We start from the raw sequence: 144,179 nt of genomic DNA on the forward strand, positions 1-144,179 counted from the left end.
AATAGATATTTTTTGCAAGCTTCAGAACCAATAGACATTTTTTTGCAAGCTTTAGAACCAACAGACATTTTTTTGCAAGCTTTAGAACCAATAGACATTTTTTTGCAAGCTTTAGAACCAATAGACATTTTTTTGCAAGCTTTAGAACCAATAGACATTTTTTTGCAAGCTTTAGAACCAATACACTTTTTGCTAGCTTTAGAACCAATAGAGACACGTTTTGCTAGCTTTAGAATTAATAGACATTTTTTGCAAGCTTTAGAACCAATAGAGACACTTTTTGCAAGCTTTAGAACCAATAGAGACACTCTAGTGTGTTTTACACCATTCCCTTTCATGAATTACGCAAACTCTTGTGAACAGAATTAAGGTCCGTTATCAGACACAATTTCCTCTGGAAATCCATAGGACGCAAACAATCCTCGCAAAATGTCTATCGTTTTGCTGGATATCGTTTTGTTCATTGGAAACACCTCTATCCACTTGGAGTGACTATCAATCACAATGAACAATTGTTGTCCCTCTAACTCTGCACTAGATAGCTTCTAGCTAGACTCTTTGAGACACATTCCCAAATGCTGATCAGGAGGATCTCCTAGCAAATTTTACTCCGTATCTTTCAGGGTTTACAACTCTCGGTCCCCACATGACACACGCTTTGTCTACTGAGAGTTTATTCCTACGTACAAAAAATGGTTTCAGTTCTGCCTCTGAATCCGGCAATTTGTTTGGCCATTCATTTGTAACATGTAACGTGTGTGAATGTGTGTGAATGTGTGTGAGTGATTGGTGGTGGTCGGAGGGGCCGTAGGCGCAGATTGGCAGCTACGCTTCCATCAGTCTGCCCCAGGGCAGCTGTAGCTACAGAAGTAGCTTACCACCACCGAGTGTGACTGAGGAGTGAATGAATAATGCGATGTAAAGCGCCTTGAGTATTAGAAAGGCGCTATATAAATCCCATCCATTATTATTATTATTATTAACATATTCCTGCACTCTTGACAAAAGTTTGTCAGTGCGAGTAGCTTTCCGAATGTCCCCTGAAATGATAGGTAACTCATCTACATGAGAGAAATAAAACTTGTTCTCTCTGTTTGGGGTAACCTCCGATTCCAAAGGTAATCTAGATATGGCGTCAGCATTGCTGATACTGGTATGCAGTCAATATCAATGCCCATCTTTGCATTCTGTCTGCTGCCAGAGTTGGTATGTGTGCTTTTGGATTTAGGATCACTGTCAACGGCTGGTGATCTGTCTCGATTACAAACCTTCTACCATACAAGTATTTGTGAAACCTTCCTAATGCTAAAAATTAATGCAAGATCATCTCGCTCTATTTGTAACTGAGTGTACTAGACGCAAAGGCTATAGGCCTCTCCTCTCCATTTACTAGCACATGAGACAGCACCAACACCGTATGGTGAAGCATCACATGCTAACTTCATTGGATTATTTACATCGTAATGAACAAGTATTGTACTCTCTACCAACTGAGCTTTACATGACTTGAAAGCTTGGTCACATTCACGTGTCCACTTCCATGGTACATCTTTTCTCAAGATCTCGCTCAAGGGATGTAGACAGGTGGACAGACATGGCACGAACTTCCCAAATTAATGCACTTATCCTAAAAAGGATCGTATCTCAGATATGTTTCTGGGAAGTGGGCGTGTTCTTGATCGCATCAACTTTACCCTTGGTGGGGTGTAGACTCTATCCTTGTCTATCTTATGACCCAAGTATTCCACCGATTTCTGAAAAAACTCACACTTTTGTGCCTTCACTCTTACACTGTGTGTCTCAAGGCGTTGAGTACCACTTCCAACCTTTCATCATGTGTCTGCCTACCAGGGGCTGAGATGAGGATGTCATCCAAGTAACGCACCACACCTTCAATTCTGTCTAGAATTTGTGTCATAAACACTTGAAAAATCCCTGGGGCCGATGATATGCCAAATGGGAGCCTATCGAACTGAAACAATCCCAAATGCATGTTGATAGTCAGCTTGGATTTAGATTCTCCCTAAACTAAACTAATTTAAAACAAACCAAATGAAAGCCGTTCAGCCGTTCAAAACTGAATGAGCTCCTCCTTTAACCAGACGGATTCCCCTTTGTCAAGGAGTTGAATAATTTGTGGCTCTACGACACCACCCTACGAAAATTGACTGCCGTGTTTGCTACCATCATCGACACTTCAAACGTTGTTTGCTGGCCAAAGCATCAAGGAATAATCCCATTTGATCGTATGGCACAATAGAAATGCAACTGATATCCCAGTCCAAGTAGAACCAAACCTTAGCTCATTCTTGCTGGAGGACGGATCTTGCTCTGTGCGCTCCTGCTGTGTTGCTTGCTAAAGGGTTTCCAGTTCTTCCTTTTCCTGCAAAATGAAAATAGTGCTCAATCTTTATACACACATGAATGCAAAACAAGATTACAACATATCTTTGCTGTGTCCATCTTGGAATCTTTTAAATTAAAAAATAAATAAAAACACAAATATTTAGTCATCATATGCATCCTGAGGAACAAGTCCCATTAATGAGCAATGTCATGGCTTCATCTTTAGTACCTTGAGATTTAGTATCCTGCTCAATTTATTCATTGATGCAAGGGCTTGTTTCCGTGCGTCATTAGTAAATGAAAGTGCTCTTTTAAATAGTACCTTCTAAGATTTGTGCTTAAAAAACATTGATTTCTACCTTGAGCCATGATTGGATGGTGGGGTAGACTTGATGGGCTGAATGACCTAATTCAACTATTCCTTATGACCGTATAATATCTATATTACTAAAAGTCTGTTCTTGACCGGTTTTGGCCATCTGTGCTGCGATTTCCGAGAGAACGCCGCCACCTACGGCCGTCATTTTTGGCCACCTTGCTCAGAGCCCCCCTCTGCCGCATGTGTGCCGAGGATTTTTCCCGTCGATTAAAAATGACAGAGATATTAATGATTTTACAAAATTCCCCATTCTCTCTGCTGCAAATGGAGCAGCAGAACGCACAGTGCAATTTTTGAACTGTACATTAGTCAAACAACTGCTGGATCCAAATCGTTAGTTACTTTGGACTTTAGAGATGCAGCGTGGAAACAGGCCCTTCATCTTACTGAGTCTGCGCCGACCAGCAATCATCCTGTACACTAGCGCAATCCTACACAAATTATAATTTTAACCAATCCAAATAGCCTCATGTCTTTGGGATGTGGGAGGAAATCAGAATACCCGGAGGAAACCTACGCAGTAACAGGGAGAAGTTGCAAACTTCACAGAAACAGCACCTACAGTCAGGATTGAACCTGGGTCTCAGGCGCTGTAAGGCAGCAATTCTGCCCCCACTGTTACTTGATAGAATCTGAAGAGCCATGTGTACACAATGTGGGTGGAATTACAGAATTCTGCTTGTAGTGGCACTGAACGATTTATCCACTTAATGCTCCACCCTTTCCTCTTTGACATGCGCCCTTGAATTGTTTTTTAAAATATTTATTATTATTGAGTATTTTTTTACCACTTTTTAGGGAATATAATAATAATAATAATAAATTTTATTTATGGGCGCCTTTCAAGAGTCTCAAGGACACCTTACAAAAATTGAGCATGTAGAGGAAAAACATGTAAGGGGAATGAAATAAATAGTAGAGACATGACTAGTACACAAAGTAAAGACAGAATTCAATACAAAACACAGTATGAGGCAATTAATGCACAGATGAAAAGGGACGGGGACGTGGACGTGGGGCTAAGGATAGGCAGAGGTGAAGAGATGGGTCTTGAGGCGGGACTGGAAGATGGTGAGGGACACGGAATTGCGGATCAGTTGGGGGAGGGAGTTCCAGAGCCTGGGAGCTGCCCTGGAGAAGGCTCTGTCCCCAAAACTGCGGAGGTTGGACTTGTGGATGGAGAGGAGACCGGCTGATGTGGATCTGAGGGACCGTGAGGGTTGGTAGGGGGAGAGGAGGTCAGTGAGATATGGGGGGGCCAGATGGTGGAGGGCTTTGTAGGTGAGGACCAGGATTTTGTAGGTGATCCGGTGGGAGATGGGAAGCCAGTGAAGTTTTTTGAGGACTGGAGTGATGTGATGCCAGGATTTGGTGTGGGTGATGAGTCGGGCGGCTGCGTTCTGGACCAGTTGGAGTCGGTTGATGTAGGTGGAGCTGATGCCAAGGAGAAGTGAGTTGCAATAGTCCAGTCGGGAGGAGATGAAGGCATGGATGAGTCTTTCAGCAGCAGGCGGTGTGAGAGAGGGTCTGAGTTTGGCGATGTTGCGGAGATGAAAGAAGGAGGATTTAATGACATGGCGGATGTGAGGCTCAAGGGAGAGGGTGGAATCAAAGATCACGCCAAGGTTGCGGGTCTGGGGAGATGGGGAGACAGTGGTGCCGTCGATGGTGAGAGTGGGGTTATTGATTTTGCTGAGTGTGGCTTTGGAGCCTATGAGGAGGAATTCTGTCTTATCGCTGTTGAGTTTGAGGAAATTATGTTGCATCCAAGTTTTTATAGCTGACAAACAGGAGTTGATATGGGAGAGGGGGGGGGTTGTGGGGGGATTTGGTGCCAAGGTAAATCTGGGTGTCATCAGCGTAACAGTGGAAGTCCAGATTGAAGTGGCGGAGTATCTGACCAAGGGGGAGGATGTAGATGATGAAGAGGAGGGGGCCGAGTACGGAGCCTTGGGGAACGCCTTGAGTGACTGCGGCTGTAGCAGAGGTGTGGTTGTGGAGAGAGATGAAGTGGGATCTGTTGGAAAGGTAGGAACGGAGCCAGCTGAGTGCAGAGCCTTCAATGCCGAGGTCTTTGAGTCTGGTGAGCAGGATGTTATGGTCACTGTATCGAAGGCTGCGCTCAGGTCGAGGAGGATGAGGATGTTGAGGGAACCAGCGTCAGCAGAGGTGAGGAGGTCGTTGAGGACTTTGAGGAGAGCAGTTTCTGTGCTATGGAGGGGGCGAAAGTCAGATTGGAGGGGTTCAAGTAGGTTATACGCAAGGAGGTGGGAATGAAGTTGCGACGCAACGATACGCTCCAGGGTTTTTGAAAGAAAGGGGAGGTTTGAGATTGGGCGGTAGTTAATGAGAGAGGAGGGATCAAGACCAGGTTTCTTTAAGATTGGTGTAACGGCAGCAGTTTTGAAAGTGGAGGGGACAATTCCTTGGGACAATGAGGAGTTGAAGAGAATAGTGAGGTAGGGGCAGAGAACGGGGAGGCAGGACTTCAACAGGGGAGTGGGGAGAGGGTCGAGGGAGCAGGTAGTGGGTTTGGAAGAGTTGATGAGTTTGGAGATTTCAATAGGGGTGACCAGGTCAAACTGGGAGAGGAAGCAGTGTGGAGAGGAACTGGGAGAGGAACCTAGGTCATAGTTTGCTGAGTGAAAAATAATTTCTCCTCCTCTTCCCCTGGCATTTTTGCTAGTTTCTATAACCTTGCTTCCTCCAATTCAAGAAATGGTCTTTCCAGTTCGGCTCTGTCAAACCGCTTGTAGAGAAATCCACACTGCAGAAAGCAGCTGCTTCAAAGTCCTTGGAGAAGATTCCTTGAAAGCCGTGTGTTCTTCCCAGCCCTTGGTATCTATAACATTTTATTGAGAAGGTGGGGTTACTGTGTTACCGTTTACACTGCTGTTTTCTTTCCAGACATGGACCTCTTCGTGTCAGACCAGCGCCCAGGAAGTACACCATTAGTTTGGAATCAATCGAGGAATGTGAGGAGGCTTTGGAGATAGACCCCTGTGAACAGCTGGTGGTGGCACGGAAGGTGTGTATTGCCAATCAATTCTTCGTTTTCTAGTTGTAATCTAATTTCCTGACATTTTACACTCTATCTTGCCCCCCACCCCCACCCCAGTGAACTGGGCAACTCTGGAAAACCTGCTTCCATGTTCTTACTAACTAATAAATAGGATACATAGTACATCGGTTTGGAGTGGGAGATTCAGGCAGACAACACAGAAAACCTGGCCTGGTTTCATTGTCCAGCCTCGAGGTCTGCACGTGGTGCCCCTCCCCTCACCCAGCAACTCCTCCTCTCCTGGGAGACATGAGGTGTTTGAATTACTCTCATGTCGCACTCACATGAATCGGTTTTCAAATGCATATCTCTAATCTCTCTGTTTCTGTATGAAAGAGCGCAGTGAATACAAGCCAAGGTGTAAGCCAAATCTCGAAATAAATGCAATAAATTTGGTTATCTCATCTTAACCAAAAGAAGATCTTAAATGTAGAGACGCCTTTCCAGGAATACAGAGAGCAAGAGAAATCAGCTGATGAAGATTCATCTTTCCCCACTTTCATCATGCTGTATAGTGTTAGAATGGATATGTCACCCACCACCAAGGAATCCAAGACTAACCATGGAAGCACTGTCACTTTCTGATTGACTGCGACAGAGGATTGTTTAAAATCATGACCTCCAATAGTTCACCAAGGAATCTACATTGCTTGTTTGCTCATAGAATAGTGCATTCATTTGGACCATTGAATTGAAGCCGCTACCACCCATTTGTACATTATAATGCGGAGCTTTATAACATGATAAGTAAATACAAATCTTCACATCCGTACCTTGGTATTTTACTAATTTGTTTAATTCTGAAAGAACTAATTAGTTGAGGTTCATAAGTGATAGAATAAGAATTAGGCCGTTTGGCCCATCAGGTTAACTCCTTGATTGAATCATGGCTCATCTATCTCTCCTTTGTAACCACATTCTCCTGCCTTCTCCCCATAACTTCTGACACCTGTATTAGGTTGATGTTAGTTAGCTATTGACCTCTTGGTCTTGGCGTACTTTGCGACACCACATTTGCTTGTTTACATGTGCCTGGCGAGACTTTTTGCACGCACTACAGATGGGAATGACACCAATATATTTATCAAAGCTGTTAATGAGTTGAACACTGACCACACGTGTATAAATGAATACTGTATTGTTAATGTATGAAATGTATGAACGCAGCCCCCAGCGATGCATGTTGGTGTAGAACCGGCCGACCCCTGCACGGAGCCGATTCAGGGCCACCCACTCTTTGCAGGGCATGTCCGAGCCAGGTGCGGCTGTGGTGTTCGGTGCAACAGTGAATTGAGGAGGTCGGGAAGTCTGTTCCCAGCTGGTTCTCCAAGCTCCTAGTGTGTTGAAACCGGAGCCACAGAGGATGGCTGCGTGACGGGAGAAGGGGCGACAAAGTGACAGGCGTTGAGGTCCCAGTTGCTGTGAGTCCTGGGAGAGGTGGTGCAAAGGATGTTTGGCGTCCAATGGGGCCTTGCACACCAGCCTGTAGGTGAAATACTCTCTGCGAAGCTTGGCGGGTGCGATAACTGCGAGCACCGGCAGGAGATCCGGAGTAGGACGTAGGCAGCCGGTGATGATCCGCATGGTGTCGTTGAGGATGGCGTCTAACTTGCTAGTATGAGCGCTGCTGCATCATGCTGGGGCGGTGTACTCAGCAGTGCTGTACACGAGTGCAAGAGCACTGGTTCAGAGAGTAGATGTCCAGTCGCCCCATGATGATCCAGCCAAGCAACGCAGGAGGTTGTTCCGCGCCGAGATTTTAGCACGGAGAGCTTCAAGGATTTGCTTGTAAGTCAGCTGCAGATCTAGTTTCAACCCAAGGTATGTAGGAAATGGGTTATAGGGTAGGGGTGACCATTGAGGGTGACGGTCAGCTGGCGTTGAGCTTCCTTGTTGTTCAGGTGAAAGGCCGTTGTGGTGGTTTTTGCCACGCTCAGTTTTAGTCTCCAGGTCTTAAGGCAGCCAGCTAAAAGTTCCATATCCACTGAAAGGACATCCTCCATGTTTGACCAACTCCTGTCCAAATGCAGTAGGGCCAGGTCATCTCCGTATCCATACTGGCGCGAGGTCGTGCGTGGCAGATCGCTGATAAAGACATTGAAGAGCATGGGAGCAGTAACCGAGCCTTGTGGGACTCCGTTTCTTAGGCGTTGCAATCGGCTAGATTGTCCGTCGCTGGACTTGAGTACAATACTGCAGTTGGCCAGGATGTTGGCAAGGAACCGCACTAAATGGCAGTCAGGAATGGTGCAGAGGAGCTTCAAGATCAGGCCCTGGTGCTACACTGTATCGTAGGCGGCAGTGAGGTCCACCAGTGTGATGCCTGCCTTGCAAACCTTTTCCAAACTGTCTTCGATGTTGTTGGTCAGCTTGACTATTTGGTGGGTAGTGCAGAGTCCCGTACAAAAGCTTGGAGTGACACAGAGGAGTGAGATGGCTCGATGGTTCCTTGGGTCGTACACACGCTTGTTTGGTTTTGGTAGCGCAATGACGGTGGCTTTCTGCCAGATCTTCGGAATGGACTGACCAATGAGGCAAGAGGAGTAGAACTCACGGAGCCAGACCTGGCATTTAGTACCGCAGTGTTTCAGGAATTCTGGGGGATGTTATCAGGTCTCTTCCCACCACTCTCTGCGCTTCTTGTTGAGGCGGATTGGCATTTCCGTAGCCTTGGAGGCAGCCTCTTCGCCAGGTTCAGCGTACAGGAATGCGTCGTAGCATGCGTCACACTCTTCGTCCCATGTGGGGATGTACCGGCAATGATAGCCGCGAGGAATGGAACTCTTCGCTGCCCTGATGAGGAGTTTGCAGAAGGCTGAGTAGGCTTTGTCCAGATAGGTGGGGGTAGGAAGGCTGTCGATCCAGGAGTCCACCAGACTTGTGAACTGGTCCCACCTGGCCTTGCGGAAATTCCACCTCTTCGCAGGGTTGGTTGGGAGAAGCTCGATGGGGTTGTCCGAGATAATCAGAGATGGACGATGTTGTGATTTCGGGAAGTGATCCAGGATGATACGGTGTGTGGATGGTCCATACAGGTTTGCAAAAGGCAAGTCGGGGTTGGTAGTGGTGTTCCACCTTCCAGAGTGGAAGCTGTCCAGTTGTTTTGGGTCGTACAGGAGTTGAACAGCAGTAGCTGAGGCCCAGTCTTCTCATGCAGCGCCATCTGAGTTAGTTGAACGGTAGCCCCAGGTGGTGCTGTGGCAGTTAAAGTCTCCGGTGTAGATGCAGGGTGAACCAAAGGTGGAGCTGGAGTCTTTGTGGAGCTTGGTAGAAGTTGGCTTGTATACATTGATGACCGTGACACCTTCGACTTGCGTTGCTGCCCATTCCACGTCGGATCAGGAGGGGACACTGCAATCGCTTTCCATTTTGCTGTGTTCCTTACAAAAGTGGCAATCCCATGGGTGTCGCTCTTGGTGTAGGCCGCACGGGTATAACCAGGGATCTTCAGATGGGAGCTATCACTTTTGTGAGTCTCTTGGAGCAGGATTGCAATGACTTTGTGAGTCTGTAGCAGATGTTCAATGATGGTGGTCTTGGCCTTGGTGAGGTTTTCCGAATTCAGCTACAGCAGGGTGATGCCATCGGTTCGACACCTGTAGGTGCCCGCCCTAAAAAGAGCGCACGCTCCTGGTTGGCGACGAGCTGTGGCGACTGAGCTCAGTTGACAGTGTTCACCACGGGGAGGTCGACAACATGAGCCTTATGTGTTATATAAAACAGTTATATAAAAGTTCTAAATGCAAAATTAGGTATATTTTTGAGGTGTTAAGCAATGTTATTTAACTCTGTTCCTTGGGAGTTAGGATGTCAGAGAGAGATTATATTGAAAGATTATATTTCTGCTTGGAAATGCATTTGTACATTTAAAGTGGTGCTGCAGATTTGAGGAAAGCACTGAGTACATTAGAATATAATTTATCTATTACTTTCATGTTAGTTATGTTGCCGTTATGGTACAATTTAGAACTGCACTTTTGGAAATTATTTTGTTTGACAAAGTTTTTTATTAAAAGTTACAATTCATTTTTACTGTTTTATTACCTGTATTTACATTTGAGTGAAAATCACGTCCAAAAGATGTCCTGAAATTGTGTTACTTGTTTACTGCCATAATGTCACTGCCATAATGTCTCTAGCATAGTGGCTACCAATGGTATTTAGCTGTACCTTGACCCACTACACTTCTATGGTAGCACAAGTATGCTGGCCACCAGCATTAAGGATGTCACACCCCAGCCACTTCGCCCCTCTCCCATCAGGCAAGAGGTATAGAAGTTTGTAAACACACACCTCCAGATTGAGAGACAGTTTCTTTCCAGCTGATATCAGGCAACTGAACCATCCTACCAACAATTAGAGAGCAGTCCTGAGATACTATCTACCTCATTGGAGATTCTTGGACTATCTTTAATCGGACCTTATCTTGCACTAAAGATGATTCACATTATTCCCTTTAACATGCATCTGTACACTGTGGATGGCTCGATTGTAATCATGTATTGTCTTTCCGCTGATTAGTTTGCACACAACAAAAGCTTTACACATGACAATAAACTAAACTAACTAACTGGTATTCATGTGGAACTTGACTCTCCACAATGGATGTAATCTTGGTACAGATAAGTTTCAAACAAGTTGTGGGCGTTGCAATTCATTTCAGTCTTTTAATTATTGCCCTACTAAGTTATATGGTTTTGCTGGCAAGGCATTGATTACATAGAACAAAGAACACTACAGCACAGGACCTGGCTCTTCAGCCCACCATCTGTGCAGAACATGATGCCAAGACATATCCTTATCTACCTGCACATAATTCATATCCCTCCAATCACTGTATAACCAAATGCTCATCTACAAGTCTCTTACTTGCACAATTGTACCGGCCTGCACCCAGAGCAAGCTCCAGGTGCTCCCACACATCTCCTTTCTACTTTACCCCTATCACCTTAAAGATGTGAGAGATAGATCAGCCATGATTGAATGGCGGAGTAGACTTGATGGGCTAAATGGCCTAATTCTACTCTGATCGCTTATGACCTTAATGCTAAAAATTATCTTATTTAATATTTTCACCCAGGGAAGTAGGTTTGGACTGTCTACCTCATCTGTGTCTCTCACATAATTTTATTTACTTCTAACCAGTCACCCCGCTTCATCTGACTTTCAAGAGAAAACAATCTAAGTGTCCAACCTTTCCCTGTAGCTAATACCCTCTGATCCAGGCATTAGTCTGGTAAACCGCCTCTCCACCCTTCCCAAAGCCTCCAAATCTTTCTTGGAATGGGACAACCAGAACTGCAGGCAACAGTCTAAATGAGAAATTAGTCTGAAGAATGATCTCAACACAAAATGTTGTGTATTGCTTTTCCCCAGAGATGCTGCCTGACCCGCTGAGTTACTCCAGTTTTTTGAGTTTGACTCCAAATGCAGCATAACCAAAGTCCTATAAAGCTGCATCATGACTTCCGGACTCTGGCGTGCACAAACAGATGATCCAACATAACAAGTTGTCTAACAACTTTGGGCTGTGCACGCCAAACGAACGAGGAAGATACTCAATGCCCTGACCTATGAAAACAAGCATACCATATGCCTTCATTTACTACACAAACCCCTGGTGATGCCACTTGCATGTTATAGACTTGGACCACAAGATCCCTCTGTAAATCAATGCTGTCAAGGCAGTCATGCCATTGATTGTAGAAACAAAGAACTGTGGATACTGGTTAATACACAAAAGGACAAAGTGCTGGAGTAATGCCCCTGTCCCACTTAGGGAACCTGAACGGAAACCTCTGGAGACTTTGCGCCCCACCCAAGGTTTCCGTGCAGTTCCCGGAGGTTGCAGGTGGTTGCCGGAGGTCGCAGGTAGTGGAAGTAGGTAGGGAGACTGACAAAAACCTCCGGGAACCGCACGGAAACCTTGGTAGGGGCGCAAAGTCTCCAGAGGTTTCAGTTCAGGTTTCCTAAGTGGGACAGGGGCATTACTCAGCAGGTCAGGCAGCATCATTTTGGAACATGCACGGGTGATGTCTCAGTTTGAAATCCCATTATTGGTGTACCAATCCTTGTGAATGTTTCCTGCTTGTGTAGCAAGCTATATTCACAGAAGGCACCAAAATCCTTGGCATGCTGAAGAATCAAGAGGCCAGTGAAAATGAGGAAGTAAGAGGAGGGTGTTAATAATTAAAGATATTGTATAGGTTAATGAGTCTGAAACTTGATACATCTTAAACATCTGATGATCTGTATCCCAGTTTGAAAAATATGCAAGGGATCACTGCAGTGTGGTAGCTTTTTCCAGGTCTAAGTTCACAAAGAACCTTCACAATTGACCAAAGGCTGTGCTAGTACATTGAAGACGATGGTAAATTTCATCAGAGATGTCTGATTTTCTGCGAGATCGCTCCTGAGTTACAAGAAGTGATCAACATTTTCCAAGGTCTAACTGTGAAGCTCAGTTATCAATGAACATGCTCCTTGGCCCAACTCTGGCCAAGATGTCCCATCTAAACTTGACCTATTTTGACCATAGCCCTCCAAACCTTTCCTACATCCTCTGAACATAGAAGACTATTGGGCAGCGAAACTGCTTCACTGATCGATTCAGTGAATATTACCCTAGTTACTGAGTAGAATTACTGCTTTGTTTGATAAGGGGGTAAAACAAAATCTTTCACATCTCCCTGAACAGGCAATCGGGATATAATTGTGAACGCCATAATGCAGCACTCTCAGTACTGCACGACAATACTGGGAGCATCAACCAACCCTTCCTAATCAAAGGCAAGAAGACTGCAACTGAATCGAGTGGACACTTGATAAAGGTCACTTGTCTTTCAGTATGTTTGTACTGAAAACACAGAAAGGTTTGCCTGGACTATTGAAAGAACGAGGTAACACTTAAAAATGTCAAGATTTTTTGGATTACAAAATAAAAGCTTCACGATTAAAGAAAAAAGTTGCATCATCAGATGGGTGTGGCCATTTTAACTTTTATTGGAAAATTTGAATAACTCTTTAATTGGAATCAGGTTTCAAGGGTTTAATCAAAGGTTAATTAGTTTCATTAGCAGCTACCAGCAGAGTTGCGGGCGGTAAACTCATTGTTACATTTTGCGAGAAGGTTCAGCTTTCAATAGCTAATGAGAAGGCTACTTTTTGTAGGATTTTTGTTGGAATTTAAAAATGTGTATGATTGGGGACATTCTCCCTGATGTCCTGCCTAATTCTGGGAGACATTACCTGTTTTTTCTCTCATCTTTGAACATTCCAACACAAAAAGTTAATATTTCAGAAGTATTTCATTAGCTATAACTATTTCTGTAAAAGGGAAGGTGCCTTTTAACTGGAGTCATCGAGTCTTGCAGCGGAGAAATGGCCTCTTCGGCCCAACCTGCCCACACCGGCCAACAGGCCGCATCTGCACTGGTCCCATCTGCCTTCTAAACTTGTCCTATACATGAACCTGTCTAAATGTTTCTTATTTGTTGTGATAGCACCCGCCTCAACTTACCTCCTCCGGAAACTCGTTCTATTCACCTACCTCCCTTTGTGTTAAAAAGTTACACTACAAACTATAATTTTTTTTTAAATTTTAGAAACTTAAACATTATAATATTGTAAAATCATGAACAGCACTGTAGTGCAGCTGGTAGAGAGCTGCTGCCTCACTGACCCAGCAAAGTGGCTTCAGTCCTGACCTCTGATACAGTCTCTGTGGAGTTTGTAACTTCATGGGTTTCCTCCCAGTGCTCCATCTTACCCCTGTCTGGTAAAGATGTGGAGCTTGATAGGTTAGTTGGTTCTGCAGGAGGAACTGTAGATGCTGGTTTAAGCCAAAGATAGACACAAAAAGCTGGAGTAACTCAGTGGGTCAGACAGCATCTCTGGAGAGAAGGAATAGTGACGCTTCTGGTCTGTAGGAGGGTCTCGACCTGAAAGGTCATCTATTCCTTTTCTCCAGACACACTGTCTGACCCGATGAGTTACTCCAGTTTTTTTTGTGTGTGTCTTAGGTTAGTTGGTTGATGGGTGAATGGGTGGAACTGGGGAAGTTAATAGGAATGTGGGGAGAATAAAAGTTGGGGTTCATGTGTAAATGATTGGCTGATGATCAGTGGTACAGTGGTTCCGGAAGTGGCGGCGCTGTGAAACGGCTGCGGCTCGCCTGCTGTCTGTCTGTTTTTACTTTTTTTGTGCTGTTTTTTTTTGTCTTGTTCAGTTAAACTTTTGGTTATTAGGTTGTGTTATGTGTGTGGGCTGAAACAGGGCTTTCTGTCTCTCCCTTCGGGGGGATGCGACTTTCTTGTCGTATCCCCCTTCTCTTCCCCGTCTGAGCTGAGGCCTAATGGCGGAGCTGGCGGCCTCCAACCTGTGACCGACCTCGAGGCTCCGGAGGTAGAGCCAGCCAGGACTTGCCAACGCGAGGCTGGCCGTCTTCGAGCTGCGGCGGCGTTCGGGCAGCGGCACGACTTGGCGCTCCGGTGAGGACGGACGGCGCGGGGCTGAGACACTCCTGTGTGGGCGACCCGGCTCCCGGCTGGAAGGCGCTCCCGTGTGGGCGGCCCGGTGCGGGGCTGGAAGGCGCTCCCGTGTGGGCGGCCCGGTGCGGGGTTGGAAGGCGCTCCCGTGTGGGCGGCCCGGCTCCCGGCTGGAAGGCGCTCCCGTGTGGGTGGCCCGGTGTGGGGCTGGAAGGTGCTCCCGTGTGGGTGGCCCGGCTCCCGGCTGGAAGGCGCTTCCGTGTGGGCGGCCCGGCTCCCGGCTGGAAGGCGCTCCCGTGGGGGCGGCCCGGTGCGGGGCTGAGACGCTCCCGTGTGGGAGGCCCGGTGCGGGGCGGAGACGGTGCTCCGGCGGCTGAGGAGGCGTTCTGGCGGCGGCTACCTGAATCCGGGGCTCGGCCGCGGGCCAGTGGATGACATCGTCGGGAGCTCGCAGGTCACAGGCTGGTGCCTGTTTTCCGGAGCTCCCGTGGCAACAACTGCGTCCGCTGGACTGGAGGGCGGCAGCTTCGACCACCCCCGGGCCGTGGAGCTTGAACCGCGGGACTGACTTGCCATCGCCCGGTGGGGTATCGCCTCAGCGCAGAGGGGGGAAGAGACAGTAACCCTAAGACTTTTGCCTCCATCACAGTGAGGAGGTGCTTGGTGAACTCACTGTGGTGGATGTTAATTTGTGTTTATTGTGTGTTGTTTATTATTACATGTATGGCTGCAGGCAACGACATTTCGTTCAGACCGAAAGGTCTGAATGACAAATAAAGGATTCAATACTATTCCTCAGTGCCCTACTTCCTTATTGTGTATCCCTTTAACTCTATCATTAGTTCCCATTGGGAGCAACTTTCATTGAAAAGACTGCTTTCCTTTTAGTGGTACCATGCACTCTGTAAGCCTCAGATATCTGACAACACTTGATCTTGTGATTCAACTTCAAGAACAACCCAAGGTAAATATTTAATTAAGTCGGGTGGTTCAGGTAGCACTTATCAAACTGGATCAAAAGGGGAAGTGACTACAGGAAAAATTACAAAAGATTCTCGAATTAATGGGAAGGAAAATTTGAGAAGGGATAAAAGAGTAAGGTCAGGGCTAATTGTGAGCGGTGCGAGGGGGGACGTGAATACGTAAAAATACCCTAGTGGGACATCTACAGGCCCCCAAACAGTAGCCTGAACATAGGGTGCAAGTTGAATCAGGAGTAAAAATTGGCATGTAGCAAAGGTAATGCTGTGGTCGTTATGGGACATTTCAACATGCAGGTAGACTGGGAAAATCAGGTTGGTACTGGACCCCAAGAAAGGGACTTTGTAGAGTGCCTTCATGATGGACTCTTAGAACAGCTTGTACTGGAGCCTACCAGGGAGAAGGCAATTCAGGATTTAGTGTTATGTAATGAACCGGATTTGATCAAGGAACTTGAGGTTAAGGAGCCATTAGGAGGCAGTGACCATCATATGGTCAGGTTTAATCTACAATTGGAGAGGGATAAGGGTAGATCGGAAGGTGTCAGTGCTACAGTTGAATAAAGGGAACTATGGGGCCATGAGGGAGGAGCTGGCCAAAGTTGACTGGAAAGATACCCTAGCAGAGATGACAGTGGAACAAAAATGGCAGGTATTTCGAGGAATAATACAGAAGGTGCAGGATCAGTTCATTCCTAGGAGGAAGAAAGATTCCAAGGGGGAGTAAGGGGCGACCGTGGCAGACAAGGGGCGTCAGGGCCAGTATAAAAATAAATGAGAAGAAGTACAACGTAGCAAAGATGAGCGGGAAGCAAGAGGATTGGGTAATGTTTATAAAGCAACAGAAGATAACTAAAAAGGCAATACGGGGAGAAAAGATGAGGTACAAAGGTAAGCTAGCCAAGAATATAAAGGAGGATAGTAAAAGCTTCTTTAGGTATGTGAAGAGGAAAAAATTAGTTAAGTAAGTAAGTAAATGTTATCTATATAGCACATTTAAATCAACTCGTGTTGAAACCAAAGTGCTTTACAGAGAAGAAATTAGGTTTCCATACATCCGTATAAAATAAAAAAGAGAAAAGACACAACACACTATAGAATTCAACATGAACGTCCCCCCACAGCAGACTCAGCATTTTCCACTGTGAGGGAAGACAACATGGAAACAAGCCCTGTGTCTACCAAGTCCATGCTGACCATCGTTCACCGGTTCACACTAAGTCTGTTATCCCACTTATTCATAGACTCCCCACCAGAGGCCAATGAACCAACAAACCCATGTGTGTCTGAGATGTGGCAGGAAACTGGAGCACCAGGAGGAAACACATGCAGTCATAGGAAGAATGTGAAAACTCCACACAAACAGCAACCAAGAGCAGAATCAAACCCAGGTGTCTGGTACAGTGAGCCTTACCAGCTGTGGTAATGTGCAGCCCATTTTAGACAGAAAATTCCACCTCCTGCACTCACTCATTGCCCTGAACAGAAACTAGGAATATATAATGAACTGAATTGTGGGATCAGGAGACGACAACACAGATTCAAGCAGTAAAGTCATATTAGGACTGATATCAGGAAGTTCTCCTTCATAAAAGAACAAACAGATGGTGAGATGGTGAGGGTTTGGACACGCTAGAGGCAGGAAACATGTTCTCAACGTTGGGGAGTCCAGAATGAGGGGGCATACTTTAAGAATAAATGGTAAGCCATTTAGAACGGAGATGAGGAAAAACTTTTTCACACAGAGAGTTGTGAGTGTGTGGAATTCTCTGCCTCAGAGGGCGGTGGAGGCTGGTTCTCTGGATGATTTCAAGAGAGAGTTAGATGGAGCTCTTAGGAATAGCGGAGTCAGGGGATATGGGGAGAAGGCAGGAATGGGGTACTGATTGTGGATGATCAGCCATGATCACATTGAATGGCGGTGCTGGCTTGAAGGGCCGAATGGCCTACTCCTGCACCTATTTTACTATTGAGATAGATTGATCAATGATGACAACTATTGAATTATTTAACAAACAACTGGATAATGAATAAACTCCAGTATTTAGGATTACAACTCGAGATGGCCGTTGTCATCTGTAATCGGCATGCGATCTTGTTCCTGTCCACAGCCAAATATCTTGCAAATACCAGGAATCCAACTCACAGGCAGGACTCAACCACTTGGATGAAAAGCAGTGGTTTTTGACAATGACAATGGACCAATCCCCTTGCAAAAATCCTTGAGCTTAAGCAGCCCGCAGGATCCCTCTCCAAAGCCTCCACATTCTTTCTGTAATGGGGTGGCTAGAAATGCATGCAATATTCCAACTACGGTCTAACCAAACTTCTATAAAGTTGCATCATAACTTCCTAACTCTTATACTCGATGCCCCGACCAATGAAGGCAAGCATATTATATCTACATATCATATCATAACCACTTCTGTAGCTGTTCTATATTCTACTGTACACTTTGACAGCCTTTCCCACAGCCCGCAACCCCAGCAATCTTGTTGTCGTCTGCAAACTTACAAACGAATCCATCTACATTTATATCCACGTCATATATATATTTTAACAAACAACAGAGGTCTCAGTAAAGATCCCTGCAGAGCTCCAGTAGTCACAGACCTCCAGTCTGAATAATGCCCTTCCAACACAACCATCTGTCTTCTGGCTCGAAGGGGAAATGGCCTACTCCTGCACCTATTTTTCTAAGTTTCTATGTTTTCTATTAGTAAGCCAGTTCTGAACCCATACGACCAAGCCACTGTGATTCCTGCACGTCTTAATCTTTTGGTCAGACGACCTTGATGGACTTTATCAAATGCCTTAGTAACATGCATTTAGACAACATCTGCAGCCCTCCCCTCATCGATCACCTTAGTTACCAAAAATAACTCAAGAGATGATCTGCCCCATATAAACCCATGCTGACTGTTCCTTATTATCCCATTCTCTTGCGAATGGGAGCAAATCCGATCCTGAAGAATCCTCTCCAATATCTTCCCAGTATGAAGTTTACCAGCATTATTCCTTGGATCGTTCTACTTCCCTTCTTAAACGAAGGAACAACATTGGCTACTCTTCAGTCCTCCAGGATCTTGCCTATGGCTAGATAAAAGGAAGGGTTTTCACCAAGGCTCTTGCCTCTCGATAGATTTCATCAGGCTCTTGGGATGTATCCACCTTTATGGTCTTCAAGAATCCCAACACCGCATCTTTCTTGATTTCAAACTGTTCTTGCATGTAAGCATTCCTCACATTGATCTCACTGTCCTCCATGTCCTTCTCCTTGGTGACTGCAGATGCAAAGACCTCATTGACTGTGCACTATCTCAGGTTTTCCAGTCAGTAGGGGCATATGCTTCTGCAGTAACTGGACTCATTAAACTACCCATTAAATGCAGGAGTTGGTCGCTGCCTCTCACACCTTTTTACAGTGTATTTCAGGGGCAAAACAATTAGGTGACTGCAGGAAACACCAAGAAGCCTCAGGGTGGTTGAGGCTTGCCCCTGCCTCCCTATCCCCGTGGAAATACAGTTTCCACAGCCACTGGGCAAAAGCATATCAACTCTACAAGCACGTAAGTAACTTTAAATCAAAAGTTGAAAATCATAATGGTGTCGTCATGCCACCTGCTGGTAACTGACAGAATTGGCCATGTAATCAGGACAATATCTTGCAAACACAACATCTTGCAAACGCAACTATTATTGAATAAATTATAATCATAGGAAGTAAAAGTTCTTGATCTTAGAGAATGGTGTGATTGTGTGGAATTGGGTCTTTCAAACAAAGCCAAGGGGTAAAATACAGAGCAGGGTGAGGCGAGTGAGAATAGGCAAGGAGCAGAGCGTGGAATGCAGAATTGTGTGTAGCCAGTACACAGAGCCAGGAGCAAATACACCCAACTGCAGCAGATAGCTGAGTGCCTTATTTTACAGAAAGAATGTCCATGATAATGTGGCTGCAAAGGGCTCTTGCAACAAAAGAGCTAATTCTCACCATCCATCCTTTAGTTTAGAGATACAGCACGGAAACATGCCCTTCGGCCCACCGGATCCGCGCCAACCAGCGATCCCCGCACATTAACACTATCCTACACCCACTAGATACAATGTTTACATTTACCAAGCCAATTAACCTACAAACCTGTACGTCTTTGGAGTGTGGGAGGAAACCGAAGATCTCAGAGAAAACCCACGCAGGTCACGGGTGGAACATACAAACTCCGTACAGACAGCACCCGTAGTTGGGATCGAACCAGGGTCTCCGGCACTGCATTCGCTGTGAGGCAGCTGTTTGACCGCTCCTCTCCTTTATCTTGTTTCTAATGACTGGATCAGCCTCCAGATCTGGCATCCTCGCTTCCTTGGGGACTTTGCTGCATAGACTATTCTGTAAGGCATGTTTGTGAATTACCGGTACCTCTGCAATATGAGAAACCTTTTCCCTTGTATATTGGAGAGACTGTGCAGTGTTCTGGGCAACCTCTCAGCATTTCCACTTAGTGACTACTGGTGATAATATGGGCACATATGATAACTTTGCTTATCAACTGAGTAAATTCAAGCGTGTCAAAGTTTACGGTGAGAAGGCTAGAGAAAGGGGCTGAGAGGGAAAAATAGATCAGTCGTGATCGGATGGCTGAAGATCTCAGAGAAAACCCATATAGGTCACGGGGAGAACGTACAAACTCCGCACAGACAAGCACAGTCAAGGTTGAACCCGGGTCCTTGGCACCATAAACGGCCAGTGTATTATAGAGTCATTGAACTGTAGAACAATGTAGACCCTCAACATGTCTTGTCCATACCGACCAAATTGGCATATTAGGCTAGTTCCACCTGCCTGCATTTGGCCCACACCTCTCCAAGCCCTCAAAAATGGTGTTGTACTGTGCCGACATTTTACAAGAAGCAGGGCAGGTCATGATCAAATGCAACAGTTTTGAATTTCTCCATTTAAAAGAACAGCACAAATCAACAGACAGGCTGCTAATTTATTTAAATGAATTAGCGCTATTGCGTTCTACCAATGGCAATGAAGTTCCCGACCGCAAGGGGCATCCCTATGGCAAGGGAATCCCCAACCTCACGAGGACCATACTGCCTGTGAGTACAGTACCTGGTACCACCAGGGAGCCTTCATTGTGCCTGGAAAAGTGATCGTTGGAGCATTGTCTACCATACGACCAATTTTGGTGTCATGTCTACCATACGACCAATTTTGGTGACATACTAAAACCAAAAAAAAGTGGAAAGGACGAGCAGCTGCTGGCGAGGCTGCCAGCTCGCGGCACCACCCGTCAAATCCCCCTCAAAACAACCCTCCATAATTACCCTTTGACAACTTTCAAACCAATTTTGAACTAAAAAAATGTCCAGTACACCTTGGATCTCATGTGATCTTCGTTCTAGCCAAGCCTACCATGCAGAACCTTGTCAAAGGCCTTGCTTAAGTCCATATAGATAAATGCTGCCATGCCCTCATCAATCCTCTTGGAGATATCTTCAAAAAACATCTATCTGATTTGAAAGACAAAGTCATGCTGACTATCCCTAATCTGATGATTTAGTCATGTATCTATTTCATATTTATTAAATTAAAATGTTTAGTTTGCATTTCTTGGCTCTAAAATATGGATGAATCAGAAGATTTGCATTTTATAACTCACTGTGCCTGGCATATCAATAGATACACTTTACAAAATTTACATTTGATTAACATTGAAGATAGACGCAAAATGTTCATGGGAAGGGTCTCGACCTGAAAAGTCACCCATTCCTTCTCTGTCCCACTGAGTTACTCCTGCATTTTGTGTCTATCTTCAGTGTAAACCAGCATCTGCAGTTCCTTCCTACACTTTTGACTAACATGGCATCAGTTTTGCTTTCCAAAACATTCCATAGGTTTAGGAGGTTCAACTCCTCAGTGCCCAGCAGGAAAAGGAACCAGAACAGTGGCCTTTCCCCACAGGCGTTTTATGCAGCTGTTAGTGCTGCTGCTTCAAAGCTCCAGGGACTCGGGTTCAACCCTGACTTCAGATGCTGTCTGTATAACGTTTCCATATTTTTTCTGTAACAAATAGGTTTCTGCTAGGTGCTCTGGTTTCCTCCCACATACCAAGCGTGTGCAGTAAGTTAATGGACTAATATAATTACTGTGTAATATGGGCAAGTAGCTAAAGAACCAAATTAGTTCTTATTATTTTAATAAGTATTTGACAAAGAATAAGCAATAGATAAGAGGAATGGAAGGGACTTCTCCCCTAGGAGCTGGCATGGATCTGATGGACTGAATGGCGTCTTTCTGTGCTTTAATCAGTAAATAACCATTTGTTGGTAGCCATACAGTATCAAGCATCAGAATGTCCCATTGCAAGTAGTCCTGGCACACAGAATCTACAGCGTTTGGTTGTGGACACCTCCTTGAGCTGGAAGACCAGTAGATTTTGTGCAGACGAGAGGGCACCTTTGAACAAGTGAATATTGCTCCAGTAGAAGTTGATGCTTGTCTCCCTATGTGTCCCTGGATGTATCCTGTCGAGCACAGAGTCCTGTGTGGTGTAATTGCTCAGGATAAACTTCAGCAAAAATCATTGTGCCCCTTTATCCAGTCGAGGCAAACACGCACGCAAAGGAAATGGAAGATGGCCTGACTTGTGGTCGAATTTATTTCTTTGAACAAATGTCTATGAAGGACAAGTGGTGATGCAAGATCCGAATTAATAGAATATTCTGCAGGCAGTCAGACCCATCTTTTGTCAATGGGAAACAGAATACAGTGGCACATTGTTTATATGCTCAGGCTCTGGAGTTTGATGCAGACACACACAAAAGTTGCCATCGGGGCAGGGGACCCAACGATAATTCTCTCGCCATCCCCCTCCTCTACATCAGATTATAATCATAGATTATGGCTATAACATAATAATAATAATAATAATATATCTTTTATTGTCATTGCACGTCAGTACAACGAGATTTAGTGTGCAGCTCCACTGATGTACAAGAAAGGTAAATAAATACAATACATAAATAAACAAGCTGAATTGATTGACGTGACCATCTGAGGGAGACTGTCCAAAGGGGGTGGGTGGGGGGGCACTCATTAGGGCCGGTTCAGAGCCGCTATAGCTCTTGGGATTAAACTGTTCCTGAGTCTGGAGGTTCGGGCGTAGAAGGCCTTGTAACGTCTGCCGGAGGGAAGTAGTTGAAACAGACCGTGGCAGGGGTGTGATGAGTCCTTATGGATGCTGAGGGCCTTCCTGAGGCACCGCGTGTGGTAGATGCCCTCCAAGGCTGGTAGCTCTGTCCCGATGATCCTCTGCGCTCTGTTGACGACGCGCTGAAGAGCTCTCCTCTCCGCCTCCGTGCAGCTGAGATACCACACAGAGATGCCATACGTTAGTATGCTCTCTGTGGTGCAGCGGTAGAACGTTGTCAGCAGCTGTTGGGGCAGACCAGTCTTTTTTAATGTCCTCAGGAAGAACAGTCGTTGCTGTGCCTTCTTGACCAGCGCGGCGGTGTTTGTGGACCATGTGAGGTCTTCTGAAATGTGAGTGCCCAGAAACTTAAAGCTGGACACCCTCTCCACACTTTCCCCATAAATGGAGATTGGGGCATATTCTCCAGAATGGGACCTCCTGAAGTCAATAATCAGCTCCTTGGTCTTGATTTTGGATTTTGGACTATTTGTGGATATTTGGACATTATGTTATAGCCATAATCTATGATCTCCAGATGAGGAGAGGAGAGGGGTGTGGAGAGGAGAGGGATGTCGGTTCGCGGGAACTAGATTTTGAATAATGACGCAAAAACATGTGTAATATATGCAAAACGATTTTCACTGTGCTGTTGTATATGTGAAAAAAATGAAGCATCATTGAACCATCGTTGAAATGGAGGACACTTTGAGCGAATGCTGGCATGGGCCATATCTGCATTACAAACAACAATTCTCAGAGCCCTCTGCACATGATGACCACATTCTTTCTCATAATCAAGAGGGAGAAATGCTCCCATCTTCCCAGCTTCTCTTTCACCTTGACTGTGTGGTAAGTGCAGCCGTATTGGTGGATGCTCTGTTTCCTCCAAACTTTATTTCCAGCGCAGACTCGGCCATCGTTTCATGAACCCAAGCGCAGGCTTGGCGATCGTTTCGCTGAACACCTCCGCTCTGTCCGTCTTAACCTACCTGATCTCCCGGTGGCTCAGCACTTCAACTCCCCCTCCCATTCCCAATCTGACCTTTCTGCCCTGGGACTCCTCCATTGTCAGAGTGAGGCCCAGCGCAAGTTGGAGGAACAACACCTCATATTTTGCTTGGGTGGTTTACACCCCAGCGGTATGAACATTGACTTCTCTAATTTTAGATAGCCCTTGTTTTCTCTCTCCATCCCTTCCCCCTTCCCAGTTCTCCCACCAGTCTTACTGTCTCTGCCTACATTCTATCTTTGTCCCGCCCCCTCCCCTGACATCAGTCTGAAGAAGGGTCTCGACCCGAAAAGTCGCCCATTCCTTTTCTCCAGACATGCTGCCTGACCCGCTGTTACTCCAGCATTTTGTGTCTACCTTCGATTTTAACCAGCACCTGCAGTTCTTTCTTACACTTATTTCCAGCTCCTTTGTGTAAATGGGTTTGATGGCAAAAAGGGCAAAGTCTCGACTTCAATTTTGTTGTGTGGGAAGGAACTGCAGATGCTGGTGTAAACCGAAGATAGACACAAAATGCTGGTGTAACTCAGCGGGACAGGCAGCATCTCTGGAGAGAAGGATTGAGTGACCACACCACTCATACTGTCCACCACAGCACCCATATATATCCCCCTCTCCACTGTCCACCGCTGCACTACACAATGCCAATCACCCGCTATGTCCCCCACCGCACTTTCCCCACAAAATCCCATCACCCGCACTGTCCTCCAGCCCCACAACTCATATCATATCCCGCCACACCACTCATACTGATCACCCACATCACCCAGACTCCCCTCACTGCACCACCTACACTGTCTTGCCAACCCTATTATATTACTCACAGTTTTCCCCCACTGCTCCACTTACAGTTTCCCTGATGCTCTGACACCCGAGTTTAATTTGTGCTGCTTATTCAGACTAAGGTGTTGTGAATCCCACCTCTAATTCCGCTGAAGTCACATTGGCTGCATCTGTTAGAAGACTTCCAGGGAGACAAAGAAAAATGTTCAATTGGTCATGGAATAGGACTTTCCATTATCTTGACTCCAACAGCTACTATATATGTTTCATCTGCTTTTAATTCTTGCAATTTCTGGCTCATTGCTGGAGGGAACTGAGAAGCAGCCATTTCTAATGATTATGTTAAATATGCTTTTCTTCCAACTCTGAAAGTTCTGCCTGCATAAGTTGCCTTGCTAATATGGCTACTAAGGCATTAAATATGTTCTTTACAAATGACCCATACCTGGTCACTTCTGTTTCCTGCATTGTCCATTTTCAGTGTCATAATTTCAGTATGAGCCATAAGCAGAGGTTGAGTAGGCTGGGACTCTATTCCGTGGAGCGCAGGAAGATGAGGGGTAATCTTATAGAGGTGTATAAAAATCATGAGAGGAATAGATCGGGATAGTCCCTTGCCCAGAGTAGGTGAATCAAGGACCAGAGGACATAGCTTTAAAAGGTGAAGGGGAAAAGATTTAATAGGAATATGAGGGGTAACTTTTTTCCACAAAGGGTGGTGGGCGTATGGAACAAGCTGCGAGAGGAGGTAGATGAGGCTGGAACTATCGCGATGTTTACGAAATAGTTAGACAGGTTGATGGATAGGACAGGTTTGGAGGGATATGGACCAAACACGGGCAGGAAGGACTAGTGTAGCTGGGACATTGTGGCCAGTGTGGGAAAGTTGCGCTGAAGGGGCTGTTTCCACGCTGTATCACTCTTTGACTCTATGACTAACTCCAAAACCTATACACATGAAAACAAAACTTTAAAATGGATTACACAAATGTGACCTTTCCAAAAACAACACAGGAAATGAATATGCCATGAACAATAAAGAACTACATTTCCAACACTTAGAATAAATAAGGCATGGCTCAAAATGCTGACTTACAATGGTAAACACATTTTCATCACCCTGAACAGAATTAGCTCGGGTTTCCTGCTTCTGTTAAGCCTAGGGGGTGAAAGCAGAATTGGGCGCCAGAAATGGAAGTGTCAAATGTATAACGATTGTTATATAATCAATCCACTGTGAAACTGTCGAAGTTGATATAAGCAGATATTGGGCACATACATGCAAACATATTAGGAAACCAAATAATCTCAAGTTGAACTGATTAGGAAATGGTGACAAGTGCCAGGGATGGTCTGTCATCAGCCTTGAATGGGTGTTTATATCTGTCCCAGATATTCTTAGCAGGGCTACAATGACAATCTTTTCAACCACATAGTATGTTATTTTAAATAAAACTTAGGCAGCAGAAGACCTTTTCAAGTGTTGATCCTTTTATAGTTTTGTAACTTTCCAGATAATATAAGTCAACATGTTTGCATTCAATTATAAAACACATGGGGTCAGAATTTGCTGCCATTGGTGAGCTACCCTTTCTCGCTCCAGGCTGCGTGGTAACTTACTTTTAGTCATCACTATGCAGAGCTGCGGCTTACTCAGGGTGTAGTTCTATTGTACAAAACCACTGCTGGTGCGGATGCGTGGTTGCACAGCGCGTGGCTCTCTGCAGGAAGGAGGGCGTCAGGGATTGTGAGCACAGCAAGAGAAAGGATATAGTTGGGGAAGGCTGAATGTCTGCATTCATTTTGAGTGTGTGTGTGTGTGCAGGGCCGACATTAGGAGGTGCGGGGCCCAATTGGGAACAATTTTGGTGAGCCCCAGGTTCCCAGCCAAGGTCTGTAGAATCATAGAAATACAAATAAAGTCTATTATAGACTTTATATCTCTACTAGACCAAGTGCAGACCCGTTGGGTCTGTTTCCCCAACGGCGTTTTGCAGGGGGGGGGGGGGGGGGGGGGGCTGCGGCATCAAACTCATATTAACCAACCCCCAAACACACAGGTGGGGGGAGGGAGGGGGGATGTGAAGAGGGGAGGGAGGGGAGAGGAGGTGGAGGAAATGGGACAGATTTGGGAGGGAAAGGAGAGCGGGGTAGGGGGTGAGAGAGGGGGATGGGGAGATAGATGTGGTGGAGGGGGAGGGTGGGGAGGTAGGGAAGGAGGGAGGGAGGGGGAGAGGGGTGGGGGAGAGAGGGGAAAGAGTGGAGAGGGAGGTGGAGAGGGGTAGGGGGAGTGATGGAAGAGGGACAGAGGGGTAGGAGGAAGGGGGTGGCGTAGAGAGGGAAGGGGGGTGGGGGAGAGAGGGATGGGTGGGAGAGGGGTTTCGGAGAGGGAAACATAGAACCATTGAAATTAAGTGCAGGAGTAGGCCATTCGGCCCTTCGAGCCTGCACCACCATTCAATATGATCGTGGCTGATCATCCAACTCAGTATCCTGTACCTGCCTTCTCTCCATACCCCCTGATCCCTTTAGCCACAAGGACCACATCTAACTCCCTCTTAAATACAGCCAATGAACAGGCCTCAACTACCTTCTGTGCCAGTGAATTCCAGAGATTCACCACTCTCTGTGTTAAAAATGTTTTTCTCATCTCGGTCCTAAAAGATTTACCCCTTATCCTTAAACTGTGACCCCTTGTTCTGGACTTCCCCAACATCTGGAACAATCTTCCTGCATCTAGCCTGTCCAACCCCTTAAGAATTTTGTAAGTTTCTATAAGATACCCCCTCAATCTTTTAAATTCTAGCATGTACAAGCCGAGTCTATCCAGTCTTTCTTCATATGAAAGTTCTGACATAACAGGAATCAGCCTGGTGAACCTTCTCTGTACTCCCTCTCTATGGCAACGATGTCTTTGAACATTGGGCATTGTGACATCACACGATGGAACGCTCAGCAGGGGCTGGTGCTGGTGAAGGTTCTGTGGGTGTGAAGCCAGTTTAGTTTTGAAATATTGGGGGGGGGTGGGGGTTAGGATTTGATTAAAAACGTACACTTAAACACGTCGAAATGTAATGAGGAACGGATACTTAGAAAGAAAAGAGAAATCTCTACCAAAATGGAAAAGATGTCGGCGATTCAGCGTTCCCCCTTATCCTTAAACTTTGACCCCTTGTTCTGGTCTTCCCCAACATCCGGAACAATCTTCCTGCATCTAGCCTGTCCAACCCCTTAAGAATTTTAAACGTCTCTATAAGATACCCCCTCAATCTTCTAAAATCTAGCGATTACAAGGCGAGTCTATCCAGTCTTTCTTCATATGAAAGTTCTGACATAACAGGAATCAGCCTGGTGAACCTTCTCTGTACTCCCTCTCTATGGCAACGATGTCTTTGAGCATTGGGCATTGTGACATCACACGATGGAACGTTCACCATTGGCTTGGGCTCCTGCATAGGCATATGTAAATGGATCCATTCCGATTGGACATATGTGAAGATTGGGCATTGTGACATCACACGATGGAACGTTCAGCAGGGGCTGGGGCTGGTGAAGGTTCTGTGGGTGTGAAGCCAGTTTAGTTTTGAAATATTGGGGGGGGGGGGGGAAGGATTTTATTAAAAACGTGTACTTAAACACGACGGAATGTAATGAGGAGCGGATACTTAGAAAGAAAAGTGAAATCTCTACCGAAATGGAAAAGATGTCGGCGATTCTGCGTCCAGTTTCGGAGTTGCAGGGAATCAATGGAAGAAATGTGACAGCCGGACGGAGTTCCGTTTCGGAATTTTGGGCGAGAGTTTTATATATTAATAGATGGTAGAATGGAAAGTAATCAAAATGTGCGCTTAAAAAGTGCCTGCGAGTTAATGGACCAAACAGATCTAAGCTATATTTTAATATAAAATTTCATACATTTAAGCCTACAAGTAACAAAGAAAATTGTAGATCACCTCTGAAAAGTACATAGTTACAATACTTGTTTTAGTGACTGTGAAATGAAAAAAAAAGTAATTTAATTAACTAGATTCTGGAAAACCAATAGCCATTGGTGAAAAACCAGTCCAGGCATTAAATTGTGGGCTTCTGCCCCATCCTACCCTTTGGGCTTCTACCCCACCCTAACTTAGTTTTGTGTGTGTGTTAGTTGTCTGTGCGTGATGTGTGTGTGTTAGGTACACAAAAATGCTGGAGAAACTCAGCGGGTGCAGCAGCATCTATGGATGAAACGGCCTTTTGGCTAAGATCAAGTGTAGTATCTGTTCTTATCAGTCAGTAAAAGAGCTAAATAAAGAGCGTCTGTTCTTGTTAGAACAGGGAAAGAGATCTGTTCTTATTAGAACAGTCCTGGCGGTCCTTTAAGGACAGGAGCTGCAGATTACGATTTAAAAAATCGTAGCAATGGCAGCTGCAATGGGAACTAGAGGACAGGGTATCCGCAATACCCTCAGGATTAGTGTCAAGGATCTCAGTGAGGGGATGCCCTTCAGTCGAGACACCTTTGTAAAGAAGGTATTGCTGGAGACCTGCAAGTTCGAGCCCAGGGATATCTACTGCCTCCAGGACTTCCCGGGTAACGGTTATTTTGACGTTACATTTGTGTTTCCGACAGGATGGCAAAAACTGTTAAAGGATTTCCAGGAGAAGGGGAATGAAGCTCCGCTGTCGTTGCTGAAGGTGCAGCCACTCTTCACCCTCCCAAATCAAAAAGAAAGGACGATCACGGTCCATATGTTTAACCCACATGTGCCCGTAGTGGATGTCCTCACCTTCCTTGCTCGCTACGTCGACGGAGCAGGGAACAGCGTGGACGTGAAGGATCTGCATGGGATTTGGACGAGCAAGCGGCAGGTCAAGGTGAAGTTGAGGATGGACAAGGAAGGAACTCTCCTCCACCCTCCATCGGTGTTCGCAATTGGAGGAAACCGAGGATATTTAATTTACGTGGGGCAGCCCAGAGTTTGCAGAAAATGTAATAAGCCTGGACATGTGATGGCCCAATGCAATGCAGTGGTCTGCAAAAACTGCAAAACGGAGGGCCACGAGACAAAGGACTGTCAAGCCAGCAAGAACTGTAACCTGTGTGGGGAGGGAGGCCACCTTTACAGGGCCTGCCCAAAAAGAGCATGCACATATGCACAGGCAACAAGAGGGGCGGCTTCCAGCACCCCCAGGGTAGGTGAGACACCCACTACCACTGCCAAGTCCCCAGCAGAAAGGGGAAACAGGGATGAGGACAGCCCAACCACCTCAGCCACCTCAACCACCTCGAGCCCCCAAGTGCCAGGAGAACTCCAGCACCAAGCCCAGGAGGGAGAGTCGATGGAGGAGGGGGGAGAGCAAATTTGGACTACTGTAAAATACAAAAAACACCAGAAGGGTCAGCACACGGAGCAGAGGCCAGAAGGGGATGGCAAGCCCAAAAAAACCACCAAAAAACGGTCTCTCTCCCTGACAGAAGGGAGAAACCTCTCCTCGTCGGAGGATGAGGCGAACGGGAAACCCCACAAGAAGAAAACCGGGGCGGAAAGGAGAAAGTGCAGGACGATTGTACACCTGCACCAGGAGACCGAGAGCAGTGCAGCGGTCGAGGGGCTCCAGCCCCAGGACATCGGGAGCAGTGCAGCGATCGAGGGGCTCCGGCCCCAGGACAACGGGAGCAGTGCAACGATCGAGGAGCTCCAGCCCCAGGACAACGGGAGCAGTGCAGCGGTCGAGGGGCTCCGGCCCCAGGACAACGGGAGCAGTGCAACGATCGAGGAGCTCCAGCCCCAGGGCATCGGGAGCAGTGCAGCGGTCGAGGGGCTCCAGCCCCAGGGCATCGGGAGCAGTGCAGCGGTCGAGGGGCTCCAGCCCCAGGGCATCGGGAGCAGTGCAGTGGCCGTTGGGCCCCAGCTCCGGGCAACCGGGAGCATTGTAGCGGCCGATGGGCCCCAGCTCCGGGCACCCGGGAGTATCGTAGAGGCCGATGGGCCCCAGCTCCGGGCAACCGGGAGCAGTGCAGCGGCCATTGGGCCTCAGCTCCGAGTTTCCGGGAGCAGTAAGCCTGTCACTGAGCCCCAGCCACGAGAGACGGGGGAAGCGGCGCACCCAGAAGGGGGTAAAACGAGCAGCCCCCCCCAACGACACCTCGGGTTACCACAGGGGAAACCCAACCCGTTGAGGAGGCCGGGTATCTGAGCCCAGGAAAGGTGAGGCAATTCACCGAAGCGGTGGGCATGAGGGAGCAGGAAAACGGACTCTAAAGGACAATGGAGCTCAAACTGGCATCCTTAAACGTGCGCAGTGTGAAGAGCACTGCGCGATGTGTTAATGCCTTGCAGTACCTGGCCAAGGTCAAGGCAGATGTGACTTTTCTACAGGAGTGCGGGTTGCCACACCTCCGCTGTTATCGAAGGTGGTCGCGATGGTGGCCCCACGGACTGTCTGTGTGGTCGGGGGGCAATGATTGTCGTGCTTCTGGCCTGGGGATCTTGCTGCGGGGAGGGAACTTCGCCATCACTGAGGTCAGGGAGGTGGTTGCGGGGCGTCTCCTCGTGGTGGATGTAATGTACCGTGGTTCTCCGCTCCGGCTGATTAATGTGTATGCCCCACCCGTGCGGAGCGAGCGGCAGGCCGTTCTCCAGCAGCTCCCAGTGCTGTTGGCCACGTCCCGGCAGCTCGTTCTGGCCGGTGACTTCAACTGCATCATTGATGCGGCTGGACGATCCGGCAGTGCCGACAACAGACTGGACAGCACGTCCAAGTTCCTGATGGAAACGGTAAAAGACGCAAAGCTGCACGACGCCTTCAGCGACCCTGCAGGCGGGTCCCAGCCGCGGTTCACCTGGTCGAGATCGGACGGTTTGGCCCGATCCCGGATAGACTTCGTCTTCACCACGAAGGCCGTCACGGTGAGACACACCGACCTCACGCCGGTGTTCTTCTCTGACCACTGCCTCCTTCAGGCTTCCTGTCACCTACAGGAGGACCGGAAGGCAGGCAGAGGGACGTGGAAGTTAAATGTGAAGCTGTTGACCCCAGAGAACGTTGAGGAGCTAAAGAGGGACTACGCACGTTGGAGAACGGTGAGGCCCCTCTTTGACTCCCCGACACTCTGGTGGGAAGCAACCAAGGAGAACATTAAGAGGTTCTTCATAGCCAAAGGGGTTCAGAGAGCAAGACAGAGTCAGAGGGAATTGTGCCAACTCCAGACAGAATTGCAACAACTGCTCCTTCTGCAGTCGAGGGGGGTGGATGTGAGGGAGGAACTTAGAGAGGTGAAGGACCGGCAAGCTCGGCTCTTTACCTCTGAATCCTCCAAGATCATCTTCCGATCCAGGGTCCGCCATGTGGAGCAGGATGAGACGTGCTCACGTTTCTTCTTCCATAAGGTTCACAGGGGGAGCTCTGTGATCAACAGCCTTAGGGAGGAGGACGGCTCGGTAGCATCCTCGCAGACAGACATGATGAGGGTCTGCAAATCCTTATACTCGGAATTGTATGACCAAAAGGCCACAGACAGCACCGCCTCCCAGAACTTCCTGTCCTCTTGGAGGACAGCAAGCAGGAGAGTCTGGACCAACCACTGACCCTAGAGGAGCTGACTGGCTCCATCCGCTCCTTTGACTCGAGTAAAACTCCCAGAAGCGATGGCTTACCGGCCGAGTTGTATTCGGCTCTGTGGGACTGGGTGGGCCCGGACCTGCTGGAAGTGTACAACGACATGCTTCTAGCCGGCAGCATGTCAGACTCCATGAGGAAGGGCAGCATCACCCTAATCTACAAGCAGAAGGGGGAGATGAAAGATATAAAGAATTGGAGACCCATAACATTGTTGAATGTAGACTACAAGATCCTGTCTAAGGCCATCGCCAACCGGGTCAAGTCTGCTCTGGGACGGGTGATCCACCCGGACCAAACCTGTGCTGTACCTGGCAGGAAAATCTCAGACAGCCTAGCGCTGCTGAGAGATACCATCGCCTACGTGCAGGACAGACGGGTGGATGCCTGCCTAGTCAGCTTGGACCAGGAGAAGGCCTTCGACAGGATATCGCACACGTACATGAGGGACGTGCTCTCCAAAATGGGTTTTGGGGAGGGAATCCGAAATTGGATCAAACTGCTCTACACCAACATCCGTAGTGCAGTCCAAATCAATGGGTGGGAATCAGACAGTTTCCCTGTAAGGTCTGGAGTCAGGCAGGGTTGCCCTCTTTCTCCTGTCTTGTTTGTCTGCTGTATTGAACCTTTTGCCGAGTCCATCAGGAAGGATGCGAGCATAAGAGGAGTGACATTGCCAGGCAGTGGGGGCATTCAGGTCAAGACCTCCCTGTACATGGACGATGTCGCCGTCTTCTGCTCGGATCCAAGGTCGGTCCGCAGATTGATCAGCATCTGTGACCAGTTTGAGTCGGCCACGGGAGCCAGGGTGAACCGCAGGAAGAGCGAGGCCATGCTCTTTGGCAACTGGCCCGACCGATCTTCCATCCCCTTCACCATCAAGCCTGACTTCTTGAAGGTGCTGGGGATCTGGTTCGGGGGGGCTGAGTCGAGTAACAAAAATTGGCTGGAGCGGATAGCCAAGGTGGGGAGGAAGCTGGAGCTGTGGAAGCAACGCTCCCTCTCCATAACCGGGAAAAATTTGGTCATCAGGTGTGAGGTGCTCTCGGGTCTGCTGTACTTGGCACAAGTGTGGCCTGTCCCTCCCTCCTACGCCACGGGGATCACCCGGGCCGTCTTCCAGTTCATCTGGGGGTCGAGGATGGACCGGGTACGACGGGTCACCATGTACAAGTCGGCAGACAACGGGGGTAAAAGCGTGCCCAACGTCGCCCTCATCCTGATGGCCACCTTTGTGTGTGGCTGCATCAGGCGGAGTGTAGAGCCAAGGCACGTGGGCACTAAGTGCCACTACCTGCTGAGGTTCTACCTGTCCCCGGTGTTGCGAAGGATGGGCCTGGCGCAGATGCCACGCAATGTACCAGTCAGCTGGACATTGCCGCCCCATCTGACGTTTGTTGACAGGTTCTTCCGGACCAACACCTTTGACCACAAGTCCATCGGGCAGTGGTCAGCACGGAATGTCCTGCAGGCACTGCAGGGAAAGGACTCGATGGATCCGGTGGCGTGGTTCCCAGAGCAGACTGCCCAGCTTGTCTGGCAAAATGCCTCATCGCCAGAACTGACCAACAAGCACCAAGACCTGGCTTGGCTGGCGGTGAGGGGAGCCCTCTCAGTTAGATCCTTCCTGCACCGTCGGAACCTCACTACCAGCGCACGCTGCCCCCGGGACGGTTGCTATGGAGAGGAGACGGTTGCCCACCTCTTTGCAGAGTGTGGATTTGCAAAACGAGTCTGGAGAGGTATGAAAGGGTCCCTGGAACGATTTATCCCGAACAGCTCCGTCACAGAGGACTCTGTGATTTACGGACTGTTCCCAGGGACACATTCAGAGACTGACATCGAGTGCTGCTGGAGGGTCATCAACTCGGTGAAAGACGCTCTTTGGTCTGCCCGAGCGTTGCTCACCACCCAGCAGAGCGAGATGTCCGTCAGGGAATGTTGCCGACTGGCCCACTGCAGACTGCAGGAGTACGTGCTAAGGGACTCGCTGAAGCTTGGTGCAGCCAACGCCAAGGCTCGGTGGGGGAGGGCCACAGTCTAGGGTCCTTCCGCTGCTGGACATGGGGGGCACAGTATGGTGGAGACGCCCCTCAAATTAAATTAAGGGAAGGTATCCCACACCAGAGGGCCACATGAGTGGCACGGGTGGGGGACATTTTTTGTGGAACTTGAAATGTCAGATGGAAATTTTCGCACTGTGTACACATTGTATATATTTATTACTTGAACAGGGGCCACAGAGTGGCACTGGTGGGGGACTGTTTGGTGAAATTTGACAAATGTAAAAAAATTGTACTGGAAAAAGTTTGTATAGTCTCCGAAAATGTCGGATGAATTTTGTTTGAATGGTTCAGAAATTGTATATATTTACCAATTGAATAAAGTATATTTTGAAATAAAAAAAAATAAAAAAATAAAAATCTATGGATGAAACGTTGCCTATTTCATTCGCTCCATAGATGCTGCTGCACCCGCTGAGTTTCTCCAGCATTTTTGTGTACCTTCGATTTTCCAGCATCTGCAGGTCCTTCTTAAACACATGTGTGTGTGTGTTAGTTGTCTGTGCGTGATGTTTGTGGGAGGGAAGGAGAGAAGGGAGGGAGGGAGGGAAGTAGAGAAAGAAGGGAGGGAGGGAATGAGAGATAGAAAGGAGAGAGGGAAGGAAGGAGAGAAGGAAAAAGGGATAGGATGGAGGGAGGGAAGGAGAGAATGGAGGGAGGGAAGAAGGGAAGGGAGGGATGGAAGGGAAGGAGAGAAGGAAGGGCCGGCGGCGGGAGCGGATGCCGGGGTCCGGGCAAACGGGTGTGAACTGAGGCCGAGGTTTGTAAACGTTGCTCCAACCCCCGGCCCGACGCTCCCTGTATTGCTCACCGTGTCTCCCTGGGGAAAGAGAGGGGGGAGCCTGGGCTGTGTGTGTGAAGCACGGTGACTGGAGGGGCGGGAACGTTGCCCCGGGACCGTGAGGGAACGACCCACCTCCCCCTCTCCCCCTTCTCCAAACCCCCTCACAACCCCCTCCCCGTCTACCCCTTTCTTCCCCCTCCACCCATCTACTCTCGTTCCCCCCTCCACCTGGGGTAGATCTACCCGAGCCGAGAGTACATTACTGTAGCGCGGGGTCCCCTTAGGCTCGGGGCTCAATTGGGAGCAATTGGTCCAATTGGCTTAAGGCCGGCCCTGTGTGTGTGTGATCAAAGTGCTGCTGTCACTCCCTCTTCTTCCGAGTTTCTGCATTCATTTTGAGTGTGTGTGTGCGTGCGTGTGTGCGTACGTGATCAAGAGTACTGCTGCCATTCCCTCTTCTCCACACTCCCAGCAGGCAATAAGCACAGGTTTGAAAATGCATACCTTCAGATTCAGGGACAATTTCTTCCCAGATGTAATTAGGCAACTGAACAGTCCTCTCATCAGCTAGAATGCGGTCCTCACCTCCATCCACCTCATTGGAGACCTTTGAAGTTCTTTTAATCAGACTTTATTGAACTTTTTCTTGCACTAAAAGTTGTACCCTTTAGCCCGTGCACAGGGGACGTCTTCAGTGTACCTCATTACACATGACAATAATAAACTAAACTAAACTAATCTAATATCACCTGCTCTTCCATCACCCTGGAATCTGGATCAACCCTGATTTAACGAAGATATGCCAGGAGCAAATTGAGGAATCATCCTGCCGTTACATGACAGGGCTACTTGTAATGGAGTGCCTAATCGCATATTTAAAGGGTAAGTCTAGCTGGAGCTCTGGGCCAATCTACCAAATAAATATGGATGTTGTGCGAGTTCAGGCATAGACTCTGAAACCTCCATGAAAAGTTGACACAAAGGCAACCAATTAACACAAGCCCAAGAGATGCTGCTCTCAGAAGAAGAGGGCAAGGAGAAAATAATGCTCAACTCTGGCATTTACATATGTTTTAACATATGAAGATATCCCAAGGAATTTCAGGGAATTTAACTTTGACAAAACAGATAGCAAGTTAATGAATGTAGATAAAAATGCTGGAAAAACTCAGTGGGTGAGGCTGCATCTATGGAGCGAAGGAATTGGTGATGTTTCGGGTCGAGCCCCAAGCGTCTCGACCCGAAACGTCACCTATTCCTTCGCTCCATAGATGCTGCCTCACCCTCTGAGTTTCTCCAGCATTTTTATCTACCTTTGATTTTTCCAGCATCTGCAGTTCCTTCTTAAGCAAGTTAATGAATGGTATGACCAAGAGTATCTTAAAGTTGCATAGAATGTAATTGCTACTCTGTGATCTGGGATTGGTACCTTGATGCCAAACATCATAAACAGCAAAGGGTCTCGACCCGAATCGTCACCCATTTTGCATCCAGCATTTTGTGTCTATCTTTTGCAATTCGATTCAGTCCATGTGATGTCACAAAAGAACTAAAAGTACTGTATACAGTAACAGTGAAGGGGCCTGACAACGTTCCAACAGTAGTACTGAAGACTCGTGCTCCAGAATATGCTGTGTCCTTGGCCAAGCTGTTCCAGTACAGCTGCGTTACTGGCATCCACCCAACTACATGGAATATTGCCCAGGTCTGTACTGTCCACAAGAACCAGGACAAATCCACACTGGACAATTATCACCCTGTAGGGCTACTCTCGATCATCAGCAACATGATGGAAGGGGTAACTGATTGTGCTATCAAGCAGCACTCGCTTTGCAACAATTTGTTCACAAAAGCTCAATTTGGGCTCTGCCAGTCACTCAGCTCATGACCCCCCCCCTTCCCACACCCCCATTGAGCTTTGGTCCAAACATGGACAAAGAACTGAACTCTAGAGGTGAATTAACAGTAACTGCCCTTGACTTACAGGCAGCATAGGATCGAGTATGGCATCAAGGAACCCTGGCCAAACTGAAGTCAATTGGAAAGGACACAAAGTACTGGAGTAACTCAGCATGTCAGGCAGCATCACTAGAGAGCATGGGTAAGTTACATTTCGGGTTGTGACCCTTTTTCAGCCTCGACCTGCAACGTCACATATCCATGTTGTCCAGAGATGTTGCCCAGAGATGTTGCCTGATGTGCTGAGTTACTCCAGCACATTGTGTCCTTTTGTGTATTAACCAGCTTTCAACACAAAGTCAATGGGAATCAGGGAAAACCCTCCGCCGGCTGGATTGACACCTAGCACAAAGTTAGATGGTTATGGTAGTTGATGGTCAATTATTCCAGCCACAGGACATCTGTGCAGGAGTTCCTCAGGGTACTGTCCTAGCTCCAAACATCTTCAGCTCCTTCATCAATTACCTTCCATCAATCATAAAGTCCGAAGTAGAGATGTTCACTGATAATTGCTTAGTGTTCAGCACCATTCATGACCCCTCAGTGCATGAGGTAGTCGACAACCAAATACAACAAGACCTGGACAATATCCAGGCTGGGCTGTTGGGTGGCAAGTAACATCCACGCCACATCAGTTCCAGGCATAAACGATATTCAACAAGAGAAAATCCAGCCGTCACCCCCTGACAGTCAACGGCAATACCATCACTGAATCTTCCGCTATCAATATTCTGGGAGTTACCATTAACCAGAAACTGGAGTAGCCATAGACACAATGTGGCTCTAAGAGCAAGTCAGAGGCTAGCAATCCTTTGGCGAGTAACTCACCTCTGATCTCCTCAAAGCCTGTCTGCCATCTACAGGGCTCATGTCTGGAGTGTGATGGAATACTCTCTACTTGTCTGGATGAGTGCAGCTCAACAACACTCAAGAAGCTCGAAATCATGCAGGACATAACAGCCCATTTGATAGGCACCCCATCCACAACCATTCACTTCTCCCACTGCCAATACATAGTAGCAGAAGGTTGTACTATCTACAGCAGTGGTTCTCAAATGGGGGTACGTGTACCCCTGGGGGTACGTGAAGGCACTCCAGGGGGTACGTGAGATTATAAAATATTTTTGCGCTGGTTAGGGGGTACTTGGCTGAAAAAATATTTCACAGGGGGTACATCACTGAAAAAAGGTTGAGAACCACTGATCTACAGGATGCACTGCAGAAGTCATAACAGCGCCATCTGGAAGTTGCCCTTGAAGCCACACATGATACTGACTTGGAGATAATAGACAATAGGTGCAGGAGTGGGCCATTTGGCTCTTCGAGCCAGCACCGCCATTCAATGTGATCATGGCTGATCATGCACAATCAGTACCCCGTTCCTGCCTTCTCCCCATATCCCCTGACTCCACTAAGAGCTCTATCTAACTCTCTCTTGAAAGCATCTGGAGAACCTGCCCCCACCTGGGGCAGCGGATTCCACAGACTCACAACTCTCTGTGTGAAAAAGTTTTTCCTCATCTCTGTTCTAAATGGCTTATCCCATATTCTTAAAACTGTGGTCCCTTGGTTCTGGACTCCCCCAACATCGGGAACATGTTTCCTGCCGCTAGGAAATAATAATCTTATATGTTTCAATAAGATCCCCTCTAATCTTTCTAAATTCCAGAGTATACAAGCCCAGCCGCTCCATTCTCTCAGCATATGACAGTCCCGCCATCCCGGGAATTAACCTTGTAAACCTACGCTGCACTCCCTCAATAGCAAGAATTTCCTTCCTCAAATCTGGAGACCAAAACTGCACACAATACTCCAGGTGCGGTCTCACTAGGGCCCTGTACAACTGCAGAAGGACCTCTGTGTTCCGATACCCAACTCCTTTTGTTATGTAGGCCAACATGTCATTCGCTTTCTTCACTGCCTGCTGTACCCGCATGCTTATTTTCAATGACTGATGAACAAGGACCCCCAGATGCCATTGTACTTCCCCCTTTCCCAACTTTTCACCGTTTAGATAATAATCTGCCTTCCAGTTTTTGCCTCACATTTATCCACATTAAACTGCATCTGCCATGCATCTGCCCACTCACCCAACCTGTCCAAGTCACCCCGCATCCTCATAGCATCCTCTTCACAGTTCACACTGCCACCCAGCTTTGTGCCATCTGCAAATTTGATAATGTTACTTTTAATCCCTTCATCTAGATCATTCATGTATATTGTATATAGCTGCGGTCCCAGCACCGAGCCTTGCGGTACCCCACTAGTCACTGCCTGCCATTCTGAAAGGAACCCGTTAATCCCTACTATTTGTTTCCTGTCTGCCTACCAATTTTCTAACCATGTCAGCACCCTACCCCCAATACCATGTGCTCTAATTTTGCCCACTAATCTCCTATGTAGGACCTGCCGTTCCATCACCGTCACTGGGTCAAAATCCTGGAGCTCTTTCCTTACATTGTGTGTATACCCACACCTCAAGGACAGCAAAGGTTCCAGAAACCAGCTCACTAGCACCTTCTCAAAGGCTATAAATTCTAGCTCATATGGACCAAACGCGGGCAAGTAGGACTAGTGCAGCTGGCCATGCTAGCCGATGAGGGCAAGTTGGGCCAAAGGGCCCGTTTCCACGCTGTATCACTATGACTCTGCCTACGTGCACTGAAGGAAATAGAAAAACCCAATCTTCCGCATCCTCAGTCTGCTGCCCAGAATACTTTGATGTGCTGGCCTCCCATTATTTAACTCTCCTCGATTGAAAATTGGCTCCAACTTTAAAGAGCAGGCTTGCCAATTCCTTAACATGCAATTAAACGTCCTTCATTAATCATAAGGGGGCGTTCAGAGGCAGCCCAGCAGAAGAATTCCTCCTTGTATGTATTTTTGCTCCAGTAACATGAAAGTAGTCTTATCATCATTGTTCATTCAAATGCTGCAGTAGAATATGGGATTTGACAAAAAATATCTGGCCAGCGACAAACTATAAAAATGCTTTTAAAATAATGCTTGCTTGTCAGTTTCTTCATTGGGAGTGATTGTTCCCTATTGTATTTGCAGATTCTATCACAAGACTTGCAAATCAGGTTGAAACGAAACAAGCATTTCCACCGGCTGTAATAATGCCTTGATCGGGTTGTACAAAACAGGTGTTTTTACAACGGTTTAAAGTTAACAGAGTTTCTGAGGTCAACCGAAACCATGTTCAAACTGAATTCATGCAGCAGGTTAACCTCAGCAAATGTGCTCCATGCACCGGGTTTCTTTTTTAAGTTGCATTACCTTCAAAAACAGAAGCAGAAAGGTTTATCATAAACAGAAAATACACAGCATATATCTCTTTTACTACTGCTGCGGCGGCACTCCACCCCACTAGAACGGTTGTCCCTTTTTGGTATTTATCTGATGTTTAATCCTTAGTTTTAATATTTAACTGAGCTGTGCTAGTAGCTCTTCAACCTACCAAACATCTGACAAACTGTGTGAAAGTATACGTTTGTTCTCAGGATATACATACACAGCACTGTCGAAGCCTGCACTTATTTCCTGTCCCGAAATACTCTTGAGAACACAATGTTTCAAGAATTTTAACCAAATACCATGATTTTTTGCAAGTCAGGATAGTATGTGGAGGGAGACTTACTTGCCAGTTTTTGGACATCTGCTTTTCCTTGTCTTGAAGGTATGCCTTTGGACGGGGCATTCCTGTGAACTTCTCCTCCTGTTAGTTGTTTAACTGTCATCAGCATTCACGTATGGATTGGTAGCTCAGCAAAACTTTGTTCTGGTCCATTGGTTGAGATTGCTTAGCTGGCAACACCATACCCATGTCAACGCATATTCATCCATGAGTTCCAGCTTCTCAAGTCAAGTCAAGTCAAGTCAAGTCAAGTTTATTCGTCACATACACATACGAGATGTGCAGTGAAATGAAAAATGGCAATGCTCGCGGACTTTTTGCAAAAGACAAACAAACAAACAACCAAACAAACTACAAACAGAATCACATATTCTTTTACATGTTAAATATTGTGGGCAGAAGGAAAAAGGTTCAGTAAAGTTAGTCCCTGATGAGATAGGAGTTTACAGTCCGAATGGCCTCTGGGAAGAAACTCCTTCTCAACCTCTCCATTCTCACAGCATGGCAACGAAGGCATTTGCCTGACCGTAGCATCTGGAATAGTCCATTGCAGGGGTGGAAGGGGTCTCCCATGATTTTATTGGCTCTGGAGTTGCACCTCCGGATGTATAGTTCCTGCAGGGGGGTGAGTGAAGTTCCCATAGTGCGTTTGGCCGAACGCACTACTCTCTGCAGAGCCTTCTTGTCCTGGGCAGAGCAATTCCCAAACCAGATGGTAATATTTCCGGACAAGATGCTTTCCACAGCCAGAGTAGAAGCACTGGAGGATCCTCGGAGTCACTCTGAATTTCCTCAATTGCCTGAGGTGGTAAAGGCGCTGCCTTGCCTTACTCACGAGTGCTGCGGCGTGTGATGTCCATGTCATATCCTGACATGAGATGTGGACTCCCAGATATTTAAAACAGCACACCCTATCCACAGTATCCCCATTTATCCTCAATGGAGTGTACGTCCTCGGATGATGTGCCATCCTAAAATCCACGATCAGCTCCTTCGTTTTTTTGATGTTCAAGAGGCTGTTGTCCTGACACCAGAGTGCTAGACCAGCCACCTCCTCCCGGTAGGCCTTCTCATCGTTGTCTGAGATCAGACCCACCACCACAGTGTCATCAGCAAACTTGATTATTGAGTTGGAGCTGAACCTAGCCACACAGTCATGTGTGTACAGGGAGTATAATAGGGGGCTGAGGACGCAACCCTGGGGCGATCCTGTGCTCAGGGTGAGGGACTTCGATGTATTCCCTCCCATCTTGACTACCTGGGGCCTGGCGGTGCAGGATTCTGCATATTTCTTCTTACACCTGGTACTATTTCCAGCATGCCCTCATTGTCACAGAGCCATAGAATGGAATACTTTATTGTCACAGGTGACAAGGCAGTGAGTCTTTGCTTGCCTACCCAAGGTATGCAAATAGACGCAACATAAACAGTTACAAAGTACCACCGCCGGCTCCTCGTTTGTTCTCCCCTTCCCCTCCCCCCGGTGGTCCCCCCACACTGGGTCCCCATGGTTCTTTTCCCTCCCCACACCATATAACAAGAAAATAGATTCTCAGGCCATTGGAATCTGTGCCAACCATCCATTATACACCAATCCTACTTTAATCCGTTTTATTCTCCCCACATTTTCATCAACTCTTTCTAGATTCTGCTACTTATTGACAATTTAGGAGCAATTTAGTGTGGCCCAATTAACCTACCGATCAATTTATTTTTTGAAAGTACGAGGAAACTGGTGGTCACAGAGTAGCAATGTTACAAAATTTTGAGATTTAAAAAATCAAATCTTTAATTTATCCCATCAGATAAAGCATAAAAAGAGTTTAATTTGACACCTAATTCACTTTCATATCTTCAGTATTAAAAAAGTTATGGCCATTTTCATACTCGGAAATTGGCATCTTGTTCCCTATTGCTTTTTCATTGACTTAGCACAAAAGCTGTGATCGAGAACATTTAAAAGCCGATAACTTTCTTAAAATTTAAGGGAACTGAAAGAAATGTTCAGTTATTATAGCTTGAAGCATTCTGAAACAAATATGAAACAATCTTACTTAGATGACTTGAAATTAAAGCATATAATTAGTTAGTTACCTAATTGTAGCTAATTACAAAATTCAATTACTAGATCAAAACATCTATCCATTTCTTAAGAATAGATTAATATTTTTAAATAGCCTAAGTGTCCAAATAACATTCACACAAGAATTCAGAATATAACATAATTTTAAAATCTCATTGTCATGGGTTTATACCTGTAAATTAATGGTCATTTAAATCAGCTTGCTAGTGGGATTTTCTGGAACGGGACCATTTGGAACGTTCAGGATGCAGTGAATTTAGTCCCCCATATCTGCAGCAAATACACTGCCGGTTCGTTCAGGGACTAAATCACCGTTTCGCAACTTAAAGTGTGAGTTAAATACATCTTAAGAAACACTTTTATACATAAAAATAAACTACTTTCTTTTACCTGGTCCTCCATAAAATCCGTCCCCGTTGTCGGCATTGGCGGCTTCAGAAGCTGATTTTAAATTCATTCCAGCGATTAACTTGTCGGGTGAATTAAAAACAAAAATACACAGAACGGCCAAAGGAACGATTCTTTAGCAACATCTTGCACTCCAACAAATATAATCCAGGACCAGGTTGGAAAAAAAAAACCGTTTTAACCCCGCCCCCCCCCCCCCCCCTCAAACGCGCCAAAATCGCGCACACGGCCAGTGGCAGAATTGCAGCGCCGCTGAAGGTAAGTTTTGTAACATACCTACACAGAGAGAACATGCAAACCCCACATAGACAGATTAAAGAGACCATGGTCACTGGAGTGGTGGGGCTGCTGCCATTAGCTCTGCCACACTGCCGACCCATAACCAGGGTTGACCTCTGGCATGATGCTAATGGCAGAGTGAACAATATGGTGTATAATGACCCTATGGTGTATAATGATATTTCATCAGAGTGAAATACAATTCTAAATCTGCAAAATGTTCTCAGCATCTCATGGAAGACCAGTTTTGCACACTGTTAAATGTGTTCTGTATCTATCCTATGTTGTGTGATAGTTGTGTCTTGCAACAAAATGGTAGGTATTACAAATGTGAATATTTTGTTTTTATTATAATTATTCTAGTCATTCCTTCTCATGCGGCTTTTTCACGGGGCGACTTGACGCAAGATGTAACCAGAGTGAAGTGGTCGTGGTCTAGCACGATATCACACGATATAACGGGGGGGTAGATAAAGAGTTCACACGGTACTCTGCATTTCTGTTATTTGTGCGAGTGACTTGTCCGTCTCCCGAGCTTTCCCGTTAAATCTTGAATGAACATCGTGAAGTGTTGTCAAATCATCACGTGGCACAAATTATGTCACTTTTTTTTCACACACTATAAATATCCTCCCTTGGTTGAATTGGCTCATTTGGAGACATGTTTTACTGTGTATGTGGGAGACACAAATGGACTGAGCACAGTACCTCGGTCTTACTGTGTGTGGGAGAGGGGGAGAAAGAGACGTACACTCACAGAGGCAGAGTTTCTCAGCCTGTGTAAGAGGGAGGGAGGGAGAGAGAGAGAGAGGCACACACAAGGTGGATGTGAAATCTCACCTGCCTGTTTTAGTGACAGACACCCGCCGCCAGTAAACGAAGACACCCCCATCTGTCTCCCCCTCCTCTCCCTCGACTCCCCCACCTTTCCCTCCCAACTCCAGTCCTGTCCCGACCCTCTGGGAAACTGAATAGAGCAACAATCAACTGCTGCCTGTGCGCTGATATGACAATAAAGGCTACTTTACTTTACTTTACTTTACTGAGTTAAAGAGTTCCCACGGTAGACTGTAAAACTGGGACCCTGGTTCTGGACTCCCCCAACATCGGGAACATTCTTCCTGCATCTAGCCTGTCCAATCCCGTAGATACTGATTAGACCGGTATCTATTTATTTACTTTATTAATGATTTCAATTAAATATTGGGAACATCAGGCCGCAAACGTTATTTCTTGAGTGTTAGTGCTGGACTTTGACTCAACCTTCCTAGTTAGCCGGCGCCTGAGACTGAGCCAAGCAATGTCCAGACCTGACTTCAACACAAAGTGATGGAGGAACTCAAAGGGTCAGGCTCGTCCAACGCTCTGTGTTTTGCTCGTGATTCCTGCATCTGCAGTTCCTCGTGTCTACAGACCAGAGTTGCCACTTGACTCCGAGATGACCATCACAGAGCATACGGAAGATAGACACGAAATGCTGGAGTAACACAGCGGGACGGGCAGCATCTCTGGAGAGAAGGAACGTGTGACGTTTCGGTTCGAGACCCTTCTTCAGTCTCGTCCCGAAACGTCACCCATTCCTTTTATCCAGATGCTGCCCGTCCAGTATTTTATGTCTGTCTCCAGTATTACTGTGTCTATCATCGGCGCAAACCAACATCTACAGTTCTTTCCGACACATTAGAGAATACCGTCTCGCCATCACTCGGATTACCCGCTTCATTTCCATAACGTTGCCACCTCTCTTTACTTTGCTTACTGAAGCCTGATCCTTGTCACACCCAATGCTCTATCGCCCAGCCTCTCATCTTTCAATCGGGTTCGGCCAGGAAGGAACTGCAGATGCTGGATTAAAACGAAGATAGACACAACATGTAGCTCAGCGGGACAGGCAGCATATCAGAAGGGTCTCGACCCGAAATGTCACCCATTCCTTCTCCCCAGAGATGCTACCTGTTGCGCTGAGTTCCTCTATTTTGTGGCTACCTTGGGTTTATCCAGGATCTCCCCGTTGATGTCCTAACTCGCTTTGGTTTGTTATTATTGTCTCATATCGAGAACCAGCAGATACAGGTTTAGGTTCGGGGGGAATGATTTAATGAGAGCCTAAGGGGTAACTATTTTACACAAAGGGTGGTGGGTGTATGGAATGAGCTATCCGTTAAGGTAGTTGAGGCAGGTACTGTCGCAATGTTTAAGACGCATTAGACTGAAGCATGGATAGGATAGGTTTAGATGGTTATGGGCCAAACGCGGGCAAGTGGGACTAGTGTAGATGGGACATATTGGTCGGTGTGGGCAAGTTGGGTCGAAGGGCCTGTTTCTACGCTGTATGATTCTATGCAGGGAATAAACTTTTGTTTGCGTGCTATACAATCATATCAGATAATGCTATACATGAATATAACCAAGCCACGTAGTCTGAAGAAGGGCCTCGACCCGAAACGTCACCCGTTCCTTCTCTTTAGAGATGCTGCATGTCCCGTTGAGTTACTCCAGCATTTTGAACCGTCGAGTTACTCCAGCATTCTCTTTAAACCGGCATCTGCTGTTCCCTCCGACACATGCACAAGAACAGTAGAGCGAAGAGGAAAATACCAGAGTTCCGAATATATGTTTTCAGGATGAGTTCCAGGGGGAAAAAGTCCAATGTCCGCATTGAGGTAGGTTGGTAGGTCGGGTCAGTGCCCAAACGAATGGAAGGAAGAACCGTTCTGAAGCCGGATAAGAATAGGTGGTCGGCGTGGACTCGGTGGGCCGAAGGGCCTGTTTCCGCGCTATATCTCTAAAATCTGAAGTTAGGTAATGTCTAAAGGAACTGCAGATGCTGGTTAATACGCACAAAAGGACACAAAATGTTGGTGTAACTCAGCAGGTAAGTCAGATCTGGGAAGAAAACCATAAAAAGCTGGAGTAAGTTAGCGGGTCAGGCAGCATCTCTGGAGAAAAAGAATAGGTGGCGATTCGAATCGGAACCCTTCTTCAGACAGCCTAATCGGAATTGAGTCTGAAGATGTGTCTCGTCCCGAAACATCAGCTATTTTTCTCCAGAGATGCTGCTTGACTCGCTGAGTTACTCCAGCTTTTTGTGTCTGTCTTCGGTTTAAACCAGCATGTGCAGTTCACTCCTTTACACGGGTCTCTGGAGAACATTGATTGGTAGCGTTCCGGACCCTGCTTTGGAAAGGCATCGATCGCTAGTCGGCGAGGACTCCGAGCTGTATCTCTCAAAGAAGTACATGTGAAAAATTCCTCACGGACCATAAAAATGCGGGACCTTTCAGTAAAGTCCCTTTTAAAGATTATAGTTATTTTCTTGAATCTCATTAACATAACTCATGAATAAGTTGATGTCCATATGCGGATGCAAATCTTTATTTTTTAAATTCAATCCCACAGAAGACAATTTTTACTCACCTTCTGTCCCCTCTGTCCAGCTTCCGGGTTCACCGTTCGCAGGAGTTCCCACGGTAAACGCAAGAGTCAATACGGATATCGCACGGATATGGCACTGGCCACTACGTTCATATAATGTTGCAATGCTCAACCACAAGTGTACAAGTCACTCTTGGAGAAATTCAAACTTGCTTGAATTTTCTCCCGAGTCACCAAGTTACACGATTACCTGCCGTTAGCGCCACGGTGGTCCACGAATGCCATACTGTTATCGCACGAGGTTCCACGATGTTAAACTCTGGTTAACTCTTGCGTCAAGTCGCCCCGTGAAAAAGCCGCTTAACACTGTCACGGGTTAATATAACTGTGATAGGTTTGTGTTCTCTAGTGTCATTACTCTGACATGCTACAGACCCACTCTAGTAACAGTGTCCTTCAGAACACACAAAACACAGTTAGTAATAGTGCCACTGAGCCATTCTGCGTGATGGACATTGAATCTTCCACTTATATTACACTCTTGCCCTTGTTATTCTCCCTGCTTCCAGTGGTTTTCAATATCGAGTGAGATACCTATTCATTTTGCCAAACAGATGACCATGGGGGAATTTGATAGCACATTTCCATGGTTGTGGTGGACTTGATGCCATGTAGTCCAGCAGACAACAAAGTCTGTAGCACCATTCATCCATGGTGCCACCAGGGATGGTAATGGGAGAGTTGAGGTATTTGTCAACAATACCAGCAATGTGAAACTGTTGCTGAGAGATTATTTTATAGAGGTATATATGAACATAAGGGGACAGATAGGGTACACGCCGTGTCTTTTACCCAGAGTTGGGGAATTAAGATTCCCCAGGGTGGCTAGCAGTATGGTTGCTGCCTTACAGCGCCGGAGACCCGGGTTTGATTCCAACTACTGGTGTTGTCTGTACGGAGTTTGTACGCCCTCCCCGTGGGTTTTCTCCGAGATCTTCGATTTCCTCCCACAGTCCAAAGAAGTACAGGTTAGTAGGTTAATTGGCTTGGTGTAAATGTAAAATTATCCCTAGTGTGTGTAGGATAGTGTTAATGTGCAGGGATCTCTGGTCGGCGTAGACTCGGTGGGCCAAAGGGCCTGTTTCCACGCTGTATCTCTAAACTAACCAGAGGATATAGGTTTAAGGTGAAAGGGGAAAGATTTAATAGGAATCTGAGGGACATCTTTTTCCCAGTAAGTGGGTATATGGATTAAGCTGCCGGAGGAGGTAGTTGTGACATAAACTATAACATTTAAAAAACATTTGGACAGGCACATGGATAGGAAAGGTTTAGAGGGATATATGGACAAACGCGGGCAGGTGTGACTTTTGTAGAAACATAGACATAGAAAATAGGTGGAGTGGGCCATTCGGCCATTCAAGCCAGCACCGCCATTCAATATGATCATGGCTGATTATCCTAAATCAGTACCCAGTTCCTGCTTTCTCCCCATAACCCTTGATTTTGTTAGCCCTTAGAGCTATATCGAACTCTCTCTTGAAAACATCCAGTGAATTTGCCTCCACTGTCTTCTGTGGCAGAGAATTTCAGATTCACAACTCTGGGTGAAAATTTTTCCTCATCTCAGTCCTAAGCGGCCCACCCCATATTCTGAAACTGTGACACCTGGTTCTGGACTCCCCCAACATCAGGAACATTTTTCCTGCATCTAGATTGTCCAATCTCTTAAGAATTTTATATGTTTCTTTCAGATCCCCTCATCCTTCTAAATTCCAGTGAATATCAGCCCAGTCGATCCATTCTTTCATCATATGTCAGTCCCACCACGCTGGGAATTAACCTGGTGAACCTACGCTGCACTCCCTCAATAGCAAGAATGTCCTTCCGCAAATTAGGGGACCAAAACTGCACACAATACTCCAGGTGTGGTCTCATCAGGGCCCTGTACAGCTGCAGTAGGACCTCCTTGCTCCTATACTCAAATCCTTGCGCTATGTAGGCCAACATGCCATTTGCTTCCTTCACTGCCTGCTGTACCTGCATGCTTACTTTCAGTGACTGATGTACAAGGACACCCAGGTTTTGTTGCACCTCCCCATTTCCTAATCTGACACCATTCAGATAATAATCTGCCTTCTTGTTCTTGCCACCAAAGTGGATAACCTCACATTTATCCACATGCTGCATCTGTCCACTCACCCAAACTATCCGAGTCATCCTGCAGCCTCATAGCATCCTCCTTGCACCTCACACTGCCACCCAGCTGTGTCATCCGCAAACTTGGAGTTGTTACTGATGTATAAGGATATCAGTAATTCCTTTGCCTAAATCGTTAATTTCTGGGGCACCTTCGATGGCATGGACAAGCTGGGCCAAAGCGCCTCTTTCCATGATATATGATTCCATTGTGGATCTGGCATCATACATAGATCATAGGGGGTAACATTTAATTTTCTTAAGATCAATAGTGGACTTAATTATATTTTTCAGGACAACCCAGTAGGTATCATGATATTTATGGTAATGTATATTTGAATTCAAAATATATTGAATGAAATAAATGTAACTTGTCAGCTGCTCCACTGTTCAATATTCCCTGAACTACATAACTTTAGTGGAGCACTTTAACAAGTATATTTCACCTAATTAAAAAACACATATGGAGCAGAAATCCATATGTGGGACAAACACCAGCACAAAACATTTCCTCCACCAGAAAAGATAAGATTTATAAAAGAAAATTATAGCCCAGTTGAATCTATACAATATATTTGAGCCAGTCTCACAATGTACCATTTATTGAACAGAGAATTTCAAACTACATTCTGTATTGTCACCTTTTAATACCATCGAAGTGTGCAAAGTCCCTGAGCATCTTCACAGATCAACTAAATTGTACCAATAAATTGAACTCATCCAGAAACACATACGACTTGAACAAGGTTTTACAATGATCTTTTTGATGGAGGATAGTCCAGAGAATTGTTGTTTTTATTTGGTTTCGTCTGACCAGGTAATTTCATAGTCCTTGTACACAGTCTTCAACTTTTCCACAGAAATGGAGTGATCTGCTTTCCCAAAACCCTAAAAGAGAGAGGGCATTAACATGAATTATATTTACTCTCATTGTGCATTACGGCTTCTGAAGGGTAAATCCAGCTGGAGTTCCTGCTCCAGTTGCCAAATAAATATGGATGTGTGTGAGTTTAGGATTCGTCACAGACTCTGAAGCCTCCATGATAAGGTGCCAGGGAAGCCACAGTTAACACAAGCCCAGGAGATGTTGCACTGAGGAGGAGATTTAAGTAATGGAGATGTCCTAAAGAATTTCACAGATCTGAACTAAAACAGATAGCAAGTTAATGAATGGGACATTAGCAAGTGTCTTAAAGCTAGTTCATAGAATGCAAGTTCTATTGTGTGATCTGGACTTAAAACCAATTGATATTTCAAATTGGCAGGATGCAGGAATATAAATTAGCTTATTACCAAGTTTGTAGCTCCATGCAACCATGACTTTTCAGTTTTGCAGCCTTTTGCAACCAAATTTTAAAACAGTAGCATCTTGTAGCTGACAAAATTATTCCTTAATCCAGAAAAGTTGTTCACTGTCACACCAAAACTGCCAACATGGTAAAATAAAAGAGTTAAGAGGGCCAGTAACCTCAGGGAACAGGAGCTTAAATTTAAAAAAATGAAGCCCATGCTTAGTAAAACAAAAGCAACTAAATGTACCCAAATTGAAACTCTGCGTAACCTTGCAAATGTCTGGGGGATGTTTAAGTATGGGGATAATGTGATATCTCTTGCTTCATCACAGGTAAAATATTTTCAAAGTCTAGTCCTCAGCACTGCACGTGACCAGCAACTCAACATTAACCCTCATGGAGAGCAAAGAACAGCCTATCTGGTCACGTACCAAAATGGCCAAAACAAGTTGGGCCGATGGGCTTGTTTGTGCGCTGTACAGAGGTTTGGCTGGGCTGAATGTCCCTTCATTTTGGGTTGTGGTGATTTATTGTGCTGACAATCCAGCAGAGCAATACAGAAAGGGACTACAATGAAGATTTAAACAAGGTATGCCACAGATCTGAAGCCCAGAGGGGATAACGGCCGACCATGAATTGCCAAAGCTAATGAGGTGGCAACTCAAAACCTGAGGTGTAAGAATGCCTAATACATTGCAGACATTCTTCGTGTTGGACAATGGCTTGGTTTTCACCAACTAAACAGTTCAAGGAATTTACACATGGACTTCATACCCGGCGTCACTTTGACCGTTGGGTCTTCGGCTAAGGCCTTTCCTCGCAATTCCTTAGCTGCAACCACATCAAGTTTCAAGGTGTTCCCAGCACAGAGTTCTGGAAAGATGCCAGTTTTCCACATTTAGCAGCTGCTGTTTGTATGTGTTGCTGGGAATTGACTGCACAGCACAAAATTCCGGGTTCTGGAACCACCGGATGACCTTCCACAAATCTGGCAATGGCACACATCGGGACATGATAGCAGTCTCATCCCTACTGAAGCTCCACTTCCCCTGGCTTTAGTTCAAAGCAAAGATACTCCTCTAGTATCTTTGGTTCAAAGCAGGGACAGCATTGGCATATGTAAAGCTGGTCTGAGGGTCAGCCTACTCACTTTTCCCCCTTCATGTTAATGCAGCACTGATGTCCACACAAAGGCAAACGCTTTATATTCTTTCCTGTGTAAGAAGGAACTGCAGATGCTGGTTTAAACTGAAGATAAACACAAAAAGCTGGAGTAACTCAGCAGGGCAGGCAGCATTTCAGGAGAGAAAGAATGGGTATGTCTTTCATTCATTGTTTTTTATCACTCCACATCACCGTCTATATCTATCGTTTCCCTTATCCCTAACCAGTCTGAAGAAGGGTCTCGACCCGAAACGTCACCGTTGCTTCTTTCCAGAGGTGCTGCCTGTCCCGCTGAGTTACTCCAGCTTTTTGTGTTTATATTCTTACCTTACTAGCTGCATGGACTGAATTAAAACCTAAAAGTCCATATAATTCAGAAATATATCAGAAATTAGTGAACTGCCCGAGTTCCTTCAACTGTGTTACTGCATTAGATTGCTCTCACTCAATGGTGAAAGGGCTGAAGCCATTGTCCTGCTGAATGATCTACCAGATGACCCATGATCTTCGACACTGGAACAGGCTGCTGATTTTAATTAACCACCTATTGTAGTCAATAAATAGTGAACTCAACACACTTCCCCATCATCAACTTTCCTGCACTAATTTCAGGAAAGAAAAGGAAGACAGCACACAATGGACATGCCGATATTGTTCTCTGCGTTCCATTCCCAACCTTAATTCCCAGGATATCACAAAGTACAGGCCTTCTTCGGAATGGAATATTATTTTCAAGGTGTAAGTGACTCTGTTTTCCCCTTCAGGAGTTGCAATAAGTACTCACCGTGGAAAGGCCAAACACTCGGATTTTCTTCTGCTTGCTGTTGTGATCAATCTTTCCTCCACCCAGGCACTTGCAATCCAGCTCCAGTTTCTCCATTTCAGAAGTCAGCTTTTCAAAGATGTGATCTGGAGAAGACGAAAGGACATGGTTTATAATTCATCTAGTGTCACTACTTTCAAGTAAGCCTCTAGAGTTTGTAGATCCAAACCAAAGTATTTATGAAACTAAAATTACATGCAGGATTGATGATAAAAAAAACCATGTTCTCTCACTAATCATACAATAACTTATTTTAGGTACAGTGTGGAATCAGGCCCTTTGGCCCACCGAGTCCACGCCGAACATCAATCATCCGTACACTAATTATGTGTCCTACACACTAGGGGCAATGTCCAGTAGCCAATTAACCTCCAAATCTGCACGTTTTTGGAATGTGGGAGGAAACCGGAGCACCAGGAGAAAACCTACGCAGTCACAGGGAGAATGTACAAACTCTCCACACAGACAGCACTCGAGGTCAGGATTGTACCCGGGTGTCTGGTGCTATGAGGCAGCAGTTCTATTACTGTGCCGCCCCTAAATGCTCAACCTAAATACTTCAGTGAGATTGATGATTAATGAGGGATTGCAGTGTCACTGCCAACACATTTCAAAAAAGATATAGGCAGGATTTTGTACAACCAATTCACAGCGTTTAATTTTTTTAACTTAAAAGTTAAAAATGGCCTAATGTGCAATTCACAACATGCATTTTGGCCTTTCTCAAGGGAATTCAGACAGTTATTCTTAAATCACATAATCTGTGTAGATTGATTTGTTTTAACCTTTTTTTTTTCAATTGCAACGATAGATTTGTGAATATTGACAGGATCAAGGAATATGGATGTATGGCATGAAAATAAGAGTGTGAGATAGAAGATCAGCCATCATTTTGAACAGGCTCAAGGGGTTGAATGAGTTAATCCTGCCCTGATTTCATTTATCCCATGTTTAGTGCCAACTATTTCCACTTTCTTAACATTATACCACCCTGTGCTTTCTGCTTTCCTATATTCTAAAAGGATTAACCTTCTAACTACATCCTACTTGCTTCCGACCATGAATGGATGTCATTCCAAAGGTTGTAGAAGCTTCATAGAAAAACAGTACAAGGAGTCCTGATTGACCAATTTTCTTTCATGCACAGCCTTAGACCGCGAGGTCAACGAGGGATAAAGAATAAAGATGCCAATCCCAACAATTCACTGGTAAATTGTCATGTTAAATGCGTGGCCAAAGTCAGCAAAGAAAAGAACAAACCCCTTTCCCAAGAATGTAACACAAGTGTCGCACACTGCTCCACCCAAAGCAACCCCACAATAAAAGTGGGGAATACTGGTGCTAAGGAGTAGTTCCGTCCACCAGGGTTTTGACTTAGCACTAATATGCCCACTTACCAAGACTTGGACATGGATGGGTGTCAGGGGCTATGGGGAGAAGGCAGGAGAATGGGATTAGGTGGGAGAGATATATCAGCTACTAAGTGGGACCCGTTGGGTCCCAGCATCACACGGGAGGGCTGGTCACCAATGCAATATTCCACCTATCCACCAATTCCAATATAGCACGTCAGTGGGGGGCTGTCTGTTGCGCTAGTATGGGTGTTGCGGGCCGAAGGTACTGGTTTCCAGAGGGCTAGTATAGACATTGTGGCAGCCAACTGTTGCAACAATTTTAAAAGCCAAGGCGACGCAAACAATTGGGCTGCAGCCACACCTGACAACCAAAATTCATTTTGTGAACACAAACTTTTTTAAAAAGGCGAGGCAAACAATTGGTTGCATCCAGCATGGATGAAGTTGTAACCTAGCTTGTTTCTCAGTTGCAACAAGTAGAACTGCCTAGCTCCACACATTCTTCTCGGCTGCTGAGCTGCTTCAGCCAATTATGTTCACAAAAAGAAATGGAATTCAGTGGACAATGTGGGAGATGATCTTGAATTTGCAGATGACATAGCTCTCCTTTCACACACACAGATACAAATACAGGAGAAGATGGACAGACCCTCATAAGCTGTAACAAAACTTGATCTTACACCCAATACAGCAAAGACTCAGGTGATGAGGATCCACTCCAAAACCAGCAAACCTATCCTTATGCACAGCACTGCTCTAGAGGAAGTAGAAACATTCACATACCTAGGCAGTGTGATGGACATCACCAGAGGGGCAGAGGCAGGCATAAAAAGTAGAATCAATCATGCTCGGGAGGTGTTTAACATGCTCAGGAAGATCTGGAGCTCAAAACACCTCAATCAACACCAAAATATGCATATCCTTAACTCAAATGTGAAACAGGTGATGCTGTATGGACCAGAGACATGGAAAACAACAAAACACACTACAAACAGGCTGCAAACATTCATTAACACCTGCCTTAGGATAATACTTAACATCTGGTGGAGAGACAAAGTAAGCAATGTGGACCTGTGGAAACGAATAAGCCAGGAGCCCATTGACTTACAAATTCAAAGGAGAAAATGGAGTTGGATTGGACACAACCTCAGGAAACCTGCCACGACATCACCCGGCAAGCCCTGAAATGGAACCCCCAAGGAAAAAGGAAAAGAGGTCGCCCCAGGAACAGCTGGTGTCCAGACAGAAATGTCTGAGAGTGGGCTCAACTGGGTAAATCTCGAAAGAACTGCCAACAACCGAGTGAGGTGGAGGACATTTGTCAATGGCCTATGCTCCCTAGAGGAGCAAAGGGCTTAAGCAGAGAGAAGCTTAATTCATGATGCCAGTTGGAATATCACTACCCATCTGGCAGAGCTGGTATTTAATCCACAAAGGTTGGCCTCGACAGTTGCCAACTCTGCATTCTCCTGACATGCAAATAAATGCACAGGTCGTTGCAACTTATTGTGTGGCCTGAGATGTGATCAAAATGGGATCCACTGCATTATGTGATATAATTTTGCCGCTTTAATCCTTCACATCTTGTTAACACATTTCTCTCCTTTGATATCGCCTGAAGAAAGACTTTGAATAAAGCTGAAAGACAAATTCCATAAAGATACAGAAGTAATGGGTAAACATTTTCCCCTCATTTAGACAAATTTCACAAATAAATCCTTCCAGCTGAAACCCTCAACTGTGGGAATATGTAGTGGTAAATCGCAAGTGGGTTCCCTATGACATTCTAAAGGAAAACAATTAACTATGGGTTGTCATGGGTAGGGCTTTCATTTAGGATCAAGAATCTTCTCATAGGATTCTTAATCTCCGCAACAGGTGCCACATGTCCCTTCTAGACATTGCAGATGCCTCTGTGAAAAGTTACACGCGGTATCCTGGAAGGTCTTAGTCAACAAAGAACACTAATTGAAATCAACACACTGAATTTACGGCAACCTTAATCTCAATCTTGAGATATATTCATATTCATGGTCCTATCCATCTTAAACTTTTCTGCAACTTGTTTTTTTTGCTTTCCCAGTTATGTTGTAAAGTCTTTGACCTGAAACATTAACTCAGTTAGCTTTGACCTGTAAAGTCTTTGACCTGAAACGTTTATTTGTTCATGTGTGTATATATTTATATTATGGTATATGGACACACGTATCCTTTTTGTAGTAAATGCCTATGTTCTGTGTGCTGAAGCAAAGCAAGAATTTCATTGTCCTATACAGGGACACATGACAATAAACTCACTTGAACTTGAACGTTAGCTCATGCTGCCTGACGTTAGCTCATGCTAAGCATTTCCAGTATTTCTTTTTTTATAATTACTGAACTCAATGGTTCTCAATGCCAAACTGTAGGACCTCTTCCATCTGTTTTTTTTACAGATGAAATTACTTTATCAAACACATATAGTTTCCCTTCCCACTGTCCCTATAATTAAACTCAGGCTTGTTATCCCAGTGAGATTACAGCGTTCGGTTGTTCCATATTGTGACCCCTAGGCTGCTAAATAAGGCATGTAACAGATGGATTAGATCACCTGCCAAGTTGAAATCCTAACCCAACATACATGAACCATCCAATGCTTTATTTGGTCACTTCGTAACTGGGGGGGGGGAGGCTATCCTTGCACTCTGTACAATATTAAGCAATGCTGCTGCAACGGCAACCACACAATAACAGACAGAGCCTGTTGTTGTGTTGTCCAACTCAAACTGAACGATGTTAGTGTGATCCCCGGGCGCTGCTTGATGTTAACCCGGGTACAGGCCTCAGCACCGGGCCCGGGCGCTGCTTGATGTTAACCCGGGTACAGGCCTCAGCACCGGGCCCGGGCGCTGCTTGATGTTAACCCGGGTACAGGCCTCAGCACCGGGCCCGGGCGCACTGACTTACTGTGATACTCGGCGCTTTTGGTGCCCCGCACGATGTCCTTGTGCTCCGGCCCATCCCTGCGGCTCAGCTTCACCAGGATATACTTGAACACCCCGTCGGAGTCGATCTCCACATCGGCCACGCCGGCGAGAGCCGCCATGTCCCTGCGCTGCTGTTGCTGCTGTTGCTGCTGCTGCCGCGGGAAGGCGGCCGGACCCAGGCCCAGGCCCAGGCGGCGCAACGTGGGGCGGGCGGTGCGACAGAGTGACGCCAGCGCCGGCATTGCGCCGGGAGCGACCGGGCTCGATGGGCCGAGTGGAAGGCAAGGGGGGATGGGCCGAGGGGACAGGGGATGGGCCGAGTGGACAACTAGCGGCGCCGGGATCGGGCGGGCGGGAGGGGATGGGCCGAGTGGCCGCGGGAAGGTGGGATGGGCCGGGACGTGATGGGCCGAGAGGCCTCAGCCAGCGGGCCAGCTGTGTATGTATCTGGCGCCAGCAGCGTCCAGACGGCGGGAGGTGGGGTCATTGCACGCATGCAAAATATCCTGGATAAATAATAACTGGGACCAGGAGAGAAGCCGCCACTAAATGTAATAAAAAGGAACAGCAGGATGATGCTGATTTTAGAAGGGTCCCGACCCCGAAACGTCGCTTATTCATTTTCCTGCCTCACCCGCTGAGTCACTCCAGCATTTTCTGTCTATCCCGCCAATAAAACCTTTATGAGTAAAGGTTGGAAAATGCTGAATATCCAGATGCTTTTCCCAATTATATAACCGTTAACTCTCAGCTTTTTGAATTATCGATTTCCCCCCATTCCAGTATTTGGAAATCATACAGATGCATGTATGAGAAGTGAGTTTACTGTTATGGATTGGGGAGCCTCATTAAAAGCAAAGATTAAAAGCCATGGAAAAAGTTAACATGTCAGAAACATGCAGGTACAGGTACTGGGACCCCCATACAGCAAGTAATGGGAAAGCTAACAACGTTATTATTTATTGCTTGAGAAATCATACAGAATAAGGGAAGTTATGTGTAGGAAAGAACTGCAGATGCTGGTTTAAATCGAAGGTGGACACAAAATGCTGGAGTAACTCAGCAGGACAGGTAGCATCTCTGGAGAGAAGGAATGGGTAACATTTCATGTTGAGACCCTTCTTCAGACCTTATCTCATGTCTAAGTTATGCCTTAGTTAAAAAAGGATCTGGACAGGTGAGGTTTTGGTCAGGGCCCTTCTTCAGACTGATTGTAGTAGACGGGACTCAAAACATCACCTACCCATGTTCTCCAGAGATGCTGAATTACTCCAGCATTTTGTGTATTTTCATGTAAACCAGCATTTGCGGGTTCTTGCTTCTATGCTTTAGTTATATGGGATCTCAATGAGACCTTATCAGTTTACCATACTATGAACAATATTGCCCTCCTTATGTAAAGAATAGTCAGATGAAGAATTAAATGAGCTATAATTCACCACTTTCATCCCACCCTCAATCTGAACTACCTGTCTGTGGCCTCATGCATTTTAACAAGATCCAATGTAAGTTTCAGGAATAATACTGCATTTTTGGTCTGAGAGAGTTATAGCCAGTTGGACTTTAATATTAAACTCTCCGACTTTAAGTAACCCACTTACTGTTATCACCTGCTTGCTGTTACCCCACTCCCTGCTCAATGTCCGTGCTGGCATCAGTCTGGTGCATCACCCACCCGATATACTACTGCTTGGCTGCCGTCCTGCTGTAGTAGGGACAGCACAGTAGTGCAACGGTAGATCTGTTGCCTCACAGCGCCAGAGTTCTAGGTTTGATCCTGACCTCAGGTGCTGTTTATGTGGAGTTTACACGTTCTCTCTGTGACTGCATGGGTTTCCTCTGAGTGCTCTGGTTTCCTCCAACATCGCAAATGCGTGCGGGTTTGTAAGTTAATTGGCCTCTGTAAATTGCCCCTAGTGTGTAGGGAGTTGATGAGAAAGTGGATAGCATAGAACCAGCTTGAATGGGTGGACTCGGTGGGCTAAAAGTCCTGTTTCCATGTCCTTTTTGAGGATGTGACACGTAAAATGGATGAAGGGGAGCCAGTGGATGTAGTGTATCTAGAGTTTCAGAAAGCCTTTGATAAGGTCCCGCACGGGAGACTGGTAACAAAAATTAGAGTACATGGTATTGGGGGTAGGGTGTTGACATGGATAGAAAATTGGTTGGCAGACAGGAAGCAAAGAGTAGGAGTGAACGGGTCATTTTCAGAATGGCAGGCAGTGGAGAGTGGAGTACCGCAAGGCTCTGTGTTGGGGCCGCAACTGTTTACCATATATAGTAATGATTTGGAAGGGGGAATTAGGAGCAACACTAGCAAGTTTGCGGATGACACAAAGCTGGGTGGCAGTGTGAACTGTGAAGAGGATGTTAGGAGGTTGCAGGGTGACCTGGACAGGTTGAATGAGTGGCAGATGCAGTATAATATAGATAAATGTGAGGTTATCAACTTTGGTGGCAAAAACAAGGGGGCAGATTATTATCTCAATGGGGTTAGGTTAGGTAATGGGGTGGTACAGCGAGACCTGGGTGTCCTTGTACAACGGTCACTGAAAGATGGCGTGCAGGTACAGCAGGCAGTGAAGAAAGCTAATGGAATGTTGGCCATCATAACAAGAGGATTTCAGTATAGGAGTAGAGAGGTTCTTCTGCAGTTGTATAGGGCTCTCGTAAGACCACGTCTGGAGTATTGTGTACAATTTTGGTCTCCTAGTTTGAGGAAGGACATCCTTGTGATTGAGGCAGTGCAGCGTAGGTTCACGAGATTGGTCCTTGGGATGGCGGGACTGTCATATGAGGAAAGATTGAAAAGACTAGGCACGGGTTATTGATTGGGGACGATAAGCCATGATCACAATGAATGGCGGTGCTGGCTCGAAGGGCTGAATGGCCTCCTCCTGCACCTATTTACTATGTTTCTATGATCTAAAATCAAAAACTAAAGCACTCTTTCTTTTGGTCTATACATGACAAGCTTATTTTTGTTTAGTCTCTAGCTGAACTTGCCAGATTTTGGCTCAGTTTTTTACTCCCAATTTTCACTCCCAATTAGTACTGTCTGTCCAGCTGAGCAGGTCCCAGGTTAGCAACACATAACAAATACAGATAAGCATAATCTAAATCTAACTGCTGCATTAACCCATTTGGATTCACCATATCATACCTCTGCCATCCTTTCTGCAACTTAAAACTTAACTTATTTCCCTTTTCCAGTTCTAATGAAGAACCTCGCGCCTGAAATATTGATTCATTTTCTCTTTCCGCAACATGCTGTCTGACCATCTGGCTGTTTCCATTAATTTTGTTTGCTTTGGATTTCCAGCAGTTTAAGGGTTTTTTTCACAACTAGCTAAGGTTGAGTGGAGTCAGGACATCTTGCCCACTTCTTTGCTGAAATAATATCATTACACTGCCTCTACTGGTTCAGGTATTAGCTGCTGTGCAGGCACTGAAACAATCGCACTATGCAATCTCAGCCTGATCCTGATGGAACCTCGGGAATAGGAGGAGGAGCAAGCCTCTTAGTCATACGTCAACCCCACAACTGCTCGTAACAGCACTTTTTGTCTGTTATTACTCATTATTGCTCAATCTATTTTGCATTTAATTGTTTTCACTTTTTATTAAAAGATCATTCCATGAGCACAGGGTGAAATATTTTCCATATGATTTCTGATGAATATTTTCCATATGATTTCTGATGAATATTTTCCAGTACCTAGCGGGAATTCAAAAGCCCATATGGAGGATGTTTTCTTTTCAGGTTACTACTTTCTCTGTTTGTGTCATTCTCCTTTGGGACATCCTTCCCAACTCTGAGTTTGTTATTTTATCATTGTTTGAAGTTGTTCCATCTATTTAATAATTAAATAATAGGAATTTAGAGGAAGAAGATATTTCTCTTTTGCTGAAGCAGGAACTGGTTCTGAGTATTCTGGATATTATTCCCCACTGATCTACTTGTAGGCCGGTGACTGAAAGTGTAATCTGATGGGAATACAGTCCTGGCATGTTTTTTGTCCATTTTTGAATCTACTTTTTGGTTTACCTTACTGGAAACGGGTTCACAGATTGTTGTGTATTCCAAAACAAGAAATTCCACAGTAATATTTTATTTATCATCTGAAACTCAGATCTTAGCAAAAAAAAAGAAATCAAACACCAATTAATTATATAAAAAAACATTTTTACCAAAGATCAGATTCATACACTTACAATAACAATTGGATAAATTTAGAAGAAATATTTTTACTCTTCCTGTGGTCTTGATTTGTGAGAGCTTTATTGTCAGTTTAATGTGGCTGCCGCTAAATTTATTGTAATTTATACAGCCACATCTTATACAGCGGAATATAAATCAACCACATGCTGCCAGGTGTGGCGGAGGAGGCAGATACGATGGAGGCATTTAAGAGGCATTTAGATAGGTGCATGGCTATGCTGTGAATGGAGGGACACGGATCATGTGCAGGCAGATGAGATTAGTTTGTCTTGGCGTTATGTTTGGCCAGACATTGTGGGTTGAAGGGTTTGTTCCTGTTTTTTACTTTTATATGTTCTATGTAATAGGAGCTGCATCCAGTGTGTCAAATGCATTTGTTAGTAAAAGATGCATGCATTTTACTCAGTAATGTGAGACAATTAAAATCTGAAAGTAAAACATACAGGCAGTTCTGCTAGTTCAGTAGTTGCGTTGCTAAGAAACCTTGTCTTATAGGAAATCAAGTTGCAGAAAACAATTGCGAAAAAAGGGGGTTGGAGGCTAGAAAGTTTCAGACTCGCAACACCAAAATAATTTCTCCACAGGATTTTCAACATAGATCATTTTAATAGCTACAGCTTTATTTTTGTTACTGCAAGTGAAAAATACTTAAAGCTCCATGTTACATTTTTTGATAGAGCATCATTGCACAAAAGACAGTGGAAGCAATTCTTGTCAATTTCAGTGGCTATCCAGTGATAGACTGTGTTCTCAAGAGACAATGGGATTTGTTACTGCGGGATGGATAAGTGCAATTTTTTTACCCCAAGACAGCATTCTGTATGCTTGTCAATCTCCAGTCGTGTAATAACCAATGCAGCATGTATAATACACATAGAGATCCCTAAATATCAATTGTGTTATATCTGTGAAATTAAAATGTGTGATATGGCAGAACTACCTGTAGTTTATGGCTGAAACCTTGAACTCAGTCAATGTCTTCAAGCAATGTTGGTTCAGAGAAATAAAAGATGTTACCAGTTTCTGTCCTGGTCAGAGGCATATCGTTCATTGATTATAAGATTACAAATAATGAAGGAAAACTTAAGGTCCTTCTAGGCCTCCAGTGATATATCCTCATCTTTTTTTTCAATTTGAGAAGCAGTATTGTAAACAAGAAAAGAAAGAACCCTCAACTTCCAAGTAATCCATTTATCATGAGAGTGTTATCAATCATCCTTTTCTTATGGAGACACAAGAAACTGCAGATGCAGATTTACACAAAAAGACACAACATGCTGGAGTAACTCAGCAGGTCAGGCAGCTTCTCTGGAGAACATGGATAGATGCAGGAATCACAGAGGGGAGCAGTGAGAGAGGCGTCAATGGTTCAATGATTGAGGAGAATCTTCAGAGTAGGCATATCGTATGGAAATTTCATTTCAAAGTAGCATACCTTGAAGACGGTCGGAAAAAGGGTCCCACCCAAAATGTCACATATCCATGTTCTCCAGAGATGCTGCCTGACCCACTGAGTAACTCCAGCACTTTGTGTCTTTTTCTGTAAACCAGCAGCTGCATTTCCTTGTATCTCCTGGGGTGTGTGGCCCGTTGGTTTCTTTCCCCAGGCATCATGCGGCAGAGACATAGTTGTTTGGGTTGGAGGGGGGGAGCCTGGTTTGCCTGATAGACTGGGCTGCATCCATTACTCTACAGTTTATTGCAGTCTTGGGCAGAGCAGTAGCCATACTGAAGATTGATACTGATGCAGCTTAGAAATTGGTAAGGCATTGGAGACTTTCTAAATGTTCTTAGTTTCCTGAGGAAGTGAAGGCGTTGATATATGTTCTCTTCTAAGTACATCAAGACTATTTTGGCTAAGTTGTTTCTCAATCTGATGGCATAAATAGGTAGACAGACACGAATCACTGATCCTGCGCTGTCAGTGGAAGCTAAAGAGTGCACATAACTAAAGTGCAGCCTAACAACTTAAATCCTAAACCACAGGGAGATGTATCAATTTAAACAATTATTTCCAGCTACGGTACAAACTCACAAGGCAATTATGAGTAAAAAGACAGACAGAATTTTAATTATATGAGAATGGTACAAAGACAATGACATGTTAATAAGAATAACCAAGCAGAGCAATGAAAAAACGGAATCGCTGAATTGATAACCGAACAATCCCCAATATATCTAAGGAAAGCCTAGGTCCAGTGTTCTCTCTTGCACTCTCTTCAAAATGATGTAATAGATAATAAACACTGAGACTGCAACTACTGAAGTTAATTCATTTATTTCAGTGTCGTTTGCACAATCAGTTATTGTGCCAATATGTGGCAAAATATGAAGTGAAATACTGAGGGAAGATCCTATAAATGTTATCACAGGAAGAAGCTGACTAAATGATACACTAAATTCAGTTTGGCATTTATATAGTGCCATCGGATGTCATAAAGCACTGTAGCCGATGAGATATGTCTGGATTATACTTCTATCCTCGTGATGTGAAGTTTTTACAGTAATGAACAATTTAGTACCATTCAGATTATCAATCTTCACTTTCCTTGCACTTATCTCATAATCAGAAGTGGCAATTTTCTCCCTTTCAATTGTCTGTCAACAGGTTTTATCTTCTTCCAACAGTGCAAGCATTTGCAAACTTCCGTTGTCTGATTTGACATGCTGAATATCATTTGGTACTTCTTTAAATGTGGGAAGCTAAATGGTGATTGCCACAAACACCTTCCACCAGAGATCACTAGATATTAAACAGAGGCAATATCTGCTCATTTCCTTCCCTCCAGCAAAAGTGTTCAAGCACCTTTTAACATTACATCTCAGTAGAGATAATGAATCAAAGGGTCCCAACCCCAAATTTTACCCATCAATGTCCCCCAGAGTCGCTGCCTGATCTGTTGAGTTACACCAGCATTTTGTGGTTTTATGTCTCTAAGGAATCGCATTGTAGACTGCTCAGCTAAATGTATTTTAAACTATCTGCTGAAAACCATCTGGGGAGTTTTGAACATTAAGTCACATTAATAACAGTATTACAGAATCATGATATGTTGATGAATACTCTTGAACCTCTACAGTTGTATGGAAGGGAGCATATTGACAACATGATGGTCTGGTTCGGCAGCTTGCACACTGGGGAACGAAGGAGATTACTGAAAGTAATGGTAGACAAAAATGCTGGAGAAACTCAGCGGGTGAGGCAGCATCTATGGAGTGAAGGAATAGGTGACATTTCGGGTTGAGACACTACCCAGTTCATCAGAGGTACTGATCTCCCCTCCATTGAAGACCCTGCCTCAAAAAGGCAGCCAACATCATCAAAGACCCACACCACCTTGGCCACATTCTCATTTCACACCTACCATCAGAATTAAGGTATAGGAGTCTGCAAACCATCGTCACCATGTTCAAGAATAGCTTCTTCCCAACAACCATCTGGCTCTTGTACACTACACAACACTAGCCTCAACTATGAACTTCAATGATAGTCTTTGGTTGCACTAAGCACTTTAGGTTTATTTGCACTAGCATTGCGGTTATTAATTTAAAAACAAATGTTGATTATATATTATCTATGTATATTATGTTTACAGGCCTGTTCTGCTGCTGCAAATAAGAATGTCACTGTTGGTACTTATGACAATTAAATATTCTTGACTTTAGACTCTTGAATCTCTGACTTTGGTCACGACCCTGTTGAATTCTTAATTTTTAACATCAAATGCAGTTGAACTCTACAAAAGGAAATCTTGCAAAAAGAACAAATATTTTTTTTTCTGAATGTCATATTTTTCTCTCGAAAAATAATCCTGCAATATTTTGCTACATTAGAGCACTATATAAACATAAGTTAATATTCTGGTTGTTCAAGCACAGTTTCATCTTTGTGCATTAACCAAGCAATATAATTGATTAAAAAAACCCCAATAATATTTTATGCATTGAAATAACATCAACAAAACTGATTCTTAATAATTAGTAGAGATGCAAACATTGGTGTTTTCTAGCAACTATTATTAGAAACATAGAATGGTGCATGTTCATATTTCTTAGAATGTTGCATCTCTAAATGATAACATTATTTGGTATTTCAATACTTAATCCATTTGTTTTGTTCAGACAATCATTGTATGCGAAAGCCTCATGCTGTTTGTGAAGTAAAAATATTTTAGCATTCTTAAGCTTTGCACTTTCTGTCTGGCTGACACTTGTGATTTCCCACGTTCTTTGCGTCCTGTAATTAAGGTATAAAAGGTGATGAATTGTTTTCATTATTTAGCAGAGCTCATTAAAAATAGTGTTTAGATATAATGAGTAGAGCTCATTCATTGGAACCTAACAAGATGACAGTCAGTTTGTGGCTTTGCTATGTGTAGGAAGGAACTGCAGATACTGGCTCACACCGAAGATATACACAAAATGCTGGAGTAACTCAGCGGGACAGGCAGCATCTCTGCAGAGAAGGAATGGGTGACGTTTCAAGTCGAGACCCTTCTCCAGACTGAGTCGGGGAGAGGGAGACAGAGATACGGAAGGGCAAGGTGTGAAAACGAGAGATCAAAGGGGACAAATCATGTAAAATGTAGAATTACCTTATAGCGACAAACGTTCCTTCATTACTAGAAAACAAAAGCAGAAATAAATTCCTTATTATTATTTTTAAACATCTCGGTGTAATTGAACTTAGAACATTTAACATAGAAATGTAGAACAGAGGAACAGGCCCTTCGGCCCACAGCGTCTGTGCTGAACATGATGCTATGCTGAAATAATCATGTCTCTCTGCGCATGACCCATACCCTGTCATTCCATGTACATCCACGTGTCCATCTAAAAGCCTCCTAAATGCCACCATGGTTTCCACCTCCACGGCCGACCCAGCATCCCGTTGCAGGCACCCACCACCCTCTGTGATCTGCACATCTTTAAATATTGACCCTTTTTCCAATTCTCCAATTTGAGATAACTAACCAAACATCCCTTTCCTTCCCGGCCCCCCTTGTCCACCCTCTTCCCTGTGCCTCACCGAGACTCACACCACTTCCTCTCCCCCCCTTCTAAAAATAATTCACACACTTAAAATAAGCACACTTTCAGCTTCACCATATTCCATCACCTCTCCCAGCCTGTCATTCCTTGGAGAATTACTGAACCTTCCCATCAGTTCTTCCATTTGAGGATCTACTGCTCTGATTCTCACCTTCCGCCACTCTAGTCTAAACTCTCCCAAGCAGCATTAACGATATCCCTGCGAGGATATAACCTTCCAGTTCAGGTGCAACCCCTCCCTCTTGTTTAGGTCACCTCTGACCCAGAAGATATCGCAATGGTCCAAAAATCTGAAATGCCGCCCACTGTACCAACTACTATGCCACGCTTTCATTAGTCTTATCTTCCTACTCTCACTAGCATATAGCAAAGGGAATAATCCGAGCGTTACCACCCTCAAGGTCCTGCTTTTTAATCCTGTTGCCTAACTTCTTATAATCATTCCCCCATATCGCTCATCAAGACCTTCTCCCTTTTCCTACCTACATCATTTGTGTCAATGTGCAAAACAACTTCTGGCTGCTTCCCCTCCTCCTTGAGAGTGTTCTGCAGCCGTTCTGAGACATCCTGGACCCTGGCACCAGGGAGGCAACGCACCATCCTGAAGTCTCGTTTGCTGCCACAGAATCTCATTGAGAATATCCTGTTCTTCCCCCTAATTAATGAGTCTCCTATCACTATGGCTCTACCTGATTTCACCCTTCCCTGCATTGCCTCAGATTCAGAGTCACACCCCAACAGTATCTAAAAGGATAGGTACACAAAATTGCTGGAGGAACTCAGCGGGTGCAGCAGCATCTATGGAGCGAAGGAAATAGGCGACGTTTCGGGCCGAAACCCTTCTTCAGACTGATGGGGGGTGGGGAAAGAAAGAAGGAAAAAGGGGAGGAGGAGGAGCCCGAGGGCGGGCGGATGGGAGGGTGGGAGGAGACAGCTAGAGGGTGAAGGAAGGGGAGGGGACAGCACAGGCTAACCAAATTGGGGGAATTCAATGTTGATGCCATAAGGGCGCAAGGACCCCAGACGGAATATGAGGTGCTGTTCCTCCAATTTCCGCTGTTGCTCACTCTGGCAATGGAGGAGACCCAGGACAGAGAGGTCGGATTGGGAATGGGAGGGGGAGTTGAAGTGCTGAGCCACCGGGAGGTCAGGTAGGTTAAGGCGGACTGAGCGGAGGTGTTCGGCGAAACGGTCGCCCAACCTACGCTTGGTCTCACCGATGTAAATTAGCTGACATTAGCTGACAAAAGGATAGAGCTGTTTTAGATGGGAATGGCCATTGGGGGTTTCTACACTCTGCTTACTCTTTTTCCTAGTGGTCACCATCTACTCTCAGCCTGCACCTGAGGCGTGACCACCTCTCTATAATGCTCACATATCCCACAAGTGCCTGAGGTCATCCAGCTGCAGCTCCAGTTCCCTAATGCAGTCTGACAGGGACTGCAGCTGAATGCACTTCTTGCATGTGTAGTGCTCGGGGCCACTGGAAGTATCCCTGACTTCCAAAACCCTCCAGGAGGATGTGTAGGAAGGAACTGCAGATGCTGATTTACACCGAAGATAGACACAAAATCTTCAATCACAAAATCTGCCTGTTCTGCTGAGTTACTGCAGCATTTTGTGCCTATCCTCCAGGAGGAACATTCTACTCTCTCTATCATCATCATCATCATTGGAAACATTAGTGACACAGTGGTGTTGGTTTCCAACGGGAACGGTGACGGACGCACCACACATCTCTGTCCTCCAGTTCCTGCGGACTTCCGCCGCTGGAAGTATAGGATTTTGGTGTGTGTGCTTTATCATCATTCCTTACAATGAGTATCTCGACAGTCGATCGCGGATTGGGGTCGAGAGAATTCCGGATTTTTTTCCCGTGGAGGGTTTATCCGTTTTTGCCTCCCCCAGGAGATCGCGGTTCTTGGGGTGGAGAGGGGTGATGGGTTAAAGGGGAGGGATGTCTTGTGTCGGTCTGGCTACTGTTTGTGGGTAAGGTCTGTTGGTCAGCAAAGCGAAGGCGGTGCGGCTCGCACGGACGGGGTTACTCTCGACCACTTCATGTTTCTTGTACAATGCAGTCGACAGTGATGCAAATACGAAGTGTGAGGCGTGGCCGCTAGAAGCTCATCCCCTTGACGGTCTGTTTTGGTCCTCCTGGGGGTCTCACCCCTCATCTGGCAAACCAGGTGGGGGAGACGGTTTAGTCGCTGACTATCCAACCATGGAGCATGTAGCACGGGATTACATGGTTTCCGTGGCAGGGGGAACTCCCCCCGACCTCACCAGAAAAAGATCATAAATAATAGGAGCAGAATTAAGCCATTCGGCCCATCAAGTCTACTCGCCATTCAATCATGGCTGATCTATATCTCCCTCCTAACCCCATTCTCCTGCCCTCTCCCTATAACCCTGACACCCGGACTAATCAAGAAACTAAGTACAATTGGACTAAGTATTACACTATTGGACTAAGTACAAGGGAGAAAAAAGAAATCACACATAGTAAACAATAGACCATACCCTAACCTGCTGTCACCCTCTGCTCAGCCTCTTCACCGAAGCCCCTTGAGTCAAAGTCTGAGCACTTACCATCAACAACATACTCAATGATAAGTGAACTTTTGGGTTTAGGAAATACGTTACAAATTACATGGTGTGAAAGATCTGAATCTTTTAACATAGGTGTCAGTCAATATTGTGGTGAGATCCTTAACAGAAGGTATATGATACTTAGTTAAATATATCTCTGCTATATTGTGATAAGGGGAAGTGGAACAGATTAAAATAAATATCAGCAGAATCATCATCAAAAAACATTGCAGCTCATGAGAACTAAAAATGCTCTTAGTTGTTTTGTTAGAAACTGCTAAATGTGTAAGATGGATGATGTTTAAAGCTGCCGACTGGTCAGTAAAGCTTGCAAATGACTGCAATTAGCTCAAATCATTAGGTAAATAGACAGCAGACTTCAACTATAAAAAGCCTTGCACGAGACACTACTAACCTGGCCAAACCAATTTGCTGCCATCTAACTGAAACTTGTCTAAAATTTATTCCAATCCAGTTATTTGCACATCAATATTTATATTCACATTACCAAGGCCACTGATCTACCACATACCCAGCACTAAAACTTTGAGATAAAAACAGAAAATACTGGTAATACTCAGCAGGTTAACCAGTGAAGAGCAAAACAAAGGTTAACATTTCAGGTCAACAAAACTAAAATTTAGAGAGTTCTTATAATTTACAATTCTTCAATTGGAACTTATTTATTGTGGAAGACAATCTAGATGCCACTATGAACAAATAAGCAATAGCAAAATAGACGTCAGCAAGTGAGGCTAGGACCTTTTTCTGCATATTTCTTCATGCTATCTTGCCTTCCAATGTACAAGTAAAAGTCCCAAAGAAAGGTTATGCCACGATTACTCTTTAATTTTCACAAAATATATAAAGGTCAAGGAATCTGTCTGTGAAATTATTTCCCTTTCACCTGTTGTGTTCTGTAACATGAGATTATTATTCGATCATCATCTTTTTAGCTATCAAACTCTATTCTATACTGGAGGTCCAATCAATTGTCTCAAATCTCAAATCTCAAATATTAATGCTTATAGATTTCCAATCAGCAGTAACATGCTGGCAAATGTCCAGTTTAGACTTTGCCAGTACCACTTGTATGAGTTCTTGGCCTCATTACTAGCTTGGTTCAAACATAGACAAAAGAGCTACTTTACAGGGGTGAGCAAATAATCTAGAGTACCATTAAGTACCCAGGTGAAGCAGATATGGCATTTAACGAAGCAACTAAAATCGTCAAACTAGTCCAAAAATAAAGGCTTATTGTTATTCAAGTTTAACTTGGATAGCAATTTGACGGTTCAGTGAAAAACTTCACACGTTTCTGCCCATGTTGTATGAACTTTGCATAGATGGTGTCTGCTTCCCCCTTTGGATTTAATGGACCACCTAATGTTACTGTTCTAACTAAGTAGATATATTAACATGTTTTACGTTTAATTACTGAAACAACTGGTCCGACTCCAAAACACACTATTACTCCTCAAAGTTTTACAAGATGGATCCAAGTGCATATGCCAAATATTGTTGGAAATGAAAGGAAAATGAAATATTGAAAACATTTTGTCTTTAAACTGATTTTTCTTTTACATCGCCCTCTCTCAATCAAAATTTTCTCTCAACCTGAACATAATTTCACATTGAACTGAGTATTGTCTCTCCTAGGTCTGATTCTGTGCAGCCCAGTACAGATTCTTCAGTTCAATAATTAAGGAGAGAAACAGTTGCTTGCCATGTTGACATAGGTCCCAGGTGCATTACTGCTGTATTTGGACCTTCTGGCAACAATTTGCTGTCCAATTCCCTTCTTAGGCATATGTGAGTCTAGTAAATTAACACCCTAATAGCAAAACAGCAGCTATGTTTGACTGGGTTGTACCAGCTATAAAGCACTGAATCAAGGACCAGTTTGCTCCTGAAAGTCCTCTGGCCACTCTCTCTCCTCCCCGTTCCCACCGGGAAAAGGGAACAGGTATGAAAACACAAACCTCTGGATTCAGGGACAATTTCTTCCCAGCTGTTATCAGGCAGCTGACCCATCCTACCAACAACCGGAGAGCAGTCCTGAACTCCTACCTTCCTGATTGGAGACCCTCAGACTACTTATGATCAGACCTTCCTGGCTTCATCTTGAACTAAACGCTATTCACGTTGTTCCCTTTAACATGTAGCTGTACACTTGTGGATGATTTGATTGTAATCATGTATTGTCTTTCTGCTGTCTGGTTAGCACGCAACAAAAGCTGTTCGCTGTGCCTCGGTACACGTGACAATAAACTAAACTCAGCTCAACTCAAAGTAGATGGGTATTTGGACAATCCCAGTCACAGAACACACTCAAGTTACATATGATGCTAGCTCAATAAAGAAATGTGAGAATTTTGGAGCCTTACCTTTCTTTCGATACCGCTTGATAATGTAACCAAGAAAAGGCAGGGATAATAACACAGCTGAAGCAGCACCAGCTGTGCCGATGGCCACATTAGTCACATATTGCCTTTGCTCAACACCTAAAACAAAATGACAAAAGTAAATATATATATGATAATGAAAGCTGAGATGTGGGCTGTATCGGACCCACCAGGAAAGACCCACTTATGATTGGAGTTAACTGTAACGAAAAGTAATTGGTTGCTTCCGCAGTTTAAATTATTAGAAATAAGGACTGGATAACTTAAGAAAAAAATAAGGTTAATGAAGGTTAAGGCGGATTCCAAAGCAGAAAGGGGAGGATATATTCTGTTAATTACTGGGAGTAATCTTCAGGAAGTGAAGTAGTACTCGATTGTGGGATACATTGATGCGCCGAATTAGCGATGGTCAAAAGCTTTTTATCACCAGCGTATTGCTGAGTAAATATAATCATAATAATACTCATAATCATGATTTATTAGCCGTATGCTTTACAACATACGAGGAATTTGGGTTGCCATACAGTCATACCAAAAAAGCAACAAGACACACAACTACATAAAAATTCGACATAAACATCCACCACAGCGGCTCCTCCATTCCCCACTGTGATGGAAGGCAATATAGTCTTATCTTCTTTCCTCCTTTTCTCCCCGGTCGGGGAAGTCGAACCATCCGCAGTTGAGGCGATTGAAGCTCCCGTAGCCGGCGATCGAAGCTCCCGCGTCAGGGTGATCAAAGCTCCCGCAAATTGGGGCTCCCGAAGTCGGTCTCTAACCAGGGACTGCGAGCTCCACATTGTTAAAGTCCGCAGGCTTCCGCGGTTGGATCTCCGAGTTCGATCCCTGGAAAAGGGTTCGCCAGCTCACGATGTTAAGTCCGCAGGTTCCCGTGGTTGGAGCTCCGAGGTCCCAGCAAGAGGCCGCCAGCTCCATGATGTTAGGCCGCAGAGCAGATGGAGATACGACACGGAAAAAGTCGCATCTCCGTCGAGGAATGAGATAAAAACCATCCCCCACATAATACATAACTAAACTAAAACAAACATACATTTTACAACAAACTAAAAACACAAAGGAAAAAGACGAGACAGACAGTTGGCGAGGTAGCCATCGTACAGCACCCCCAGCAATATGTCCTCGACCAGCCACATCGAAGCAATGGCAAAGAAAGCACAATAATGTCTCTACTTCCTTAGAAGGCCAAGGAAGTTCAGCCTGTTCCAAACATCTCGCATCAACTTTTGCGGATGTGCCGTAGAAAGCATTTTTTCGGGTCGCATCACAGATTGGTTTGGGAACAGCTCCACCCAAGGCCGCAAGCAATTGCAGAGAGTTGTGGATGTTGCCCAGACCATTATGCAAACCTCCCTTCTATGGACTCCATCTACACCTCACGCTGCCTCGGCAAGGCCACCAGCATAATCAAGGACCAGTCTCACCTCAGTCACTCCCATTTCTCCCCTCTCCCATCAGACAAGATGTACAGAAGTTTGACAACGCATACCTCCAGATTCAGGGACAGTTTCTTCCCAGCTGTTATCAGGCAACTGACCTGTCATCTCACAGCTAGAGTGCGGTCCTGAGCTCCCATCTACCTCATTGGAAACCTTTGAACTATCTTTAATAGGACTTTATCTTCAACTAAATAATCTACCTTTTTTCCCCCAGTATCCGTACACTGTGGATTGTTGCATTTTAATCATGCAAAAGATTTTTTGTTGACTGGACAACTTTTGACTTTCACAGCTTTTCGCTTTACCTCAGTACTTGTGACATTAATCAGCTAAAGTAAGCTAATTATTAATGATAGCCATTGATGATAATATTTCAAGGCAGTGACAATACACACTCCACTAAGCACTGTTATTTCAGGTAAAACCTACATAATAAAATAAAAAATCTTTTATTGTCTTCACACTATTCCTGAACAAACACATAATCATCTCAAGTCCCTCAGTAAGATCCAACACTTGTTGTGAAATGGGGTAGAATTGTGCAAATGCATATTTAACACAGACTACCTTCACAAGTTGGTCTGGGTGATGACCATCTTCCAGAGCTGTCACACTGCAGACTCTCCGACCCGTTCAATGAGAACCCTTCCACACAGCTATAGTTACAGACTGATGTGTAAGGGAAGCTTCCACCTGAATGGGAACAGTTCCGATATCCATTCCTAGGAAGCTGCGGATCATCACATTTCACAACTGAAACAGAAAGCGGAGAAATGAATAATAATTGCACTTTTATAAAATGTGTTTATACTGGAAATTCACAAAGCACTCATCACAGTGCAGGGACAATAGACAATAGACAATAGGTGCAGGAGTAGGCCATTCAGCCCTTTGAGACAGCACCGCCATTCGGGTGTCAATAAGAATCTGGTCCATAAGTTGGCTGCACATGGACATGGAGGGCCAATATAACCCTCCCATCCCACCCATTCCTTCAAGCATCTCCCGCTTCATTTGTGCAGAGTCTGTGGTTCCCACAATAGGCTCATCAGCCTCTTCAGAACCCAGAGAAACGGTGGAAGCAAGTTATTCTTCACCCGAAGAGAATGTCTAAGAGAAGTAATAAAGAGCACACTGCTGAAGTGGTGACTCCTATCAATTGAAAGGCAATTTCCAATTACCAAGACAGCTGTACGTTGATAAAACTTGTAATGTCTGACCGACACTGTTCATAATCTATCTTATGTGACAGGATAACAACAAAGAAACATGGTATAGTCAACATCTCAGTAAGGAGAACAGGTCCAGGGAGGGTGAGTGATCATGTGCTGATCTAGCACCGCACCAATCCAGACTGAGGGCAGTTAGTGTGAGCTATTTACACTGGTTTACACAGAAAAGCAACCTGTTCTCTTTCTCTTGGAGAAATGTATGCCCTGGCTACGATTACTTTAAGATTATTTTGATAATCTGGCTACTTTCTAAACATGGAGCCGCAAGCTGTCTCCAAATTCTTCCTGATATTTTGAAAAATTAACTGAAAGTTGTGCCATTGGGCTGTGACAGACATAACAGAGAATCTCACACAATTAGTCAGAGGAGTCAGGAACATTCAAGAAAATATAACTAGTTGCTCCTACACCATACGTTATTAGAAATATGGCCCTGGTTACATTCAGGACAACGTTAGGTTAATTGTGCTGTGGTTCAAAAACACAAAGAAAAGAATATATTCCCTGCCAATTATTAATAATATATAATGGTATAATATTTAAAAGGACTGCATCACACATTCTTGCTCATCATAAAATGATGAAAATGAATTTAAGACTTTTGTATTTTCACACTCTACCTAGAAACACATACTCAAATTAGTACTTTTCTGTACCCCAGTAAGTCTCAACACTTGTTGTGGAATGGGGCAGATTTGTGCAAATGCATATTAAACACAGACTACCTTCACAAGTTGGTCTGGGTGATGACCATCTTCCAGAGCTGTCACACTGCAGACTGTCCAACCCGTTCAATGAGAACCCTTCCACACAGCTATAGTTACAGACTGATGTGTAAGTGAAACCTCCACCTGAAGGGGAACAGTTCCGATATCCATTCCTAGGAAGCTGCGGATCATCACATTTCACAACTGGAACAGAAAACGGAGAAATGAATAATAATTGCACTTTTATAAAATGTGTTTATACTGGAAATTCTCAAACCCATCACAGTGCAGGGACAAACAATGCTTTGCATGAAATTATATTTCATATACACATGCAAAATATTTAATCGAAGACGGAATTTTCTTAATCTTTGTTCATAAGAGGCACATTGTAAGTTTGGCATCCCACTGCTGCCAGGTCCAATGGTTTGTAAATGGTTCTGTAATCTGGGAACATTTAAAACGGTCAAACTAGATTTAACCGATCTTAAGGAGTGGAAATTAATAAATGTTCTTGAAGATATGTGTAATGAACAGAAAAACAGTAAGGCTGACAATCCCCTTGAATTGCAAAATAGACTAAAACATTCAGATTACGTAAATGCAGCAGGAAAACTCCTTGTCGGGAAACTGAGATCGTTTCACTCTGAGCTACACAAACACAAATTCTAATCTCCCGCACCGCAAAGAGGAAGAGATGTCAGCGGTGATCATGATCATCTTCAAGGAAGGAGAGAAATCCAATTGTGGTTACTACAGGAAGGTCTCTCTGCTTGCCTGGTCCACCACGAATGTCACCTCCCAGTGGCTGCAGAGCTGCACAATGCGTACTTCCCACACCTTAAAGCCCAATGGACACAATCTTCACCACAAGACCAATGCAGAGATAATATCAATCACCAATCATGACCTGCTTGATATCACTCAGTCAAACGAGAAGAAATGTGAAGCAGCTGACAAATGTTTGACCTCTGCAGAAAGTCATTTCCGTCTAGTGTCTGCTACATGAAGGCATACAGGCTGTGACCTTAACCAAAGGATTCATAACTGACTCGGTGACACAAATTGATGTCATCGGTGCGTCGGCAGTGCTACACATTACAGCTATAGATTCATACAGCACACAAATGGGCTTTCCACAACTTTTCTCGCTGCAATATTGTGCTTCACCTCCAACAAGTTGAGTTGAGCTAATCGATACGACAATGGAAAACTGTTCAAACTATGCAACCTTCTCTTCAGAACCAAGGTTACCCTGACCTCAGGCACTGTGTTGCAGTATAAATACAACACTTGTATCTGTACATGTTCTGAGGCCGAGCTCTAAGTTATTGCTGCTTGAAGCATATACGAGAATGAGGTCTCACACTTAGCATCTACAAAACAAAGGCCCCTTGACCCTCATCCCTACAACCAACACTGCCCCCTGTAATAATGTTTTCACAATGAGATTCTGGAAAACATGGACATCCTCCTATATCTCAAAAGTCATTTTTCAGCAAAGACTGATGATCATGGCCTCAAACCTGGAACAAAGCTCGTGGCTTATGGGGAACCAGTGATCCTTGGTCTCCTGTGTACATCTGAGAACTAGAGAATGTACAACAGGCATCACAAAGCACTGGAAAGAAACCATAAACACTAAATCCAATCAAAATCCTCAAAATCCACTGGATAAGAGATCACGCCCCCATCAATGCCCGACTTGCATTCAGTTGGCTCTGATGTGTGGATCACAGTTTTAATTGCCTAACACCATGCTCCCAAAATGGCCCTTTTATCCAAGAACTGTAATGGAAAGAATTTACTGGATCTACTGAGGCAATATTCTAAACATGTTTTTAACTTGGAATGTGTAACAATCTCCTCATATAAATTCTTGGCCTGTGATTTCACAAAATTAAATAAGAGCATCTGGGGTGGTGACATCAATCTGAAGTCCATAAGTTGGCTGCACATGGAGGGCCAATAAATGGCAAGAGGAGTGCACTGCCTCACTAACCCCTCATCCCATCCATTCCTTCAAGCATCTCATGCCTCACTTGTGACAGGGTCTATGGAGCCCACAAAAGGCTCATCAGCCTCTTCAACCAAGAGAAACTGTGGAAGCAGGTTATTCTTGACCCCAGGGATGTGTCTAAGAGAACTGCTGAAGTGGTGGTGACGCCTAACAATGGCACACATTGGTAGAGTTGCTGCCTTACAGTGCCAGAGACCCAGGTTTGATCGGGTGCTGTCTGTAGGAGTTTTGTACTTTCTCTCTGTCACCGCGTGGGTTTTCTCCATGTGCTCCGGCTTCCTTCCACATTCCAAAGTCGTACAGGTTTGTTAAAAATTGTAAATTGTCCCTAGTGTGCAGGATAGTGCTAATGTACAGGGATCGCTGGTTGGTGCAGGGTCTGCAGGCCGAATGGCCTTTATCTCTAAACTAAAAAAAAACCCTGATCTAATTGAAAGGCAATTTGCAATTCACAAAGCATAAAGAGAACAGATCCAGGGTGGTTCGGTGACCATGAACCTGATCAAGCACCACACCAGTCCAGATTGTGGGTAAACATTGGAGTTATTTTCACTTGTCCTGTTGTCAGTGGAAACAACCTGTTCTCTTTCTGTGGAGCTGTTTGTGCCCTAGCTACGATTATTTTAAGATTATTTTGACTACATTGATTTGATAATTTGAAAACGTAGCAAGCTGTACCCAGACTCTGCCGGATCTTTTGAAAAATCAACTGAAATATGTGCCATTGGGCTGTGAGGGTCAGAGGGACAGAGCACAAAGGTCTCACTTACAATTTAGTCAGCTGAGTCCATAAAACTCAAGTGGAAATAACTGGTTGCTCTTGCAGCATAAATTATTAGAAATATAACCCTGATGACACCCAGCTTAAAGTAAGGTTAATTATGGTATTTCTAAAGCAGAAAGAGGAGGGTATATTATCAGCTAATTATTAATAATAAAGAACATTTATTAATAATAAATTATAATATTTAAAGGGATTAGCATCACACACTCTCAATCAACGATATTTCATGCCATATATGAAGCACTGGCATAATAACATGGACAAATAGTGAAGTTAAATGTAAGACTTCTAAGAAATGTAAGAAAAATGAAGTTAAATGTGGCGCTCCCGTCGGAGCGGCCCAGCCCGAGGGTGGAATGGCGCTCCCGTCGGAGCGGCCCAGCTCGAGGGAGGAACGGCACTCACGTGAGGGCGATCCGGCTAGGGGCTGGAACGGTGCTCCGGTGGCTGGGACGGCGTTTTGGCGGCTATGACCTGAGTCCTGGGTTCAGCCGCGGGCCAGCGGCTGCGTCTGCTGGACTGGAGGGCGGCAGCTTCGACCACCCCGGGCCGCGGTGTTTGAGCCGGCCCGTTTGCGGGGTTCGGTGAGCCGCGGGACTGTTTGTGCCATCGCCCGGTGGGGAATCGCCTCAGCGCAGAGGGAGAAGAGGAGGGAAGAGACTGCAGCCCTAAGGTTTTTGCCTCCACCACAGTGAGGAGGTGCTTGGAGGACTCACTGTGGTGGATGTTAATTTGTGTTTATTGTTGTTTATTATTGTATTATTGTATGTATGACTGCAGGCACGAAATTTCGTTCAGACCGTAAGGTCTGAATGACAATAAAGGTAATTCTATTCTAATTCTATTCTATTCTAAGATGTTTTCGTTTTCACACTATTCCTCACATTAAATATTTAAAATCAGTACTCATCAGTAGGTCTCAGCGCTCGTTGTAGTATGGTAAGGATTTGTGCAAATGCATATTAAAGTTGTGCCATTGGGCTGTGACGGACATAACAGAGAATCTCACACAATTAGTCAGAGGAGTCAGGAACATTCAAGAAAATATAACTAGTTGCTCCTGCACCATACGTTATTAGAAATATGGCCCTGGTTACATTCAGGACAACGTTAGGTTAATTGTGCTTTGGTTCAAAAGCACAAAGAAAAGAATATATTCCCTGCCAATTATTAATAATATATAATGGTATAATATTTAAAAGGACTGCATCACACATTCTTGCTCATCATAAAATTATGAAAATGAATTTAAGACTTTTGTATTTTCACACTCTACCTAGAAACACATACTCAAATTAGTACTTTTCTGTACCCCAGTAAGTCTCAACACTTGTTGTGGAATGGGGCAGATTTGTGCAAATGCATATTAAACACAGACTACCTTCACAAGTTGGTCTGGGTGATGACCATCTTCTAGAGCTGTCACACTGCAGACTCTCCACCCCGTTCAATGTGAACCCTTCCACACAGCTATAGTTACAGACTGATGTGTAAGTGAAACCTCCACCTGAAGGGGAACAGTTCCGATATCCATTCCTAGGAAGCTGCGGATCATCACATTTCACAACTGAAACAGAAAATGGAGAAATGAATAATAATTGCACTTTTATAAAATGTGTTTATACTGGAAATTCTCAAAGCAACCATTCGCAGTGCAGAGCCTGCACCCTGGGCCCTACACACTGTCATGCAGTGTTGTCAGTGAGTCACCATTAACCCCTAGCTCTCCAATGAAAAATGGAATCACTCATCCTAAAAACAATGCTTTGCATGAAATCAGGGTTTTCACACACCGACAAAATATTTTATGATGGGGTTTCCTTAATCTTTGTTAAGAAGAAGAACATTCTAAGTTTGTCATTACACCGCTGTCAATTAGAATACTTTGTTAATGTTTCTGAGGGTCACTTAAAACAATTAAACTAGATTTAAATGATCGTAAAGATGTAGAAATTTATGAACACCATGTACATTGTTTTCTTGATTTCTAGACAAGCAGAAACGTTCAGATCAAGCAGGTATAGCTGTTTCCCTTGGCAGGAACCTTGGATTGTTTCTCTCTGAGCTATATCATCACAAAATACAGATTAATACAGTAAATCCAGGTTCGACCTGGATAAGGCCACCAACAAGGCTAAAAGATACTTTCACCCTAAATTGGAAGAATGGATGGCCGTTTGGCAGCTGTGGCAGGTCTTGCACGCAGGTAAAAAAGCATTGCCTGCAAATGGTTGTTTGGGTTTGGGTTGAAGTAAAAAGGCACTCTCTCTCCCCCCCCCTCCCTCTCCTCTCCCCCCCCCCCCCCCTCCCTCTCCTCTCCCCCCTCCCCACTCCTCCTCTCCCCCCCTCTCCTCCCCCCCCTCTCCTCTCCCCCCCTCTCCTCTCCTCCCCCCTCTCCCCCCTCTCCTCTCCTCTCCCCCCTCTCCTCTCCCCCCCTCTCCTCCCCCCCTCTCCTCTCCTCTCCCCCCTCTCCTCTCCTCTCCCCCTCTCCTCTCCCCCCCCCTCTCCTCTCCCCCCCTCTCCAGCCCCCCCCCTCCTCTCCCCCCCTCTCCTCTCCTCTCCCCCCCTCTCCTCTCCTCTCCCCCCCTCTCCTCTCCCCCCCTCTCCTCTCCCCCCCTCTCCTCTCCCCCCCTCTCTCTCTCCCCTCTTTTTCTCCCCCTCCTCCACTCCATCCCCTCCCCCACCGTCCCTACCCTAAACCCCCCTCCCCTCCACACACCCCTACCCCCTTCCCTCCACCCTCCCTCCCCCTCCCTGCTCCCCACCTCTCCCCCGCCCCTCATCTCACCCCCCTCTCAGCACTCCCTCTCTCTCCCCCTCTCTCCTCCCCCTCTCTCCTCCCCCCTCTCCTCCCTTCTCTCTCTCTCTCTCTCTCTCCCCTCCTCCCCTCCATTAGCGTGAGTGCGGGGGGGGGGGGTAGTTAGTGTGTGACGCTGCATGCCACCTCCCCCCCCACAACCGCACGTTGGGGGAACAGACCCAACGGGTCTGCACTTGGTCTAGTATTGGTTATAGTCATAGTCATATAGCATGGAAATAGGTCCATCAGCTCAACTTGACCATTCCGGGAAGCAAGGGGTGGTGGGAGGGTGAACCTGATCATTGCCTCCAGCTTTGGAGGTCAACCGGTGGACCGAGGAGCAAGTGTGAGGGCGAACAGTGGGAGGGTGAACCTGGTCATTGCCTCCAGCTTTGGAAGCGCCCCGGGACCCAAACGTGGCCGGGCGAGGAGAGGAGAGGGACGTCGGCTCATGGGAATGGCTCCAGTACAGCGAGCGCACGGGCCGAAGGGCTTTGGACTTTGAATCATGGCGCCAAGAAATGGCGCCGCCTGCATGTGTAATATATGCAAAATGAGTTTCACTGTGCACTATTGAAACACTGAAAGGGTGAAGATAAATTTAAGCTATTTTCACGCTATTCCTCAAAACAAATATTCAAAAGCAGTACTAATCAGTATCCTGGAAGATCTCAACACTCATGGAATGGGGCAGAATTATGCAAATGCATATTAAACACAGACTACCTTCACAAGTTGGTGTGGGTGATGACCATCTTCCAGAGCTGCCACACTGCACACTGTCCGACCCGTTCAATGAGAACCCTTCCACACAGCTATAGTTACAGACTGATGTGTACGTGATGCTTCCACCTGAAGGGGAACAGTTCCGATATCCATTCCTAAGAAGCTTCGGATCATCACATTTCACAACTGGAACAGAAAATGCAGAATTGAATAATAATTGCACTTTTATAGAATGTATTCTGTTGTAAATCCCCAAAGCACACATCACAGTAAAATGGCATTCATTGGGTAGGCAAACCTACAACATATGGTGTTTGGACATCTCATAAACATGAGGGTAATTGGAGGACACTACACCTCTTTGCCAGGGCATTTTAACATCTGCTCCAAAATGGGCAGATGCAAGGAAAACCATAACACCTCATGCATCTTTGGAGATTGTACCCAATCTTCATGACTGCACTGGTGAATCACTATGGTCCACACATGCAGTCATGTGGTGGCATCAGAGTCATGATCAACCTAAAGTTATCCAATGAAAAATTGATTTAGTTTAGTTTAGTATGATTGCCACGTGTACCAAGGTACAGCAAAAAGCTTTTGTTGTGTACTATCCAGCCAGCAGAAAGACAACACATGATTACAATCATGCCTTTAACAGTGTATAGATACATGATAAGGGAATAATGGTATCACTCAACATAACAAACACTGCTTTGCATAAATCATGTTTCCCACACACGTACACGATTTTTATCGACGATTGGGTTTTCTTCATTTTTGTTAAGAGGATAATAACTGTGGATAAACTGCAAATTAGTTAGAATTCTAGGTTGCCATTAAAAATAGTAATAAACATATTTATTTCAGAATATGGATCATTGCATAATGAAATCCATTGAAAATAGAATTTATCAGTAGAATTTATCTGGAGACTTAATGGCAGGCAAATGGGTGGTGTAGTACGTTCGTCTTGTAGGATCCCGGTTGAACATGATTGCTACGATGGCATCTCCTGCTCTTATATAAAGTGCCAGTTTTCAGCAAAACTGAACACTGTCTTTGCCAAGTCTACGCTTGGTCTTGCCGATGTACCAGAGGCCACATCGGGAGTACTGAATGCAGTAAAATGATGTTAGAGGAGATGAATGTCAACCTCTGGAAAGACTGCAGGGTCCCTGGAAGGATATGAGGGAGGAGATATAGGGACAGCTGTGGCTGCTGGGGCAAGACTCTGGGGAAGGGGTGGTTTGGGTGTGAAGTGATGAGTGAACCAACGAGTTGTGGAGTGAGTGGTCTCTGCGGAAAGAGAAAAGGGGGTGAAGACGGGAAGATGTGACTGGTGGCAGAATCACATTGAAGGTGGCGGAAATGGCAGAGAATTATGTGTTGGTTGAGGAGGCTGGTGGGGTGAAAGGGAAGGACCGGGGAACTCTATCCTGTTCTGTCTGGGGTGAGAGCAGAACTACGGGACACAGAAGATTTCAAACCATCCCCTCCAGAGGTACTTTCCCCATGCAATTGCCGAAGACTACATCTGCGACATCTCCTCCATGTCTGGTATTTCTGCTCTTTCTCCCCCTCCCCCCAGAGAGAACAATGATAGATTTTCCTTGGTACTTACCTTTCACCCCAACAGCCTCCTCAGTCTCTGACATTTCCCCCACCTTCAACGTGATCCCATCTCTTGTTAGATCTTCCTATCCCCTGCTCTTTCCGCTTTTCGCAGAGACCACTCCCTGCATAACTCCTAGGTTTACTCAACTCTTTTCAAACTAAACCACCCCCTTCCCAGATACTTTCTATTGCAACCGCAGGAGATGTAACACTATACCTCCTGCCTCACACCCATCCAGGAACCTCAGCAGTCCCTCAAAGTGATACAGAGGTTCACATGCACCTCCTTTAAACTAATTTCTGCATTCAGAGCAGTTGATGTGGCCTAGTTTACATCGGCAGCATGCTGGCGTAGCGGTAGAGCTACTGCCTTACAGCACCAGAGATCCGGGTTTGATCCTGACTACGGGTGCTTGTCCATTCGGAGTTTGTACATTCTCCCCGTGACATGCGTGGGTTTTCTCCGAGATGCAAACTGGAGGAACATCACCTCATGTTCTAATTGGAGGCCTTACAACCAGGGGGTATGAATATTGAATTCTACAATTTTAGGTAATCAACCTTCCTCCCTTTTGCATGTCCCCTTTTATTCACCTTTCCTCCCTGTGCCCCACCTGCATGCATACCTATTTCTACATTTCCCTCCTCCCTCTCTCCCTGCACCTATATTCCTTCCTCTGGCTTCACGTTTCATGCCTTTTCTGTCCCTATCTAACATTTTTTGTCTTTTCACCTTGGCCCTTGTCCAATCATCTGTCAATCAAACTCCATCCCCCTCACCTGCATTCACAGGTGCATAGACAGGACAGGTTTGGAGGGTTATGGACCAAACGCGGGCAGATGGAACTAGTGTAGCTGGGACATGTTGGCCGGTGCGGGCAAGTTGGGCCAAAGGTCCTGTTTCCACACTGTATCACTCTATGACTCCAGAAACCTGTATCCACCTATCACTGGCCTGACTTTGTCCCCACCTTTCTTCCCCTATTAAAATCCAACTGAAGAAAAGTCCCAACCCAAAATGTCACCTTCAATGTTCTGCAGAGATGCTGCCTGATCCGCTGAGTTATTTTAGCACCTTGTGTCTATTTTGGTAAATCAGCATCTGCAGTTCCTCGTGTCTGACCTTTGATTTTATGTTCATGTTGATTACATATTTCCCCAATTAAAAAAATAACTGCAGACATTACCTTTCCAAAAAGATTTTTTTTTAACAGATATTAAACATTTCTGATTATTAGCAACATTTAAAATCAATTGATCTTGATTAAAATAATAGTAAAAAAAGAGAGATTATTTAGTACAAAACAAAAAATCACGTTAACGTGTGATTAAACTACATGTATTAACTATAAGTATTAGGACTGATGTGGGATTATCCTCCTGATCCCCAACTGGTTAAACAGAAACAATACCAAGCTGCTATCTCGGAACCTGGCTGATTTGTTTCATTTTGAAAAGACTGGTAAAGCAGTAACTCTGACAATGAAAGGGAAATTTAACATTGACAGGAAATAGTTGATTGATGAACCTAGACTTGACTGACTTAATGAAAACAAACTCTATCGTAACCTAACAGTCTAGTCTCTTAACAAGATAACAATAAAGAAACAAGGATACACGGCCAATCTGGAAACTAAACATGGCCTAACTAGCTAATCAGGACCTGACTGTCCAGTTGATTACACATCCATTTCAATGCTCAAAGATGATAAAGAATGGGAAGTATGAAAATAGGACCAGAGGGCACAACCTCAGAGTAAAAGGATGTACCGTTTGAACAGAGATGAGGAAGAATTTCTTTAGCCACAAAGAGCTGATCTTATGGAATTAATTGCCACAGACTGCAGTGCACTCCAAGTCATAGGGTATTTTTAGTATAGTATAGTATAGTATAGTATAGTATAGTATATCTTTATTGTCATTTTCCTGAGTACTCACATACCCAGAGGAAACAAAAAAAACATTGCTCAACCAGTGTCCATTCAGTGTGCAGTAAAAAATAAATAGAAATAAAAATACATATATTATGAACAAATTAAACACTCTACTCTCTACTAAACATCAACAGGCGTTCCGATCGGCAGCGGCACGACAGTGGCTCTGCTGCAGTGTGTCCAGGTTGGTGGTTGGTGCGCGATACTTTGGGGCCAATTTTAAGGCGGAGATTGATAGATTCTTGATTAATAAGGGTGCCAAAGAATATTGTGAGGAGGCAGGAGAATGGGGTTGAGAGGGAAAGATAAATCAGCATTGATTTAATGGGCCGAATGGCCTAATACTGCTCCTATAACATATGAACATGAATTCATATTTTCTCATGATTCAGCCCATCATGTTTGTAGTAGTTTTCAGATCAATGAACCAATCCTGTTCCCCTAGTTACTCCCTGTAAATTATTTTCCCATACACATCCTAAATTAACCCTTTATTGTCCAGATACCCACCTACATTATCAGATAAAGGATGTGCTGGTGGTCTATAGTGGACAATTATGGAGAATAGGGTAGAATAGATCAGCCATGATCGAATGGTAGAGCAGACTCGATGGGCCAAATGGCCTAATTCTGTTCCTATGTCCAATGAGCTTATGGATATGTGCATGGCTGTCAGGGAAGGAGCTGATCAGTTCAGTGAACTCAACAAAGTACCTTGGGCCCAGAGTCAGTATCTGAGGAACAATTGTACACACCAACTATTAGCAAGATCTATGAAAATAGACACAAATTGCTCAAGTTATTCAGCAGGTCAGGCAGCATCTGTGGAGAAAAAGGATGGATGTCGTTTTGGGTCGGGACCCTTCTTCAGCCTCAGACAAGATCTATTAGTTAGTTTAGAGATACAGCGCAGAAACACGCCCTTCGGCCCACCGAGTCCGCACCGCCCAATGATCCTCGCAAATTAACACAAGCCTACACACACTAGGGCCAATTTACACTTATACCAAGTATACAAACCCAAGCAAATTAATTTACAAACCTGTGTGTCTTTAGAGTGTGGGATGAAACCGAAGATCTCGGGGAAAAACCAAGTGGTCACGGGCAGAACAGTATGGACAGCACCCGTAGTTGGGATCGAACCTGGGTCTCTGGCGCTGCAAGAGCTGTAAGGCAGCAACTCTACTGCTGCACCAGCTTGCTGCCCTGCCTTGAGTTGAATAATTTTAGTGAGTTGAAAGGATGGGTGATGTATAACTTTGCAGAGATAACTGAAAGCATATTTAAAAATTGTGAAGTGCAATTTGAATAAAGATAGCAATAAACTGCTGAATAAACTCAATAGCATCTGATGAGGGATCTCTGAAGGGCATCTAAGATGAGAGATTATGGGGTCTCTGGCATCTGTAGCTGTGCTGCCAGTAAACTATATGAACTGTAGATTTCACGAGAGAATGTTCACAAGCAGGGAATTGCTTAGTTAGCTATTAAAATATATTTAAAAGTGCTGGAAAAAGAATGAATTGATACAGAAAATGAAATATCATAATTGACCGTTTTGTTTAGAAAGCCATCTAATTTTTTTTAACAGAAATTGGATTGCATTTGGGTAGCACAGTGGTGCAGCTCGTGAAGCTGCTGTCTCTTAGCTCCAATAACCCAGGTTCAATTCTGACCTCTGGTACGATACGTTGATCTTTATTTATCTCAGGAGTCTGGTCTGCCTACAGTTAAAAAAAACACAACAAGGTACATAAAACATGAAATTAAAATGAAGTGGCAAGTGCAGGATTGGGGATGTGCAAAGATTGGGGAGGTGGGAGGTGAGTCAGTCTACCCCATGACAGAAGGGGGAGGAGTTGTACAGTTTGATAGCCACAGGGAGAAAGGATCTCCTGTGGCATTCCGTGCTGCATCTTGGTGGAACCAGTCTGTTGCTGAAGGTGCTCCTCAGGTTGACCAGTGTGTCATGGCGGGGGTGAGATGTATTGTCCAAGTTGCTCCGCAGTTTGAGGAGCATCCTCCCCTCAAAGGCAACCTCCGACTCCAAATCCGCTTTCAGGACGGAGCCAGCCTTCCTGATGAGCTTGCTGATTCTGCTGGTGTCCGCGGCCTTCGCCCTTCTACCCCAGCACACGACAGCATAGAAGATGGCACTGGCCACCACTGATTGGTAGAACATCTGCAGCAATTTGCTGCAGGCGCTGAAAGAGCGGAGCCTCCTGTGTTGAGTTTGCGCTTCTGCTGTCTGCGTTGTGTTTGCATTTTCTTCCTGTGACTGCTTGGGTTTCCTTTGGCTTCTACCCACATCCCCCACGATGTGCTGATCGATATGTTAATTGGCCGATGTAAAATTATCCCTGTGCATGTGGGTGGTGCAATCAATGGAAATTTGGGAAGAATAAGCTACAGGGAAAATCAGTGGGGTGACATGCCAAATGATCTTCCGCAGTGTCCTAATGGAATATAGAAATATGGAAACTCCTAAACGAGAAGTGCAAACTTACACTTATTGGCGCTGCAGCATGGGTACATGCTCCTGGTGAAATGGTACATTTTGAGCAGGCACTGTTGTTGGTATCTCGTCAATGTGCAGACTACAATCATTGATAGCTGATACACTTGGCACCCAGATAGTCGTCAGGCTCCAGCCTCATCGATATTGTTTGCTGAACCACAGAACTGAGGTAAGCATAAGTGCTGTAGCTTTCTTTGGAGATGGCTGTACAGGAGGCAGTGGAGGGGAGGAGGCAGCGATCTGGTGAGACAGAGTAGGGCTAATAATGTGCCAGGAAGAGGTTGTAAAACAACTTCCTGAAGTGATCTGCCATGTGCTTGGAAACATTGCACAAAGAAATGCTGTGATCTGTGGTGTTAGAAGTGTGAAAATGCACACCTCCAGATTCAGGGACAGTTTCTTTTCCCAGCTGTTATCAGGCAACTGAACCATCCTACCACAACTAGAGAGCCGTCCTGAACTACTACTACCTCATTGGAGACCCTCAGGTTATCTTTGACTGGATTTACCTTGCACTAAACATTATTCCCTTATCATGTATCTGTACACTGTGAATGGCCCATGCATTGTCTTTCCTCTGACTGGTTAGCACACAACAAAAGCTTTTCACTGTACCTCGGTACACGTGACAATAAACTAAACTGAAACTAAACTAAACTAAACATATGCCAAGGTTAGTACTCTGCTACATAGACGCAGTAGTCCAAACGCTCACTTAAAAGGCTAGCTCAAATGAAAATACTGTAAATATCTGTTTATTTGTTAATTGTACTTTCTGTTTCGATCAATTCAGCCTAACTAATGATATGTGCGGGTAGAGTGTCCAGAGAGGTTTTGGAAAGATGAGGCATTGCGTCATGCAAACCAGTCTCCCCAGACTTCATCTACACTTCACACTGCCTCAGAAAAGCTGCCAATCTGGTTAAGGATCACTCATACCTCCGTCATTCTCTCTTCTCCCCTTCACACTGGGTGGAAAATACAACACCAGATTCCACAACAGCTTCTTCCCCACTGTTATCAGACACTTGAATAGTTCCCTCGTGAACTATGAGTGCATTCATGATCTCCCAATTTACCTTGTTGTGCCCATTGGATTTGTTTGAATCTGCACTTTCTCTTCATGTGAAACACTACATTTTGTATTTTGCTTTCTTTATCTTTGTGTACTACCTGCTGTACTCATGCATGCTTTGATTGTACTCATGTATGGTATAATTTGGCTGGACCGTATGTAATACAACGGTTTTCACTGTATCTTCATATGTGACCATAAGACATAGAAGCAGAATTAGGCCATTTGGCCCATCTAGTCGGCTCCGCCATTCGATCATGGCTGATCTATTTTTCCCTCTCAACTTCATTCTCCTGCACACTCCTTGTAACTTGTGACAATGAATTCCACAGATCGACTAAACTGTGAAAAGTAGTTTGTCATGGTCAATAGTGAGTTTGTGTTCAGGAAGTGATAGCCTTATTATTCTGAAACTGGAACTGTGGTCTATTGCTCAATGTATCTATGGACGTGTGTGCGCCAATCAGCCAGAAGACCTCTGCTCAAGAAAAAGGAAACAAAGTGGTACAATCAGCTTCCACCACCAGAATGATGAGGAGACTAGCAAGTTTAGGGTCACCACCACGTTGATGTCTAATCGATAGGATGATCAAGTATACATACATAACTGTAGCTCTGCCTGCTGAAGATCACAGACCTGAAACCACTAATAAAGGACAATTGGGTTGGATGCATTGTTCCTTGGAAAACAGGAGACTGGAATATGGCTCCCGGAGATCTCGTGAGAGGGCCTGGGGTTGGGGGGGGGGGGTTGTTGAGAGGGCTGGTGTGGGGGAGGGAGGCAGGGGGGAAGAAGGGTGTTAAAGGGGGGTAAGGGTTTGTAACACTGAGCCCAGTGAGATAACTTCAGAAACACTCACGACAGAGAGGTCACCACAGAGTATTTTCTGAATATTTTCAACAATTTGTTTAAACTGTGCAATAAAACTTAAATCTTAAAATCAGCTACAATAACAGGATTTCTGCACTTACCATGTTCACACTCTGGCCCATGAAACCCTTCATTGCACCGGCACGTATAATTTCCGATAATCTCCACACATTCTCCATTACCACTACATGATGCAGCTTTGCACGAAGCTGTCAAAAGAGAACAAATGCATGAATGCAGAAATTGTAATCCTAAAGGACTCTTTTCACGTCTATGCACATGACCATGAGCCTCACATCATGGGAACACATTCTGACTAATTTGAGCGTGTGCCTCCCATATTTCCAACACTTTAAAAGCTGGAGAGCCGTTGGCAGTGTACACCCACATTTCTAACGTGTGCTCCTTGAGAGGAAGATCCTGCACCTTATGACTACAGCTATATAGTATTAATACAGTTTGACATACAGATGTGACCAATGTATATATTATGCCGATCGGTGTACTGACCCTGACTTGCAGTTTATAATTCAAAAGCCGACCACTTTCTCTATCCACATCAGTTGACTAATTTCAGTTAGATATCTGGAAACATTAATCCTACCATTTAATATTCTTTAAGTAAAGAAACATAGTTTTATGTAAAACACAAAGTGCTGGAGTAATTCAGCAGGGCAGGCAGCATCTACGGAGGGAATAGATAGGTGATGCTTTGTGTTTTGACCCAAATTAACGTTTATCAATTTCCTGCTACCTAACCCAGAGTTACTCCAGCACTTTATGTTTTACTCAAGATTTCAGCATCTACAGTTCCTTGTGTCTCCAGTATAGATTTCATCATCCTCACTGGAATATAAATAGAGGAACACTATTTTTTAAGTACTCGTTGTGTGCTTGGATTAGGGTTAGGATTAGATCTTGTAGGTCATAGTTTCAATCCCATTCTTTGTTTAATTGGTGGCTCTGCCTTGAAAATTGTAGTAGAACTACAATTAATATCAAAACCTAAGTAATGTTGTATTTCTGCTGCCTCATTACTCAATGATGCATTCAACAAGTGTTTGTGTGGATATTGTGGGAGGACAATCAGCCTGGATGATTAATGTATTTTTCATTGTTTATTTTCCAAATGTTAATACTGTAATACTGTATTGAAGACAGGGTGAAAGAGAAAAATGGTTAGAATAATATGAACTAATAAAATGTTTCATCAGTAATGTGATAGTCATTTTTTTCTGTTGCCTTCTTCTGATCCTATTTTGTGCTCGACAATTTATCAGAATCCTTGTTATTCACTATTGTTTTTCTTGCAAGTAATATTTTTAGCTGTATTGGGCTTTGAAAGTATTTGCAGAATTATACTCCAAATATAAATTGAAAAGTGAGTATTTTTATAAAATATGAATGTAATTATTAAAAATAACTTGCATTTTCTTGATGGCGTTCATTGAAAACAGAAAACATGAAAAACTACCCGATTATCAATAGATGATCAATTGCAAAATGCTGTGAATATCTCTGGCTCTTACTTCAGTGCATAAATGCTCATGACAAGCCTTGGTAATACAGTTGTTGCTGGGCCAGGTGCAAGTTTGATCAAGGATTTTTTTTTACTAGAGTGTACACAACTCACATGTAGCATTTTATGAAGGTTCCTGAATACCCTGAGTTTACATAACATCATGTTGCCATGCAATGGGGCCTTGTTGTGAGGATGGAACAGCCTTTAGGCTGCAAGTTGTCCTTGGAAGATCTGTACAAAGTTATAATCTACTGTATGTTTATTAATCGGCAGTAACAGGGCGGCATGGTGGCTCAGCGGTAGAGTTGCTGCCTTACAACGCTTGCAGCGCCGGGGACCAGAGTTCGATCCCGACTACAGGTGCTGACTGTACGGAGTTTGTATGTTCTCCTCGTGGTTTCCTCCGAGATCTTCGGTTTCCTCCCACACTCCAAAGACGTACAAGTTGTAGATTAATTGGCTTGGTAAATGTAAAAATTGTCCCGCGTGTATGTAGGATAGTGTTAATGTGCGGGAAATGCTGGTCGGCGCGGACCCGGTGGGCCAAAGGACCCGTTTCCACGCTGTATTTCTAAAGTAAATTAAACAGCAAGTTGTGGTTTAAGATCCTTCAGCACTTATCACACCACATCCTGTGGATGAAAGCAACCTTATCATCTCCTGAAAAACACCGCACATTTGTTCACTTATTTCAACATTTAATGAAAACTAATCAGCAGACAACCTTCACTCACGGGGTTGGGATTTGCTGTACTTTCTGAACATATGATTAGCTAGGGTATACAAAAATGCAAGAGAAACTTAGCGGGTGAGTCAGTACCTATGGAGCGAAGGAAATAGGCAACGTTTCGGGCCAAAACCCTTCTTCAGACTGTTGTGAGAGTGGGGGGGGGGGGTGGGAAGAAGACAGGAAGAGGAGGAGCCAGTGGGCTAAGGGAGAGCTGAGAAGGGGAGGAGAAAGTAAGGGTACCTGAAATTAGAGGTCAATGTTCATACTGCTGGGGTGTAAACTACCCAAGCGAAATAAGAGGTGCTGCTCCTCCAATTTACGTTGGTCCTCACTCTGGCCATGGAGGAGGCCCATGACAGAAAGGTCGGATTCGGAATGGGAGGGGGAGTTGAAGTACTGAGCCACCGGGAGATCAGGTTGGTTATTGCGAACCGAGCGGAAGTGTTGGGCGAAGCGATCGCCAAGCCTACGCTTGGTCTCACCGATGTAGAGCAGCTGACATCTAGAGCAGCGGATGGCAGCGGATATGATTAGCTACGTAAGGTTGACAAAGCTGAACCATTAAGATTCATTTGGCAATCCTGGCATTAAATCAGCACTGCACGCCTAATTTATTTTAGTAAACTTTTAGTAACTAATTTTTTAAGTTAAATATATTTCAAAGAAAGAGGTCACAGGACCTTACCTAGGTAGCATAAAGCTCGTTTCTCTCTTTCTGTGCACGGTTCATTGTTCCATTTTCCCGCTTCCTTGCCTCTCTTTATGTAAATTTCAACACAATCCTCTCCCCCAGGAGTTGGTTCACCTACAGCCCAGTTTTCTGCTTCTTCACCCAGTGGTTTATTTGTTCCGACCCAGGTCCAAACACCACCAATCTTCCTGATTCCAATCCAGTAGTAAGTTGGGTTTCTTGGCAACATCTGATTGAGATAATTAATTTCCTCTTGGTTCTGAATTGCAACTAGGTCAGTGAAGGACTTTTGACAGTACTCTCTGGCAGCTGGCCACGTCATATTTGTCAGAGAGTATTCATAATTCCATGTCTGGACTCCTTCCCAACTCACAAGTTCTGTGAAAACAATAAACATGTAATAAAAAAATGGAATATGCTGGAAAGAGGCAAGATAATCCCCAGCATGGCAGTAAAGTGAAAACATAGAAAGTAGGTGTAGTAGGCCATTCGGCCCTTATGATCATGGCTGATCACCCAGTAGCAGTACCCTGTTCCTGCTTTTCTACATATCTCTTGATTCCGTTAGCCCTAAGAGCTATATCTAACTCTCTCTTGAATACATCCAGTGAATTGGCCTCCACTGCCTTCTGTGGCAGAGATTCACAACTCTCTGGCTGAAAATGTTTTTTGCTCATCTCAGTCCTAAATGGCCTACCCCTTATTCTTAAACTGTGACCCCTGCTTCTGGTCTCCCCCAACATAGGGAACATTTTTCCTGCATCTAGCCTGTCCAATCCCGTACGAATTTTATATGTTTCAATAAGATCCTTCTAAATTCCAGTGAATATAAGCCCAGTCGACCCATTATAAACCCAGTCAATCCAAAAGTTATTATGTAGGATTTTTACATTTGTTGTCTTTCAAGTGACCCACGTGACGTGGTCTTCACTTTATACGCCGCCAGGACAACAGACCATGGTCAGATCAAGGTCCCTGCACTTGCAACAACTGGGACCTGAAAATGGAGCCTAAAGGGCCTGTCCCACGAGCATGCGTCCTGCATGCGGCAAGCGCGACCTAAAGGGCCGGTCCCACCAGCATGCGCCTGCATGCAGCGACCTAATGTGGTCGCTTGAGCCGTACGGACTCGCGGGGCCAGTCCCACTTCGATCGCCGGAGCCGTATGGAGTTGTGCTGAGCTGGTCCCGACATTGCGCGGGGCTCTGAAAAACTGGCCGTGTTTAAAGATTCCACGTGGCAACGGCCTGCCGGCCCGCAGCCGCCTCGACGCCGTGTCACTCACTCGACCTCCGCGCGGCTCCCGCTTCTGGTTTGGTCGCGCTTGCCATATGCCGTACGGCTCAAGCGACCACGTTAGGTCACGCTTGCCGCATGCAAGTCGCATGCTCACGGGACCGGCCCTTTAGGTCGCGCTTGCCACATGCAGGTCGCATGCTCGTGGGACAGGCCCTTAACTGGCGATGTTGAATACTGTATTAGTGTACCACTGCTATACATTTGAACTGTATCTGAGATGCTTATCTAATATGTATCTGTCGTTATGTATAGTGATACTTGTACTGAACTGTAAACAAAAATGAATTTCACCACCTGTGACAATGTACCTGTACATGTGATAAATAAAGTATCATAGACCATAGAACATCATCCATGGTGGAGAATTAATTTGAAAGAATGCCTGACAACCAGTAACTGAGATGTCATCAAACCAGCTAAACGGCCTATCTGATTAACAAGGAAACTTTCCGGTGTCTATAGTATTTCAAACTGAAGTTATAAACAATGAAGTGGAATTGCCGGACTTGAGGAGAAAGCTATTATTCACTTGGCAACTCGTTATATAATAGCAAGATGTTAAAATGTGGGACCAAGCTTGAATCAGCAAGAAAGTTAAAAATGGAAACAAAAACAAAGTAGGTGTACGTAATGCAAGAGGTGGTTGCAGAATCTGTGGAGGTGAGAAAGTTAACAAGGTAACTCTATCAATAGACAACAGACTATAGGTGCAGGAGTAGGCCATTCGGCCCAGCACCGCCATTCATTCTGATCATGGCTGATCATGCCCAATTAGTACCCCGTTCCCGCCTTCTCCCCATATCCCCTGACTCCACTATCTTTAAGAGCCCTATCTAGCTCTCTCTTGAAAGCATCCAGAGAACCCGCCTCCACCGCCCTCTGAAGCAGAGAATTCCACAGACTTACAACTCTCTGTGAGAAAAAGTGTTTTCTCGTCTATGTTCTAAATGGTTTACCCCTTATTCTTAAACTGTGGCCCCTGGTTCTGGACCCCCAACATCGGGAACATGTTTCTTGCCTCTAGCGTGTCAAAACCCATAACAATCTTATATGTTTCAATAAGATCCCCTCTCATCCTTCTAAACTCCAGAGTGTACAAGCCCAGCCGCCCCATTCTCTCAGCATATGACAGTCCCGCCATCCCGGGAATTAACCTTGTAAACATACGCTGCACTCCCTCAATAGCAAGAATGTCCTTCCTCAAATTAGGGGACCAAAACTGCACACAATACTCCAGGTGTGGTCTCACTATGGGCCTGTACAACTGCAGAAGTACCTCTTTGCTCCTGTACTCGACTCGTCTTGTTATGAACGCCAACACACCATTCGCTTTCTTCACTACCTGCTGTACCTGCATGCTTACTTTCATAGACTGATGAACAAGGAGCCCCAGATCCCATTGTACTTCCCCTTTTCCCAACTTGACGCCATTTAGATAGTAATCTGCCTTCCTGTTTTTGATACCATAGTGGATAACCTCACATTTATCCACATTAAACTTCATCTGCCATGCATCTGCCCACTCCCACAACCTGTCCAAGTCACCTTGCATTCTCACAGCATCAGGCACGTGAGTAATTAGTCAGGGTAGGCAGTCCGTATCTTTGGTCAGTCGGCTTTTAAACTCTCCCCGGTGAGCTGTCAGTCGGCTTTTAAAAGAAACTAGCGCTGCGCATGCGCAAGCACGTACACGCAGTCCACGGTGTAAAGGCAGAATTTCAGCTGCCTTTATAGACCGTTGCCGCTGATGGCTTAAAGCAGCGTCGACGGCACGTGAGTAGCACGTACTTCCGCTTGTTAAATGTACTGCGGATGAAAGGCACAGGAGAATTGTGCCTACCTATGAGATGGATCTCTTAGGTAACCATAATTCTCCCGTGCCTTCACTATTTATATATGATAGTTACCATTTTATAATTTCAGTCAGGGTTGGCACTGTCTACCTTGCCTACCCTGACGGCACGTGCCTGCATAGCATCCCCCTCACAGTTCACACTGCCACCCAGCTTTGTGTCATCTGCAAATTTGCTAATGTTACTTTGAATCCCTTCATCCAAATCATTGATGTATATTGTAAATAGCTGCGGTCCCAGCACCGAGCCTTGCGGTACCTCACTAGTCACTGCCTGTCATTCTGAAGGGGACCCGTTAATCCCTATTCTTTGTTTCCTGTCTGCCAACCAACTTTCTATCCATGTCAGCACTCTGCCCCCAATACCATGTGCCCTAATTTTGCCCACTAATCTCCTATGTGGGACCTTATCAAATGCTTTCTGAAAGTCCAGGTACACTACATCCACTGGCTCTCCCTTGTCCATTTTCCTAATTACATCCTCAAAACATTCCAGAAGATTAGTCAAGCATGATTTCCCTTTCGTAAATCCATGCTGACTCGGACCAATCCTGTTACTGTTATCCAAATGTGCCGCTATTTCATCTTTTATAATTGACTCCAGCATCTTCCCCACCACCGATGCCAGGCTAACTGGTCTATAATCCCCTGTTTTTCTTAAAAAGTGGGATAACATTAGCTACCCTCCAATCCACAGGAACTGATCCTGAATCTATAGAACATTGGAAAATTATCACCAATGCGTCCACGATTTCTAGAGACACTTCCTTAAGTACCCTGGGATGCAGACCATCAGGCCCTGGGGATTTATCAGCCTTCAGTCCCATCAGTCTACGCAACACCATTTCCTGCCTAATGTGGATTTCCTTCAGTTCCTCCGTCATCCCAGATTCCCTGGCCTCTACTATATCAGGAAGATTGTTTGTGTCCTCCTTAGTGAAGAAGGATCCAAAGTACCTGTTCAAAAAGGAAACATTGGAATAATCACATTTATGGAGCATTTGACACGATCTCAGCACATATCAAAGCAATTTAGAGTCAGTGAACTTCTTAATGGATTGTGGCCACTGGTGTAGCATGAACCACAAAGTGACCAATTTCCAAACACTAAACTCCCACAAGCCATCCATGTGGCACATGCCAGACAATCTATCATATTGATTGTAATATGGAAGATTCTGAGGAGAATTGACAATGTCGATGCTGTGAGGATATGTCCCATGGTCTGAAATAGTGGGTATAGGCTCAGGATAAGCAGTTGACCCCCCTAAGACTTGAAAGCTCATCCATTAATGACTGATAACCCTTCTCTCAGTTATCAATCATTGATGGGTGAGCTATCAAGTATGGAGATAGATAATTGTTAATTTGCATAGACACAGTAGGTCAAGTGCCAGTTTTCAAGCTATATGACTCCATGACTCTATATTCATGACTCCGGGGGAAATAAGGGGTACGGGGATGGAAAGAAAATGGAGACGAGCCCAAGATCAGATCTACCTTGATCTTATTGAATGCTGAAGCAAGTAGAGGCGCCATATGACCTACTCTTATTCCTCTTTCTTTCCTCTTATGAGAGTTAAAAATTGATCATGATGCTAGATAATTCCCATTCTTTTTTTCTAGTTTTTTCAAGTCTTGTATGTCCATCTGAGCCAGAGGACAAAGCCTCAAAACACAACTTCTGAAATAAGCCACATCCAAAAATGCATTAGTCACATGATACTTCACTGGAGATTCAGCCTAGATTTTGTACTCACGTCTCTAGATGGGACTTGAAACCATATACATTGGAGGAAGGAAAAATATGCTGATGTTAACTTCCCTTCTCTGTTGGAAAAAAAGAATCTGCCAAAATTACAACATTTGTAGAGAAATAGAAGAATAAAAACTTACCAGATAGCACAACCAAAATCCAAGCGTGAGAAATGCCCTTCTGAACCCAATGCTTTTTACAGATTTTGACATGAAAGGCCCATTGAAAGAAAAGAAAAAATATACATTAGAATCTTCCATGTAAATAACAAATGAACACAACATGCACATAGCATTGCAGAATACAGTTTCATCTCAAGGTATTAATCACATTTTACACTAACAGGTACAACCTTTTATTACACCATTTCTATTTTTTTACCACAATTTCCTGCTGATTTTATCTATCTCTGTGTCCTGCACACTTGGCATAGGATTTCTAAAGAGTTTTTATGACTTGCGGTCAATGTGACAGACCCTCCCTTTGAACACTGAGTGACACTGTTTCACAACGTTTCCTCACACCCACTTCGAGGTGACACCCACTCCATGCACCCACTCACAGGTGACTACTGGTATTACCCAGTCCATCGCAGGAACTGACCTCCCCACCATCGAAGGGATCTACAGCAGTGATAGAAAAATTCATTCCTATAGCTATCGGGGACTGTACCTTTAAAAATGCTTATGCAAATGCTTACGCAAGCACAATGCTTACTTGTAGACACTGCTCATCGCTAGTAACCGCAGACCCCGGGCCTTGTGAAAAATAACCATTCAGTTAGACAAACAGCCGCAAATCTTGTAGACATAGCTTACTGATATTTCTCAATCATAGAAGTCCGAAAGTATGTGCTGATTGTGGTTTGCACTTTGTACGACCTTGTCCGATATTATGTGCTGACTGTGGATTTTTACCTTGCTTGACCTCGTGATGAGATAAGATTGTAGTCAAGACCTCCTTGATTACTCCACTGTATAAAGGACATGCGTGAGGAGCTGTTTGGGCAGAGAGACTCCCGCAGACCTCTGCACTCTGTGTGAATTTCTCTCGTTAAACATTCAAGTTATATCCTAATTATTGTGGCTGGCGTTTGTTGGGAAAAATATTTCTAACAAGGAGTCACTGCCTCAAAAAGGCAGCCAGCATCATCAGAGACCCACACCACCCAGGTCATGCTCTCATTTCACTCCTGCCATCGGGAAGAAGATATAGGAGCCGGGAAACTGTAACGTCCAGGTTCAGGAGCAACTTGTTCCCTACAACCATCAAGCTATTAAACGCTACAACCTCCAAATAGGCTCCGAGCTGTAGAGGCTTGGGGATTTTTTTTTTGACTTTGCACTAATATTGTCTATTTATTTGTCTGTTTTATTAATATATACTGAACATTGTAGTTGTTGTTTATTAATGGTTTTACAGAGTACTATGTTTAAATATCTGTTGTGCTGCTGCAAGGAAGAATTTCATTGTTCTGTTTAGGGACATATAACAACAAAACACACAATGACTATTGACTCTAGATGGTTGGAGGTGTTGGAGGCCGATCATCCCATCCCCAGAACATCCTCAGAGCAATGTTCTGGCCTTCATCAATGACTTTCTTTCCATCATCAGGTCAGAAATGGGGATGTTCGCTGATGATTGTGCAATGTTCAATTCCATTTGCAACTCCCTAGCAGATGACACTCGGGTCAGGCCTGTTAAAATTGTGCTGTCAAAAGTGTCAGGCAATGACTAACTTAAACAAGAGTAAGACTAGCCACCTACCCTTGATATTTAATGGTATTATTATCGCTATCAGTTCCCCAGCACCAACTTCCTAGGACTCGCCATTAGCCAGTGACTCAACTGGACTGACCACAAAACCATGACTAAATACAAAGTGCTGGAAGAACCTAAGTCCTGTACCTTCTGACAGGAGCCCACCACTTCTACCTCCCAGTGGTAGACGGCCACGCCTTGCTGCAGCAGTAGCACTTTATCTGATGTTTCTCCTCTTTCCAAAGAACCTTCAATTTGTTTAAAGCCAGATGTTTGTCATCTACAAAAAGTCTCTAGACAAAAGGAAGTAGGTTTAAGAGTCCATGGAGGCAAATGATCCAGATAGGCTACAAGATACAATTGTACAACAATCGTCAATAGATGTATGGTAAACTTGGAAAAGGTGGTCAGAATATTAGCTTCCCAAACACCACCACCTGCACTGCGACAAGCCTGGCCACACTTTATTTTAGTTTAGAGATACAGCGCGGAAACAGGCTCTTCGGCCCACCGAGTCCTCAATGACCTGCGATCCCCACACATTAACACACACTTGGGACAATTTACACATAAACCAAGCCAATGAACCTGCAAACCTGTTTGCCTTTGGGAGGAAACTGAAGATCTCGGAGAAAACCCACGCATCACAGGGAGAATGTACAAACTCCACACAGACAGCACCTGTAGTCGGGATCGAACCCGGGTCTCTGACGCTGCATGGCAACAACTCTGCCGCTGCCCCACTGTCATCACTCCACAGAGACATCACCCGTAGTCGGGATCGAACCCGGGTCTCTGACGCTGCATGGCAGCAACTCTGCCGCTGCGCCAACGTCATCACTTGATGAATGCGACCATGGAATTCCACTACATAAGGAACAGGATGAGCAACTAAACTACTGCACCATCTTGCAGACAGCAGACAATAGGAGGGAGAGCAGGTGCTAACTTGCCCTGTTTCCTGAACCTTACATGTGGAAACTGATTCATTCTCAGCAGCAGTCATACAGGAGACAACCAACTATTAAAAAAATAAATTTTCTCGAACAGAAAGTGGGTAAAAGAAAAATTAACATAACCTACCATTTTAGGAAAATTCTGTGTTTTATGTTGCTTTCTTCTCTCTAGTTGTTCTCGTTGCTGATGTTTTGATAGTTATAAGAGCTTCATGTTCTTTAGTCTGTCTGTACAGAACACAGTGTAGCACTGCGGCTGTCTCTACGTTTGTCGTTTCAACCCACAAATGTAACTTCTCTGACATCAAATTCTCTGATGAGCAAACATCCTGCAAACCTTGAGGAGACAATTTTTTTTTCAATGCGGATAATTTGTTTTTGCTACTGAATACCAATTTGAGTCAATTATTAAATCTTTTATATTTAAAAAATATTTTCAATCAAACAAAGTTTGCTGACAGCCCTTTAATGAATTCATTGGGATATGCTGTGATGCCTTTAACTATGGCTATGTAAAGGGAGACTGGAGCATGTACTTTGAATCTTTAAAAAAAAATAAAAGAAGAAAGTAGAATTCACAAGGAATAATATCCTGAATTCGTTCCTGATGGCTGAGGTTCTGGACCTTGAGGAGAGGTGCAATATTTTAAAACATGTGTCTGTCCCTAATATCTGTAGATGTTGAATGAATGAATGAATGATATCTTTATTTCGAACGATTAAAAAAAAAAAAGATGAAAATGAATAAATAAAAGGAAAATTATATATATACATATACATATACATAAATACATACATACATACATACATACATACATACATACATATACATACATACATACATACATACATACATACATATACACATATACACATATACATAACATATATGTACATACATAAATTAAAAAATCAAAAGCCAATTTCAACATAATACACATTAGACTCGTTCGAAAAGGGATAGGAAGAAGCCTATGCTTGTCAAGTCCTACCCCCATTCTTCACCATTAACAATTGCAAAATTCAATAAAATAAACTAAACAGACAATTCAAATAAAACGACTCCAATCAAGCTATTAAGAAAAAAAGAACAAAAAAAGAAAAGAACAAGCACCATTAACATCTGTGAGATTTACATTCTCCTTCCTCATTACTGTACTTTTCAAAGATATATCTTTTGTACATTTTATTAAATTGCATTATATTCATACTTTGTTTAATCGTTTTGTCAAGACCATTCCACAAAACCACCCCACAAATGGAAATACACATACTTTTTAAATTGGTCCGAGCATAATGCTGTTTCAAGTTTAGTTTCCCTCTAAAGTTATAACCCCCCTCTCTGTCTTTGAACAGTTTTTGTATGTTTACAGGTAGCAGTTTATTTTTTGCTTTATAAATTATTTGTGCAGTCTTAAATTCTACCAGATCCTTAATCTTTAAGGTGTGTAATTTTAAATACAGTATATTGGTGTGTTCATGATATCCTACATTGTTTACTATACGAATAGCTCTTTTTTGTAGTGTGCTTAGTGATTGTAAGGTGGTTTTGTAGGTGTTGCCCCATACTTCCACACAGTAATTTAAATACGGTAACACAAGTGAGCTGTACAGAATATACAGTGCTCTCTCATTCAAAACATGCCTTGCTTTCCCCATCACTCCAATACTCTGTGCTACTTTTGCTCTCACATGTTTTATATGGGGTTTCCAGCAGATTTTGTGATCAAGAATCACACCCAGAAATTTATTTTCATACACTCTTTCTATTTCAACATTATTTATCATTACTTTTACTTGTGTATTTATTTTGCGTTTTCCAAACAGCATAAGTTTGGTTTTGTTTAAATTTAATGATAATTTATTCAAATCAAACCATGTTTTTAGTTTACTCATTTCTGCTGTGACCACCTCCAAAAGCTGCTGCAAATTGTCCCCATCACAAAAAATATCAGTGTCATCTGCAAATAACACAAATTTCAAGAGGTTTGACACCCTACATATATCATTAATATACAAAATAAATAATTTGGGGCCCAAAATCAATCCCTGTGGGACTCCACAAGTTATTTCTAAGCATGTTGATTTGCAGTCCCCTATTTGCACAAACTGATGTCTTTTACTTATGTAGCTTCTCATCCACTCTGGTACAACCCCTCTGATTCCATACTTTTCCAGTTTTTTGATTAGCAAATGATGATCAATTGTATAGAATGCTTTTTTCAAATCTATAAATACACCCACTGCATATTTCTTGTTATCTATAGAACTGGCAATGTCTTCAATTAACTCCATTAATGCCATGGATGTCGATCTGTTTGACCTGAATCCATATTGACTATCAACTAGCAATTCGTGCTTCTCGATAAAGTTATCTAATCTACTTACATACAGTTTTTCTAATATTTTTGAGAACTGAGAGAGTAACGACACCGGCCTGTAATTTGTAAATTGATTTCTGTCTCCAGCTTTGTATAGTGGGATGACTTTGGCAGTTTTCATTTTACATGGAAATACACCAGTTTTGAAAGATAAATTGCAAATATAATTGACAGAAATATTCTGCTGATTTCTGTTCAAACATTGGGATGAGCAAATTAATTGCGCACCTTTAACATTGGTAACAGCATAAAAAAAAGTGATTTTCAATAAAATTGGTAAAATCAGGGGTGACGGGTTTATATCTGACAATTTCAGACCACAAAGGTCAAGAGTCATGTCAAGAGTCAAGAGTGTTTAATTATCTTATGTACCAACAACAAAATAATGAAATTATTACTTGAGGCAGAATAAAAGGCATGTAAATGCAATATGCAGAGATAATATATAATAAACAAAAAATAAAATAAATAATCTCAATACTCGTGCAAAAAAAGTCCTTATTCCAATGCTCCAGTAACACCAAAGCAGAACTTCCATCTGCACCATCCTGTTTAGCACCATCACACATTTTGTCATCTCTTCCAGCTTTTGCGATTAACAGACCTCTGCTCCCCTACTTTCTCCACATCTTAAAACCGATAGATCTTTTCCAAGTTCTGATGAAAGGTCATTATTTTGAACCTTTAATTCTCATTCTTTCCCCACAGGCACTGCCTGTCCTTCTCTTTGATTGTTGTAATTAAAGGGAAATAGACTCAGCATAAAAGACAACCATGGGCTACTGTCAAAAGACAAAATCTAGAAACTCACCCGCAAATAGAGTCAGGAAGTGAGGTGAGTTCCTCTTCATCCACATTAAACAGAGCCTACTTTTGTTGATCAAGAGCTTGGAGTTAAGTGATAAATCATCAAACAATGGTAGATCATGCACAAGAGAACAAACCATCCATTCTTTTACTTTCAGTTAACCCAATCTCTTCTTGGAGTCCAAATTCAGATTTGGTCAAATCGTGTTCTTCATGTTGCTTTTGATGTAGCATGAATGGAATAGATATGATTCTCTGATAGTTTTCGAAAGAAAATGATTTCTAATTCTGGACAATGAAATTTTAACTGAATATTATGACAATGTGTACTGATTGCTCCAGAAAACAGCGAGTTCACTGAGAATATTAATGAGCTATTTCAACAACTGATTCCATGTCTATTGTCAGTAACCTGCACAACTTGCAAAACTAGAGCATCATCTGACCTGCCACTAAATGCTTCAACCCCATACACTGCATGTGTTGGAAGGAACTGCAGATGCTGGTTTAAACCAAAGACAGACACAAAATGCTGGAGTAACTCAGCAGGACAGGCAGCATCGCTGGAGAGAAGGAACGGGTGACATTTCGGGTCGAGACCCTTCTTGACCCGAAACGTCACCCATTCCTTCCCTCCAGAAGTGCTGTCTACCTACTGCTTGAGTAAGACTGGATTTTGGTGTTGTATTTATTAATCTCTGCTTTTCAGACCTGGTGTATTTTGCTCTTCATATGCTTAGAGAATTGAATTAAATTCAAACGGACGAGTTAAAGTACCAAGAGTTTATTTATTTATTGAGAAAGTAATGGAGAATTACAGCTTTTGCTGTGTTGGAAATCAGGGAAATTTCCTTTTGGACTGTGTAAGCTTTCTCCAAAAAAATGCTCAGGGGAATTTCGGTGACTTCCCTCTCTGTTGATAGATAAGTGTTTTGAGCATTTTAAATGGCAGCAGCCACTTCAAGATTTCAACACAGCTTCCTGCATGTATTGTTTCCTTCTCTTTGCTGAGGTTCGTGAGAGACGGACTTGTTAAAAGAACATGACTAGCCCTTAACTGACGGAAACAGGGCGGGGTGCTGAACAATGACTTGACTGCTAAACAAAACATAAGAGGCAGCAAGGAATTACATCTTATTACTGTATATGACAAATCTCAGGAGAGTTCATAAATTTACTGAACTTGTTTTCATGATGCCAAATAGCTTCCTGGTGGAGGAGTTTAATTGTTCATCTGTTGTTCATCTTTACATGACAACTGAAGAAGGTTAGACAATGGGAAACAGATCATGGTTATATTTTCGGTGAATTATTCGAGTGAAAGATGGACCTGAAATTTGATTAACTCCACTCAAATAAGAAATAGTTACGTGAGCAAAATATATTGTACTTCTTAAATTAATAAACTGAGCAATACATGGATACTTTAAATTCTACAGCTTTAATAATAGCTATTACATTGTACACAAACTGATGCTACAATCTTGGGTCACATTATTTAATTATTTAGTTTCCATAGGAGTACCAAAGTTACTGCTTGACACCTTGCATGTTATTTTACTGGACAAGTTATCTACTAGCCTAAGGTTGGGAGTGTGAGTTCAAATCTGGATAATCGGAATCTAATGAATTAAAACTAAAAATAAAAGTTTAAAAAATTGTAGATAGTGGAAATCTAAAACACTCAGCAGGTTAGCCACCATCCGTGGAAACATAGAAAATAGGTGCAGGAGTAGGTGCATTCGGCACTTTGAGCCAGCACCACCATTCAATATGATCATGGCAAATCATCCCAAATCAGTACCCCGTTCCTGCTTTCTTACAATATCCCTTGATTCCGTTAACCCTAAGTGCTATATCTAACTCTGTCTTGAAATCATCCAGTGAATTGACCTCCACTGCTTTCTGTGGCAGAGAATTCCACGGATTCACAACACTCAGGGTGAAAAGGTTTTACCTCATCTCTGTCCATCAAAGAGTGGTGAAGGTGATCAATAAATGTTGGCAAATAATACATTTGAAGGAATTTTAAGTGAGAATTCCATTTGGGAATTAAAACTGCTATTATATTCCATGTAATAATTAAATCGCTTTTTGCCTTATTAAAAACAATTATTTTAAAAAGTTGATTTACTGGTGTGGCAGATTGGCCTTTGAATTCTTAACTGTCAGAATGACAGAATTGGAGGACGTCACCCTCAGGCACAGACCTCCGTTGTTCTAGTAATCATTGCCTGAAGGTCAACATACATCCAATTGAAAGACTCATCCAAATAAGTAGTTGAACCATACAGATCAGGAAGGTCCAAGACTTAAATTGCCATTGTCCGCGTTTTCGGGAGATAATTTAAACTCCAGTGAATACAAGCCTAGTCTTTTCAATCTTTCCTCATATGACAGTCCCGCCATCCCAGGGATCAATCTCGTGGACTTACGCTGCACTGCCTCAATCACAAGGATGTCCTTCCTCAAATTAGTAGACCAAAACTGTATACAATACTCCAGACGTGGTCTCACCAGAGCCTTATACAACTGCAGAAGAGGCCATGAGAAGTGGTTGGACAAATAGTTCTAAATAGTAGCCTTGGCTCTAATTTTTTGCCACCATGCTTTTATCTTGCGAATAGAAAAGATTAATTTATAAATTATTTGTTGAAAGGGTCTGTGGATACTTTTCCCTTCATTTATCAATCCTTATGCTTGACTCAGTTTAAATATTACAACCTATTCCTCGGTCCAACGCGAACTACAATAGCCAGACTAAATTTCCTGTATTACTGATGTGCTGTTCACAGTCTAAGTAGGAATAATGTGAATTAGATATTATCACACTTGTCTGTAATCCATCACTGACAACAGTAACATTATGGCAATTCACTCATGTCTGTAAATAAAACAATGTCATGCTTTAAAAGATTCTTGTTAATCTTGTTCGAATTTAAAAAAATTATCAAACTAGAATATTGCTCACTGGTGTCACGCAGAAATATGTTTGAAATCCTGTCACTGGTGTAAAAGGGGAAATGCAGATGAAATGGCAACTATTTAATTTGTTTTGGTCAGTCCACTGCAGTTCTTCACTGTTGTGGCATGGAATCTATTATGTCCATTGCAAAAGGCATTGGTTTACTGCCTTACCTGAATGCCTTCACCTCTGACAATGTGGGAATCCCTCAGCAGTACAGAGAGCAGTCCACAAATTTAACATTAAGACATTCTTCCTCAGAAGGCACAGCTAAACCTTTGTCTGGATAAAACAAGATACACTTAAATCCATCTGCACAGGTAGTATCTTCAAATGTCAGAATTAAACAGCTGGTGTAGCCTTTCGATTCTTCTTCTATTCCCCTGCAAATATGAAGATCTTCCTTCTCTAAGCAGAAACACTGGTGAAAGCCCCACAAAATGTGAAAGATTGCACACTGGAGCTTTTCCTAAACTAGTTCACTGCTAATAAAACATCTTCAAAGGTGAATGGTAGATTTCGGGGAAGTTCAGTATCATTTTCTTATTAAAATGGATTAGGATTGGGTTCCTATCCTCAAATGGTCAACCCAGTCTTAGTGGATTAAATTGTGATTCTGCCCTGATCACTTGATGACTCTAAGTGAAGATATCTTTGCTATAAAGAAGAGCAGCATTAGATTCTGTGTGGCCAGGTGACCCTGGTGAAATGAAGTAAAATCTCTGTCCCATTTCTCCAAAGGTAAGGCATTGGAATAAACATAATGTGTGCTGTAAACATAATGATGATGACATTTTCCATAGCGACGAGTCCTTTGTAAGTCTTTTACATTGTGTTTTTAGCTCAGCCAACATGTGGTGGGTCAAATATTTCGGATAACCACTAGGTCTCTAAATATTTGCTTCTTTACTTGAAGAATAGATTAATTTATAAATTACTTATTGGCTTTCCCTTCATTTATAAATGTTTTACTTTACTAATTTTAGAATTTCCGAATCTGCTCCTCAGACCAACGCTAACTAAAGTAGCCAGCCTTAATTTCCTGTATTACTCATGTGTTGTACACAGTCCAAATAGGAATAATGTGAATTAGATATTATCACACTTGTCACCTCATATTTGGGAAAGTCCAAGCAATTAAACAAATAGCTCTCAACACTGTTGTGTAATAAAGGACTCTCTCACCTTCCTAAGAAACAGTTTCACAGATAATGTTATATTATGACAGTCAAATGACCTGTAAATAAGGATTTTGCTTTAAAATAATCTAATTAATCCTGTTAAAATTCAAAAGAATCAAACCAAAATACTGCTCACTGTGTGAAGAGCAATACTCATCTTCAGTGGAGGCCAAGTAAATTGATTTTTTTAAAGGCAGAGATTGACATATTCTTGATTAGTATGGGTGTTCAATGGCTATGGGGAGAAGGAAGGAGAATGGGGTTAAGACGGAAAGATAGGTCTGCCATGATTGAATGGCGGAGTAGACTTGATGGGCCGAATGGCCTAATTCCGCTCCTATAACTTATGAACATACAGCTGGTTTGATCATAAATCAATAGTCGCATTGGCTCAGAGTTCTCAGTCTTGAACAAGTAGGTGACCAATCTGTCACAGCCCAACTTCCCCTATACATTCAGAGGGAGTCACGTAAAAATATGCATTTAGAAGTGTGTTTAAATGAGCTTAGAATTGGCATAAGAGGAGTGACATTGCCAAGCAGTGGGGGCACTCAGGTCAAAACCTCCCTGTACATGGACAATGTTGCCGTCTTCTGCTCGGATCCAGGGTCGGTCCGCAGATTGATCAGTATCTGCGACCAGTTTGAGTCGGCCACGGGAGCCAGGGTGAACCACAGGAAGAGCAAGGCCATGCTCTTTTGCAACTGGCCCGGCCAATCTTACGTCCCCTTCACCATCAAGCCTGCCTTCTTGAGGGTGCTGGGCATCTGGTTCGGGGGGACTGAGGCATGTGACAAGAATTGGCTGGAGTGGATAGCCAAGGTGGGGAAGAAACTGGAGCTGTGGAAGCAATGCTCCCTCTCCATAACGGGGAACAGTTTGGTCATCAGGTGTGGGGTGCTCTCGGGGCTGCTGTACTTGGCGCAAGTGGTCAGCATGGAACGTCCTGCAGGCACTGCAGGTAAATGATTCCATGGATCCGGTGGCGTGATTCCCAGAGCAGACTGCCCAGCTTGTCTGGCAAAATGCCTCATCACCAGAACTCACCAACAAGCACCAAGACCTGGCTTGGCTGGCGGTGAGGGGAGACCTCCCAGTCAGATCCTTCCAGCACCGTCAAAACCTCACTACCAGCGCACGTTGCCCTCGGGATGGCTGCTATGGAGAGGAGACGGTGGCCCACCTCTTTCTTGGTTCTTGGTTTCTTGGTCCTCCAAAATATTCCAAATGGAATTTAAACTGGAGGTGGATTTGCAGTGTGGATTTGCAAAGAGAGTCTGGAGTGGTTTGCAAGGGTCCCTGTCACGGTTTATTCCGAACAGCTCCCTCACAGAGGACTCTGTGATTTAGGGACTATTCCCAGGGATGCATTCAGAGACTGACATCGAGTGCTGCTGGAAGGTCATCAACTTGGTGAAAGCCGCTCTTTGGTTTGCCCGAGCGTTGTTCACCACCCAGCAGAGCGAGATGTCCGTCAGGGAATTTTGCCGACTGGCCCGCTGCAGACTGCAGGAGTACGTGCTGAGGGACGCACTGAAGCTCAGCGCAGCTAACGCCAAGGCTCTGTGGGGGAGGACCACAGTCTAGGGTCCTTCCGCTGCTGGACATTGAGGGGCAGAGTGTGGTGGAGACGCCCCTCAAAATAAGGGAAGGGATTCCACGCCAGTGGGCCACATGAGTGGCAAGGGTGGGGGACAAATTCACGAAATTTGAGCAATGTATTGTGGACTGTATTGAATAATTTGTATAGCCTCCGAAAACGTCGGATGAATTTTGTTGCACGGTTTATGTATTGTATATATTTATTATCTGAATGAAGTCTATTTTGAAAAAAAAAAAAGTGCTTAGAAGTAGTTCTGGATCAAACCTCAATCACTTACACTCACTTTCAATTAACTGAAAGGATTGTGACAATTACAGACAAGTAACAGCGTTGTACAGCACAGAGGCGGGCCTTTTACTTCTGTCCATCTACAATAACCCAATTAGCCTATCTTAGATCCTTCCATGCCTTCCATATTTTAGTACCAGTCTAAATGTGTCTTAAACACAGTGAACGTATCTGACTCCACCCGCATCTGTCAAAGAGTTCAAGATTTCAACCACTCTCTTTTAAAATAAACTTGTCCCTCCTTCTAATTTCCTACAATACTCCCACCTCTCATCTTAAACCTCCATTGCTTTGTTTTTGTTAGTTTATCATGGGAAAAAAGATGCTATCCATCACCCCTATATATATGCCTTGAATAATTATATGTACTTCTATCAGATGAACGAAATCACCTGAATAAGTTCAGCCAATACCTTCTAATCCAGGACATATTCTGATAAACCTCTTCTGCATCCCCTCCAAATCGACATCCTCTCCAACACTTGGATGTTCTTGCTGAGAACACTATGAAGTCGATAACAACTGTGATGCATTCATTCAGGTGAATGAGATGAATCGAAAATTAAGAATGAATGCCATGAAGCTAATTTTTTTTAAGTTAAAATGTTGAATAAAGCTTCTTTCCCTGCACATAATTTGTAAAGTGTACTCCAAAAACACTAAGGACACCTGCATTTAAAAGGTTTATCCTGCTATAACCACCTCCCCAAAATTCCGCATAACTCTTCAGAAATATTCATGTTCATAGTTTACTTGATGACAAGGACAATGAGTCAAGGTTTCTTGGTCAGTTTATTGTCACATGTACCAATTAAGGTACAGTGAAATTCGATTTACCATACAGCCATACTAAAGAAAAGCAACAAGACACACAACTACATAAAAGTTAACATAAACATCCACCACAGCGGATTCCCCAGATTCCTCATTGTGATGGAAGGCAATAAAGTCCAAACTTCTTCCTCTTTTATTCTCCCGTGGTCGGGGCAGTCGAACCAACCGCAGTCGGGCGATCAAAGCTCCCACGGCCGGTGGTCGAAACCTCCGCGTCGGGACGGTAGAAGCTCAAACGTGGGGGCGATCGAAGCTCCCACGGTTTGGAGTTCCCGAAGTCGGTCTCTGACCAGAGACCGGGAGCTCTCCGTGATGTTAAAGTCCCACAGACTCCTGTGTTGGAGCTCAGAGGTCGATCCCTGGCAAAGGGATCGCGAGCTCCGTGATGTTAAGTCTGCAGGCACCCACGGTGGAACTCTCGAAATCGGTCTCCAGCAAAGGCCGCCAACTCCTCGATGTTAAGCCGCAGTGCGGACGGAGATACGATACGGGAATAAAACGCATCTCCGTCGAGGTAAGAGATTAGAAAAAGTTCCCCCCCCCATTCCCTGCCCCCCATATCAAACAAGCTAAAGAACACTAAAAACATACATTTATCACTTACAAACAACAAAAGAAGGAAGGGACAGACAGACTGTTGGCGAGACAGTCATTGCTGGCGCCACCCAGTGGTCACAATATTTTTTTATCTGGTCTCTCACATGAAAAACAATAAAAGCAAAACTTCCTTCCGAAAATCCCAACTGGAAATGTTGCAGCTAAGCTGCCAATTTATTATCGGCAGTCAAGGGCAGGCTTTGTCTTATTCTGCATAGGTAGCCAAAACTCATAACTTTACCGTAAACATGGTAAAAATAGTCTCTCTCCTCTGTGGAAATTCCCAGCTGTACGTTGAGGAAGTGCTTATCAGAAGTGAGGTAGCGGTGGGGAGGAGTCTTCCAAGAAAGTCGTAAGAGGACATCAAGTAACAGTAAGGTGGACTGGAGATTCTCTCACAGGGACTTAGGTAAAGTCAGACCCCTCGGCTAACACCAGAGGAGCCTCACACTTCCTGTTTAAGTCACTATTCAAGGCCTATGCACGCCTTGTGTACGCCTGGTAGAACTTTGTACGAGTGGCATCAAATGAAGATGGCTCGCTGTCTGAAGAGGGTCTCAACCCGAAACGTCACCTATTCTTTCTCTTCGGAGATGCTGCATCAGCAGTTCCTTCGTACACATGGTCCGCTGTTTGACATTACTGTGCATACCCTCCAACCTCAAGGCCCATGAGTGGAGAAGCACTAGCAATGGCTAGCTAGCCCTTGGTCTCCTCCACCGTCTGATTCCACCAGTTCTGTAGACTGATATTGAGAGCCTGCACTTGTCAAGGCTGAAGGGAAGGAAAACAATATTGCCCTTCAATGGATGTGTGGTAAATCAGCAGATATCCAGTGGAAAACGTTCCTCGTTATACAACATTTAGACACTTTGGCAGATCCTTCAAGACTTTCTCTTTCTTATTTACATCCTCCAGAGTACCCTGCATGGTTTTCTCTCTCCTCGTTGAAACAACATGTAGGAAAGCAACAGCAGACAGGATTTGTCCAAAATGCTACAGAAAATAGGGTCTTCTTTATTTTATGTCCCCATGCTTCCTTGCACGAACAGCTCCTGATCTCTGCCATAGCAATTTGGGAGAGTTGCTGAATAGATCCCTCACCAAGGGGAGATTTTTCTGAGGCAGGAGTTCCATCTGGAGTTTTGGGATTGTTGCTGGGAAGAAACCAAAGAAGCAAATTGAGTTTCTTCAGGTCAGAACTGCAAAGCTGACCAATACCAAAAGGATCAAACCAAGGTGCTGGGGGATATGTGAGAGTTAACAAATGAAGTCAAAATGATCCAAAAGTTGGATGGCACCGGCAGTTGGAAGGCAATGATCCACTCTAGGTATGAGATTTCCAGGTCTGCTCAACAGCTTGCACGTCAGGTATGGAAACAATTGCATCATGTTTAACACTCTAAACTTGGGAAGACACTGAACTAAATACTGAAATATTAGCTCGCTGACGCCAAGCCCAAAAATAGAAAGTTCATGATGCACAACGTATTTAGGAAAAAACAGAAGAGGGAAACACAAATGGTACAGCTGGTAGAGCCACTGCCTCACAGCTCCTGTGACGTGGGTTTAAGCCTGAACTGTAGTGTCATCTAGGTGGAGTTTCTAGCCTTTCCTTGTGACTTTGTGGGTGCTCCAATTTCCTTTCCCATCACAAATGTGTACTCATGGGTTAACTGGCCATTTTACTTCGGAGTCACGTGAGTGGCTACGTGAAGAAGGCCGTCCAGGCGCACGCGCGTCATCTCGTCAGATGCATTGCGCTGCGACCGCGGGAAGGAGGTACGCAACCTCCAAGCGGTGAGTGAAAGAAAACATGAGCGTAAGTATTTTACTTTCACTTTCAGGCTGCTTTTCTCCGGGGAGACTGCGTGGTGAGACAGGCAAGTCTTAATGTATGGAGAAAGGTGGGAGGAATAAGGGAAAGCGCACCGCAGTAAGCACTCAAGAAGACAAAATGTCTGAGAGTAGCGGGCGCCCGACTAAAAAGTCGACGGTAGAGAAACCAAGTACTAAACCGGGAGAAAAAAGTCCCGTTGAAACTCCCACAGGGAGCAAGGCCAAAAAGAAAACTAATAGTCCTGTAGACTTGGACGAGTCTGAACCAGAGATCATGTCAGGCAGAGTTTCTCAACTGGAATTCCTCATGGGTGAAATGATTTATAAAGGCAAACTCCAGAAGGAGTATAAAAAACGCGGGCTTAAAGAGCCACTGCATGGAACACCCAGGAGAGGTTCTGGGAAACGCTGGCCCAGATTTGAGCCAGTGACCGAAATGCCTGATGATGAAGATGAATATGTTGGCTGGCCTAGCACAGAGGCAGCAACAGAAATGTCTGAAAGACAATACAGACACTGGTCTACAGGAGACCCAGAATATGGAGCAGCACCCAAAAGTGGGCTGCCAGTATACAGCTCAATGGAAGAGCTTGATATACCCCAAAGAAGGGCAAAAAAGCGGAGGCTGATCAGAGAGCCATCGCATGAAATACCTGATGAAGAAATGCCAGGTGAAACCCATTATGAGGAGGAATATCCAGAATACTCTGACAATGAATCAATTGAGGACCAGAGCCCAACACAAAAAAGAAATGTACTAGGGCTGGCCCAAAGGTTCTCTAGTCCCAGACACAAGGGACAACCTCTACCAGAGGATATAGCAGAAAGTATAAATTACCTGCTTTCCCATCATTTGGAAGAACCAACGATGGATGATATTGTGAACAAATATGAAGTCCCACAAAATTGTGCTCTGCTAGCAGTTCCATCTGTTAACAGCGAAGTGTGGAGTTATATGGGCACTACAGTACGTGCTCAAGAAATGAGGTTACAGCGGGTACTAAGATTAATTGGGTCAAGCATTACGGCATTTGCCAGAGACCTGGAAGAAGGAAATGTGACAACGTCACAGCAGGATGTGATGGGAATGATGTGTAATGCACAATTTGAAATAAACTGTATTCGTAAAACTGCGATAAGACCTAACATACATCCTAAAGTGGCCTTTTCACGGGGCGACTTGACGCAAGAGTGAACCAGAGTTTAACATCGTGGGAACCTCGTGCGATAAGAGTACGGCATTCGTGGACCACCGTGGACCACCGTGGCGCTAACGGCAGGTCATCGTGTAACTTGGTCACTCGGGAGAAAATTCAAGGAAGTTTGAATTTCTCCAAGAGTGACTTGTACACTTGTGGTTGAGCATTGCAACATTGTATGAACATAGTGGCCAGTGCGATATCCGTGCGATATCCGTAATAACTCTTGCGGGTACCGTGGGAACTCTGCGAACGGTGAGTAACTGAGCAGTTTGATTGTCAGTGCTTGTTTTACCTCATTGTTAAATAAATATATTTTTTACTATCAGATTGATGTCTGCAATTATTCATTAACACATCACTACAAGATGAATGTCTCTAATGTTATAATCCCTCTCATGCTGAAACACAAAATAGTTGAAGGGAGGTGAAATAATCACATTTTCATTCTTTTTCATTTTTGAGTGTTAAGGTACCTCACTTGCTGAGCTTTTTTACTCCAGCAGTTTGTGTCTCTTTTTGTCTAAAGCAGTTTCTAAGACTGTAGGAACTCCGCGGGCCAGGCAGCATCTACGGAGGGAAATGGACATGCGACCCTTTCTTCAGGCTGCCTTATCTCTCCCCCACCCCCCCCCCCCCCTCCCCCCTACTTCCACCCACACACACAAATGCTGGAGAAACTCAGCGGGTGCAGCAGCATCTATGGAACAAAGGAAATAGGCAACGTTTCGGCCCGAAACGTTGCCTACTTCCTTCGCTCCATAGATGCTGCTGCACCCACTGAGATTCTCCAGCATTATTGTGTACCTTCGATTGTCCAGCATCTGCAGTCCCTTCTTAAACACAAATGCACCGAGTTCCTCCAGCATTTCGTGTTTTGCTCAGTATTCCAGCATCCGCTGTCTCCCGCATCTCCAATAAAACAAAACTACTGTCAAAAGGGTGAAGAATAGGGGCAGAGATAGATACATTCCTGATTAGTGCGGCTGTCAGGAGGTTATGGGGAGAAGGCAAGAGAATGTGGTTGAGAGGGAGAGATAGATCAGCCGCGATTGAATGGCGGAGTGGACTTAATGGACCGAATGGCCTAATTTTGCTCCTATAACTAACAAAGATAGTAATTGTTAGGGAAATGTAGTTATTAAAGACGAGGGGGAGCAGAAATGGGCAGTCTGGGATGGCTCGCGAGATACTTGCATAGAGGCACAAAAGTTAAAGAAAGGGCAGATAAACAGAGAGGGGGGGAGGGGACTTCCCTCAGTGCCCATCTGTTACCATTAATTGGACAGTTCGGTCTGTGAAATGCAACACGCCAGCCCCGACATCCAGCCCGGTGGTCAGTCCTTTGAAGATAGACACCAGTTGCTTGTAGCAACTCAGCCGGACAGGCAGCAACTCTGGAGAGAAGGAACGGGTGGCGTTTCGGGTCGAGAGCCTTCTTCAGACTGAGGTCAATCCCCTGCATGGATAACAGGAGTCCCAGCCAACACGACAATCGCCCGCTGCACAGTCTCGGAGCTTCCACTGCGAAAACGGTGCCTACATTTGAGCACTTATGTAACTGAACCATCCTAACACCAACTACAGAGCATTCCTGAACTACTACCTACCTCATTCGAGACCCTCGGAATGGGTGACGTTTCGGGACGAGACTCTGAAGAAGGGTCTCGAACCGAAACGTCACACATTCCTTCTCTCCAGAGATGCTGCCCGTCCCACTGTGTTACTCCAGCATTTCGTGTCTATCTTCCGTATGCTCTGTGATGGTCATCTCGGAGTCAAGTGGCAACTCTGGTCTGTAGACACGAGGAACTGCAGACGCAGGAATCACGAGCAAAACACAGAGCGTTGGACGAGCCTGACCCTTTGAGTTCCTCCATCACTTTGTGTTGAAGTCAGGTCTGGACATTGCTTGGCTCAGTCTCAGGCGCCGGCTAACTAGGAAGGTCGAGTCAAAGTCCAGCACTAACACTCAAGAAATAACGTTTGCGGCCTGATGTTCCCAATATTTAATTGAAATCATTAATAAAGTAAATAAATAGATACCGGTCTAATCAGTATCTACGGGATTGGACAGGCTAGATGCAGGAAGAATGTTCCCGATGTTGGGGGAGTCCAGAACCAGGGTCCCAGTTTTACAGTCTACCGTGGGAACTCTTTAACTCAGTAAAGTAAAGTAAAGTAAAGTAGCCTTTATTGTCATATCAGCGCACAGGCAGCAGTTGATTGTTGCTCTATTCAGTTTCCCAGGGGGTCAGGACGGGACTGGAGTTGGGAGGGAAAGTTGGGGAGTCGAGGGAGAGGAGGGGGAGACAGATGGGGGCGTCTTCATTTACTGGCGGCGGGTGTCTGTCACTGAAACAGGCAGGTGAGATTTCACATCCACCTTGTGTGTGCCTCTCTCTCTCTCTCCCTCCCTCCCTCTTACACAGGCTGAGAGACTCTGCCTCTGTGAGTGTACGTCTCTTTCTCCCCCTCTCCCACACACAGTAAGACCGAGGTACTGTGCTCAGTCCATCTGTGTCTCCCACATACACAGTAAAACATGTCTCTAAATGAGCCAATTCAACCAAGGGAGGATATTTATAGTGTGTGAAAAAAAAGTGACATCATTTGTGCCACGTGATGATTTAACAACACTTCACAATGTTCATTCAAGATTTAACGGGAAAGCTCGGGAGACGGACAAGTCACTCGCACAAATAACAGAAATGCCGAGTACCATGGGAACTCTTTATCTACCCCCCGTTATATCGTGCGAAAATCGTGCTGGACCACGACCACTTCACTCTGGTGACATCTTGCGTCAACTCGCCCCGTGAAAAAGCCCCATTAAAGTTTGCAGGGCTCTGTAAACCATCTAATATACAATTGCCAAACTTACTCTTTGGAGAAGAGCTAGCCAAAAAACTGAAGGTTCTCAACGAAGAATCAAAAACTATCGTGATGATGAAACCCACCGATGTTTGCCAGCACAGCTAGAAGGCAATATCCATATCGAAGGGGAACTGGTGAAGGAACAAGTCGCTCGCACCCGCATACACGATATTGGCGTGCGACCTCAGGACGTGGAGGACATGGTATTTCCACAAGGGGCAAGGTACAAAAAGTGACACCAGGAAACCCTGAGGTAGGTGGTTCTGGTTCTGAGAGAAACATATCAGATGAGCCCTACTCACAAATTGGGGGAAGGTTCCAATTCTTCCTAAAAGAATGGCAACTAATAACATCTGATGCATATATACTGTGCAGTATAATGGGGTTTAGAATTGAATTCTACCAAAATGAAAATCCCCCTACTCAACATATTCCAAGACGAATACATTATTTCTCTAAAGAAGAGATTAGAATCATTCAAGTGGAAATTGACTCATTGAGTAAAAAAGGGGTAATTGAGAAAACAACTCATCAAAACCATCAGTTCATATCTAGTATTTTCTCTAGACCAAAAAAGGATGGTGGCTGTAGACTCATTTTGGACCTTACAAGTCTTAACCCTTTTGTACAGTATAAACATTTCAAAATGGAGACATTTACTAATGCTTTGCAATTAATTTCAACAGAATGCTATATGGCAAGTATAAATCTCCAAGATACATATTACTCTGTGGCCGTGCATGTGAAAGATCGTAGATATTTGTCTGGATGAATCAATGGTGGCAATTCAAAGCATTGCCTAATGGTTTAACCTCAGCCCCTAGATTGTTTACAAAACTGCTAAAACCAATCTTAGCATTGTTAAGAGCCCAAGGACATTTGATAATGGCTTATTTGGATGACATTTTAATTATGGGAGACACTGAAGCCATAACAACAGCATCAGTTTTAAAAGTCAAACTAACATTTCAAAAGTTGGGCTTTGTGATCCACCCAGATAAATCCAGACTGACACCCAACAAAATAATTGATTACTTGGGGTTCACTATTAATTCAAAGCACATGATAGTGACCTTACCCAAGGACAAAAAGCTGCAGCTTATTGAGGGTTGTAAGGAACTAATTGCAGGCAAACAACCATCAATCAGTCAAGTGGCAAGGCAACTTGGCAAACTTCTTTTCCAGCTGTTCAGCTTGGCCCACTGCATTATCAGCAGCTGCAGCGAGCAAAGGTATTGGCGTTGAAAAGACATTCTGGTCATTTCGATAGACCCATGCAACTACCAAACACAGCAATTGAGGATATAAAATGGTGGATCAAAAATGTTGACTGTTCTTACAGAAAAATTCTGATTGAATCACCAGCTATCATCTTACAAACCGATGCAAGTGCACTAGGTTGGGGAGCTGCTGATGACATCTCAAGCTGTGGAGGTAGATGGAATGCAGAGGAAGAACCTTTGCTCGAGACACATGGCATTAATTATCTTGAATTATTAAGTGTATTTCATGGGTTGAAAGCCCTTTGCCGCAAGGTACAAAATTTGCATGTACAGGTTCAGATTGACAACACTACGGCAGTGGCATATGTCAATCATATGGGTGGAATCAAGTCAGAAGCATGTGACAGATTGGCAAATATGATTTGGCACTGGTGCATTAAGAAAGACATTTGGCTTTCTGCAATTTACCTACCAGGTAAACTCAACATAATTGCAGACACTAGGTCACAAACTTTTAATGACAATACTGAATGGATGTTAAATCGTGACATTTTCCATGGGCGGCGGCAACATCGGTGGCCAAGGATTTGGACGTTCCAATAGACCATATCCTCGCGGCCGCAGGATGGGCAAATGAAAGGATGTTTCACAAGTATTACCACAAAGAGATTGCAGACCCTGGTGTATTTGGTAGTACTGTTTTGGATTCAGTATTAAATGTCCCTAATGATTAAAATGGGACACATAATGTTTATCATAAAATAAACCATTAACTGATTAAACAAATGTTATGGTTGCATATTATTGACTGTTTTTCACTCACAGAGTCAATCAAAATGCAGTGATACGCTGGAATTGAATCTACGGCCTGAAATCACAGAAGCTTTGAAATCTTCACGTAGTCACTCACGTGACTCCAAAGTAAAATAGTAAGATTAAACGAGAACTTACCAGTTTGAAGTTTGATCTTTATTTTATGAGGAGTTACGTCGAGGGACTACGTGCCCTCCGCTCCCACCCTAATAAAGATGAAAGGTAAGTTAAATTTTGTATCATGTAGCTTACTATTATGCTTTGGTATATATCATCTGTGATTTCACACCGCTGCTTTGAAGTTTGACGCGCGTGCGCCTGGACGGCCTTCTTCACGTAGTCCCTCGACGTAACTCCTCATAAAATAAAGATCAAACTTCAAACTGGCAAGTTCTCGTTTAATCTTACTATTATAGCCCACCTGTACATCCTTTATCCCATAATGCAGGTGGGTATCTGGACAACAAAGGGTTAATTTAGGATGCATATGGGAAAATAATTTACAGGTAATAACCAGGGGAGCAGGAGGGATTGATTGACCTGAGAACTGCTACAGACATTTTTTTATTTATTTTTTAATTTATTAGAAGTACAATACCTTTTTTCAGGTGCCAAATATATGTTAGCATGTTACATTCTATGTACAGCTTCATTTAAAAAAAAATGTTTTTAATGAGAGAGAGAAAGAGAGATTAAGTAATAGAGAATAGAAAAACATGTGATGTATGGTGTGTGAGAAAGAAAAAGAAAAGAGAGAGTAGGTGAGGAAAAGAAGTAAAAAAGAAGAAAGAGAGAGATAGAGAGTAGAAAATAATAATAATAATAATAATACATTTTATTTATGGGCGCCTTTCAAGAGTCTCAAGGACACCTAAAAATAGGAGATAGGAGATGAGTATGAACTGCTACAGACATGATGGGCTGAATCATAGTATTAGACAATATGAGTAATCATGAGTAGTTCCTGCTTTGAGGTGAAGGATTTCACATTAACAACATAATTCAAACAATTCTGTAAGATTTTTATGCCCTATTTATTTATTTGAATTGATCATCTAATTATTTTACTTAACCTCAAACTCCAGCTAACAGAGAAAGTTTGACGAATCTCGAGATGTTTCCAGTCTAACCTGCTGATATATTTATTATTTGAGTTACCTAAACTGTTGAGTTTAACCATACTAATGTTTTAAGACCAGTGAACTATTTACCTACATTTATGACTATGTGTGATTCTTATCAATTCATGGTTTAAAAATGATTACCAAGTTTCAGGCTGGAGAGGTATAACTAGTAGAGTATGTTAGGGTTCAGTTCTTGGCCCTCAGTTCTTAGTGAACAGAATAAAATGTAGTTTAGTTTAGTTTAGTTTAGTTTAGAGATACAGTGCGGAACCAGGCCCTTTGGCCCACCGAGTCTGCGCCGATCAGCGATCCCTGCATATGAACACTATCCTACACACACGAGGGACAATTTACATTTATACAAAGCTAATTAACCTACAAACCTGTACGTCTTTGGAGTGTGTGAGGAAACCGAAGATCTCGGAGAAAACCCACGCAGTCGCAGGGAGAACGTACAAACTCCATACAGACTGCACACATAGTCAGGATCGAACACGGGTCTCTGGCACTGAAAGCGCTGTAAAGCAGTAACTCTACTGCATTTCGTTGTCTCTGTACTGTACACTGACAATGACAATTAAAGTTGAATCTGAATCTGAATCTGAATCTACCGCTGCGCCACCATGCCACCCCTTTCTGAAGGTTCATAAGGTTTCTGAATCTGCAATGATAGGAAAATAGATGGAAGGCTGTGTTGTGATGACATAGAGATTCTGCAACAGAATATGAATAGATCAAGTGACTGGGTGAAACCTGTCAAATGGAGTTTAACATAGGGAAGTGGGAGGTCATGCACTTCCAGAAGAAGAATCAAAAAGGCAGGTTATCATCTAAAAGGAGAGTCTGCAAAACAATTAAATTAAGAGGGATCAAGGTATTCTGGTGGATGAACCACAATAAATTCACAAGCAGGTCCAACAAATAATTAGGAAGGCAAACAATATGTTGGCCTTATTTCGAAGGAGTTGGAGTTGAAGAATAGGGAAGTTCTGTCGTGGTTGTACAGGGTGTTGGTGAGGCCAAACTGGAATACTGTGTACAATTTTGGTCCCATTACCTGAAAAAGGATAAAGTGACATTGGAGGGAGTCCAAAAGAGATCACCAGCTTAATTGCTGGGCTGAAAGGGTTGTCCTATTAAGAGAGGGTAGACAATTTGGATCTATATTCATGTAGAATTTAGAAGATTGTATGATGACCGTATTCAAACATATAAAATCTTGAGAGGCTTGACAAGATAACTATTGAGATGCTTTCCAGTTGCAGAATCGCAAACAAATGTACTAACAAACATAGCTACAAGATAAGAGGCTGGCCATATAAAACTGGTGTTTACATTTAAATTCCATCAAGAAATCTCTGCCCTTTAGGATGGCAGAGGCCAGATCATTAGATTTATTTAACATGAAGATAACTAAATATTTGAAAGATCAATAAAAAGAGGATAAGGGGAACTGGCACAGAGGTGGAGCAGAAGCCAGCATATATCATCCATGATCACATTGAATTATGTGGCAGGCTTGACGGGCCTGGTAGTCCTATCCTACTGAAGATAGACACAAAATGCTCAAGTAATTCAGCGGGACAGGCAGCATCTTCGGAGAGAAGGAATGATTGACGTTTTGGGTCGAGACTGATGTCAGGGGAGTGGGCAGGACAGAGATAGAATGTAGTTGGAGACAGTAAGACCAATGGGAGAACTGGGAAGGGGGAGGGGATGGAGAGGGAGGGAAGGCAAGGGCTATTTGAAGTTTGAAAAGTCAATGTTCATACCGCTACCCAAGCGAAATATGAGATGCTGTTCCTCCAATTTGCGCTGGGCCTCACTCTGACAATGGAGGAGGCCCAGGGCAGAAAGGTTAGATTGGGAATGAGAGGGGGAGATAAAGTGCTGAGTCCTCCTACCCTGCCCTTGTGCATACTTTCAGAAAAAAGTTTGAAACCACAGGTAAACAAGACGAGAAATGCTGCAGGAACTCATCGTTAATCAAAATAACAGGAAGATGCCATGAGGTTTGAAGGTAACCACGCAGCAAGATTAAACCAGAATAATTACTTCCCTCAAAAAACATAATACAGCTCAGCTTTCCCCTCTCATACTCTGTTTGGATGCTGCAGCATTAGAAAAAAAAATAAGCAAAAGAAAATTTGATTTTCCTGTAAGAAAAACAGAAACTACTGGAACACTCAGAGAGTCAGCAGTATATATCGAAGAGAAACAAGAATTAATGTTTCAGGACTTATTATCTCAAAACAGTTCATATCAGTCCCTCGGGCATGAAGTAACCTTTCATCCAAGCCAGAGCTTTCTTTTTGATTTGTCTTCTCCTTAGTGAGGCTGGAATGATGTAGGTCAATTGGCTTATGGTAGAATTGTTGCAAGTGTCTTGGATAGAACTAGTGTAAGGGTGATAGTAGTCGGCACGGACTTGGTGGGTCAAAGGGACTGTTTCCACCCTGTAAATCTAAACTAAAGTCGCTGAAGATACCATTGTAATGGCGGGGACTAAATCTAAGAATAGTTCTTAAGGTTTCACCTATTAATTTCCTCAGACACTCTCGTTCCTCTTTAAAGAATCATTTCATATTAGTTGCATAGACCTAGACTCAAGTTTTTATACATGGAATTGGGTTTGATTGCACCTTCTAAATGATCAGAATTTGAATATCTTGGTAACAAATAGGCATAGAAACATAGGAGAATGAGACATTTGGAGTTGAACATTTTTTCATCACATCATATCTTTGCCAAACACAGGCGGGCGGGACTAGTGTAGTTAGGACTTGTTGGTCGTTGTGGGAAAGTTGGGCCGAAGGGCCTGTTTCCACACAACATCTAAGACTCTATCTCTAAGCTGGAACCTGATAAGATACATAACTGTCTTAGGTCACATCATGTTCTAGGCATCTTTCTGATAATATAATGGGCATTACCAAGCTCAGGAAGTGGCATCTGTGGGTTAATGAGGTATACCAATCTCAGTTGGTTAGTTTCTATTCTAGAAACTGTTCTCCTATCTGACTGTAGCTATATTTTGCTGCTACACTTTCACTTGATGGGTGCACAGGGCAAAAAGAGGAAAACCACCAAAGTACTGAAATGAAAAGTCAGATCGCAATCTCAGTGCCACGAATCCTGGGCAGCATCTATTTTTCTTTCTATAGCCTCTTGATGCTTTAGAATGGCATTTTATTGCCCAAAGTCTCTACTTTTTTTGTCTGGTTTTAACAAGAAGGCCCATTTGTCATGGGCTTCTAGTTTGGTCTGCAAGAATATACAACAAAATTGCTTTTGTACAAAAATATGTGATAATCAGGTACAAGTTAGGGTGGCACTAATACCAAATAGTTCTGCTCCCTCACGGTCCAGCAACCAGGGTTCAATCCTAATTCCAGATGCTGCCTGTGAGGAGTTTGCATGTTCTCCCTGTGACCACATGAGATTTTCCTTGGAGCTCTAGTTGTTTCCCACACCCGAAAGACATTTGACTTGGTAGATTAATTAGCCATTGTAAATTGCCTTTCAAGTATTGGCAGGGGCGGAAAACCCGGGGGGGCCAGAGGGGACACGTCCCCCCCATGTTTTGAGAGGTGGGCGACATCCCCGCCAGGTTAACCTGCCTGGGCTTGCGGGAAATATGGCCAGCGTGGAGAAGCAGCGCTGGTGTCCCGTCAGTCCAGACAGAGCTGTTATTTAACCCGGTGAGACAGGCAATTGAGCTGCATTTAGCGCTGGATTGAGCCTCCGAAGCCTCGCGCGCGTGTGTGAGTGTGCGCATGCGCGCGCTGCCGCCAAAAAATTGTGTCCCCCGTCGCCTCCATGTTTTGATAGTGAGTTCCGTCCTTGAGTATAGGCGAGTGGTAGAATCTAGGTGGAGTTAATTAAGGGATGTTAGATGGGCTCTCAACGATTCGGTAAACAATGGACCTGTTTCTGTGCTGTCTAACTCTAATCCTGCATGTGAGACCACATCAGAATTACCCAGCTACGGTCTTATATGTAGCTGTTTTGAGATTTTACACAAGGAACTGCAGATGCTTGTTTACAAAAAAAGACACAAGGTTCTTCAAGGGCCCCAACCCGAAACATCACCGATCCATGTTCTCCAGAGATGCTGTCTGAGCTGCAGCATATTACTGTTACTGCAGCATATTATGTATTTTACGGGATATTACTAATCACTCTTCCTCAGGGAAAAAAGACGATTTTTAAACAATTGTTCAGAGGCAATGACTAATAAATAAGCTTGGATGTCATTTCCCCAGAGACTGTTGTAATTTGATTTGCTCGACTTTGTTCTTCAAGAAATGTTTTATGCCCATTATTTGGGAAAGTCCCAGCCGGGGAAAAAAGTGAAATTCAGGAAAAGACAGGGACAGACAATCAGGATTCTGAAACAGTCGACTATGAGCAGTTGAAAGTCCAGCTTAACGTGCAACATCAGAGACCACTCGTGGAAATGTATTCCCACTCCAGTCCCTGAACATATTGATTACATTACATAGAAACATAGAAAATAGGTGCAGGAGGAGGCCATTCGGCCCTTCGAGCCAGCACCACCATTCATTGTGATCATGGCTGATCGTCCCCAATCAATAACCCGTGCCTGCCTTCTCCCCATATCCCTTGATTCCACTAGCCCCTAGAGCTCTATCTAACTCTCTCTTAAATACATCCAGTGATTTGGGCACCGCTGCCCTCTGTGGCAGGGAATTCCACAAATTCACAACTCTCTGGGTGAAAAAGTTTTTTCTTACCTCAGTCTTAAATGGCCTCCCCTTTATTCTAAGACTGTGGCCCCTGGTTCTGGACTCACCCAACATTGGGAACATTTTTCCTGCATCTAGCTTGTCCAGTCCTTTTAAATTTTATATGTTTCTATAAGATAACCCCTCATCCTTCCAAACTCCAGTGAATACAAGCCTAGTCTTTTGAATCTTTCCTCATATGACAGTCCCATCATCCCAAGGATCAATCTCGTGAACCTACGCTGCACTGCATCAATCACGAGGATGTCCTTCCTCAAATTAGGAGACCAAAACTGTACATAATATTCCAGATGTGGTCTTACCAGAGCCCTATATAACTGCAGAAGAACCTCTTTACTCCTATACTGAAATCCTCTTGTTATGAAGGCCAACATTCCATTAGCTTTCTTCACTGCCTGCTGTACCTGCACGCCAACTTTCAGTGACTGGTGTACAAGGACACCCAGGTCTCACTGTACCTCCCCCTTAACTAACCTAACCCTATTGAGATAATAATCTGCCCCCTTGTTTTTGTCACCAAAGTGGATAACCTCACATTTATCTATATTATTCTGCATCTGCCACGCATCTGCCCACTCACTCAAACTGCCCAGGTAACCCTGCAACCTCCTAACATCCTCTTCACAGTTCACACTGCCACCCAGCTTTGTGTCATCCGCAAACTTGCTAGCTCAGGTGAAACATACTGATACAATTGTTAGCTCACTTAACAGGAAGAGGTTACCTGAGACAAAGGAAGCTCTTGTGAAAAATACAACATCTCCTTTGACCTTTGGGAATCTCGAGCCAATAACAGCTCAAAGTAGAGAAAGAGCATTTTGAGATGGCATTTTCAACATAATAATAATAATAATAATAATAATAATAATAAATACTTTATTGATCCCCTCAGGGAAATTCAGATGTCCAGAAGCCCCCAACCAACAAACCCACAGAGTCAAAACGAACGCAGACAGAAAATACATAGAATACAATGTGGACACTACCTGAGAGAAATAAATACTTAAAAAGACCAATAATTAACAATTAAAAATTAAAAATTGCAAAATGCATCCCCCTACAGCCTAGCGGTCCGAATTATAAAATCTAATGGCTGCAGGGGTGAAGGATCTCCTGAACCGCTCCGTTCTACAGGGCAGGGAGAGGAGCCGGTTGTTGTTCCGAGTGCTCTTTTGACTCTCCAGAATTACATGGAGGGGATGCCCGGGGTTTTTCAGGATGGCCTGCACCTTGTGCCTCATACGCCTCTCAAGCACATCCATCCCAGAGTCTACTCTCCCCTCCAGCACTGAGCTAGCTCGTTTAGCCAGTTTGACCAGCTTCTTGTTGATTTTTGCACTAATGCCGTTGCCCCAGCAGACAACAGCGTAGAAAATAACACTTGCAACCACAGTGTTGTAAAACATGTGCAGCATATCATTACACACATTGAAGGATTTGAGCCTTCTGAGGAAAAAGAGTCTGCTCTGGCCTTTTTTGTAGAGGGAGTCAGAGTTGACAGCCCAGTCCAGTTTGTTATCAAGGTGCACTCCAAAGTATTTATATGTCTGCACCACCTCAATGTCAGCCCCTGCAGCGTTGACTGGCTGAAGGGGGAGCTTGGACCTACCAAAGTTAACCGTCTTAGTTGTGTTCAGGATGAGACATTTCTCTTCACTCCAGGCACAAAAGGAACTGGTCAAGTTCCTGTATTCCTCCTCCTGCCCGTTCCTTACACATGCCACAATCGCTGTATCATCTGAATATTTCTGTACGTGGCATGTGTCAGACTTATAGTTAAAGTCTGCTGTATACAGGGTGAAGAGGAATGGGGCCAGAACCGTTCCCTGTGGGGCTCCAACATTGCACACCACTGTGCCAGAGACACTGTCCCCCAGCTTGACAAACTGTGGTCGACCCGTCAGGTAGTCGTATATCCAGGAGATAAATGTGGAATCCACCCCCATCTTCTTAAGCTTGTCATTCAGAATCAGGGGTTGGATGGTGTTGAACGCACTTGATAAGTCGAAGAACATAATCCTCACATAGCCACCAGGTTTGTCCAAAAAGGAGTAGATCTGGTGCTGCGTCATCCACCCCAATGTTCTCCTGGTATGCAAACTGTAGTGGGTCGAGTGCGTGCTGGACTTGTGGTCTCAGGAGACGAATGAGTAGCTGCTCCATTGTTTTCATGATATGGGATGTAAGGGCCACCGGTCTGTAGTCGTTGATCTCGGTCGGCCGCCCTGCTTTGGGAACCGGCACGAGACATGATGTTTTCCACAGACCTGGTACCCTCCCTGACTGGAGGCTCAGGTTGAAAATGGTCTGGAGCGGCTCCGCCAGCTGAGCCGCACAGTCTTTTAGTAGCCTGGGACATACACCATCAGGGCCAGCTGCTTTACCAGGGCGCAACCTCCTCAGCTCAGCTCTCACTTCGTCTGCCGTGAAGAACAGTTGAGGAGATGCCGGCATAGGAGGTGCTGCAGCTGTGGTGTTGGGGGGGCTGCCTCGTGGAGGTGATGGTGGGGGAGAGGCTGCACCTGTAGAGGTGGGAGGGGATACCAGATCAAACCTGTTATAGAAAAGGGTTAAACTCATTGGCCTTGTCCACGTCTCCTGACGGCTGGCTTCTCTTCTCCTTGAAGCCAGTGATGGTCTTCATTCCTCTCCACACCTCTTTGATGTTGTTGTACTGCAGTTTCTTCTCCAGCTTCCTTTTATAGTCCCCTTTTGCCTGCTTCATACTCCTTTTCAAGTGGTGCTGTACCCTCTTGATTTTTTCCCGATCAACCTTGAAAGCCTTTTTCTCGTTTAGGAGGCTCTTGATGTCTGTTTTGGGAGCATGCAGAAGCCCGTTATAAATGCTAAGGTGGCAGAATCTATGTTTCTCAAATGGGCATCATCAATCACCTCTGCCAGGGGCGGCAGCATTAGTGGCATTTAAAAGACTTTCGGTTAGGCATATGGATATGCAGGGAATGGAGGGATATGGGTTATGTGCAGGTAGTTAAGTGATCGTTTTGGCATCATGTTCGGCACAGACCTTGTGGACCGAAGGTTCTGTTCTTTCGCTATACTGTTCTATGTTTAAGGCAGAGGGTTAAAATTTAATAGGAACACTAGACTAAGTGGGACCCGTTGGGTCCCATGTTCACACGGGAGGGCTGGTCCCCCGACGCAATATTCCACCTCTCCACCAATTCCAATATTGGTGGCCAGTGGGGTGGCTTTCTGGAGTGCTGGTATGGGTTCTTGGGGTGGCAGCTCAGTCCCTCAAGCCTGATCTGCTGGCAGCTCACTCACGGCTGGTGGGCTGGCAGTTGACTCATGACTATTCCTTGAAATTCCATTTCAAGCAGGGTGCAAGTCCACCAAATTCAAATCCATGTTCCTACCATTTCAAGCAGGGTTCAAGGCCACCGAATTCAAGTGCAGTTTCTTACCACTATGAGCAGGGTGCAAGGCCACCGAATTCAAGTGCAGTTTCCAACCACTTCAAGCAGGGTGCAAGGCCACCGAATTCAAGTGCAGTTTCATATCACATCAAGCTGGATCCAAGGCCACCAAATACAAGTGCAGTTTCATACCACTTTCAGCAGGGTGCAAGGCCACAAAATTCAGTGCAGTTTTATTCCACTTCAAGCAGGGTCCAAGGCCACCAAATTCAAATGCAGCTTCGTTTTCAGTTGATTCACAGCTCAGACAGAGTCATGACCTCTCCCTCCCCCATCATGCAGAGACTGAGCCACACCCACACTTCCGGGTTTTATAACCCCTCCCCCTCCCACCGGAAAATGTGTGGCTTTCAGGGCGTGATGGACAGGAGAGAGATTCTCAACATTTTTTAAACACTAATAACACTTTTGCAACCAGGAAGTAAGTGCATTTGCAGTAATGCCTTTTATCTTCAAGCCAAAGCACCCAAGCCACCATTTGCAGCAAGTAGTGCCTTTCAACCTCAAGCCAAAGCACCCAAGCCACCATTTGCAGTAAGTAGTGCCTTTCAACTTCAAGCCAAAGCACCCAAGCCACCATTTGCAGTAAGTAATGCCTTTCAACTTCAAGCCAAAGCACCCAAACAACCATTTGAAGGCAGTGCCTTTTTACTTCAAACAAACCATATTTTCATTTTCAAACCACATTAAGGGTACTCAGTTGTGTTGACATTTGTTCAGTGTTATTCAGAGCTCAGAGAGATGTGACCATTGGCTTCATCCATCTTGCAGAGAGTGAGTGAGGCACACCACTTCCTGGTTTTATAGTCCCTCCCCCTCCCTCCAGCAGGGGCAGCAGAGAGAATGGTGATTTTTTTAAACTTCAAGCCAAAGCTCCCAGGCCACCATTTGCAGTAAGTATTGCCTTTTGAACTTTAAACCAAAGCTCCCTAGCCACCATTTGCTGTAAATAGTGCATTTCAACTTCAAGCCAAAGCACCCGCCACCATTTGCAGTAAGTAGTGCCTTTCAACGTCATGCCACCATTTGCAGTAAGTAGAGCCTTTCAACTTCAAGCCAAAGCACCCAAGCCACCATTTGCAGTAAGAAGTGCCTTTCAACTTCAAGCCAAATCACCCAAGCCATCATTTGCAGTAAGTAGTGCCTTTCAACTTCGTCAAAGCACCCAAGCCACCATTTGCAGTAAGTAGTGCCTTTCAACTTCAAGCAAAGCACCCAAGCCACCATTTGCAGTAAGTAGTGCCTTTCAACCTCAAGCCAAAGCACACAAGTCACCATTTGCAGTAAGTAGTGCCTTTCAACTTCATGCCACCATTTGCAGTAAGTAGAGCCTTTCAACTTCAAGCCAAAGCACCCAAGCCACCATTTGCAGTAAGAAGTGCCTTTCAACTTCAAGCCAAATCACCCAAGCCATCATTTGCAGTAAGTAGTGCCTTTCAACCTCACGCCAAAGCACCCAAGCCACCATTTGCAGTAAGTAGTGCATTTCAACTTCAAGCAAAGCACCCAAGCTACCATTTGCAGTAAGTAGTGCCTTTCAACCTCAAGCCAAAGCACCCAAGCCACCATTTGCAGTAAGTAGTGCCTTTCAACTTCAAGCAAAGCACCCAAGCCACCATTTGCAGTAAAAGTAGTGACTTTAAACTTCAAGCCAAAGCACCCAAGCCACCATTTGCAGTAAGTAGTGCCTTTCAACTTCAAGCCAAAGCACCCAAGCCACCATTTGCAGTAAGTAGTGCCTTTCAACTTCATGCCACCATTTGCAGTTAGTGCCTTTCAACCTCAAGCCAAAGCACCCAAGACACCATTTGCAGTAAGTGCCTTTCAACTTCAAGCCAAATCACCCACCACCATTTGCAGTAAGTAGTGCCTTTCAACCTCAAGCCAAAGCACCCATGCCACCATTTGCAGTAAGTAATGCCTTTCATCTTCAAGCCAAAGCATCCAAGCCACCATTTGCAGTAAGTGGTGCCTTTCAACTTCAAGCCAAAGCACACAAGCCACCATTTGCAGCAAGTAGTGCCTTTCAACTTCAAGCCAAAGCACCCAAGTCACCATGTGCAGTAAGTAGTGCCTTTCAACTTCAAGCAAAACACCCAAGCCACCATTTGCAGTAAGTAGTGCCTTTCAACTTCAAGCCAAAGCTCCCAAGCCACCATTTGCGGTAAGTAGTGCGTTTCAACTTCAAGCCAAAGCACCCAAGCCACCATTTGCAGTAAGTAGTGCCTTTCAACTTCAAGCCAAAGCTCCCAAGCCACCATTTGCAGTAAGTAGTGCCTTTCAACTTCATGCCACCATTTGCAGTAAGTAGTGCCTTTCAACTTCAAGCCAAAGCATCCAAACAACCATTTGCAGGCAGTGCCTTTTTACTTCAAACAAACCATATTTTCATTTTCAAACCACATTAAGGGTACTAACAGTTGTGTGGACATTTGTTCAGTGTTATTCAGAGCTCAGAGAGACATGACCCTTGGCTATATCCATCTTGCAGCGAGTGAGTGAGGCACACCACTTCCTGGTTTTATAGTCCCTCCCCCTCCCTCCAGCAGGGGCAGCAGAGAGAATGGTGAATTTTTAAAAAACATTAATATCTCTCTGATTTGTCATCGATGGGAAAAATCCTCCGCACCTGTAAGGCGGAGGGGGGCTCTGGGCGAGGTGGCCAAAAATGACGGCCGTAGGTGGCGGCGTTCTGTCGGAAATCACAGCACAGTAGGCCAAAAGCGGTCAAGATCAGAGATTTAGTAATATAGATGAGGCGCAACATTTTCCATACAAAAGTGATTGATATATGGAGCGAGTTGCCGGTCAAAGTTGTTGAGCAGATAAAATCACATTTAAGACATTTGGACAGGTCCATGGATAGGAAATGTTTATAGGGACATGGAGCAAATGCAGGCAAATGGGACTAGTATATAGGGATATTTTATTTGGCATGGACAAGTTGGACCAGAGGGCCTATTTGACTCTGCATAGATTCTGACTCATGACAAATAATTCACTCATGAAGTCATCAGTTTTCTCGAGCGTCGGTCTTGCAAAGTTATTCGCTAACGTCTTGGATCGCCTGATTATCTTTTATACACACATGTTTGTGGGATTTAAAACAAGTCTCAGGAGAGAGAGAACTTGACAAAAATGCCTCCTTGTATTCCCAAGTGAACATTCGATAGAGCAGGCGTTTTAATACAAAATAATTTAAAAATAAATTTAAGCAAATCTTTCACTTATGCTCAAATATTTATCTTGACTGAGAATTTGTTTATGTATATGGGAATTGTCCTACTTTTCTATCCTAAGGTGATGACTCATTGTGGCGTATAGCTGCAGAGATGATGTTCTACAACGGATGCATTACAGCCTGAACATCCGACCAATAGTCTCATACGTATGAGGGATTGGAAAGATGTTGAGATAAAGATACTAATACGGTAAAACAACGTCAGACGCAGCTTATCACATGATGACATATTTTATGTTTTATTTAGAACATTTTACAAGTTTTAAATGATGAAAGTAATTAAAATAAGGGAAATTAATGTAATATTTGATTAATAGACAATAGACAATAGTATGAGGCACTGTAATCATTAAGCATTGTAATGGGCCTGTCCCACTTAGCCGACTCTTTAGGCGACTGCCAAGGAGTAGTTTTAATGGAATTCACCAACGACACCTGGCGACAACCTATGGCAGCACCTACGACAACAAAAATTTTCAACATGTTGAAAATTTCGCGGCAGTCGCCTGTAGGCGCACAAAAAAATTGCCTAAGTGGGACAGGCCCATAAGGCTTTGCTTTCACCTGTTGTCTGCTGCTGCCTAAAATATATATTCTGGTATTAAATTGTGCCCTGCATAGTTTTTTCGCTCAATTCACCTTTGTTTGACACCGATATTTAAAAATAAATTCAGAAATGCCCGTAATGTGAAATAAAATGGTTAAAATTGGGAGTACATTAGTATCTGAAATAGGCAAGGCTGCCCGTGAATGTACTGCTGGATGTACTCAGGAGAAATGGACTTTTGACGTTTTGAATCTTGAGGAAAGGTCCCAATCCAAACGTCATCTCTCCACTACCCTCCACAAATGCTGCCTGACCTGCTGAGTTATGCCGGCACTTTGTTTTCTGTAGCAACTCAGCTGGTTCAGCAGTAACTGAGGTGGAGGGAATTGTCAATGTTTTGAGTCAAGACCCATGAGAGCACAGGTTCTGTTGTGTCCCATTGAGTATGAGGCACTGTAATCACTGTAATGGGCCTGTCCCACGTGGCCGACTCTTTAGGTGACTGCCAAGGACTAGTTTTAATGGAATTCACCAACGACACCTGGCGACAACCTATGGCAGCACCTACGACAACAAACATTCAGGTGCCAAATATATGTTAGCTTGTACAGCTATGTACAGCTTCATTTAAAAAAAAAAATTTTAATGAGAGAGAAAAAGAGAGACTAAGTAATAGAGAATAGAAAAACATGTGATGTATGGTGTGTGAGAAAGAAAAAGAAAAGAGAGAGGAAAAGAAGTAAAAAAGAAGAAAGAGAGAGATAGAGAGTAGAAAATAGGAGATAGGAGATGAGTATGAACTGCTACAGACATGATGGGCTGAATCATAGTATTAGACAATATGAGTAATCATGAGTAGTTCCTGCTTTGAGGTGAAGGATTTCACATTAACAACATAATTCAAACAATTCTGTAAGATTTTTATGCCCTATTTATTCATTTGAATTGATCATCTAATTGTTTTACTTAACCACAAACTCCAGCTAACAGAGAAAGTTTGACAAATCTCGAGATGTTTCCAGTCTAACCTGCTGATATATTTATTATTTGAGTTACCTAAACTGTTGAGTTTAACCATACTAATGTTTTAAGACCAGTGAACTATTTACCTACATTTATGACTGTGTGATTCTTATCAATTCATGGTTTAAAAATGATTACCAAGTTTCAGGCTGGAGAGGTATAACTAGTAGAGTATGTTAGGGTTCAGTTCTTGGCCCTCAGTTCTTAGTGAACAGAATAAAATGTAGTTTAGTTTAGTTTAGTTTAGAGATACAGTGCAGAACCAGGCCCTTTGGCCCACCGAGTCTGCGCCGATCAGCGATCCCTGCATATGAACACTATCCTACACACACGAGGGACAATTTACATTTATACAAAGCTAATTAACCTACAAACCTGTACGTCTTTGGAGTGTGTGAGGAAACCGAAGATCTCGGAGAAAACCCACGCAGTCGCAGGGAGAACGTACAAACTCCATACAGACTGCACACATAGTCAGGATCGAACACGGGTCTCTGGCACTGAAAGCGCTGTAAAGCAGTAACTCTACTGCATTTCGTTGTCTCTGTACTGTACACTGACAATGACAATTAAAGTTGAATCTGAATCTGAATCTACCGCTGCACCACCATGCCACCCCTTTCTGAAGGTTCATAAGGTTTCTGAATCTGCAATGATAGGAAAATAGATGGAAGGCTGTGTTGTGATGACATAGAGATTCTGCAACAGAATATGAATAGATCAAGTGACTGGGTGAAACCTGTCAAATGGAGTTTAACATAGGGAAGTGGGAGGTCATGCACTTCCAGAAGAAGAATCAAAAAGGCAGATTATCATCTAAAAGGAGAGTCTGCAAAACAATTAAATTAAGAGGGATCAAGGTGTTCTGGTGGATGAACCACAATAAATTCACAAGCAGGTCCAACAAATAATTAGGAAGGCAAACAATATGTTGGCCTTATTTCGAAGGAGTTGGAGTTGAAGAATAGAGAAGTTCTGTCGTAGTTGTACAGGGTGTTGGTGAGGCCAAACTGGAATACTGTGTACAATTTTGGTCCCATTACCTGAAAAAGGATAAAGTAACATTGGAGGGAGTCCAAAAGAGATCAGCAGCTTAATTGCTGGGCTGAAAGGGTTGTCCTATTAAGAGAGGGTAGACAATTTGGATCTATATTCATGTAGAATTTAGAAGATTGTATGATGACCGTATTCAAACATATAAAATCTTGAGAGGCTTGACAAGATAAATATTGAGATGCTTTCCAGTTGCAGAATCGCAAACAAATGTACTAACAAACATAGCTACAAGATAAGAGGCTGGCCATATAAAACTGGTGTTTACATTTAAATTCCATCAAGAAATCTCTGCCCTTTAGGATGGCAGAGGCCAGATCATTAGATTTATTTAACATGAAGATAACTAAATATTTGAAAGATCAATAAAAAGAGGATAAGGGGAACTGGCACAGAGGTGGAGCAGAAGCCAGCATATATCATCCATGATCACATTGAATTATGTGGCAGGCTTGACGGGCCTGGTAGTCCTATCCTACTGAAGATAGACACAAAATGCTCAAGTAATTCAGCGGGACAGGCAGCATCTTCGGAGAGAAGGAATGATTGACGTTTTGGGTCGAGACTGATGTCAGGGGAGTGGGCAGGACAGAGATAGAATGTAGTTGGAGACAGTAAGACCAATGGGAGAACTGGGAAGGGGGAGGGGATGGAGAGGGAGGGAAGGCAAGGGCTATTTGAAGTTAGAAAAGTCAATGTTCATACCGCTACCCAAGCGAAATATGAGATGCTGTTCCTCCAATTTGCGCTGGGCCTCACTCTGACAATGGAGGAGGCCCAGGACAGAAAGGTTAGATTGGGAATGAGAGGGGGAGATAAAGTGCTGAGTCCTCCTACCCTGCCCTTGTGCATACTTTCAGAAAAAAGTTTGAAACCACAGGTAAACAAGACGAGAAATGCTGCAGGAACTCATCGTTAATCAAAATAACAGGAAGATGCCATGAGGTTTGAAGGTAACCACGCAGCAAGATTAAACCAGAATAATTACTTCCCTCAAAAAACATAATACAGCTCAGCTTTCCCCTCTCATACTCTGTTTGGATGCTGCAGCATTAGAAAAAAAAATAAGCAAAAGAAAATTTGATTTTCCTGTAAGAAAAACAGAAACTACTGGAACACTCAGAGAGTCAGCAGTATATATCGAAGAGAAACAAGAATTAATGTTTCAGGACTTATTATCTCAAAACAGTTCATATCAGTCCCTCGGGCATGAAGTAACCTTTCATCCAAGCCAGAGCTTTCTTTTTGATTTGTCTTCTCCTTAGTGAGGTTGGAATGATGTAAGTCAATTGGCTTATGGTAGAATTGTTGCAAGTGTCTTGGATAGAACTAGTGTAAGGGTGATAGTAGTCGGCACGGACTTGGTGGGTCAAAGGGACTGTTTCCACCCTGTAAATCTAAACTAAAGTCGCCGAAGATACCATTGTAATGGCGGGGACTAAATCTAAGAATTGTTCTTAAGGTTTCACCTATTAATTTCCTCAGACACTCTCGTTCCTCTTTAAAGAATCATTTCATATTAGTTGCATAGATCTAGACTCAAGTTTTTATACATGGAATTGGGTTTGATTGCACCTTCTAAATGATCAGAATTTGAATATCTTGGTAACAAATAGGCATAGAAACATAGGAGAATGAGACATTTGGAGTTGAACATCTTTTCATCACATATCTTTGCCAAACACAGGCGGGCGGGACTAGTGTAGTTAGGACTTGTTGGTCGTTGTGGGAAAGTTGGGCCGAAGGGCCTGTTTTCACACAGCATCTATGACTCTATCTCTAAGCTGGAACCTGATAAGATACATAACTGTCTTAGGTCACATCATGTTCTAGGCATCTTTCTGATAATATAATGGGCATTACCAAGCTCAGGAAGTGGCATCTGTGGGTTAATGAGGTATACCAATCTCAGTTGGTTAGTTTCTATTCTAGAAACTGTTCTCCTATCTGACTGAAGCTATATTTTGCTGCTACACTTTCACTTGATGGGTGCACAGGGCAAAAAGAGGAAAACCACCAAAGTACTGAAATGAAAAGTCAGATCGCAATCTCAGTGCCACGAATCCTGGGCAGCATCTATTTTTCTTTCTATAGCTTCTTGATGCTTTAGAATGGCATTTTATTGCCCAAAGTCTCTACTTTTTTTGTCTGGTTTTAACAAGAAGGCCCATTTGTCGTGGGCTTCTAGTTTGGTCTGCAAGAATATACAACAAAATTGCTTTTGTACAAAAATATGTGATAATCAGGTACAAGTTAGGGTGGCACTTATACCAAATAGTTCTGCTCCCTCACGGTCCAGCAACCAGGGTTCAATCCTAATTCCAGATGCTGCCTGTGAGGAGTTTGCATGTTCTCCCTGTGACCACATGAGATTTTCCTTGGAGCTCTAGTTGTTTCCCACACCCGAAAGACATTTGACTTGGTAGATTAATTAGCCATTGAAAATTGCCTTTCAAGTATTGGCAGGGGCGGAAAACCCGGGGGGGCCAGAGGGGACACGTCCCCCCCCATGTTTTGAGAGGTGGGCGACATCCCCGCCAGGTTAACCTGCCTGGGCTTGCGGGAAATATGGCCAGCGCGGAGAAGCAGCGCTGGTGTCCCGTCAGTCCAGACAGAGCTGTTAGTTAACCCGGTGAGACAGGCAATTGAGCTGCATTTAGCGCTGGATTGAGCCTCCGAAGCCTCGCGCGCGTGTGTGAGTGTGCGCATGCGCGTGCGGCCGCTAAAAAATTGTGTCCCCCGTCCCCTCCATGATTTGATAGTGAGTTCCGTTCTTGAGTATAGGTGAGTGGTAGAATCTAGGTGGAGTTAATTAAGGGATGTTAGATGGGCTCTCAACGATTCGGTAAACAATGGACCTGTTTCTGTGCTGTCTAACTCTAATCCTGCATGTGAGACCACATCAGAATTACCCAGCTACGGTCTTATATATAGCTGTTTTGAGATTTTACACAAGGAACTGCAGATGCTTGTTTACAAAAAAAGACACAAGGTTCTTCAAGGGCCCCAACCCGAAACATCACCGATCCATGTTCTCCAGAGATGCTGTCTGAGCTGCAGCATATTACTGTTACTGCAGCATATTATGTATTTTACGGGATATTACTAATCTCTCTTCCTCAGGGAAAAAAGACGATTTTAAACAATTGTTCAGCGACAATGACTAATAAATAAGCTTGGATGTCATTTCCCCAGAGACTGTTGAAATTTGATTTACTCGACTTTGTTCTTCAAGAAATGTTTTATGCCCATTATTTGGGAAAGTCCCAGCCGGGGAAAAAAGTGAAATTCAGGAAAAGACAGGGACAGACAATCAGGATTCTGAAACAGTCGACTATGAGCAGTTGAAAGTCCAGCTTAACGTGCAACATCAGAGACCACTCGTGGAAACGTATTCCCACTCCAGTCCCTAAACATATTGATTACATTACATAGAAACATAGAAAATAGGTGCAGGAGGAGGCCATTCAGCCCTTCGAGCCAGCACCGCCATTCATTGTGATCATGGTTGATCGTCCCCAATCAATAACCCGTGCCTGCCTTCTCCCCATATCCCTTGATTCCACTAGCCCCTAGAGCTCTATCTAACTCTCTCTTAAATACATCCAGTCATTTGGCCACCGCTGCCCTCTGTGGCAGGGAATTCCACAAATTCACAACTCTCTGGGTGAAAAAGTTTTTTCTTACCTCAGTCTTAAATTGCCTCCCCTTTATCCTTTTATAATTTTATATGTTTCTATAAGATACCCCCTCATCCTTCCAAACTCCAGTGAATACAAGCCTAGTCTTTTGAATCTTTCCTCATATGACAGTCCCACCATCCCAAGGATCAATCTCGTGAACCTACGCTGCACTGCGTCAATCACGAGGATGTTCTTCCTCAAATTAGGAGACCAAAACTGTACATAATATTCCAGATGTGGTCTTACCAGAGCCCTATATAACTGCAGAAGAACCTCTTTACTCCTATACTGAAATCCTCTTGTTATGGAGGCCAACATTCCATTAGCTTTCTTCACTGCCTGCTGTACCTGCACGCCAACTTTCAGTGACTGGTGTACAAGGACACCCAGGTCTCACTGTACCTCCCCCTTAACTAACCTAACCCTATTGAGATAATAATCTGCCCCCTTGTTTTTGTCACCAAAGTGGATAACCTCACATTTATCTATATTATTCTGCATCTGCCACGCATCTGCCCACTCACTCAAACTGCCCAGGTAACCCTGCAACCTACTAACATCCTCTTCACAGTTCACACTGCCACCCAGCTTTGTGTCATCCGCAAACTTGCTAGCTCAGGTGAAACATACTGATACAATTGTTAGCTCACTTAACAGGAAGAGGTTACCTGAGACAAAGGAAGCTCTTGTGAAAAATACAACATCTCCATTGACCTTTGGGAATCTCGAGCCAATAACAGCTCAAAGTAGAGAAAGAGCATTTTGAGATGGCATTTTCAACATTATGTCTGTTTTGGGAGCATGCAGACGCCCGTTATAAATGCTAGGGTGGCAGAATCTATGTTTCTCAAATGGGCATCATCAATCACCTCTGCCAGGGGCGGCAGCATTAGTGGCATTTAAAAGACTTTTGGTTAGGCATTTGGATATGCAGAGAATGGAGGGATATGGGTTATGTGCAGGTAGTTAAGTGATCGTTTTGGCATCATGTTCGGCACAGACTTTGTGGACCGAAGGTTCTGTTCTTTCGCTATACTGTTCTATGTTTAAGGTAGAGGGTTAAAATTTAATAAGAACACTAGACTAAGTGGGACCCGTTGGGTCCCATGTTCACACGGGAGGGCTGGTCCCCCGACGCAATATTCCACCTCTCCACCAATTCCAATATTGGTCAGTGGGGGGGCTTTCTGGAGTGCTGGTATGGGTTCTTGGGGTGGCAGCTCAGTCCCTCAAGCCTGATCTGCTGGCAGCTCACTCACGGCTGGTGGGCTGGCAGTTGACATGACTATTCCTTGAAATTCCATTTCAAGCAGGGTGCAAGTCCACCAAATTCAAATCCATGTTCCTACCATTTCAAGCAGGGTTCAAGGCCACCAAATTCAAGTGCAGTTTCTTACCACTATGAGCAGGGTGCAAGGCCACCAAATTCAAGTGCAGTTTCCAACCACTTCAAGCAGGGTGCAAGGCCACCGAATTCAAGTGCAGTTTCATACCACTTCAAGCTGGATCCAAGGCCACCAAATACACGTGCAGTTTCATACCACTTTCAGCAGGGTGCAAGGCCACCAAATTCAAATGCAGCTTCATACCATTTCATGCAGGGTGAAACCACCATAAAACCACACAAAACACCAAACTCACAGTTCAGTAGACATTCAGTGTGTTCAGTTGATTCACAGCTCAGAGTCATGACCTTTCCCTCCCCCATCATGCAGAGACTGAGCCACACCCACACTTCCGGGTTTTATAACCCCTCCCCCTCCCACCGGAAAATGTGTGGCTTTCAGGGCGTGATGGACAGGAGAGAGATTCTCAACATTTTTTAAACACTAATAACACTTTTATTTTTCATTGATGGGAAGAATTCTCTGCACCTGCTCAGCGGAGGGGGGGCTGAGTAAGATGGCCAAAAATCACAGCCGTAAGTGTAGCGTTTTATCTAAAATCAATATACAGTGCAAACAGGAAGTAAGTGCATTTGCAGTAGTGCCTTTTATCTTCGAGCCAAAGCACCCAAGCCACCATTTGCAGCAAGTAGTGCCTTTCAACCTCAAGCCAAAGCACCCAAGCCACCATTTGCAGTAAGTAGTGCCTTTCAACTTCAAGCCAAAGCACCCAAGCCACCATTTGCAGTAAGTAATGCCTTTCAACTGCAAGCCAAAGCACCCAAACAACCATTTGCAGGCAGTGCCTTTTTACTTCAAACAAACCATATTTTCATTTTCAAACCACATTAAGGGTACTCAGTTGTGTAGACATTTGTTCAGTGTTATTCAGAGCTCAGAGAGACGTGACCCTTGGCTTCATCCATCCTGCAGAGAGTGAGTGAGGCACACCACTTCCTGGTTTTATAGTCCCTCCCCCTCCCTCCAGCAGGGGCAGCAGAGAGAATGGTGATTTTTTTAAACTTCAAGCCAAAGCTCCCAAGCCACCATTTGCAGTAAGTATTGCATTTTGAACTTTAAACCAAAGCTCCCAAGCCACCATTTGCTGTAAATAGTGCATTTCAACTTCAAGCCAAAGCACCCTCTACCATTTGCAGTAAGTAGTGCCTTTCAACTTCATGCCACCATTTGCAGTAAGTAGAGCCTTTCAACTTCAAGCCAAATCACCCGCCATCATTTGCAGTAAGTAGTGCCTTTCAACTTCAAGCCAAAGATCCCAAGCCACCATTTGCAGTAAGTAGTGCCTTTCAACTTTAAACCAAAGCTCCCAAGCCACCATTTGCAGTAAGTAGTGCCTTTCAACTTTAAACCAAAGCACCCAAGCCACCATTTGCAGTAAGTAGTGCCTTTCAACTTCAAGCAAAGCACCCAAGCCACCATTTGCAGAAAAAGTAGTGACTTTCAACTGCAAGCCAAAGCACCCAAGCCACCATTTGCAGTAAGTAGTGCCTTTGAACTTCAAGCCAAAGCACCCAAGCCACCATTTGCAGTAAGTAGTGGCTTTCAACTTCATGCCACCATTTGCAGTAAGTAGTGCCTTTCAACCTCAAGCCAAAGCACCCAAGCCACCATTTGCAGTGTGCCTTTCAATTTCAAGCCAAAGCACCCAAGCCACCATTTGCAGTAAGTAGTGCCTTTCAACTTCAAGCCAAAGCTCCCAAGCCACCATTTGCAGTAAGTAGTGCGTTTCAACTTCAAGCCAAAGCTCCCAAGCCACCATTTGCAGTAAGTAGTGCCTTTCAACTTTAAACCAAAGCTCCCAAGCCACCATTTGCAGTAAGTAGTGCCTTTCAACTTTAAACCAAAGCTCCCAAGCCACCATTTGCAGTAAGTAGTGCCTTTCAACTTCATGCCACCATTTGCAGTAAGTAGTGCCTTTCAACTTCAAGCCAAAGCATCCAAACAACCATTTGCAGGCAGTGCCTTTTTACTTCAAACAAACCATATTTTCATTTTCAAACCACATTAAGGGTACTCACAGTTGTGTAGACATTTGTTCAGTGTTATTCAGAGCTCAGAGAGACGTGACCCTTGGCTTTATCCATCTTGCAGAGATTGAGTGAGGCACACCACTTCCTGGTTTTATAGTCCCTCCCCCTCCCTCCAGCAGGGGCAGCAGAGAGAATGGTGAATTTAAAAAAAACATTAATATCTCTCTGATTTGTCATCGATGGGAAAAATCCTCCGCACCCGTAAGGCGGAGGGGGGCTCTGGGTGAGGTGGCCAAAAATGACGGCCGTAGGTAGCGGCGTTCTGTCGGAAATCGCAGCACAGTAGGCCAAAAGCGGTCAAGATCAGAGATTTAGTAATATAAATGAGGCGCAACATTTTCCATACAAAAGTGATTGATATATGGAGCGAGTTGCCAGTCAAAGTTGTTGAGCAGATAAAATCACATTTAAGACATTTGGACAGGTGCATGGATAGGAAATGTTTATAGCGACATGGAGCAAATGCAGGCAAATGGGACTAGTATATAGGGATATTATATTTGGCATGGACAAGTTGGACCAGAGGGCCTATTTGACTGCATAGATTCTGACTCATGACAAATAATTCACTCATGAAGTCATCAGTTTTCTGGAGCGTTGGTCTTGCAAAGTTATTCGCTAACGTCTTGGATCGCCTGATTATCTTTTATACACACATGTTTGTGGGATTTAAAACAAGTCTCAGGAGAGAGAGAACTTGACAAAAACGCCTCCTTGTATCCCCAAGTGAACATTCGATAGATCATGCGTTTTAATACAAAAGAATTTAAAAAAATTTAAAGCAAATCTTTCACTTATGCTCAAATATTTATCTTGACTGGGAATTTGTTTATGTATATGGGAATTGTCCTACTTTTCTGTCCTAAGGGTGATGATTCATTGTGGCGTATAGCTGCAGAGATGATGTTCTACAACGGATGCATTACATCCGACCAATAGTCTCATACGTATGAGGGATTGGAAAGATGTTGAGATAAAGATACTAATACGGTAAAACAACGTCAGACGCAGCTTATCACATGATGACATATTTTATGTTTTATTTAGAACATTTTACAAGTTTTAAATGATGAAAGTAATTAAAATAAGGGAAATTAATGTAATATTTGATTAATATACAATAGTATGAGGCACTGTAATCATTAAGCATTGTAATGGGCCTGTCCCACTTAGCCGACTCTTTAGGCGACTGCCAAGGAGTAGTTTTAATGGAATTCACCAACGACACCTGGCGACAACCTATGGCAGCACCTACGACAACAAAAATTTTCAACGTGTTGAAAATTTCGCGGCAGTCGCCTGTAGGCGCACAAAAAAATTGCCTAAGTGGGACAGGCCCATAAGGCTTTGCTTTCACCTGTTGTCTGTTGCTGCCTAAAATATATATTCCGGTATTAAATTGTGCCCTGCATAGTTTATCCGCTCAATTCACCTTTGTTTGACACAGATATTTAAAAATAAATTCAGAAATGGCCGTAATGTGAAATAAAATGGTTAAAATTGGGAGTACATTAGTATCTGAAATAGGCAAGGCTGCCCGTGAATGTACTGCTGGATGTACTCAGGAGAAATGGACTTGTGACGTTTTGAATCTTGAGGAAAGGTCCCAATCCAAACGTCATCTCTCCACTACCCTCCACAGATGCTGCCTGACCTGCTGAGTTATGCCGGCACTTTGTTTTCTGTAGCAACTCAGCTGGTTCAGCAGTAACTGAGGTGGAGGGAAATGTCAATGTTTTGAGTCAAGACCCATGAGAGCACAGGTTCTGTTGTGTCCCATTGAGTATGAGGCACTGTAATCACTGTAATGGGCCTGTCCCACGTGGCCGACTCTTTAGGCGACTGCCAAGGACTAGTTTTAATGGAATTCACCAACGACACCTGGCGACAACCTATGGCAGCATCTACGACAACAAACATTTTCAATGTGTTGAAAATTTTGCGGCAGTCGCCTGTAGTCGCACAAAAAAATTGCCTAAGTGGGACAGACTTTGCTTTCGCCTGCTGTCTGTTGCTGCCTCTCTGCACATTAGCTTATGGCTACCTCTGCCTTGCCCGTTGTGAGTCCTTGATTGGGGATCAGTCTCAGATAACATCCTGTTGTTCGTTTGTCCTGAGCTGATTGGAGTAATTTAAAAAAAAAATCCTTTTGAAGGCACAATTTTCCAAACTTTGATGGAATGTAGGGAACATTGTTTCCTACTGTTGGTCATGTATGGAGCCAGATCTTGGGATCTTCCTGTTTCCAATGAACACCTGGGACCCCATAATATACTGCACAGGGCAAAATTAGTAAGCTAACATGGGAGAAGAACTGTGTTTAAGAGGAGAATTGATATACAGATTATTTGCATCATGGAAACATCAAACGCTCAGAAAGTCGTCTATCACTTGGTCCTACGCATTTGATCTTTCTATAGCAGCCTGCACGCTTCCTTTTCCTATGCTTTCTTTGAGTTTCCATTCTCAAAATTCATCTTTATATATACTGAGATGAAAAAGACTTACATGGTGTACAAGTTGTAGGTACACTGAATATATTGGAGGTGCAAGGATATACACGAAATGTAATGGGAAATTCAGAAATACGATTAAGATGAAGGGGAAAAGATTTTACAGGAATCTGAGAGGTAACCTTTTCACACATGGGGTGGTGGGTGTATGGAACAAGCTGCCAGAGAAGGTAGTTGAGGCAGGGACTATCCCAACATTTAAGAAACAGTTGGACATGTACATGGATAAGACAGGTTTGGAGGGATATGGACCAAATGCAGGCAGGGTGGACTAGTGTACCTGGGACATGTTGGTCGGTGTGGGCAAGTTAGGCCGAAGGGCCTGTTTCCATACTGTATCACTCTTTGACTCTAAATCTACACTTCTGGAATTATGTTCCCACTATGAGACTAAGAATGTGGATAAAGCACAAAGTTCAATGGACAGCACATGCACTTGACACCAACTGTTTAATCCATTAGCAGGTGATCAGACTCTCTGAAGCTAATGTAATCCTAAATGGATGGACGGCACCTAACTGAATACGCTGGTATCTACATCTACTCTTTTCCTTCATCCACTTTAGCTTCCCCTTAAGTGTATTAAAGTGTTTTATATAGGATATATATCTGCTAGCAGAAAAAGCAGATAAACAACTTACAGCATGAGATAAATTGACACCACCTGCAAGTACTACATTCCTACAAAGCTGGCCGACAGCTCTCTAAAATGGATGGCAGCAGATAAATTAGGTTTACTTTTGAGACACTATAGGAGGGTTTAGTAAATAATGATGTAATTCAGTTCTCACCTGCTGCATACAAAACCAACAAGAATATTTATATGAACCTTGTGCTAACTTCAAAAGGGGTTAAAGTGGTCAGTTACTGGCCCGGCCCCATACTCACCCCTAGTTGCATCTAGCACTAGGATATCCGACAGGGAGAGGCACAGGAGCCTTTTTTTGGCCAGACTTTCCTTCCTTATTGGAAAAGCTTTAGTTTTTGTAACGAGTTACACTTTTGGCTGTAAGTGGGGAAATTATTACAAAAGAGAGGAAATGTCTTCTGTCAATATGTGTTCTTTTTAACATTCATAAGCGTGAAAGCAGCAAAAAGGCAGCTCCTTAAATGTCACGGTGGAAAATGCTTCATCCTGTTTGTGATGAATAACACAGATCAGTCTCGATTCCTGGACAACACTGACAGCATTTGAGCCAGGGTGGCGACAGAAGCTACACACCTCTGTGAGAAGAAAGCTGGCCAGTGTTCATATTTTGACATCGCACCAAATGACTCCTGCTTGTCTCGTCAGGATATGGCGATGCCACCGATGTGATGATTACTAACTGACACTCACTATTTGGCCTTGCATGTGAACGCAGCCACTTGCATTTAGAACGCACTTTCCACATCCCTTTCTGGATCTCTCAAAGCTGTTTGCACCCAAAGAAGTGTAGACACTGTTGGAATGTGGAAATTCATGGACAGAAAGCTCCCACAAACAGAACTGCAATAATGATAATCTGTATTTTATGAAAATGCTGGAAACATTCAGCAAGTCAGGCAGAAACTTTGTCATTAGTTTTATCCTGCATGTCCACACTCTGCCCTTACATAAAGTTTTTAACATGATAAAGTAGCCTCTGGTTCTTCACAGGAGTGTTATCACAAAAAATCTTTGGCCCGAGATGAGAATATTAAGACAGCCGACTGAAAGGATGGCCAAGTATCAGAATTTACAAAAAGAGAAAAAGAAGCAGCGAGACAGGGTGGTTCTTGAAGGAATTGCAGAGATAAACGCTAAAGACATTGCCATCCGAGGAATAAGGGCCAAACACAGGCAAATGGGACTAGGTCAGGTTGGTACCTCATTCGGCATGGATGAGTTGGGCTGAAGGGCCTGATTCTGTGCTGTATAACTGTACACTCTATGACTCCATGGCTGTAATGGTGAGA

General features: G+C 44.2%; 2 protein-coding genes across 2 annotated transcripts; both read right to left on the reverse strand.

Annotated features, from left to right (window-relative positions):
* Window positions 1-49,205: 49,205 nt before the first annotated feature.
* LOC116977579 (14 kDa phosphohistidine phosphatase-like) lies at window positions 49,206-56,688 on the reverse strand. The gene is made up of 3 exons (XM_033028130.1): window positions 56,210-56,688; window positions 51,870-51,994; window positions 49,206-49,517 (listed from the first exon to the last, which is right to left on the reverse strand). The coding sequence occupies exons 1-3, from the start codon at window positions 56,469-56,471 to the stop codon at window positions 49,425-49,427; spliced, it is 480 nt and encodes a 159-aa protein (XP_032884021.1). The 5' UTR covers window positions 56,472-56,688; the 3' UTR covers window positions 49,206-49,424.
* A 5,569-nt stretch (window positions 56,689-62,257) lies between these two features.
* LOC116977583 (E-selectin-like) lies at window positions 62,258-99,230 on the reverse strand. The gene is made up of 11 exons (XM_033028139.1): window positions 98,936-99,230; window positions 96,229-96,280; window positions 91,176-91,559; window positions 88,340-88,447; window positions 80,224-80,409; window positions 78,079-78,264; window positions 73,912-74,097; window positions 72,522-72,707; window positions 70,480-70,596; window positions 65,047-65,073; window positions 62,258-64,688 (listed from the first exon to the last, which is right to left on the reverse strand). The coding sequence occupies exons 1-10, from the start codon at window positions 98,936-98,938 to the stop codon at window positions 65,048-65,050; spliced, it is 1,434 nt and encodes a 477-aa protein (XP_032884030.1). The 5' UTR covers window positions 98,939-99,230; the 3' UTR covers window positions 62,258-64,688; window position 65,047.
* Window positions 99,231-144,179: the final 44,949 nt, after the last annotated feature.

This window comes from Amblyraja radiata, chromosome 10, assembly GCF_010909765.2.
Source record: "Amblyraja radiata isolate CabotCenter1 chromosome 10, sAmbRad1.1.pri, whole genome shotgun sequence".
Taxonomy (NCBI): Eukaryota; Metazoa; Chordata; class Chondrichthyes; order Rajiformes; family Rajidae; genus Amblyraja; species Amblyraja radiata.

Excerpts from the sequence above, each read along its gene's own strand:
- LOC116977579 (XM_033028130.1), bottom strand. The coding sequence starts at position 56,471 with ATGCCGGCGCTGGCGTCACTCTGTCGCACCGCCCGCCCCACGTTGCGC. Across the intron at positions 51,995-56,209 it reads CAAAAGCGCCGAGTATCACA|ATCACATCTTTGAAAAGCTG; the intron begins GTAAGTCAGTGC and ends CGTCTTCTCCAG. Across the intron at positions 49,518-51,869 it reads GAGTGTTTGGCCTTTCCACG|GGTTTTGGGAAAGCAGATCA; the intron begins GTGAGTACTTAT and ends TCTCTCTTTTAG.
- LOC116977583 (XM_033028139.1), bottom strand. Across the intron at positions 88,448-91,175 it reads ACGAGCTTTATGCTACCTAG|CTTCGTGCAAAGCTGCATCA; the intron begins GTAAGGTCCTGT and ends CTCTTTTGACAG. Across the intron at positions 78,265-80,223 it reads ACCCACACCAACTTGTGAAG|TTGTGAAATGTGATGATCCG; the intron begins GTAGTCTGTGTT and ends TTTCTGTTTCAG.